This window comes from Salvelinus alpinus, chromosome 6, assembly GCF_045679555.1.
Source record: "Salvelinus alpinus chromosome 6, SLU_Salpinus.1, whole genome shotgun sequence".
NCBI lineage: Eukaryota > Metazoa > Chordata > Actinopteri > Salmoniformes > Salmonidae > Salvelinus > Salvelinus alpinus.
In genome coordinates, this window is record NC_092091.1 from 51,476,619 (window position 1) to 51,612,937 (window position 136,319).

Consider the following 136,319-nt stretch of genomic DNA (forward strand, 5'->3'; position numbering starts at 1 on the left):
TACAACCATGAAATATAGTTATAAACAGTTTTCCATAAACAAGTTCTAAAACATGTTCGATGCAATATGTAAGTAAAAATGTGTGCAGTACTGGGTCGTCGAGATGAAACTAACACTATGTACAAGTTTATAACTATATTTCATGGTTGCAACAGTTTTCCATAAACAAGGTCTAAAACATGTTTGATGCAGTTGGTAAGTAAAATCTTGTGTAGTACTGGGTAGTCGAGATGATGGGAACATGTCGTGGCAGAATCAGATTTAGCTAAGTAACATAGGTAGATAAGATGTTATTTTTATCATATGCTTGTGAGATACTTGTCATTAGAATGGTGCCCTTTGGACTATTGGGTGCATTTTCACTTCTGAGCTAGGGATTAGTCAATTGGGGCCCAGAAAGGGGAGATGTCAGGCTTGTCTTCATAAGTCAATGTATCTGTTAAACCATGTGGTACTATGTAGAATATCAGAAGGTGAGGAGGACAGAGTGGAAGGTCATTTTCTTATGGGAATGTGTCTGTAACTATTCCTAAACCATGTGAAGGGATGGCGTTATTAATGGGGAACCAGTTAGTTATCTCATACAATGTCTGTACGCCAGTCACTCCCTACTTTTCTCATTGGGGGAAGGAGTATGGCAGTGTTTTGAACCATTGTATGTCCCCTCTGAGGTTGCCCTTATCTTGATCTAGTATATGACCTAAGAGGCTCACTGTCTTTTCTGAGCTTATCCAGGAGGGGTTGTATGTTGGATGGGAGTATCTAGGATTGACAATTGATATATGCCATTGGATGAGGTAATGTTTTGGTAGACAGTGAAGTACCAAGCATGAGATTGAAACCTCGTCTTAGGAGACCAAACTGAACGATGATTTATAGCTGATGCTGTCTAGCTATAGGATACTCCTCTTTGGGGTAGAGGATTAAGTTGAGTTGAGAGGGGTGTATCTTGGCTATAAATGAAACTAAGAATTGTTTTGTAAGGACTCTCAGAGAATTCATTGATAGACACTGAATTGATCTGAGAATCATAAAGGGCTATGGTGAAGCTTATATATTATTAAATATGGATTTTATAATATAACTCTGACTTGTGTGTGGTTGGCTCTCTCTCTCTTTATTGAGTAATACAGGAAATTACCACGACAAACACTATGGACAATTTTCAGCAAGTTGCAACAATGAAATATAGTTATAAACAGTTTTCCATAAACAAGGTCTAAAACATGTTCGATACAATTTTTAAGTAAAAATGTGTGAAGTACAGTTTAATCGAGATGATAGGAACACTATGGACATTTTCAGCAAGTCGTAACCATCAAATATAGGTATAAACAGTTTTCCGTAAACAAGGTCTAAAACATGTTAGATGCAATATGTGTAACGGCTTTCGTCTTCCTCCTCGTCTGAGGAGGAGAATTTAGAAGGATCGGAGGACCAATGTACAAAAAACAACAAATGTGAAAAACCAAAACAGTTCTGTCTGGTGCAGACACACGAAGACTGAAAACAACCACCCACAAAACCCAACACAAAACAGGCTACCTAAATATGGTTCCCAATCAGAGAGAACACAAAACACCTGCCTCTGATTGAGAACCATATCAGGCCAAACACAGAAATAGGAAAACATGGAAATATAAACATAGACTGCCCACCCCAACTCACGCCCTGACCATACTAAATAAAGACAAAACAAAGGAAATAAAGGTCAGAACGTGATAGTACCCCCCCAAGGTGTGGACTCCGGCTGCAAAACCTGAACCTATAGGGGAGGGTCTGGGTGGGCATCTGTCCGCGGTGGCGGCTCTGGCGCTGGACGTGGACCCCACTCCACCATTTTCTTTGTCCGCTTTCTTAGCGTCCTTTGAGCGGCGACCCTCGCCGCCGACCTTGGCCTGGGAACTCTAATAAAGGACCCCACTGGACTGAGGAAACTCCTCCGGACTGAGGGGCAGCTCCGGACTGAGGGGCAGCTCCGGACCGAGGGGCAGCTCCGGACCGAGGGGCAGCTCCGGACCGAGGGGCAGCTCCGGACCGAGGGGCAGCTCCGGACCGAGGGGCAGCTCCGGACCGAGGGGCAGCTCCGGACCTAGGGGCAGCTCCGGACTGAGGGGCAGCTCCGGACTGAGGGGCAACTCCGGACCGAGGGGCAGCTCCGGACCGAGGGGCAGCTCCGGACCGAGGGGCAGCTCCGGACTGAGGGGCAGCTCCGGACTGAGGGGCAACTCCGGACTGAAGGGCGGCTCTGGCACCTCCTGACTGGCGGTCAGCTCTGGCAGATCCTGACTGGCGGCTTTCTGGTCGGCTCCTGACTGGCGGGGGGCTCTGGCGGCTCCTGACTGGCGGGGGGCTCTGGCGGCTCCTGACTGGCGGGCGGCTCTGGCGGCTCCTGACTGACTGACGGCTCTGGCGGCTCCTGACTGACGGACGGCTCTAGCGGCTCCTGACTGACGGGCGGCTCTAGCGGCTCAGGACAGACGGGCGGCTCTGACGGCTCAGGACAGACGGGCGGCTCTAGCGGCTCAGGACAGACGGGCGGCTCAGACGGCGCTGGACAGACGGGCGGTTCAGACGGCGCTGAACAGACGGGCGGCTCAGAAGGCGCCGGGCAGACGGGCGGCTCAGACGGCGCCGGGCAGACGGGCGGCTCAGACGGCGCCGGGCAGACGGGCAGCTCAGACGGCGCCGGGCAGACGGGCAGCTCAGGCGGCGCCGGGCAGAAGGACAGCTCAGGCGGCGCCGGGCAGACGGACAGCTCAGGCGGCGCTGTGCAGACGGAAGACTCTGGCCTGCTGAGGCGCACAGTAGGCCTGGTGCGTGGTGCCGGAACTGGTGGTACCGGGCTGGGAACACGCACCACTGGGCGAGTGCGGGGAGCAGGAACAGGTCGTACAGGGCTCTGGAGACGCACAGGAGGCTTGGTGCATGGTGCCGGAACTGGTGGTACCGGACTAGAGACACGCACCACTGGGCGAGTGCGGGGAGGAGGAACAGGACCCACAGGGCTCTGGAGATGCACAGGAAGCCTGGTGCGTGGTGTAGGCACTGGTGGTACTGGGCTAGGAAGACGCACCTCAGGGAGAGTGCGGGGTGCTGGAATTGGAGGCCTGGTTCGTGGCGCCGGCACCGGAGGACTGGTGCGAGGGGCTGCCACAGGAGAGCTGGTACGTGGGGCTGCCACAGGAGAGCTGGTGCGCTGAGCTGGCACAGGACGTGCAGGGCTAGGGAGGCGCACAGGAGGCCTGGTGTGTGGGGCTGGCACAGTTTTCACCAGACGGCTAGCACGCACCTCAGGACGAGTATGGAGAGCTGACTCCGGTGACATCAAATCCCCGACACGCTCCGTCGGGCGGATGTCGTGCCTCATGCACCAACACAGCACCTCTCTCATAACTCTCTCCTCCAATTTCCCCATTAAATCCTTCACAGTCTCTGCTTCACTCCCCCTGCTCACCTCCAACTCCACCCCGACTGGCTCCGGTTCCATCCTCGGCTCCTCACGGTAAGCACGGGGAGCTGGCTCAGGTCTCCTACCTGACCCAGCCACACTCCCCGTGTGCCACACACCCCGTGTGCCCCCTCCCAAGAAATGTTTGGGGCTGACTCTCGGGTTTCCATTCACGCTTTCGTGCTGCTTCCTCATACCGCCTCCTCTCGGCTTTTGCTGCCTCCAGCTCTGCCTTGGGGCGGCGATATTCACCCGGCTGTTCCCATCGTCCCTTGCCATCTAATATTTCCTCCCAAGTCCAGTACTCCAGGTATCGCTGCCGCTCCTGTTGCTGCTGCCTGTTGCCTCGCTGCTTGGTCCTTTCTTGGTGGGTGGTTCTTTAACGGCTTTCGTCTTCCTCCTCGTCTGAGGAGGAGAAATTAGAAGGATCGGAGGACCAACGTGCAGTGTGGTAATTGTTCATCTTGATTTAATAAAAGTGAACACTCAAAATACAAAAACAACAAATGTGAAAAACCGAAACAGTTCTGTCTGGTGCAGACACACGAAGACTGAAAACAACCACCCACAAAACACAACACAAAACAGGCTACCTAAATATGGTTCCCAATCAGAGACAACACAAAACACCTGCCTCTGATTGAGAACCATATCAGGCCAAACACAGAAATAGGAAAACATAGAAATATAAACATAGACTGCTCACCCCAACTCACGCCCTGACCATACTAAATAAAGACAAAACAAAGGAAATAAAGGTCAGGACGTGACAATATGTAAGTAAAATCAAGTGCAGTACTGGGTAGTCGAGATGAAACGAACACTATGGACAGTTTTCAGCAAGTTGCAACTATGAAATATAGTTATAAACAGTTTTCCATAAACAAGGTAATAAACATGTTTGATGCAATTGGTAATTAAAATCTAGTGCAGTACTGGGTAGTCGAGATGAAAGGAACTCTATGGACAATTTTCAGCAAGTTGTAACTGTGAAATATAGTTATAAACAAGGTCTAAAACATGTTTGATGCAATATGTAAGTAAACTCAAGTGCAGTACTGGGTAGTCGAGATGAAACAAACACTATGGATATTTTTCAGCAAGTTGCAACCATGAAATATAGTTATAAACAGTTTTCCATAAACAATGTCTAAAACATGTTCGATGCAATTTGTAAGTAAAAATGTGTGCAGTACAGTTTAATCGAGATGATAGGAACACTATGGACATTTTCAGCAAGTCGTAACCATCAAATATAGTTATAAACAGTTTTCCATAGACAAGGTCTAAAACATGTTCGATGCAATTTGTAAGTAAAAATGTGTGCAGGACTGGGTAGTCGAGATGATAGGAGCACTATGGACAATTTTCTGCAAGGTGCAACCATGAAATATAGTTATAAACAGTTTTTCATAAACAAGTTCTAAAACATGTTCGATGCAATATGTAAGTAAAATCAAGTGCAGTACTGGGTAGTCGAGATGAAAGGAACACTATGGACAATTTTCGGCAAGTTGCAACCATGAAATATAGTTATAAAGAGTTTTCCATAAACAATGTCTAAAACATGTTTAATGCAATTGGTAGGCAAAATCAAGTGCAGTACTGGATAGTCGAGATGAAACTAATACTATGGACAATTTTCAGCAAGTTGTAACTGTGAAATATAGTTATAAACAAGGTCTAAAACATGTTTGATCCAATATGTAAGTAAACTCAAGTGCAGTGCTGGGTAGTCGAGATGATAGGAACACTATGGACAATTTTCAGCAAGTTGCAACCATGAAATATAGTTATATACAGTTTTCCATAAACAAGTTCTAAAGCATGTTCGATGCAATATGTAAGTAAAATCAAGTGCAGTACTGGGTAGTCGAGATGATAGGAACACTGTACAATTTTCAGCAAGTTGCAACCATGAAATATAGTTATAAACAGTTTTCTATAAAGTAGGTCTAAAACATGTTTGATGTAATTTGTAAGTAAAAAATATGCGAAGAACTAGGTTGTCGAGATGATAGGAACACTATGGACAATTTTCAGCAAGTTGCAACCATAAAATACAGTTATAAACAGTTTTCCAAAAATGAGGTCTAAAACATGTTTGATGCAACTGGTAAGTAAAATCTACTGCAGTACTTGGTAGTCGAGATGAAAGGAACACTATGGACAATTTTCAGCAAGTTACAACCATGAAATATAGTTATAAACAGTTTTCCATAAACAAGTTCTAAAACATGTTCGATGCAATATGTAAGTAAAAATGTGTGCAGTACTGGGTCGTCGAGATGATAGGAACACTGTACAACTTTCAGCAAATTGCAACCATGAAATATAGTTATAAACCGTTTTCCATAAACAAAGTCTAAAACATGTTTGATGCAGTTGGTAAGTAAAACATCTTGTGCAGTACTGGGTAGTCGAGATGATAGGAACACTATGGACAATTTTCAGCAAGTTCCAACAATGAAATATAGTTATAAACAGTTTTCCATAAACAAGTTCTAAAACATGTTCGATGCAATATGTAAGTAAAAATGTGTGCAGTACTGGGTCGTCGAGATGATAGGAACACTGTACAACTTTCAGCAAATTGCAACCATGAAATATAGTTATAAACCGTTTTCCATAAACAAAGTCTAAAACATGTTTGATGCAGTTGGTAAGTAAAACATCTTGTGCAGTACTGGGTAGTCGAGATGATAGGAACACTATGGACAATTTTCAGCAAGTTCCAACAATGAAATATAGTTATAAACAGTTTTCCATAAACAAGGTCTAAAACATGTTTGATGCAATATATAAGTAAAATCGAGTGCGGTACTGGGTAGTCGAGATGATAGGAGCACTATGGACAATTTTCAGCAAGTTGCAACCTAGGACTTTGGTTTTTCTTTGTCTCAAAATTACATCACTACTGACATAGTGTCTTTCAATATGCCCATTTACATTAATGGGCCATTCGGGACAGGCACTACAAAGTCCGCCCAATTCCCTTAGATCGGGTCCTTATCCAGTATACCCGGAAGCTACAGAGATGGAGAGAGAGAGGAACAGAACAAACAAACACGCTCATCCGTAACATCGATAAGTATAATAAATCTTGCTTATATTAAATATGAACACTTGTCTGTTTATTTCTTTATCCCATAACCGGTTACTGACGTAACTATGTACTAAGATAGAGAACTTAACTTGTGTGTCGACCCACATTGTTAACTTATCTGATAACGGAACAGGGAGGAGTGATGAATGTGTGTGTGCGTTAAAGTACCAAATGCTGCCCGCGGCCAGTGACGGACTTCTACGTCACAACAGAATTGTGGAGCCCTCATTCACCTTGAGCTTTGTGAAATAATCACAACCCAGCAATTCAGCAAGGTCCAGCAGTTCTGGGAAGTTTGTGTGATGGGCCTGCCCCCATTTTGTTATATGGTACAGACATTCAAAACCCCCAAATACGGTCTTGTGCTTAAGCACTGTGGTTGGCTTGAATGCAACCATGACTGAGGAGCCTGTGAACAGCAACAGGCGTAATGCGTTATTATTGAGCCACGGTTAGTGCACAATCTGAGGCATCTTTTACATTAGAAGAGATTTTGAGAAATGGAAGAATCAAATTGAACAATTTTCACCTTTAGCCAGCATTGCATGAGCCCTCACACTTTCCATATGGTGCTCTGTCCCTGGGTGCCGGTTAATATAGTCCAGACGATGAATCTGGGCCCCTATTTCAATAAAAGGGCACTTTGACACATCCCTCTTAGCAGCCTGCCTATGTTGACGGCACAGGCGGCAGAACATTCCCAGACGGGATGTAGAGTGTAGTGTAGTTTAGTGGAATTACTGGTGGCTAGCGCAGAACCTATTACACATAGCAAGCATTACAACACTTCATAAATAATGTGGAAATTGAGCAAGTTGAGATGACTAAACTGCTTGGAGTAACACTAGATTGTAAACTGTCATGGTCAAACATATTGATGCAGTGGTACCTAGGATGGGGAGAAGTCTGTCTATAGTAAAGTGATGCTCTCCCTTCTTAACAACACTAAATTGCAATTGGCTCAGAAGAGGGCAGCACGGCTGGCCCTTGGATGTACACAGAGAGCTAATATTAAGTATGCATGTCAATCTCTCCTGGCTGAAAGTGGAGGAGAGATTGACTTCATCACTACTTTTATTTATGAGAGGTATTGACATATTGAATGCAACGAGTTATCTGTCTAAACTACTGGCACACAGCTCAGACACCCATGCATACCCCACAAGACATGCCACAAGAGGTCTCTTCACAGTCCCCAAGTCCAGAACAGACTATGGGAGGCACACAGTACTACATAGAGCCATGACTACATGGAACTCTATTTCACATCAAGTAACTGACGCAAGCAGTCAAATTAGATTTTTTTAAAACCTTATGGAACAGCGGGGACTGTGAAGCAACACAAACAATGGCACAGACACACACACACACACACATGCACATACGATAACATACGCTCTATACATACACATGGATTTAGTACTGTAGACATGTGGTAGTGGAGTAGGGGCATGAGGGTGTGTGAAATGTGTTGTGAAATCTATGAATGTAATGTTTTAAAATGGTATAAACTGCCTTAATTTTGCTGGACCCCAGGAAGAGTATCTGCTGCATTGGCAGCAGCTAATGGGGATCCATAATAAATAAAAATACAATACAAATACACATAATGCTGTAGACTAGCACAGACTAAATATGCACAAACATTTTTAGCCCTTAGCCCAATTAAAGGAAATTTGACTAACCGTATTATAGAGCCACAGCTTCAGTCTGACAATTTTAAGCCACTTTTGGTCCCATCCGGATTGCCGGTGGTGCGCACTTGGCCTTACTCCTCTCCTTTTATCTACTCCTCTTTCTTCTCCTTCTCTCAGCTCTCCTTTCTCCTTTTCTCCTTCCATCTCCCATCCTGGCTCTCTCCTCTCCTCTGTTCCCCTCTGTCCCTTATGCATCCCTACCTCACTCCCGAGATTCTGCCTCTTCTCTGTCTAGTAAAGTAAGCCATATACTTGTTATAAAAACGATAGCTTAATCTTTTAAAGAGTTAGCTAACTAATTAAAGACTGATTTGACGATAGCTAGCTAAGTTAACGTTACCTGACACTTGTCCCTGCTCCCCTTTTCTCTTTCACTGATGTGGCTGGAAATATTTCAATTAACTCATCTGAGGAAAAAAAATCTAATTGAAGACAGATAAATGTTTGCGCATTTAATCATGGAAAGTTGACTGGGAATATGGCCGAATACAAACAGTGTAGTTATTCCCTCCGCAAGGCAATCAAACACTCAAGATGTCAGTACAGACACAATGTGGAGTCGCAATTCAACAGCTCAGACACGAGACGTATGTGGCAGGGTCTACAGACAATCACGGACGTCTTGCTTCCAGACAAAATAAAAAACCTTCTTTGCCCGCTTTGAGGATAATACACCGAAGCGGCCCGCTATCAAGGACTGTGGGCTCTCCTTCTCTGTGGCCAACGTGAGTAAGACATTTAAACGTGTTAACACTCGCAAGGCTGCCAGCCCAGACGGCATCCCTAGCCGTATCCTCAGAACATGCGCAGACCAGCTAGCGAGTGTGTTTACGGACATATTCAATCTCTCCCTATCACAGTCTGCTGTCCCCACATGCTTCAAGATGGCCACCATTGTTTGTGTACCAAAGAAGGCAATGGTAACTAAGCTAAATGAATATCATCCCGTAGCACTCACCTCTGAGATCATGAAGTGCTTTGAGAGACAAGTCAAGGATCATATCACCTCTACCTTACCTGTCACCCTAGACCCACTTCAATTTGAGTACCGCTCCAATAGGTCCACAGACGATGCAAATCACACTTCACACAGCCCTATCCCATCTGGACAAGAGGAATACCTATGTAAGAATGCTGTTCATTGACTACAGCTCAGAATTCAAAACCATAGTACCCTCCAAGCTCATCATTAAGCTTGAGACCCTGGGTCTCAACCCCGCCCTGTGCAATTGGGTCCTGGACTTCCTGACGGGCCGCCCCCAGGTGGTGAAGGTAGGAAACAACATCTCCACTTCACTGATCCTGAACACTGGGGCCCCAAAAGGGTGCGTGCTCAGCCCCCTCCTGTAATCCCTGTTCACCCATAACTGTGTGGCCATGCACGCCTCCAACTCAATCATCAAGTTTGCAGACGACACAAGAGTAGTGGGCTTGATTACCAACAGTGATGAGACCGCCTATATGGAGGAGGTGAGGGCACTCAGAGTTTGGTGTCGTGAAAACAACCTCTCACTCAACGTCAACAAAACAAAGGAGATGGTCGTGGACTTCAGGAAACCACATCGACAGGACAGCAGTGGAGAAGGTGGAAAGTTTTAAGTTCCGCGGTGCACACATTACGGACAAACTGAAATGGTCAACCCACACAGACAGGAGGCTGAAGAAACTTGGCTTGTTACCTAAAACCCTCAAATTTTTACAGATGCACAATTTAGAGAATCCTGTCGGGCTGCATAACCACAGGGCTCTCCAGAGGGTGGTGCGGTATACACAACGCATCACCGGGGGCAAACTACCTGCCCTCCAGGACACCTACAGCACCCGATGTCACAGGAAGGCCAAAAAGATCCTCAAGGACAACAACCACCCGAGCCACTGCCTGATTTCAGATATGTCCATGTAAACAGGATTATTAGGAAAATCGTTCTTCTTGCTCATGTAAACATTTTAATCTAACTCTTATATTAATCTGAGTATTTTGCATGTAAATGTACCCAGTATGTCTGCGGCCAAAATGTTTTTGGGGCTTCAAGATTTTATAGCAGAATCCCTGCAAGGAATACTGTCGCTGGAAGATGTCCTGCCCTCCCAGGCTCCTTCTGAGCCTCTGTAGGGACCTGTTTTTATTTTCTTAATTTAATAGAAAAGCAGGTTGGTTTTGTTTAGTTTCTATTTATATTTGATAGTTTGATGGAAACAGTACCGAATTGTCATAAAAGTAAAGATACCTTAACAGAAAATTACTCATAAAAAAGTGAGTCACCCAGTAAAATTGTTGTTTTAAAATATACTTAAGTATCAAAAGTAAATGCAATTGCTATCAAAAGTAAAAGTATACATTTTATAAATCTAGCTTATTGTGCAGTGGAGGATAAAAAATACCTGTGTAGCTATATAGCCAATCTGTGAATGAACCAGAACATTTGGTATACATATTAGTTCAGAACATAGCTATGAACCTCAGCTATCTTAGCCAGTTGTATCAACTTCAGAACAGTCTGAATGACATTAATGAAGCCTATGGATTGAGTAGAATATAATATAACTTTGTGCCAAGGATGCAAGTTGTATATACATGTAGTTGGTACTATGCATGAGATCCCCACATTGTAGCCTGTACATTTAATATATTGACTGATCATTTACTCTACCTTGGCAAATAAAGGTGCAGTTCAGGTATGAATGTCATTGAGATCATTTCATTCATATCCAATACCAGGAGTATCAAATTCCAGTTTTTGAATGATGTGTCTGCATGTATGTATTACAATTATACACTTCAACAGTGTTTACCAATCTTGGTCCTGGGACGGCAATGGTTACACATTGTAACTAATAGACTAGAAACAGGATTTAACTAGTTAAAGGCTGATTTGTAATTCATATACAAAGAAATAGAATTTAAAAAACAGTATACTACACTTCCTATGCTTCATGTAAATAGTTAAAAATGGTTCATCTCAATATCTAATGCCCTTCATCTGCATTGATCTGATAAACACAGTCTAGATGTAGTCTCTCCTATCATTGCTATTTTTGCTATTGCTTCTCCTTTCCCCCTTCTGATAACCAGGTGGCGAATCGCATCTCTGCATGTCTGGCAGACATATCAGTGTGGATGACGGATCACCACCTCAAGCTGAACCTCGGCAAGACGGAGCTGCTCTTCCTCCCGGGGAAGGACTGCCCGTTCCATGATCTTGCCATCACGGTTGACAACTCCATTGTGTCCTCCTCCCAGAGCGCTAAGAACCTTGGCGTGATCCTGGACAACACCCTGTCGTTCTCAACCAACATCAAGGCGGTGACCCGTTCCTGTAGGTTCATGCTCTACAACATTCGCAGAGTACGACCCTGCCTCACACAGGAAGCGGCGCAGGTCCTAATCCAGGCACTTGTCATCTTCCGTCTGGATTACTGCAACTCGCTGTTGGCTGGGCTCCCTGCCTGTGCGATTAAACCCCTACAACTCATCCAGAACGCCGCAGCCCGTCTGGTGTTCAACCTTCCCAAGTTCTCTCACGTCACCCCGCTCCTCCGCTCTCTCCACTGGCTTCCAGTTGAAGCTCGCATCCGCTACAAGACCATGGTGCTTGCCTACGGAGCTGTGAGGGGAACGGCACCTCCGTACCTTCAGGCTCTGATCAGGCCCTACACCCAAACAAGGGCACTGCGTTCATCCACCTCTGGCCTGCTCGCCTCCCTACCTCTGAGGAAGTACAGCTCCCGCTCAGCCCAGTCAAAACTGTTCGCTGCTCTGGCACCCCAATGGTGGAACAAACTCCCCCACGACGCCAGGTCAGCGGAATCAATCACCACCTTCCGGAGACACCTGAAACCCCACCTCTTTAAGGAATACCTAGGATAGGATAAAGTAATCCTTCTAACCCCCCCCCTTAGAGTTAGATGCACTATTGTAAAGTGGTTGTTCCACTGGACATCATAAGGTGAATGCACCAACTTGTAAGTCGCTCTGGATAAGAGCGTCTGCTAAATGACTTAAATGTAAATGTAAATGTATTTCAACCAGTAGAGAATGTGAAATGCTTTATTGAAAGAAGTTCATTATCCAATTGTTCTAAATACATGCAATATAAATCTAATTGTAATATTATAAATACAAGTTCAATCTGTACTTAAATGCACATCTGTTGTGCATTATAAAAACAGAGGAAGAAAGAGGAGGTGGCAAAAGAGGTGGAAAAGACAAAGGGAAAGAGGTAAAAACATAGGAGCAGGGAAGGCAGCATATGATTAATTAATCACAGTGCTACCCAAATATTTTCTCAGTTCATCACAATTACGTAATAATGTCTCTAGTCGGCCTGAAAGTTATCTTAAGAGCGGGTGAGGTGGCGATGATGGGACTGGGGGTTGGCATCCTCTCTCACATCAAATATCTGCAGACGAGAGACAGGTGGAGAGAGAGAGCATGTTTAATAATCAGGTTAAATGCAAAACTGACCTTGGATCATTAACTCTGGGACTACTGCATGTAACGTTCTTCGTCGGGCGAAAGAGAGGAGGACCAAGATGCAGCGTTGTGAGTATTCATTTTAATAAGAATACTTAAACAACGAACAAAACAATAAACCGACAAACGAATGAAAACGTAACAGTACCGTATAGTGAACACAAACACAGGAACAGGAACAATCACCCACAACCCACAAAGACAAAACAGGCTACCTAAATATGGCTCCCAATCAGAGACAACGACTAACACCTGCCTCTGATTGAGAACCATATCAGGCCAAACACATAGAAACAGACAAACTAGACATACAACATAGAATGCCCACTCATATCACACCCTGACCAAACAAAACATAGAAACATACAACGCAAACTATGGTCAGGGCGTGACACTGCATCTCTATCTGTATTTCAATGTATAGCATTTCTTTAATAATACTTCATGTTAACCTGTCTGAACTGGCTACATAAAGTGCCCTCTATGTAGCCAGTTCAGATGCGGGAGGGGTTCACCAACACAGCTGATATAACCTAGAGAATTTAGGGAGAAGAGGAGAGAGGGATGAAGTGAAGGAGAGAGACTGAGAAAATAAGGTAGTTGAAGAGTCAGTGTTCAACAGGAATCTGTGTGTGGTGGCCTCAGCTGGTGTCCATGCCACACTAAGTGGCTGCAGGGTACTTAATGTTGAAAAACATGAACGGGCACACGAGGACAAACAATATAGTGTAGTTATAGAAATAATGAAGTGTCTTACTTTTCTCCATTGTTGGCCCTCTTGCCTGTTCTTTGAAGGTGGAAGGAGCCACAGTTATACACTTGAGCCTGCTTACTGCACAACACAATACATCAATCAGATTGATACATGAGTGTGTAGGTGTGGGTTAAAGGGTGTCTAATTGTTCTACATTTTTTCAATATGGGTGACTCTTAAAAGAGCCTGTTTTGTTACTGTACATACATCACACCCTTACCTAAACAGCACCCTCACCTGAGAAGTAGAAATCAAAGGGAGAGAAACTGGGAATTGAATAACTGCAGTTGACATAGCTAAGTAAATGGAAGAACACTCTTATTGCAATGTGAATGGCTCTTAAAAGAGCCTTTGGTTGTGCATAGTGTAGTCTATGGTGTTGCCAGAGAACAGCACCCTCTTCGAAGTAGGAGGTGAAGATCTCCCACACACGGATTGCCTCTCTTGCTGCGTTGTTGGACCCCATCCTTGAAACATCCTGCAGAGCAGCAGACTTTCCTCTGGCACACGGCGGCGTGCTGCAGATCCCCTCCTGGTCCTCGTGTCCATCCTCATGAAGTTATGCAGGACACAGGTAGCCTTCACACACCTGAATTCCCCCAGGAGGCAGTCCCAGATGGCCCTAGTCACCCAACCTTGCAGTGCGCTACACGTTAACTGAAGGCAATCGTCTTGAAGGAATCTCCAAAGTATCTTACAAGGTATCTGTAGGAATATGGAAGACAATGTAATTATTAGACATATGAATGAATACATAAATACCACTCGAAACTTGATGATGAGTTGATCATTTCAATCAGCTGTGCAGTGCGAAGGCAAAAACTAAAATGTGCACCCCTTTGAATCCCCAGGACCAGGACTGAGAACCACTGCTCTTCATTGGGACCTCTTCATATGCAGACAGGCTTTCATAGCTCTCTTTATCTGAGGACAGAAAACCTCACAAGAAACAGACTTCATCATAGTCAAATTACACCGCACTGAATATTATGTTACTAATATCTCCGTCCTCACTTCTAGGGACAGGAACTACACAAGTACCTGCCCTATCCAAAATAGCCTACTCTCTCACATTGACATTTGGGGCTGCTATCCTTTCACCCTCCTCCATGGCTTCTCCATAGCTACCTATAAATGCATTTGGAATTTGTTTTTTACAGTGATAAATACATCAAGATAGCTAGCTAATATGAAGTTAGGTAGCTGGTGATATTTAATTCACTTAGCTATCTATACAGTATGTGAAGTTGGCTAGAAAGCAAGCTAGTCAACTAGCGAGCTCATTTAGCAGCTCATTTGAGTTAGTCTGCACTGTAGATAGTTAGCTAATAATACATTTTTTTACATTTTTTAAATGTATTTACTTAACTTCTTGCAACTATAGGGGGTGCTGTTCCGCATTAGCATTTTTTGGTCTCCAAATTAAACTGCCTCGTGCTCAATTCTTGATCGTACAATATGCATATTATTGTTATTATTGGATAGAAAACACTTTCTAGTTTCTATAGCCGTTGGAATTTTGTCTCTGAGTGGTACAGAACTACTTTTACAGCACTTTTCCTGACAGGGAGTCAGATTTCAGAAATTTTGACCCCTGATCTGGGGTCGGTTTTAAGGTGCCAGTAGATGCTATGGAGAAACCGACACTGCCTACGTCTTCCTCTGGGTGTCAGTACGTCATCACGCTTTGAATGGATTCGATTGCGCAATCAGAGCCACTATAAAACACGAAAACGTGGAAGTACCGCTCTCTTCCTGCATGCGTCTTGCGCAAGATGGACATCAGACCTGCCTCCTTCCAAATGGTTGTTTAGCCAGTGATATTTATCCGGTCATGTTTTTAGTCGTTATAGTTGTTAAAAACATCATAATGTAGTTAATTTGAACCGTTTTATAGCAATTTATATCCGTTTAGTGCGATTTTGAGGAATTTCTTTGTCGTGCACTCTGAAACTTTGGGCACGTTTCGGGGTCCCGTTCGATCGTTAGTGGATATTTCGAAGGACAGAGGACATCTATCGACCAAAAGAAGATTAGACCCAAGAAAGGATACATTGCCCAAGAATCTGATGGAAAATCACCTCAGAGTAAGAAATATTTAATATGATAAATCGTTGTTCTGTCGAAATATTTTAAACACATATTACGCCATTTTGTTTGTTATAGCTTCTCTTGGCGAACGCTGTATAAGAAAGTAAGGATAATTTTAGAAATGTAAATCAGCGATTGCATTAAGAACTAATTTGTCTTTCGATTCCTGTCAACCCTGTATTTTTTAGTCAAGTATATGATTAGCTTTCGATTAAACTAGATCACTCTGAAAGATGACGTCCGACATTTTGAGGCTTGATTTCATACTATTTTCATTGTGTAACCACGGTTTTGTATGGCTAAATATGCACATTTTCGAACAAACTGTATATGTATGTTGTAAAATGATGTTACAGGAGTGTCATCGGAAGAATTCTGAGAAGGTTAGTGAAAAAATTAATATATTTTGGCGATGATTACGTTATAGCTCTCTTTGGCCTGAATCGATGCTCTGGTAACGTTTGCACATGTGGTATGCTAACTTATCGATTTATTGTGTTTTCGCTGTAAAACGCTTAGAAAATCTGAAATATTGTCTGGAATCACAAGATCTGGGTCTTTCCATTGCTATGCTTTGTCTATTCTTATGAAATATTTTATGATGAGTAAATTGGTCATACACGTTGCTCTCTATAGTAATTCTAGTCGAGTTGTGATGGTCGGTGCAATTGTAAACTGTGATTTCTACCTGAAATATGCACATTTCTCTAACAAAACCTATCCTATACCATAAATATGTTATCAGACTGTCATCTGATGAGTTTTTTTCTTGGTTAGTGGCTATCAATATCTTAGTTTAGCCGAATTGGTGATAGCTACTGGTGGAGAGAAAAAATGGTGGACAAAGAAATTGTGTATTTTGCTAACGTGTTTAGCTAATAGATTTACATATTGTGTCTTCCCTGTAAAACATTTTAAAAAACAGAAATGATGGGTTTATTCACAAGATCTGTATCTTTCATCTGGTGTCTTGGACTTGTGATTTAATGATATTTAGATGCTACTATCTACTTGTGAAGCTATGCTAGCTATGCTAATCAGTGTGTGGGGGGGTGGGGGGTGATCCCGGACCCGGGGTAGAGGCTCATGAAAGGTTAACGTAATCTCACATAAACTCGTACATCGCCTTGGTCCGTACAATTGACCTTATTTTAGCGCCCCAAAAATGTAATACTTCCAGATCAACTGTAATTTCAATACCATTGTAAAGCACAATTTCTCCCCTTTCAAACAGAATTCATGCCGAGACCTTCACGCTGCCCGTTTCTGCATAATTCAAGAAGGCAATGAGCTCCATCGGGTCTTTTAAAAAATGGCGGGTGAGGAAGCGAAACTAATGCGTTATAGTGAGAAGGACAGATGCCGTGTGGGAAAATTGCTTTTTTCACTCGATCTGTCCAACTTATCACCTTATCGCCTCTAAAATGTAAATAAAACACTATAAAGAGTTTATATAATGTGTCATAACATACCTATTTGAAGGTTTGTGTCGAATTTGAATCAGGTTTTTAGGGCGGTGCTAAAGTGATCTTAGAAATAAACAGCGGCTTTGAGAATGATGATCGCATGCAATGATGACGAAAAAAATTACTAGGTATCCCCCCCTTACTCCCGTCACTGTCCATTTCTTGTTTTTAAACGATGAGAGAAGTGCTACACCTGGTGGAGAGAGATTGTAAGACAGAAATAGTTGCTTTATGCGTGCTGTACGTTACGACATGACACGTCAAGATGTAACGGAGGGTCAGTTTTTTTCAACTTTTCTCCAATACTATAGAGCCATTACCATGTCGATTAACGCTTGAATAGAAACCTAGTTCACACCCCCGATTTTGAAGTCAACACAGTCGCTACAGTCCCATTAGTTTTCTTTGTATCCTCGTTTGAATGTCGCGGTTACGCACATTTGTACGGAATGGGGTGAGTTTACGTTACTTGAATAGGTTCTCCCAGTCATGTGGACAATTGGAAACAGGGAAGCAAAGTTTGTTTGTCACCAGAGCGTTTTAGAGGATATTACTATTACTATTAGCTAGCATTTAATAACCAGACCTTCATACAAACTTGCTATGCTGAATTATTGATGCACAATCGAACATGCTGCTGTATGCTGCCATATGCTGCCAGCATGCCTACAAGCGAGTCACAATGGGCGGCCTAAGGGGCACACGGAAATGTATCGCTATCTAGTGTACATGCACTACAATGGGCAGCCTACTGCACTGCAATTTACCACTACGTGCACCGTTAGACCTACATGTAGCTAGGATTTTTGGGTAACGTTAGCTAGCAGTCTCAAGCCACAGAGGTAGCTAACAGTAAACGCACAGGAGGAAGTATTCCAGACCCCCCTAAAAGAGGCTTAGCCACCCTATCCATGAATCTCTAGTGACGTCCCTGGCAGGGGCATGCTCCAACACTCAGACATAATTTAAAAACTAACCATTTGTGTTTTGTGAGTCCACCAAATAAGAGGCAGTAGGAATGACCAGGGATGTTCCCTTGGTTAGTGTGTGAATTGAAATTTTTTCTTGTCCTGCTAAGCATTCAAAATATAAGGAGTACTTTTGTGTGTCAGGGAAAATGTATAAAGTACTACATTTTCTTTAGGAATTGTTTACATTTAAATTAAACTAGGCCAAATTATTATTTACAATGATGGCCTACTGGGGAACAAGTGCCTTGTTCAGGGGCAGAACTCCAAATTTTTACTTTGTCCGCTCAGGGATTTGATCCAGCAACCTTTCGGTTACTGGCCCAATGCTCTAACCTGCCACCCCCAATGTAGTGAAGTAAAAGTAAAAGTTGTCAAAATATAAATAGTAAAGTAAAGTACAGACAGGGGTGGAGCCAGAGTGGTGTCCAGGGTGGCACTGAACACCCTTGACATCTAATTGGCCACCCCGGGTGCCACCGCAGAATTTAATTCGCTACTGCCAGTTTGATGCTGATTGACATCTCATTTCACCTCTTGTTGAAAGGAGCATTTATTTTGACGTTTTCAAATTGAGGACGAGGAAGAGAGAATATTAACGTTGGTTGCGAGATACAGAAGAAAAAGAATAAGAAATACAGAAGAAGAAGAAGAGAGAATATTTTCACAGCTCCACGAGCTCTTTTCGCGATTGGCGAGAGCATCATATTTGAAGTAAGTTTTAAGGTTTAGCATCGGGTTTAGGTTTTCCTGAAAAACTTTTACGAAAGTCGAGTCGCTGTGTAAGTTAAAACCTCTCTGGGATATGTGGGACGGTAGCGTCCCACCTGGCCAACATCCAGTGAAAATCCAGAGCGCCAAATTCAAATAAATTACTATAAAAATTTAACTTTCATGAAATCACACATTCAATATACCAAATTAAAGCTACACTTGTTGTGAATCCAACCAACGTGTCAGATTCAAAAATGCTTTACGGCGAAAGCAAACAATGCTATTATCTGAGGATAGCACCCCAGCTAACAATCACAGACCATCATATTTCAACCCTCCCGGCGTGACACAAAACGCAGAAATAAAGATAGAATTCATGCCTTACCTTTGACGAGCTTCTTCTGTTGGCACTCCAATATGTCCCATAAACATCACAAATGGTCCTTTTGTTCGATTAATTCCGTCGATATATATCCAAAACGTCAATTTATTTGGCGCGTTTGATCCAGAAAAACACCGGTTCCAACTTGCACAACGTGACTACAAAATATCTCAAAAGTTACCTGTAAGCTTTGTCCAAACATTTCAAACTACTTTTGTAATACAACTTTAGGTATTTTTTTTTACGTAAATAATCGATAAAATTGAAGACGGATCTATCTGTTTTCAATACAGGAGGACAACAAACTAACGCTACTTTTCTAGTCTTGCGCAACTCTCAAACAGTACACATAACGTTACACTGATTCAAGATGGCAGTACTTCTTCATTGCACAAAGGAATAACCTCAACCAATTTCTAAAGACTGTTGACATCCAGTGGAAGGGATAGGAACTGCAGGAAGGTCCCTTAGAAATCTGGATTCCCAATGAAACCCCATTGAAAAGAGTGACCTCAAAAAAAATACATCTGAATGGTTTGTCCTCGGGGTTTTGCATGCCAAATTTTTTTTATTTTTTTATTTAATTTATTTTTTTAATCTTTATTTTAACAGGGAAAACAGACTGAGACCTGGATCTCTTTTACGGCTGTGCCCTGTGTAAACATGTTGACATGTACAGTTTTAGACATACAGACAAGAACATTTCAAAACATACACAATTCAACAGAAACAATCACAGACAACATCATATTGATCCTCCATAAGCATTTTAAAATGGGCAAGGGACACCAGAGTGTCTAACTTAAGTTGGATCTGCAGTTTGTTCCATGAATAAGGTGCAAAGGAACTGAAGGCAGTCCTACCCAACTCTGTGGAGACCGCAGGAGTCTCTAATGTAATCCACATCTGTGATCTGGTTTTAAAATTAGTACATCTTGTGGAAATTAATGATGATATATATGGAGGTAGTTTTAAAAGAAGTGCTTTATAAATAAACAAGAGAGCATGTTGCTCTCGCCTCACAGATAGAGAGACCCAACCCACATGTTGATATAGGATACAGTGATGAGTTCTGTAACTATCACCCGTGATAAACCTGAGTGCACAATGGTAAATAGCATCCAGTGGTTTTAATGTGTTTGCCGATGCATGCATATAGATAATATCACCATAATCTAAAACGGACATAAAAGTAGCCTGCACAATTTTTTTCCTATTTACAGAGGACAGACAAGCCCTGTTTCTGTAAAGGAATCCTATCTTGAATTTGAGCTTTTTTCCCAATTCAGTAACATGTTTTTTAAAAGAAAGCCTATCATCTAACCATACCCCTAAGTATTTATATGCAGAGACCTTATTGATTTGAGTACCATCCAAGCTAGTGATTACAAACGTGTTTCTAACTGAGAGTTTAGACCTAGAAAAAAACATGACATTTGTTTTCTTAGCGTTTAAAACAAGTTTAAGCTGTAAAAGAGACCCCTGTAGTATCCTAAAATCAGACTCCAACTGCATTAAAGCTTGGTCCGTGAGGGACCCTGAGGGACCCCTTTAAGTAACTGTAAGGGGTCAGACTTGACCCCATCGACCATGACGGCTTGAGTTCTATCTTTAAGATAGTCATAAAACCATCGGCAGGCATCAGTGCCCAGTCCTATAGATGACAGCTTACTCAACAGGATAGCATGGTCTACAGTGTCAAAAGCTTTTGACAAATCTACAAACAACGCAGCACAGTGCTTTCTATCGTCTAAGGCATTTGCAATATCATTTACAACAAGCATAGTGGCCGATGTGGTACTGTGTTTAGATCTAAAACCAGATTGATTGGTACTAAGAATACTGTTAGCAGAAAGAAAAGATTGTAACTGTTTGTTGACTATAGATTCTAGAATCTTTACCAGACAAGGGAGCCTAGAGATGGGTCGATAGTTATCCAAATCACTACCGTCACCTCCCTTATGTAATGGCAGAACAAAAGCTGCTTTCCACACCTTAGGGATATTTCCTGTGCTTAATGTTAGATTAAAAATGTGTGTTACTGAACCAGCAAAAATAGGTGCAGCACACTTAAGTAAGTACGGGTCTAAATTGTCAGCGCCTAAGGATTTCTTAGTATCAATGGCACACAGGGCAATTAGAACCTCTGCTTCAGTTATTTTCTGGAAATAAGTTATGTTATAGTCACAGACATGATTCAAACAGTTTCAGAAACTTCAGAGTGTTTTCTATCCAATACTACTAATAATATACATATATTAGCATCTGGGACTGAGTAGGAGGCAGTTTACTCTGGGCACGCTTTTCATCCAAACGTGAAAATGCTGCCCTCTATCCTAGAGAAGTTAACGTTAGACTTTTGGCTCCATTAACAGACAGTTAATCAGATAAGAGAGATCGGTTCCCAATTTAGACTAACATTACGTTTACATCTGTGGTAGTAATACATGCATATACAGTGCAGTGTTGTAAATTACAGTATACGAATGTTTAGCTAATGTGGGGTAACTAGTAGGCCACAGCTGTCTGTGTTCAGCAAGTTAATATTCAGCAATTTGAAATCCATTTAACTCAGTTAGATTTTCGTACTTGAACTCAAAACGAACAATTGTTTTTATCTATTAACGTTATTCAAAAGATTACCACAATTTGCAGATAGACTGTTTGCTACCGTAAAGATGTAAGAAATTATAGCTAACTAAAGTTACTTACTGCAGAGTAGGGCTAGCCATGATCTGACTAGTACCTTAGGCTGGTAGTTGATTTTAAGGTACTGTTATGATAATGTGGATTTGTAATTAAGATTGAGAATGGCTGTGGCATTTTTATTTTGATTATTCACTAATGGTTATTGTGTTATTAACACTAATGTGTTATTTTAATGTAATAGCTGTATCAAGGGATGACACAGAGGCTCTGAGCTAGACAGAGCTGCCAGGAGATGTCATCGAGCGCCTCCCAAACGCATCAAGCACCAGATATGCTGTTCCAAAAGGACCCAATGGTAGGCCAGGCCTATACTTTAAACTACACATGTTAGTTAGCAGCTGTTAGTATCTAATCTTGTGGATCCCTTAATTATACATTTCCATAGAGATATGACACATTATTTAACGTGTATTTCAGACATTTCAAGATCCAGAGAAGAGGGTCCTGTACAGCCGTGTTTGAAAACATTTCCCAGAACACAGCATGGTACTAGGAAAAGGGCTTTCAACAGCTCCTGGTATAAGGACAATTCATGGCTTGAATATTCTGTAAGTCAAGATTTGACTTGTTGTTTCACCTGTAGTCATTTTTCTCTGCCCAATACACCTGAATCTGCCTTCACATCACAGTCAGATTCTGTGTTTAAGCTCCATTCGAAGGCAGAGCATCATATCAATGCTATGTATGCTTGGAATCAGCATAAAAGGGCTATTGACTGCAACTCATCAATGTTAGATGTCATAAATGAGGACCGTAAAAAGAATGTGGGGGAAAACTGTACTTACATTAAAACAATTGCAGTTGTGCTCCTATTAACTGACATTCAAAATATATCGCAGGGAGGTCATCGAGAGTCTGATTACTCTCACAGCAAGGGTAATTTTTGACAATCTTAGAAGAAATAGCAAAGCATGACCCTCTCATAGAGAAAAGGACGAATGCATGTGGCAATGCTAAGTACACAAGCCACCAAATCCAGAACGAAGTTCTTGAGGGCTTAGCTGAGATAGTACAAAGTGAAATAAGGATAGAAGTAAAAGAAGGTGAAATTTTTTGTGTAATTGCAGATGAAACCAAAGATTTAACGAAAAAATAACAAATGTCTTTAGTTGTGATGTACTATTACAACGGGGCCATCCACAAAAGCTTTGTACACTTTCAGTCAGCTGAAATCTTAGATGCAGAAGGTCTCACAAAAATGATCATTGATTGCCTTGAAAAATGTGGTCTGGACTACAGATATAATATTGTGGGGAAAGGCTATGATGGTGCATCCGTCATCAGCGGAAAGCATTCTGGTGTGTCTGCACGGATTAAAAACAGTGCAAGATTTGCATTTTATGTGCACTGTAATGCACATCGTTTGAATTTGGTTCTTGTCGATGCTGTAAAATCAGTGCCTGAGGCAATTACATTTTTGCTCTCCTGCAGAAGCTTTATAACTTTGTATCTGGCTCGTACGTTCATCTCATATGGCTTGCAGTTCAGAAAGAGCTGTATCTGCAGCAGCAGCCCAGGGAACTACAGAGACTGTCGGATGTAAGGTGGGCATGCAGATACATGGCATGCAGTAATCTGAGGGACAGGCTTCCAGCAGTTCTGAGAGTGCTACAGGATATCACACTTGAAAATAGTGGTGATAGATCAATGGAGTTAAGGGGTGCCCGTATAGACACATTACAGGACTACAGAAGTGAGGGTAACTTTGAAGAACTATGGAAAGAGGTTGAAGAGATTGCAGAGCACTGCAAAACATGTGTACAAACATGTGTGTAAAAGACAGCCTAAAAGAAGCTTAAGATTTCACGACTCATTGATGATGAGCACTGTAGGACAGAAAAATAGTGAACAAAGTGATGGTGAGAGCTTCCAAAGAGCTATCTTTTATCAGGTGCTTGACAGTCTCACAGCTGAGCTGCAAAGGCGTTTTCAAAGAATAATTGCGAGATATTGCAAGGGGTCCAGTCTCTCAACGAAAAGAGTACAACATTCTTAAATGAGGAGCCTCTGTTTGCCTTTGCTCAGACTTTCGAGTCAGATTTTAGAGGACCTCAAACATGAGGTTCATCAAAGCAAGCGGCTTCTTGATAGGAGAGAGAAAAGTGTAAGGGACAGACCGTCTACTCTCCTTGACTTTGTTGTGTTTCTAGAACCTTGTAAAGAGGACTTCCATGAGCTATTTCGACTTTGTAAGATTTCTGTTGTTACACCAGTCAGCAATGCTTCTTGCGAGAGAAAGTTCTCAGCTCTAAAACTGATTAAAAGCCACCTTAGGACAACGATGGTTGATGACAGGTTAAGTCACCTCGGAATTCTCAGTGTTGAGTCAAGGAGGGCACGCTCCTCCAACATGGAGGAGTTTGTGAAACATTTAGCCAGTTCTCACCAGAACCACAGAATTATGCTGTTTTAAATCTACCTAGGATAATTTGGCACTTAGGCGGTCCCCCTGGTCATGATTAAAACCTGCACTGTGTACTAACTAGTACACTGACATTCTAAAATGATAAATCCACAGATTTAATTTGGTCTTGATTAGGCCAATTCCAAAACTTTTCTTTGTTATTAGTTAACATAATATATATGAGCGTAAATATGATACAGTAAGTTTGTAATACTGATGGGCATCAAAATTATTTATATTTTTCAAGTCCATTTCTGCTTGATACCTGGTATGTCAAATTGCAAATTGCAGTTTTTTGTCAATATAATTTTTTGTAAATAAACTATGCAATTTATGCAACACAAAAATGCTATTTTATCTACTTGGTGCTTGAGCTTTATTTTCTGGATGTTCAACACTTATAGACCCAGATTATATATTCATGAAAACAGAGTGACCCAAATCTCCAGTATGTGAGTATAGTACAGTGTGTGTGTGTGTGTGTGTGTGTGTGTGTGTGTGTGTGTGTGTGTGTGTGTGTGTGTGTGTGTGTGTGTGTGTGTGTGTGTGTGTGTGTGTGTGTGTGTGTGTGTGTGTGTGTGTGTGTGTGTGTGTGTGTGTGTGTGTGTGTGTGTGTGTGCGTGTGTGTGCGCGTGTGTGTGCGTGTGAGCGTGAGCGTGTGAGCGTGTGCATGTGTGAGAGATGATAAAGAATTCTAGTGAAGTAACCCTTTTGGACCACACTATCTGCCACATTGAAAAACTCTGGGTTAAGTGAATTATCACTTCTATCTCTAATCACCAATCATAGGATTCATTCATGCTCCTTAGATGCCAGGTTATAGTTACACACATTTTTTTATCATGGTCTATGTGTAACAGATGTAAATCGCACTCTCCTTGCGTTGTGTTTTGTCCAAATAAATCACCCCAGCCAGTGGTCCCAGTTAAGCATTATTTATTTCTGTTGTTAAATAGGAAACAGCACGTTAGTTGTTTTTACATTAACATTTTAGTCATTTAGCAGACACTCTTATCCAGAGCGACTTACAGTAGAGTGCATACATTTTACATACTGAGACAAGGATATCCCTACCGGCCAAACCCTCCCTAACCCGGACGACGCTATGCCAATTGTGCGTCGCCCCACGGACCTCCCGTTGCGGCCGGCTGCGACAGAGCCTGGGCGTGAATCCAGAGACTCTGGTGGCGCAGCTAGCACTGCGATGCTGTGCCCTAGACCACTGCGCCACCCGGGAGACTTTTTTACTTACTAATTGCATCGAACATGTTTTAGACCTTGTTTGTGGAAAACTGTTTTTAACTATAATTCATGGTTGCAAAATGCTAAAAATTGTCCATAGTGTTCCTTTCATCTCGACTACCCAGTTGTGCAGGGCTTAACAATGTTGATGGCTGTCGATGGTAAAATTTCTTGCATCACGTTTTCATACTGGGGAGACCTGAAGTTCGCGATCTCCCCTTATCTGTATGCAGGACCAATCACAACACGCCATATTGTCATCAGAGTTGAACCAACCAATAAGAATGCTTGAACATTGAATACACCTTTCTTTAGAGGCAAGTGGAAACATAACCAACCCTGTTACATTTGGACCCCCGAAGTAGCCTTGGACACCCCCTGGCCACCCCATGTATAAAACTCTAGCTCCGCCACTGTAAGTAGTACTTCAAATTATTTTTACTTGAGTACTTTACACAACTGTTTGTATGAAGGTTACCCAACCACCACAAATATTTTCCGTTTTTAGGGATATTTTTATTTTCAACATGCACATTAGGTGGCGGCATTCACATTCGAACGCCATTATACCAGAGAAGAAGAAGGAAACTACTGGTGTGTGGACTTTAATACCGGACGTGTCGTATCTTAAACAAGCGAAGTGCCGCTAGTTAACACAGGCAAGCGCGGTTTTTTAAATGATTGTTTTTTAAATCAGGCCCAGGGAGTTTTTATTTTTTCCCCGTTAGCTAACGTTAGTACTGTACCAAAGAGCATCAATATACTGACTAGATGTTGATAGCCTTCTGGTAACGTTAGCTAGAAGCTACCACTGAAGGATAGCTTGGTACAGTAGTTAGCTATCTACTACCTTTTCGCGCCCGGGAGTTTTCCGATGGTACGTACACAGCCACTCTCAACCGATAGGTAGGGTGGGATTGTGTGCTTGTTAGCCTAACCAGAGTCATACTAAACTAATGTCTCTTGTTAGTTAGCTGAGCTTGTTTTACCGTTATGCGTCACTATAATCTACAGTACGCTAGCTTGATTTGAAAATATGTAGCTAGTTAGCTATTTGCTAGCAATGTCTCACTTGTTCGTCTCCCATATATTGCTAGTTGTCATAACTTTATACAGCCAATTTTTAGGATTAGTCACTTCCTGTTGCTGGACTACCGACGTTGCCACAACAAACAAAGGCATCAAAATTGCCTAGTTAACGTTAGTTGACTAACATTACCTCTGCCTTATTTGCTCACTAAGTTGGCTAACGTTAATGTTTTGGTTTGTTTTGTTGCTAGTTAACTAGCGAATTAAATATGAACTTTTTTTTAGAACAATCAAATGTACTGCTACAGTTAACGTTAGTTAGTTTGCTAGCTAAGTAACGTTAGCTGACGAATGAGTTCACTGCGAAAGTTATTGTTTGTGAACATAAGTAGCTAACATTGGTTAGCTATGAACTGTAACTAGCTCATGTGGTTGGTGATTGTACAGAAACTCTTTGACTGATTTAGTATTTTCTACACTGACTGTTCAGGGATGGCATCAACCAGGTGTGAAGAACTATTAAGTGACAAAGAACCTTTGCATATATCAGCCCCCACCTCTCCTCCCCCCATTTCTCTCACTGCTTCCCTTTCTAAACAAGCCCCCCCCTCTCTGATCCGCTCCTGGCCTTCCTCGCACCGTTCCCCGTGGGATGAGTCTTGTGAGGTCACAGCTCGCCTCTACTCCTCGCTGCAACTCACCCGAGACCTCCAGGCCAAAGGTCAACCATCACCAGGCCACACTCACAGGTAACCCTGGCCCTGTCCAGAAACAATCCCTATGCTCACAGAAACAACCTCACCCCCGTCTTGCCCAGAAATAAGACTGGGTTTTCAACATGCAAATAGACAGACTGGTTGATGGAGAGTGTCATGTCTCACTCTAACTATCTCTGTGTGTCTCCAGACAGGTGTCATTTCAGTTGTCTTCTCCTCAGCTGGGGGGGGGTAAGGCTAGACCCCCCGAGAACCTCCACACCCCCTCCCCCGGGGGGAGACAGGAGGAGAAGGGAGAGGAAGATAGGATGTTGGTAGAGGAGATGGGTGTTAATCTCCAGACCAGTGTGGACTACAGCAACAGACTCACTGTAACTAACCCCTTACATCCGACACGTGTTTGTTGTATGTATGCGACGTGTGTGTGTGACTTCATGTTGGTGTGTTGGTTGCAGAATGGCAGGAGACATATCCAGGACATGGAGAATGTCAGAGCTCACCTTCAAACCATGCTGAGAAGCACACCCACATTGGAGTCTGAGGGTGAGACCCTGGAGACTCTCCTTCTATCCCAAACCAACCCATAGCCTGTACCCCCATAGGCACAGATCATAGAGGAATGAATGGATGTCCACAATATGTCACAAAAATCCACCTGACTTGTCAGAGGGCAAGATGGAGGTGAAACTAGGGTTGGGTGATATTATGATGGCATTTTCTATTGACGATGATTGACAGCCATCGTCTATGGTGACGACATGTGACAGATGATGGTTTAGCGTATTTGAACTTGACTGGTGCCGTGGAGTAAAAAAAGTATCGCAGGACAAGTGACATTCTAATTTGCCTATTCCTATTTGCTATAGCCCAGTGGTCACCAACCTTTTCAAGCCTAAGATCACATCCCAAGTCCAAATGTAAACCAAGATCTACCACTTGCAAAAAATGACAAAAAACAAGACAATGGAGTTCCACTTTGACGTTCTTTATTTTGTTACCTGTCAGTCACAAGCAAAGTATTCATTTAATTATTTATATAGTATAATCAGAAGTGCAACTGTCATTGATAAGTCATATTACATTTTTCAATATTTCCACAGGCCGATTACTCATTAATCATTCATATACAGTTGAAGTTGGAAGTTTACATACACTTGGTTATTAAAACTTGTTTTTCAACCACTCCACAAAATTCTTGTTAAACTAGTTTTGGCTAGTCGGTTAGGACATCTACTTTGTGCATGACACAAGTAATTTTTCCAACAATTGTTTACAGAAAGATTATTTCTTATAATTCACTGTATCACAATTCCAGTGGGTCATACACTAAGTTGACTGTGCCTTTAAACAGCTTGGAAAATTCCAGAAAATGATGTCATGGCTTTAGAAGCTTCTGATGGGCTAATTGACATCATTGGAGTCAATTGGAGGTGTACCTGTGGATGTATTTCAAGGCCTACCTTCAAACTCAGTGCCTCTTTGCTTGACATGGGTAAATCAAATGAAATCAGCCAAGACCTCAGAATTTTTTTTTAGACCTCCACAAGTCTGGTTCAGCAATTTACAAACGCCTGAAGGTACCACGTTCATCTGTGCAAACAATAGTACGCAAGTATAAGCACCATGGGACCACGCAGCTGTCATACCGCTCAGGGAGGAGACGCGCTCTGTCTCTTAGAGAATAACGTACTTTGGTGCGAGAAGTGCAAATCAATCCCAGAACAACAGCAAAGGACCTTGTGAAGATGCTGGAGGAAACGGGTACAAAAGTTCTACACCTGCATTGTTTGGGGTTTTAGGCTGGGTTTCTGTACAGCACTTTGAGATATCAGCTGATGTAAAAAGAGCTTTATAAATACATTTGATATATCCACAGTAAAACGAGTCCTATATCGACAACCTGAAAGGCCGCTCAGCAAGGAAGCAGCCACTGCTCCAAAACCGCCATAAAAAAGCCAGACTATGGTTTGCAAGTGCACATGGGGACAAAGATCGAACTTTTTGGAGAAATGTCCTCTGGTCTGATGAAACAAAAATAGAACTGTTTGGCCATACTGACCATTGTTATGTTTGGAGGATAAAGGGGGAAGCTTGCAAGCCGAAGAACACCATCCCAACCGTGAAGCACGGTGGTGGCAGCATCATGTTGTGGGGGTGCTTTGCTTCAGGAGGGACTGGTTCACTTCAAAAAATAGATGGCAAGTTATGTGAATATATTGGAAGCAACATCTCAAGACATCAGTCAGGAAGTTAAAGCTTGGTCCCGAATGGGTCTTCCAAATGGACATTGACCCCAAGCATACTTCCAAAGTTGTGGCAAAATGGCTTAAGGATGACAAAGTCAAGGTATTGGAGTGACTATCACAAAGCCTTGACCTCAATCCTATAGAACATTTGTGGGCAGAACTGAAAAAGTGTGTGCGCGCAAGGAGGCCTACAAACCTGACTCAGTTACACCAGCTCTGTCAAGAGGAATGGGCCAAAATTCACCCAACTTATTGTGGGAAGCTTGTGGAAGGCTACCGGAAATGTTTGACCCAAGTTAAACAATTTAAAGGCAATGCTACCGAATACTAATTGAGTGTATGTAAACTTCTGACCCACTGGGAATGTGATGAAAGAAATAAAAGATGAAATAAATCATTCTCTCTACTATTATTCTGACATTTCACATTCTTAAAATAAAGTGGTGATCCTAACTGACCTAAGAAATGGCATTTTAACTAGGATTAAATGTTAGGAGTTGTGAAAAATGTAAATGTTGAGCTTGAGGGGATTTTAATCCTTCAACCGCTAAAGAGTGTCAGAAGTTAGGGGGTGTCCAATGTTGGGGTAAAATTAGCTAGGTGAAAACAAGTAGGTTTGCTGTGTGCCTTCACTCTGTTTCAACAGGTTCTTTGTGCTGTCTGTCTTCCTATTTTCTCGCACTTTTTACCTTTTGTAGTGTGTGAAACTACACAATGTCTTGCGGGAACCTACACAATGTTATTACAAAACTGAATTTTTCACAATGTATCAAAATAAAGTACTTTCCCACACTACCTCAACCAGGTGCAAATTAGGGGAGGAGCACAAAAAATAAATAGCTTTGCATGTGTGACTCCTTACCACAATCAATCAGTATGGCAAAAATAATCTCTGCTCAGAGGGCCTTAGAAATGATTTTTGCAGAGGGAGGAGTGTCTTCCACTTTGGAAGATTAAAAATGTTCCTGTGTCTGTCAATTCTGAGTCTGGACAGTGAGTTGAAAGAAGTGGATGAGATTGACCCTCAGCCAGGACCAGCCCGTCAGCAGCCTGCAGGAGGAGAAATATTGATGTCATTTCCGGGGAATGAGCCACACTATATGGCGTTGAACCCAGATTGGAACAGAGGGAAGCTCGGCCGACGTATCCCTAGTGTCCTACGTGTCAAAGAAAGGAAAAATGTGGTACTCATGAGTGCCCTGAATAAAAATAACTAATCATAATGGATTATAATGCTACAAAAGTAGGGTGGACCATTTAGACAAGCTGGTGACTGGCTACAGCTGCGAACATTGGGTGCATAACAGCATGAACACCACACAAGGGGTAAGCTTATTAAGAAAGAAATCCATGCGGGCTGGGAAAACCCATACATGCGAGGTTGAAATCCAAATGGCCAATAACCTTGGGGTCCATGGGTCCTTAAGCACTCTTAAATTAATTTATCTGATTTAAAGGCCTCAAGTCTTAAAATATATTAAATTCAGTTTTCAAAGGTTTTAAATGCGACAGCGCTGACTGAAGTGTTTCCGTTATATTGTGCCGCCACTTAATTGTTGCCACCGTGGCAAAAAAGAGGAAAAAATATACAAAAAATACTTCAGGCACAGATGCCTCTGTGTGTGCCAGTGCGAGTCGGGTGGTTGCCAGAGGAGAAAGCAAGGTAGCCTAAACAATTTGATAGACGACAACACAATGTCATTTTCGTGCGAGAGTATGTGCTAGACTGCGGCTTCTCCTTGTTACCTGTTTAGCAACAGTGTTATCTCGTTAACTTTTATTTGTTAGTTATTCTTCTGTTTTTCATGTAAGTTGACCCCCGCCGTCAATCTCATTATGTTTCCGCTCTCTTTCTGTTGCTTTGCTGGCGGGGATTGTGTTTCACGTGTTTTTTACTGTGTGCTCTAGTTCTAGATGGTTTAGAGTAGGCTAGTTGGGCTCTGGCTTGCTGCTTTGCTAACCGTGGTGGTTTCTGTGTGGATTCATCTGACATTTTATTTGATCTAAATCGCTGTCATGCACCTGCCAACGGGCTCCTCTCTGTTCCTCCTGTTTGCTCTCTGCCCTGGAATAGTATGGATTCCCACTCCCTGTTTTATCCCGACCAAATACTACTCCCCCCTGATTTTTCACCGCATGAATAATAACTATCGGCTCCGGCTCTCCTATGATGTCCTTATCCCGCCCACTCATCGGGCATCCTACGTAGACGCTGCTACCGGCATCGTGGCTCACGTCGCAACTGGTCTGTCAACTATACTACTGGTAGCAACATTAACTCTCTCGTCTCACTCACACCCTACTTCCAATCCATCTTGTACAGTAAACCATGACTGCCTACGTCCCCTTCAACCTACTGTACCACTATCCATAAACTCAACTCTGTCTCACAATACTAACTTTGCTCGCCTCAGCACCCGATCAATGAACAAAGCCCCCTTGCTCCATGAACTAATATCTGACAACAAGCTAGACTTCCTCCTCCTAACTGAAACTTGGCAACAACCCGGTGATTTATTTTCTCTTAACCAAGATACTCCTGCTGGTTATGACTACCTGTGTCACCCGCACTCCACCAGCCGTGATGGCGCCCTTGCTGTACTGTATACTGTAACTCTAAATCAAAATAACTGAACTCTGTCCCTACTGACTCATTTGAATACATTGCTTACAAATCATCCTGCTCTATTACCACTATCCTTGTGTACCGTCTTCCTAAAGCTAATGAATATATTATTCTGGATCCTATTTTGACATGTTGCAAATCAAAATATCGGTCATGCTTTCCCTGAAGATGTTAGATGAAATAGCTAACTACTTCCATGTCTTACTTGGCACTGGAAAAAGTCATTCTAGAGTCCTCACGCTTAGCTACTTTGCTTCAAAGTATAGCCATTGATACCAGATTCACTGAATGAGGGAATTCTTTTTTACTTTTTGGTTGTAGGCCAATGTTCTAATGTTATAGCATAATACCTCCAAGAGAGTTACTGGTTGTGTAGACTTTTGTTCCAGCCCTACTCTTTTATACACCCGCTCTTTTATACACCCGCTTCAACAAATGCTGCTCAACAGGAACTTGTTAAGCTGACTCGGGTGTGTTTGAGCAGTGCTGGATCAAAAGGCTGCACACCCAGAAGCCTAGCTCTCCGGATTTAGAGTTGACCATGTTTTATACAGTAACAGTGCTGTATATTTGACTTTAAGGCATTTTTTACATAGTGGTATTATCATTCTAAGCTGATATTGGTATCAAAGGAAACATTTTGACCACTTAGTGTATCTAGTGAATGATTAGCCATTGGGAAACCCCATGCTTCAGCCATCTATAGTCTAGCCACTATGCTACAACATCCGTTAGGCTACAGGAGAATGCTCATTGCTAAAATAGCACACCTGCCTAATATGAGCCTGTAGGCCGTAGCCTTTGGTGAACGAGCCAGCCCTAAAAATACAACTTTTTGCCAACATGGGCTTCTTTCTAGAAAGGAATATAGACAGTTGTGTGGCGCACGCAGGCCTCAACATTTTTATTAAATTGCATTCTAAGTGGCATTAAAAAGGTCTTGTCTTATATTCAATTTCATGGGACCTACAAATATCCTGAACCTATTCTCCGACTATCATAAAAGCTTTAAGATAAGTAAAAGTTATCAATACTAGCTTATTTCCCAAATATTCTAACCTACGAAGGTGTTGTCCTAAAGTTGTGGCTTTCAAAAATAACAAGAATGAAAGTTAATAGACTAGGCGTAGTCTATTCTCAATCACAGCTTTATAAAAGATCGAACAAAGCTTTATGAAAGATGGAACAAACAATATTATTATCAAGTTCTGATGACTAGAGACCGCTTCTACCCAGCCTGTAGGCCTATAACCTAGCTCACTATGGTAAAACAGCCCGTTCCTCATTGGTCACTGCTGCATCATGTGTGCGCCACACACAAACCTTTTCTGCTCCTCCACAAGAAAGGAATATTAGAAAAGATTTGCCATTGCCTGCATTTAGCCTCTGCTCAGGCTTTCAACAACATTATCTTTCGCCATGATTCGTCCAGTTGCATTTTTTTTTTGCGCTATGGCACAACTGTAGTTTTAGCACACTTTGAGGGGGTGATCGCATCGTATATAACAATGTTTTATGGGAACATAATCACGATAGGACAGAGGTTGACATCACCCAACCCTAGGTGGAACCACCACCATATTGCTTACACCTATCCAATCCTTTTAGATCTGTGCCCAGGGGGTAGGGGCTGATTTTGTATTTGGGATTCAGGGAATGGATTACACACACTGAAGAAAAAGGAGACAGACAGACACGCCACTCTCACAAACTTTGCTAATATGGTATTCCCTGTATTGTCCTGCAGGAGGTAGCAGTGTTACAGAGAGTCCCAACCAGTCATTTAACAGTGACAGCACCTCACAGCTACTCGGGTAACACTACACACCTTCTCTATTTTAGTTTTTCGATACGTTTTTGTGTTCTCTATAATAGCTATGTTGTCGGTACGTATTTGACTAAATGTAAAACAAATTGCACTTTTCTTATTCTCTTCTCCAGTGGTGGGATAGGAGGTTTAGAGGAGTTGTTCCCGCGGTATTCTTTTCGTCTGCGTTCTGATGGTGTCTTCTCCTCCCCGGAAGCCACTGTCCTTAGGGAGAGCCTAGACAGGGAGAGGACCAGCCGCAAGGTAAACACACGCACACTGATCCTGATATGATCTTAGAACAGGGCTCCGGGCAGCCGAGCGGAAATGGAGGAAAACTCGCCTCCCTGCGGACCTGGCATCCTTTCACTCCCTCCTCTCTACATTCTCCTCTTCTGTCTCTGCTGCTAAAGCCAATTTCTACCACTCTAAATTCCAAGCATCTGCCTCTAACCCTAGGAAGCTCTTTGCCACCTTCTCCTCCCTCCTGAATCCTCCTCCCCCTCCTCCCTCTCTGCTGATGACTTCGTCAACCATTTTGAAAAGAAGGTCGACGACATCCGATCCTCGTTTGCTAAGTCAAACGACACCGCTGGTTCTGCTCACACTGCCCTACCCTGTGCTTTGTCCTCTTTCTCCCCTCTCTCTCCAGATGAAATCTCGCGTCTTGTGACGGCCGGCCGCCCAACAACCTGCCCGCTTGACCCTATCCCCTCCTCTCTTCTCCAGACCATTTCCGGAGACCTTCTCCCTTACCTCACCTCGCTCATCAACTCATCCTTGACCGCTGGCTACGTCCCTTCCGTCTTCAAGAGAGCGAGAGTTGCACCCCTTCTGAAAAAACCTACACTCGATCCCTCCGATGTCAACAACTACAGACCAGTATCCCTTCTTTCTTTTCTCTCCAAAACTCTTGAACGTGCCGTCCTTGGCCAGCTCTCCTGCTATCTCTCTCAGAATGACCTTCTTGATCCAAATCAGTCAGGTTTCAAGACTAGTCATTCAACTGAGACTGCTCTTCTCTGTGTCACGGAGGCGCTCCGCACTGCTAAAGCTAACTCTCTCTCCTCTGCTCTCATCCTTCTAGACCTATCGGCTGCCTTTGATACTGTGAACCATCAGATCCTCCTCTCCACCCTCTCCGAGCTGGGCATCTCCGGCGCGGCCCACGCTTGGATTGCGTCCTACCTGACAGGTCGCTCCTACCAGGTGGCGTGGCGAGAATCTGTCTCCGCACCACGTGCTCTCACCACTGGTGTCCCCCAGGGCTCTGTTCTAGGCCCTCTCCTATTCTCGCTATACACCAAGTCACTTGGCTCTGTCATATCCTCACATGGTCTCTCCTATCATTGCTATGCAGACGACACACAATTAATCTTCTCCTTTCCCCCCTCTGATAACCAGGTGGTGAATCGCATCTCTGCATGTCTGGCAGACATATCAGTGTGGATGACGGATCACCACCTCAAGCTGAACCTCGGCAAGACGGAGCTGCTCTTCCTCCCGGGGAAGGACTGCCCGTTCCATGATCTCGCCATCACGGTTGACAACTCCATTGTGTCCTCCTCCCAGAGTGCTAAGAACCTTGGCGTGATCCTGGACAACACCCTGTCGTTCTCAACTAACATCAAGGCGGTGACCCGTTCCTGTAGGTTCATGCTCTACAACATTCGCAGAGTACGACCCTGCCTCACGCAGGAAGCGGCGCAGGTCCTAATCCAGGCACTTGTCATCTCCCGTCTGGATTACTGCAACTCGCTGTTGGCTGGGCTCCCTGCCTGTGCCATTAAACCCCTACAACTCATCCAGAACGCCGCAGCCCGTCTGGTGTCCAACTTTCCCAAGTTCTCTCACGTCACCCCGCTCCTCCGCTCTCTCCACTGGCTTCCAGTTGAAGCTCGCATCCGCTACAAGACCATGGTGCTTGCCTACGGAGCTGTGAGGGGAACGGCACCTCCGTACCTTCAGGCTCTGATCAGGCCCTACACCCAAACAAGGGCACTGCGTTCATCCACCTCTGGCCTGCTCGCCTCCCTACCTCTGAGGAAGTACAGTTCCCGCTCAGCCCAGTCAAAACTGTTCGCTGCTCTGGCACCCCAATGGTGGAACAAACTCCCTCACGACGCCAGGTCAGCGGAGTCAATCACCACCTTCCGGAGACACCTGAAACCCAACCTCTTTAAGGAATACCTAGGATAGGATAAAGTAATCCTTCTAACCCCCCCCCCCCCCTTAAAAGAGTTAGATGCACTATTGTAAAGTGGTTGTTCCACTGGATATCATAAGGTGAATGCACCAATTTGTAAGTCGCTCTGGATAAGAGCGTCTGCTAAATGACTTAAATGTAAATGTAAATCTTTGGCCCCAATACCTTCCAATTCCTGAGGATCAGCCCTGCTTTAGCCTGCTCTAGCCTGTTCAGTGTCTAACCCCTCTCTATGTGCCAGTATGAGGGGCAGATGTGTGTGTGTGTGTGAGGGGCAAGTGTTGCCTGGTGTTTAACTGTGTGCGTCTATAGTAGGGTTGTCACGGTACCACTATCCCAAAACTGGTATTGGGACAAACTTAGTCAGGAGCAGTGTGAGGGGCAGGGGCTGCTGGTTTGTGACGTTACGTTTGTCTCTAGCAGTGTGAGGGGCACGTGCTGGTTTTGCAGAGTAAGGCTCTGGAGCTGCAGCAACGATTGGCTCTCGCTTTGTCAGCTGACAGGAAGAAGGATGTCATGATCGAGCAGCTGGATAAGGTGTGGACACACCTTACACTCATACACACTCTTGCTCTCTCTCTCTAGCTCTCTCCCACACACATGCAAATCTTTAGGATGGGTGTTATCTACAGTACCAGTCAAAAGTTTGGACACACCTACTCTTTCAAGGGTTTTTCTTTATTTTTACTATTTTCTACTTTGTAGAATAATATTGAAGACATCTAAACTGTGAATTAACACATATGGAATCATGTAGTAACCAAAACAGTGTTAAACAAATCAAAATATATTTTAGATTTTAGGTTCTTCAAAGTACACACCCTTTGCCTTGATGACAACTTTGCACACTCTTGGCATTCTCTCAACCAGCTTCAACTGGAATGTCTTGAAGGAGTTCCCACATATGCTGAGCACTTGGCTGCTTTTCCTTCACTCTGCGGTCCAACTCATCCCAAATCATTTCAATTGGGTTGAGGTCGGGTGATTGTGAAGGCCAGGTCATCTGATGCAGCACTCCATCACTCTCCTTCTTGGTCAAATAGCCCTTACACAGCCTGGAGGTGTGTTTTGGGTCATTGTCCTTTTGAAAAACAAATGATAGTCCCACTAATTGCACAACAGATGGGATGGTGTATCGCTGTGGTAGCCATGCTGGTTAAGTTTGCCTTGAATTCTAAATAAATCACAGACAGTGTCGCCAGAAAAGCACCATCACACCACCTCCATGCTTCACGTGGGAACCACACATGCAGAGATCATCCGTCCACTTACTCTGCATCTCACAAAGACATGGCGGTTGGAACCAGAAATCTACAAATTAGACTCATCAGACCAAAGGGCAGATTTTCACCCGTTTAATATCCATTGATTCTCGCAGTCTCCTCTGAACAGTCGATGTTGGGATGTGTCTGTTACTTGAACTCTGGGACGTATTTATTTGGGCTGCAATCTGAGATGCAGTTAACTCTAATGAACGTATCCTCTGCAGCAGAAGTAACTCTGGGTCTTCCTTTCCTGTGGTGGTCTTCATGAGAGCCAGTTTAATCCTAGCGCTTGATGGTTTTTGCATCTGCACTTGAATAAACTTTAAAAGTTATTGACATTTTCCATTTTGACTGACCTTCATGTCTTAAAGTAATGATAGACTGTCGTTTGTCTTTGCTTACTTGAGCTGTTCTTGCCGTAATATGGACTTTTGTCTTTTACCAAATAGGGCTATCTTTTATATACCAACCCTCCCTTGTCACAACACAACTGATGGCTCAAACGCATTAAGGAAAGAAATTCCACAAATTAACTTTTAACATATTTTGATTTGTTTAACACTTCTGGTTGCTACGTGATTCCATATGTGTTATTTAATAATTTTGATGACTTCACTATTGTTCTTCAATGTAGAAAATAGTACAAATAAAGAAAAACCTTGAATGAGACACACAGGTACAAACACATGCTTACGCACACATTGATGTTGTATGGTGGTATTGAAAATGTTGTGTTGTGGATATGCGGTGGTGTAGGGTTTTATCTTTAGCTCATTCAGTACAAACATAGTTCACTGTTTTATATGTAATGTGGGTGCTTTGGTGTGTTTGGACCCCAGGAAGAGTAGCTAATGGGGATCCCCAATAAATACAAATGAGTAGGTGTGTCCAAACTTTTGACTCATACTGTATATGGTGAAAATATCAGAGGCCAAGGTGGAGCTGTCACCATATATTACTAATAACCTGTGTGTGTCTATCAGACCCTGGCTAAGGTGGTTGAAGGCTGGAGGAAACATGAGCAGGAGAAGAGTGAGGGAGTGAAGAGACTACAGCAAGAGAAGGAGCTGGCGGAGAGACGACATACAAAGCAGCAAGAGGTAGCACAAACACAGTATTTATGTGCCTACAAAGATTTAACATGTTGCTGCCTTGCATCCATAGAATTTGACAGTGGTTACATTTCCACACCACCATCCCACATCTTTATACCAAACCAAGTGGCGGGACTGTCATTGGCTGTTGTTATCATCACATATACATAGGATTCACAAATGTCACTACGAGTGTGTGCATGCATGTGTGTTTTCCAGACCCTTGGTCAATTAGAGCAGTCTCTGGCTCAGGTTGCCGAGGCCCTGGAGCAAGAACAGAAACACACTGAGGAACTACAGAGAACCAACAGACAGCTGGTGAGTAACACACACACAGCCACATTCTCTCGCACTATCATTTACACCTATCTGACTCTGTGTGTGTGTGTGTGTGTGTGTAGGAGCTGCGGCTGGTGGAGTTGGAAGGGTCTCTGTGTGATTGTAGGCATGAGTGTGAGCTCTTGTGTGTGGAGCGAGACGGGCTGCATCTACAGGCCCAGGAAGCCCAGGCTGCTCTGACCTGCCTCCAGGAGCAAACAGCCAATGAGAGAAGATCGCTGGAGGACCAGACAGTCCAGCTAGCCAATCAACTGCAAGAGGAGAGGGTGGGTTTGTTTCTCCTGTCCAACATTTTGTAATGTCCGTTTAAATCATTCAACTGAAATTGTTACTAAATAACATGTTTGCCGCAAACGGAAGCCTTGAAAGCAGCTCTGGTCTGTTATTTAGCAACTAACAGCAGTCTCTAACTAGCATTTCCATTTATGAAGTGTTTTTTTAAAATTGTGCATGAAGCGTACCTCATGGAATCAATGTCCTTTAAATAACTCAAAGCATCTTTAATTGGAGTTAATTCTAAATTGACCCCATCCTGTGTGTGTGCGTGTGTTTGTTTGTAGGAGTGCAAGCAGCGAGAGGAGCAGCATTTGTTGGAGGTAAGACAGGTGTTGGAGGAGGTGAGGGGAGAGTTGACCAAAGAGAGGGGGAGACTGCTACAGCTGGAGGAGGAGAAACTGGAGGCGCGGAGAGAGTGGGACACGGAGCGCATGGATTGGGCTCTGGAACAGGTACATATCTATTTGTCTGTGTTTACAAGATCTTATGACTCTGGGGGTTTGTTTACAAAATTGGGGGTCTGGGGGTTTGTTTACAAAATTTTGTGTGTGTAGGCCCGATTTGAAGCCCAGCGTTCTCAGTTGGAAGTAAAGCTGAAACAGGAGACTGAGAGACTGTCAGCTTCACAGCAGGAACACATTGCCCTTAAAGAACAGCACAGGTACACACAAACACAAACGCCACTAGGGGTGATAAAGTCCTAGACCACAGTTATTTTACCCACACGCAAGCATACAAGGCCCTCCCTCGTCCACCATTTGGCAAATCAGATCATGACTCTGTACTCCTGCTAACTGTTTACAAGCAGAAACTAAAACAGGAAGTACCCGTGACTTGCTCCATTGAGAAATGGTCACCAGAAACAGAGATTATGCCTCAGGACTGCTTTGCTAACGCTGATTGGAATATGTTTTGCGACTGCGTCGATAACATTGACAACATTTACATTTAAGTCATTTAGCAGACGCTCTTATCCAGAGCGACTTACAAATTGGTGCATTCACCTTATGATATCCAGTGGAACAACCACTTTACAATAGTGCATCTAACTCTTTTAAGGGGGAGGGGGGGGTTAGAAGGATTACTTTATCCTATCCTAGGTATTCCTTAAAGAGGTGGGGTTTCAGGTGTCTCCTGAAGGTGGTGATTGACTCCGCTGACCTGGCGTCGTGAGGGAGTTTGTTCCACCATTGGGGTGCCAGAGCAGCGAACAGTTTTGACTGGGCTGAGCGGGAAGACAAGCTAACCACCTCTGTTACAGGCTTTATTCGAAAATGCATCAGCGACGACGTCCCAACGGTGAGGGTTCGCTGCTTCCCCAATCAAAAACCTTGGATTAACACCGATGTTGGTGCTAAACTAAAGAACGGGGCTACCACACATAGCTATCGTAGACAACCCTAAGGCTACGGCCATGGACAGGAATAAGTACAAGAAGTCCTGCTATGACCTCTGCAGAGTCATCAAACGAGCAGGACAATATAGGAATGAAGTGGAATCATATTACACAGCCTCCGACGTCCACCACATGTGGCAGGGGCTACAGTCCATTGTGGATTACGAAGGAAGACCCAACCGTGATCTGCCCAACGATGCCTCTTTACCTCAATGCATTTTATGCATGCTTTGACAACAACATTGTGCCAGGTGTGAGGGCCTTCCCCGACCAAGAGGATTGGGTGATCTCGCTCTCCGAGGCCGACATGAAAGGTCTTCAATCAGGGTAACACCCACAATTCCGTGGGGCCCGACGGTATTCCAGGGCGTGTTCTCAGAGCATGCGCAGGACAGTTGTCAGGCATATTCACGGTCATTTTCAACCTCTCCTTGTCCCAGTCTGTAATCCCCACATGTTTTAATATGACCACCATCATGTAGCACTCACTTCTGTAATCATGAAGTGCTTTGAGAGGCTGGTTATGGCACACATTAACTCCACCATCCCAGACACCCTAAACCCACTAATTTGCATACCGCTCCAACAGATCCATAGATGACTCAATCACTCTACACACTGCCGTCACCCACCTAGATAAGTGGAATACCTATGTGAGAATGCTGTTCATTCTGACGTAGGGCGACGCACAATTAGGCCGTCATTGTAAATAAGCTCACCAAGCTTAGGACTCTGGGTCTGAACACCTCCCTCAGGAACTAAATCCTGGACTTCCTGGCGGGCTGACCCGTGGTGGTGAGGGTAGGCTACATCACCTCCGCCATGCTGACCCTCAAAACAGAGTTCCCTCCTGTACTCCCACGCACGACTCCAACACCATCATCAACTTTGCTGACGACACGACGGTGGTAGGCCTAATCACCGTCAACAACAAGTCAGCCTATAGGGAGGAGGTCAGTGACCTGGCAGTGTGGTGCCAGAGCAACAACCTCTCCCTTAACGTCAGTAAGACCAAGGAGCTGATCGTGGACTACAGGAAACGTAGTAGTCCACATTGACAGTGGAGCAGGTCGAGAACTTCAAGTTCCTCGTTGTACAAATCACAAAAGAATTAAAACTCGTCATGAAGAAGCGCCTCTTCCCCCTCAGGAGGTTGAAAAAGTTTGGCATGGGCCCTCAAATCCTCAAAAAGTTCTACAGCTGTACCATTGAGAGCATCTTGACTGGCTGTATCACTGCTTGGTATGGCAACAGCACCGCCCTTGATCACATGGCGCTACAGAGGGTTGTGCGGACAGCCCAGTACATCACTGGGGCCGAGCTCCCTGCCATCCAGGACATCTATATCAGTCAGTGTGGAATGAAGGCCCGGAAAATCGCTGAAGACTCTATCCACCCAAACCATAGACTACTCTCTCTGCTTCTGCATAGCAAGCGGTACCGGTGCAACAAGTCTGACACCAACAGGTTCTTGAACAGCTTCTATCCCTAAGCAATAAGACGTATAAATAGCTAACAAAATAGCTACACGGACTATCTGAATTAACTTTATTTTTGCACTGTCTGTGCGCACTCACAGGGCCCTACACACTCACTCCATCATCTGTTCCCTCACATATAATATGCACATACATTTATAGTGACTACACACACGCACACCCACTCACATACAAGCTGCTGCTACTCTTGTCTTATATCCTGTTGCCTAGTCACCTTACCCCTATACATATCTACTTTCAATCACTCCAGTATCCCTGCACATTGTAAATATGCTTTTGGAACTGACCCTGTATATAGTACGCTTATTTACTTACTTATTGTGTTCTTCATACTTCGTCTTATTTCTTGTGTGTTTTTTATAGTATTACATTGTTATTGATTGTTGGGTTTTGAGTTTGCAAGAAAGGCATTTCACTGTACTTGTGCATGCGACATTGAAACTTGAACACACACACACATTTCCACAGTGTTGACGTGTGTTTTCAGGAATCAGCTGCTGGATCTGAGTGCTCGCCATGAGAGAGAACTTTCCTCCCAGTTACAGCAACACCAGCAGCACACACTGACACTCACCCAGGACTACCAGACCAGGTAACACACACTCACACACACACACACACACGGAAAGTTTATCACACCAGGTTGGTTTTTGCACTTGTAATGGTTTCTGCCCATTTTTTGTGTGTGTGTGTCAGGCTGGCCCACTCCAAGCAGCAGTCTGTTTTGTTGGAGGAGAGCAGGAGGAGGCTCGAAGGGCAGAGAGAGGAGCTTGTGAGCAGACTGCAGAGTTTACTACGCTCCCATTGGACAGAAGCACTGAGACTGCTCAGTACACAGGTACACATACTCACACTCAAACAGTGTTTCCACACAGATCATTTATGTCACCTCCTGTTAAGAGAGATACTGACTTGCACTTTTTCTTTCTGCCTCTGCTAATGTTGGTTCGATGTAGCATGCCAAAAACTATGCTTATGGGACACTTGAATTAGGCTTGTGGTGTAGTTGATTTGCTATCATCCGTTTTTTCAATGGTCAAGGCACAGCCTTCTGAGCCAGCCACCAGAGGTACATGTGTGTGTGTGTGTGTTTGTTTTGCAGGCAGAAGGGTCTTCTCTTCCTTCGCTGTGGGACGAGCCCAAAGACTGGATGAACCAACATCTACTACAGGAACCATCATCTAGTTCACACATTACAGTACAGTACAGAGCTGCAGCTGACACGCACATGGTGCAGAGAGAGCAGGAGGGGGAGGAAGTTGCTCACTTGGCACAAGGTAATCAATAGGAACATTTTATGTTTTAAACCACTCTGCTTAAACTCACTGATTAGACCTTGTGTTTTAAACCACTCTGCTTAAACTCACTGATTGGACCACTCAAACCTGAAAGTGCTAGCTTCTCAAACCTTCAAACGGTGCCAGAGATCAAGCACTGATTCTCTATTCCCAAGGATACGGTGTTGATGTCTGGCTTGTGAGGCTACATTCAAATCAAACATTGCATGCTGAGAAAAACGCACATAAACAACACTTTCAAGGTAAATGGTGGCAAATCCACAAGCCCCCATTGCCATCTTTTTTTGTCAGTCACTTTTATTTTGCGATTTCTAAGCTCAAAAATAATTTTGCAAATGTGCTCATGAAACATTAATATGGTTTGCACCGGCCCAAACGTGTGTATAATGATTGCACTGTAGAGTCCTGCAGTGTCTCAGTTGAGAGAAGTGCTTTCTCTTTTGTTATTCTTTTTATATTTTTGTTAGTATAATTATTATTATATTTGTTTCACCAGACGCTCAAGCAGTGGTCCTCCGACTCTCCAGAGAGAGAGGAGAATTAAGTGGAGAGGGTGAAGCAAGAGCGATAACAGAGGGAAGAGAGAGAAGATGGGAGAGAGGGGCAGGAAGAGAAGAGAGTGGAAACCTCAGCGTGCTGAACCACACTCTCTCCTTCAACCTTCTGGAGCCACAACTAGACACCACCAACATGACAGGTACCCACACACACACGCACGTCCAGCTAGAAACCAACAACATGACGGTAGGGCTGGGAATTGCTAGGGACCTCACGATACGATCACGATACTTTGGTGCCGATACAATATGTACTGAAACCCCACCTCTTTAAGGAATACCTAGGATAGGATAAAGTAATCCTTCTAACCCCCCTCCCCCCTTAAAAGAGTTAGATGCACTATTGTAAAGTGGTTGTTCCACTGGATATCATAAGGTGAATGCACCAATTTGTAAGTCGCTCTGGATAAGAGCGTCTGCTAAATTACTTAAATGTAAATGTACTGTGATTTTTATTGCGATTCGTTGTTCCAATCATATTGCTCATCATATGTCTGCTGCTGAGGGACAAAAGAGAGCTATGAGAAAACAAGTTTTGATCAGTCATTGAAATAAGTGCTGAAAACAAATTGTCTCCCTATTTAAAAAGATGGAGAACAGGCTATGAAGGAAAAATACTGGCGTTTTGGTGCAAGTACAGCCAACTAGCGCAAAAATTATATTGTGATTATAGTCCAAACAATACGATATATTGTCAAAAATAGTATCCTTTTATTTTTACATTTTTTTTTTCAATCGGGTACACACATGTTCGCAGGCACAAACACAAACACACACTTGCACATTTTGTTCTTCTATCCTCGTGGGGACATAAAATGAATTTATATTCAAAATCCTGTTTACCCTAACCTGTAACCCAAACCCTAAACCTCTTACCCCTAACCCTCATTGTAAGCCTAACCCTAATTTTAATCCTAAACCTAACCACTGAGTTTAAAATAGCATTTGTCCTCATGGGGACGTGGGAGAATTGTCCATGCGGGAACCTTTGGGGATTTTCGGTCCCCACCCACAAGGATAGAAGAACCAACCACACACACACACAGCCAGAAACCACCAACCTGACAAAAACTCAGGTGTGTGTGTGTGTATGTATATTGTGTAGGTATTACAGGAGGTTGATGGCACCTTAATTGAGAAGGACGGGCTCGTGGTAATAGCTGCAATGGAATAGGTGGAATGGTATTCAACACATCAAACACATGATTTCCACTTGTTTGATGCCATTCCATTTGCTCCGTTCCAGCCATTATTATGAGCCGTCCTCCCCTCAGCAGCCTCCACTGGTAGGTATTTCACTCACATATTCGGGTGTGTGTGACATGACTGTGCAGTAGCCTAATAGTCATCTCACCTCTAATCTGTTAATGTCGGAATTGGATTTATGCAGTCTCCCTGAATCCTGCCACCAGAGCCAAAAATATGTACAGTAATGCCAACACACTCACACACTATCACAATCTGGTCTGCCCTCATCCTTCTACTACCAGAGCCAAATATATACTTACACTAACACACAATGACACACACTAACACAATTGTCTCTTCTGCAACCTGAGCTAAATATATGATAATGCTGCCCTGGGTGTGACCAGTGTGAAATCAAATGTTATTAGCCACATGCTCCGAATACAAAAGGTGTAGACCTTACAGTGAAATGCTTACTTATGAGCCCCTAACCAACAATGCAGTTAAAAAAAATACGGATAAGAATAAGAAATAAAAGTAACAAGTAATTAAAGAGCAGCAGTAAAATAACAATAGCGAGACTATATACAGGGGGGTACCGGTACAGAGTCAATGTCAATGTGCGGGGGCACCGGTGTCGAGGTGTACATGTAATAACTCTACCTACATGTAAAATGTACATGTAGGTAGAGTTATTAAAGTGACTATGCAAAGATAATAACAGAGAGAAGCAGAAGCGTTCCAGAGGGGGGGAGGCAATGCAAATAGTCTGGGTAGCCATTTGATTAGGTGTTCAGGAGTCTTATGGCTTGGGGGTAGAAGCTGTTTAGAAGCCTCTTGGACCTAGACTTGGCGCTCTGGGACCGCTTGCCATGCGGTAGCAGAGAGAACAGTCTAGGACTAGGGTGGCTGGAGTCTGACCATTTTTAGGGCCTTCCTCTGACACCGCCTGGTGTAGAGGTCCTGGATGTCAGGAAGCTTGTCCCCAGTGATGTACTGGGCAATTAGCACTACCCTCTGTAGTGCCTTGCGGTCGGAGGCCGAGCAGTTATCATACCAGGCAGTGACGCAACCAGTGAGGATGCTCTCGATGGTGCAGCTGTAGAACTTTTTGAGGATTTGAGAACCCATGCCAAATCTTTTCAGTCTCCTGAGGGTGAATAGGTTTTGTCGTGCCCTCTTCACGACTGTCTTGGTGTGCATGGACCATGTTAGCCTGGCCGTGCAGTCATGAGTGAACAGAGAGTACAGGAGGGGACTGAGCACGCACCCCTGAGGGGCCCCTGTGTTGAGGATCTGCATGGCGGATGTTATTAACTACTCTTACCACCGTCAGGAAGTCCAGGATCCAGTTGCAGAGGGAGGTGTTTAGTCCCAGGGTCCTTAGCTTATTGATGAGCTTTGAGGGCACTATGGTGTTGAACACTGAGCTGTAGTCAATGAATAGCATTCTCACATAGGTGTTCCTTTTGTCCAGGTGGGAAAGAGCAGTGTGGAGTGCAGTAGAGATTGCATCATCTGTGGATCTTTTGGGTTGGTATGCAAATTGGAGTGGATTTAGGGTTTCTGGGATAATGATGTTGTGAGCCATGACCAGCCTTTCGAAGCACTTCATGGCTACAGTCGTGAGTGCTAAGGGTCGGTAGTCATTTAGGCAGGTTACCTTTGTGTTTTTGGGCACAGGCACTATGGTGGTCTGCTTAAAACATGTTGGTATTACAGACTTGGACAGGGAGAGGTTGAAAATGTCAGTGAAGACACTTGCCAGTTGGTCAGCGCATGCTCGCAGTACACGTCCTGATAATCCGTCTGGCCCTGCGACCTTGTGAATGTTGACCTGTCTAAAGGTCTTACATCGGCCGAGGAGAGCGTCTTCCGGAACAGCTGATGCTCTCATGCATGTTTCAGTGTTATTTGCCTCAAAGCGAGCATAGAAGTAGTTTAGCTCGTCTGGTAGGTTTGTGTCACTGAGCAGCTCTCGGCTGTGCTTCCCTTTTGTAGTCTATAATGGTTTGCAAGCCCTGCCACATCCGACGAGCGTCAGAGCCGGTGTAGTATGATTCGATCTTAGTCCTGTATTGATGGTTCGTCGGAGGGCATAGCGGGATTCGTTATAAGCTTCCGGGTTAGAGTCCCGCGCCTTGAAAGCGGCAGCTCTAGCCTTTAGCTCTGTGGGGATGTTGCCTGTAATCCATGGCTTCTGGTTGGGGCATGTACTTACGGTCACTGTCATCGATGCACTTATTGATGAAGCCAATGACTGATGTGGTGTACTCCTCATTGCCATCGGAGGAATCCCGGAACATATTCCAGTCTGTGCTAGCAAAACAGTCCTGTTGCTTAGCATCTGCCTCATCTGACCACTTTTTTATTGATCTAGTCATTGGTGCTTCCTGCTTTAATTTTTGCTTGTAAGCCGGAATCAGGAGGATAGAATTATGGTCAGATTTGCCAAATGGTGGGAGAGCTTTGTATGCGTCTGTGTGTGGAGTAAAGGTGGTCCAGAGTTTTTTTTTTTTTTTCTCTCTGGTTGCACATTTAACATGCTGATAGAAATTTGGTAAAACGGTTTTAAGTTTCCCTGCATTAAAGTCCCCTGCTACTAGGAGCGCCACCTCTGGGTGAGCGTTTTCTTGTTTGCTTATGGCGGAATACAGCTCATTCAATGCTGTCTTAGTGCCAGCCTCTGACTGTGGTGGTATGTAAACAGCTACGAAAAATACAGATAAACTCTCTAGGTAGGTAGTGTGGTCTACAGTTTATCATGAGATATTCTACCTCAGGCGAGCAATAGCTCGAGACTTCCTTAGATATCGTGCACCAGTTGTTATTTACAAAAATTCATAGTCCGCCGCCCCTTGTCTTACCAGACGCCGCTGTTCTATCCTGCCGGTGCAGCGTATAACCAGCCAGCTAGCTGTATGTTGATAGTGTCTTCGTTCAGCCACGTTGCTGTGAAGCATAAGATATTACAGTCTTGAATGTCCCGTTGGTAGTTTCATCTTCCGCGTAGGTCATCTATTTTTATTGTCCAAAGATTGCAAGCAGAATGGAAGGAAGTGTTTTTTTTTTTTGATCACATGCGAATTCTCAGAAGGCAGCCCGCCCTCCGGCCCCTTTTTCTGCACCTCATCTTCACGCAAATCACGGGGATCTGGGCCTGTTCACGATAATGCAGTATATCGGTCGCGTTTGCCTCGTCAGACTCGTTAAAGGAAAAAAAGGATTCTGCCAGTCCGTGGTGAGTAATCGCAGTCCTGATCTCCAGAAGTTATTTTTGGTCATAAGAGACGGTAGCAGCAACATGTACAAAATAAGTTTAAAAAAAAGTTACAAACAACGCAAATAAATGAACAAAAAAGCACAATCGTACACATCCTGGGTTAATCTCTCTACACAGCTAAATATACTCTACGCTTGTGTCTACATCGCCACTTTTCTGTGTGTTTGTGCAGCAGGACTTGAAGAGCTGTGTGACAGAGGGGGAGATCTGAGGGGATGTGTGGCGGAGGAAGAGGAGCATAAGGGAGAAAGACAGAGAGCTGAGAGTGGAGAGAGGCAACAGTGGGCGGAGAGGGGTCCCAGCCTCACCTCTGGCCCCAGCCCTAGCTTTGACCCCGGAAGGAGGAGTGAACTACAGTACTATGTCTCCATGGTGAGTACCTCTCTCTTGCTATCTGTGACACAAACTCACACTCTGTCTGTGTTCTCTTTACTTTCACTTACACACAGTTCTCTAAAGTGCATTCGGAAAGTATTCAGACCCCTTGACTTTTTCCACATTTTGTTACGTTACAGCCTTATTTTAAAGGTGATAAAGTTTTTTTTCCTCATCAATCTACACACAATCTACCCATAATGACAAAGAAAAAACAGGTTTAAATTTTGGGGGGCAAATTTATACAAAAAAGCCCAGGAAATATCACGTTTACATAAGTATTTAGACACTTTACTCTGTACTTTGTTGAAGCACCTTTTGCAGCAATTACAAGCTTTGCACACCTGTATTTGGGGAGTTTCCCCCATTCTTTTCTGCAGATCCTCAAGTTCTGTCAGGTTGGATGGGGAGCGTTACTGCACAGCTATTTTCGGTCTCTCCAGAGATGTTCGATCGGGTTCAAGTCCGGGCTCTGGCTGGGCCACTCAAGGACATTCAGAGACTTGTCCCGAAGCCACTCCTGCTTTGTCTTGGCTGTGTGCTTATATGGTCGTTGTCCTGTTGGAAGGGGAACCTTCCCAGTCTGAGGTCCCGAGCGCTCTGAAGCTGGTTTTCATCAATGATCTCTTTGTACTTTGCTCTGTTCATCTTTCCCTTGATCCTGACTAATCTTCCGGTCCCTAAAGCTAAAAAAAAACATCCCCACAGCATGATGCTGCCACCACCATGCTTCACCGTAGGGATGGTGCCAGGTTTCATCCAGACGTGATACTTGGCATTCAGGACAAATAGTATAATTTGGTTTCATCAGACCAGAGAATCTCATTTTCTGAAAGTCTTTAGGTGCCTTTTGGCAAACTCCAAGCGGGCTGGCATGTGCTTTTTACTGAGGAGTGGCTTCCCCCTGGCCACTCTACCATAAAAGCCTGAGATGGAGTGCTGCAGAGATTCCTTCTGGAAGGTTTTCCACATATGAACTCTGGAGCTCTGTCAGAGTGACCATCATGTTGTTGGTCACCTCCCTGTCCAAGGCCATTCTCCCCCGATTGCTCAGTTTGACCGGGTGGACGGCTCTAGGAAAGAGTCTTGGTCGTTCCAAACTTCTTCCATTTAAGAATGATGATGGAGGCCACTGTGTTCTTGGGGACCTTCAATGCTGCAGAAATGTTTTGGTACCCTTCCCCAGATCTGTGCCTCGACACAATCATGTCTTGGAGCTCTATTCCTTTGACCTCATGGCTTGGTTTTGGCTCTGAAATGCACTGTCAACTGTGGGACCTTACATATACAGTTTTACATCTACTGGTTTTACTGTTTATTTCTTTTTATACATTTGCAAAAATTTCTAGACTTGTTTTGACTGTCAGTATGGGGTGTTTATTTGTTATTTAATCAATTTTAAAATAAGGTTGTAATGTAACAAAATGTGGGAAAAGTCAAGGGGTTTGAATACTTAACGGATGGACTGTAAATGTCTGGATTTGATTAGCGCTTTGATTTCAGCCTGATGCTGATCCATACATTAACCTGTTAAACTCTGGTGGAATTTTCTAAACAACGCCTAATATTGTATAATACCCTCAAAGTACATTTTGGTTTTAAAACTGTCTTACAAACCCATGCTTAGTACTGTTAGAAAGGTAATAACTGTGTTTCTGACACCTTTATCTGAATCCCAATGTGACTACAAGATGCAGCAGACCAAATAAAAACATACATTTACTGTTTTTTTGTGGGTGGGGGGGGGGGGGGTGCCTAAGAGATTTAAAAGTCTAGGTTTGAGATATAATATGTCACAAACTACTGTTCCAAAATATATATATATATTTTTTTACATTTCTTTTTCTCAGATCTTATAGCTAATGGTGGCGCTCTAAACATGCAAATTCCCATTGAAAAACAGCCATTTTAAAAGTGCAGGGCTTGTGCAACATTCCATACCTTTTACAGGAATAAAATATACTGAACAACAATATAAATGCGACATGCAACAATTTCAAAACATTTACTGAGTTACAGTTCATATAAGGAAATCAGTCAATTGAAATACAATTTTCAGGCCCTAATCTATGGATTTCACATGACTGGGAATATAGATATGCATCTGTTGGTCACGTATACCTTTAAAAAAGGGTTAGTGACCTTTAAAAAAGGGTTAGGTTAATATCTGGTGTGACCACCATTTGCCTCATGCAGCGTGACACACCTTTGTGTAGAGTTGGTCAGGCTGTTGATTGTGGCCTGTGGAATGTTGTCCCACTCCTCTTCAATGGCTCTGCTGGATATTGGCAGGACCTGGAACACGCTGTCGTACACGTCTATCTAGAGCATCCCAACATACATGCTCAATGGGTGACATGTCTGGTGAGTATGCAGGCCATGGAAGAACTAGGACATTTTCAGCTTCCAGGAACAGATCCTTGTGACATGGGGCTGTGCATTATCATGCTGAAACATGAGGTGATGGCGGATGAATGGCATGACAATGGACCTGAGGATATCATCACGGTATCTCTATGCATTCAAATTGCCATCGATAAAATGCAGTTGTGTCCGTTGTCCGTAGCTTATGCCTGCCCATACCAGAACCCCACCGCCACCATGGGGCACTCTGTTCACAACATTGACATCAGCAAACCGCTTGCCCACACGATGCTGTCTGCCATCTGGTACAGTTGAAACCGGGATTCATCTGTGAAGAGCATACATCTCAAATCAAATGTATTTATAAAGCCCTTACATCAGCTGATATCTCAAAGTGCTGTACAGATACCCAGACTAAAGCCCCAAACAGCAAGCAATGCAGGTGTAGACACACGGTGGCTTAGAAAAACTCCCTAGAAAGGCCAGAACCTAGGAAGAAACCTAGAGAGGAACCAGGCTATGAGGGGTGGCCAGTCCTCTTCTGGCTGTGCTGGGTGGAGATAACAGAACATGGCCAAGATGTTCAAATGTTCATAGATGACCAACAGGGTCAAATAATAATAATCACAGTGGTTGTCGAGGGTGCAACAGGTCAGCACCTCAGGAGTAAATGTCAGTTGGCTTTTCGTAGTCGATCACATTCAGAGTATCTCTACCTCTCCTGCTGTCTCTAGAGAGTTGAAAACAGCAGGTCTGGGACAGGTAGCACGTCCGGTGAACAGGTCAGGCAGGCAGGCAGGCGCGCTGTGGCCCCATCCGATGATAACTCCACCCACTTTGCCAAAGCACAGCCCCCACACCACTAGAGGGATATCGTCAACCACCAACTTACCATCCTGAGACAAGGCCGAGTATAGCCCACAAAGATCACGCTACGGCACAACCCAGGGAGGGGGGGGTTGCTACACCGCCTGGTGTAGAGGTCCCGGAATGCAGGTACGCACTACCTGTAGTGCCTTGCGGTCGGAGCCCGAGCAGTTGCCGTACCAGGCAGTTATGCAACCAGTCAGGACGTTCTCGATGTTGCAGCTGTAGAACCTTTTGAGGATCTGAGGACCCATGCCAAATCTTTTTTGTTTCCTGAGGTCCTGCTCGGTCCTCCTTTTCCTGTAGTCCACAATCATCTCCTTAGTCTTGGTTACGTTGAGGGATAGGTTGTTATTCTGGCACCACCCGGCCAGGTCTCTGACCTACTCCCTATAGGCTGTCTCGTCGTTGTCGGTGATCAGGCCTACCACTGTTGTGTCGTCTGCAAACTTAATGAAGGTGTTGGAGTCGTGCCTGGCCATGCAGTCGTGGGTGAACAGGGAGTACAGGAGGGGACTGAGAACGCACCCCTAAGGATGCTCTCGGAGGATCAGCGTGGCAGATGTGTTGCTACCTACCCTCACCACCTGGGGGTGACCCGTCAGGAAGTCCAGGATCCAGTTGCAGAGGGAGGTGTTTAGTCCCAGTGTCCTTAGCTTATTGATGAGCTTTGAGGGTACTATGGTGTTGAACGCTGAGCTGTAGTCAGTGAATAGCATTCTCATGTAGGTGTTCCTTTTGTTGTGAATGTTGACCTGTTTAAAGGTCTTACACACGTCTGCTACGGAGAGCGTGATCACACAGTCGTCCGGAACAGCTGATCCTCTCATGCATGCCTCAGTGTTGCTTGCCTCGAAACGAGCATAGAAGTGATTTAGCTCGTCTGGTAGGCTTGTGTCACTGGGCAGCTCGCGGCTGTGCTTCCCTTTTTATAGTCTAATAGTTTGCAAGCCCTGCCACATAAGACTAGCGTCGGAGCCGGTGTAGTACGATTCAATCTTAGCCCTGTATTGACGCTTTGCCTGTTTGATGATTCGTCGGAGTGCCCATTGAAGGTATGCATTTGCCCACTGAAGTCGGTTAAGATGCCGAAATGCAGTCCGGTCAAGACCCTGGTGAGGACGACGAGCACGCAGATTAGCTTCCCTGAGACGGTTTCTGATGGTTAGTGCAGAAATTCTTCAGTTATACAAACCCAGTTTCATCAGCTGTCCGGGTGTCTGATCTCAGAGGAGATCCTGCGCTGTCGTGGTTACACGTGGTTTCCAAAGTCTCTAAAACGATGTTAGAGGCGGCTTATGGTAGATAAATAGCATTACATTCTCTGGCAACAGCTCTGGTGGACATTCCTGCAGTCAGCATGCCAATTGCACTCTCCAACACTTGATACATCTGTGGCATTGTGTTATGTGACAAAACGGCTAATTTTAAAGTGGCTTTTTATTGTCCCCAGTTCAAAGTTGCACCTATGTTATGATCATGCTGTTTAATCAGCTTCTTGATATGCCACACATGTCAGGTGTATGCATTATCTTGGCAAAGGAGAAATGCTCACTATGTAAACAAATTTGTACACGCAATTTGAGAGAAATAAGCTTTTTGTACATATGCACAATTTCTAAGATATTTTATTTCAGCACATGAAATAAAGGACCAACACTTTACATGTTGCGTTTATATTTTTGTCTAGTGTACTGTTACGAATCCCTTTGGCCCGACAGTCTGGGGGGGATGGTAATGGGACCCGTAACACAACTCACGCAAATTATAACAGTGACAAAGAAACGGTGAGAACGAAATAACACAGACAACTTAATTACCGTCAAACACTCAGGGTTTATTTCTAAACACGCGGTAAAGGGGGGCAGGAAAAAGGGGCTGAGCTGGACCCAAGGAAATAAATAATAAGTATTCAAAAATACCCCTTAAGTTAGACTAGCCTACTTCACCAACAGCTAACTAACAAAAAAATACAGTGGGTGGTCCGCCCAGTTCTAACTAGTGTTTTTAACAAAGTTTACCTACGGGTAGTGTATGCCCATGGGCGAACTGTCTGGTTACCCCCTTTTCCCACTATCAAAGAAACACTCAAACATCATAACAAAACCAATACTCACAGGTGGGGACAAAGTGACATGTAGTTGCAAACCACACAATGGATCTACAGACATATGGCATTGACAGAGAGATTGAGCTCTAGAGAACACAACTGACAGGGTTTTTAAACCAAGGGAAAGGGAATGTGATTGGGTAGGAGAAAAGGAGCAGGTGTCTTCTGATTAGCGACTGATTGGGGAATGATGATTGTCACCTGTGAGTAGGGGAGAAGGAGAGAACAGAAATACACACAGGATACACACAGAATACTTGTATCCGTTACAGTACACATGAGGAGAAAGCTGATTTCTCCATTGTTGTAAATATATCCTCTGTCTGATTCCCAGTTCTTCCACTAGATGGCATGACGTCTCTTGGCCACTTGAAACCAGTTGTGTCTGGTTTGGGTACTGGGTCACTGTGCAAAATGGCTGAATGGATTTTCAAGCCTTGGCAATCAGGGCTTTCAAGTTACAGTAAACGTCAGACGGGCCTGGACATATACTGGCTTAAGCAGGGGGACACGTCTGGCACTGCAGGATTTGAGTCCCTGGCGGCGTAGTGTGTTACTGATGGTAGGCTTTGTTACTTTGGTCCCAGCTCTCTGCAGGTCATTCACTAGGTCCCCCCGTGTGGTTCTGGGATTTTTGCTCACCGTTCTTGTGATCATTTTGACCCCACGGGGTGAGATCTTGCGTGGAGCCCCAGATCGAGGGAAATTATCAGTGGTCTTGTCTTGTATGTCTTCCATTTCCTAATAATTGCTCCCACAGTTGATTTCTTCAAACCAAGCTGCTTACCTATTGCAGATTCAGTCTTCCCAGCCTGGTGCAGGTCTACAATTTTGTTTCTGGTGTCCTTTGACAGCTCTTTGGTCTTGGCCATAGTGGAGTTTGGAGTGTGACTGTTTGAGGTTGTGGACAGGTGTCTTTTATACTGATAACAAGTTCAAACAGGTGCCATTAATACAGGTAACGAGTGGAGGACAGAGGAGCCTCTTAAAGAAGAAGTTACAGGTCTGTGAGAGCCAGAAATCTTGCTTGTTTGTAGGTGACCAAATACTTATTTTCCACCATAATTTGCAAATAAATTCATTAAAAATCCTACAATGTGATTTTCTGGATTTTATTTCTCATTTTGTCTGTCATAGTTGAAGTGTACCTATGATAAAAATTACAGGCCTCTCTCATCTTTTTAAGTGGGAGAACTTGCACAATTGGTGGCTGACTAAATACTTTTTTTGCCCCACTGTACATAGTTTTTTATCTTTAGAATTACTAGTCTTACACATATACCTTCATTAAATTTCCCCTAATGTGCGACGTGCTTATAAGCCTACCTCTTTCTCTATTGTTGCTTAATTCCTTGTTAAGGACAACAAAACTTATTTAATTTATCTTCATCATTGTAATGAAAGGCTTTAATAATATAGGACTAGAATAAGATGCAGACAGCTTTTACTTCTCTTCACGAAGATTTAATCATTATGGGTCTGAATAAATAACTCTACCGCCATCAGGTGTTCCCTTTTCTTTCAAACTCCATGAGTTCTATAGGCTGCTAGGCTTGGGCGGCATCCAGATGGTCATATCTTCATACCGACCTTGTGCCATACCGGGATATTCTGTAATACTGAACACAAGGGCGCTGCTTTCAAACCCCACTGATACTCTGTAATCTGAAGGTTAGCAAGGCTAACAAGTACATGTAAAATCCCACAGAGAATGCTATCTAAATGCTAATGAGCGCCTTGCGAAATGTTTTTACAGTTTCTAACCTAAACTATACAAGTAACTCAAAAATTATACTCACAATTTGCTGCACGCACAAAACAAATATTTAGCTAACAAGGCTCTTAATCCAGGAAGGGATTCTCTGTTTTTACCAAGCAAATGCTTGATTTTGTAAGAAGCTAACCATTTAGCTAGATAGCTTACTAGTTACTAAATTAGCAATCCAAATGCATTTAGCACATTTTAGACAGTTAACTTAATTGTTATAAGATATTGAGCTGGCAAACATTTAGTTGTGAATTCCATACTGCAATTAGATCACCTGGCACATGCTGCACAACAGTGAGTGACTCAAGTCTCCATTCCCTCATCGTTGTGCACTTGTAAACAAACACCACGTGACTGGAGACTACCGTAAGCTTCATAATAATGTGACGGGTGAAATGAAGAACACAATGTTCTTTATCTCCTAACATATATATATATTTTTTTTATAAATAGTTTGGACTGTATTGAAAAACCATCCCATGGCTTTTTCCAAATACCCCGGTATATGGTATACCGCCCATGCTTAGCTGCTGTATTTAACATTAAGCAAACAAGAGCTTGTATTCCTCTTCAAATAGTCTATTAGTATAAGAAATGCAACAACAAAATTCCATCAAGTTATTCTATGGAACTCCAAGAGCTAAGCAGTGTTTTTTAAGGAGAAAGGTCAGTGGAGAGCAGTTGCAAAAGACAAGACGCTATAAGTTAGAAGCTTATGTATAACACATTCATTAGCTAAATATAAGGCTACTACTGCATTGAATGTATCACCTAAAAGAGGTAGGCTAGGACATCTATATACAGTACCAGTCAAAAGTTTGTACACGCCTACTCATTCAAGGGTGTTTCTTTATTTTTACTATTTTCTACATTTCTACGTTGCTAGACTGAAGCCACTCTTCAGTAAAAGGCACATGACAGCCCTCTTGGAGTTTGCCAAAAGGCACCTAAAGACTTTGACCATGAAAAACAAGATTTTTTAACACCTGGACTACTGTTCAGTCAATTTGTCAGGTGTCACAAAGAGGGACTTAGAAAAATTGCAATTGTCTCAGAAAAGGGCAGCACAGCTGGCCTTTGGATGTACACAGCAAACATTAATATCTCTCCTGGCTCAAAATAGAGAGATTGACTTCACAAATTTTATTTGTGAGAGGTATTGACATGTTGAAGCACCGAGCTGTCTGTTTTAAACGACTAACACAGCTCAGGCACCCATGCATACCCCACAAGACATGATTTTACAGTCCCTAAGTCCAGAACAGACTTTGGGAGGCGTACAGTACTACATAGAGCCATGACTACATGGAACTCTATTCTACGTCAGGTAACTGATGCAAGCCCAAATATAGGCACAGACACATGCATACACACACGATAACATACGCACTATACACATACATTCACATGGATTTTGTGTTGTAGATATGTGGGAGTGGAGTATGGGCCTGAGGCCACACACTTTTAGTGTGTTGTGAATTCTGTAATGAATGTATTGTAATGTTTAAAAAAAAAATGTATAACTGCCTTAATTTTGCCGGACCCCAGGAAGAATAGCTAGGCGGCAACTAATGGGGATCCATAATAAATACAAATAGATGTTAGACACACCTTTGGCTGCGATTACAGCTTAGTAATTCTGGGCAAATTTCTAAGAGCTTTCCACACCTGGATTGTGCAACATTCCCATTATTATTTAAAAAATTCTTCAAGCTCTGTCAAATTGGTTGTTAATCATTGATGGACAACCATTTTTCAGGTCTTGCCATAGATTTCCAAGTCGATTTAATTCAAAACTGTAACTCGGCCACTCAGGAGCATTCACTTTCTTCTTGGTGAGCAAATCCAGTGTAGATTTTGCCTTGTGTTTTAGGTTATTGTCCTGCTGAAAGGTGAATTCATCTCCCAGTGTCTGCTGATAAGCAGAATGAACCAGGTTTTCCTCTAGGATTTTGCCTGTGCTTTTATCCTAAAAAAAAAATCCCCTATCCTTAACGATTACAAGTATACCCATAACATGAAGTTTGAAAATATGTAGATTGGCCCCAAACATAACACTTTTGTATTTAGGACAAAAAGTTGATTACTTTGCCACATTTTTTTGCAGTATTACTTTAGTGCCTTGTTGCAAACAGGATGCATGTTCTGGAATATTGTTATTCTGTACAATTCTGTCAATTGGGTTAGTATTGTGGAGTAACTAATATGTTGTTGATCCATCCTCAGTTTTCTCCTGTCACAGCCATTAAACTCTGTAACTGTTTTAAAGTCACCATTGGCCTCATGGTAAAATCTCTGAGTGGTTTCCTTCCTCTCCGGCAAGGGAGTTGGGAAGGACGCCTGTATCTTTGTAGTGTTGGGAAACCACCCTGGTCTTTGTAGTTGAATCTGTGTTTGAAATTCACTGCTCGACTGAGGGATCTTACAGATAATTGTATGTGTGTGGTACAGAGATGAGGTAGTCATTCAAAAATCATATTAAACACTATTATTGCACACAGAGTGAGTCCATGCAACTTATTATGTGACTTGTTAAGCTTATTTACCGGCTTTTCACAGTTATTTATTCGTAGAAAGCGAGTGGGTTTGGGTGTTAAATCTTAGTAAGTATCGGTAACCCGGTTCCCACTTTTTAACCCTGCTATGAACTGCCTATTAAGGGAAACCAATGAGACCCCTCTCTCCATCTGTCTTTCTATCAGTTGTTAGATCGTTCTCCAGGAGAGCCCGTGGACAGTCCAGCTCAGGACAACACAGGTAACCATGGCAACTAGTATTCTAATATTACAAGGTTTACATTTTTTACATTTTAGTCATTTAGCAGACGCTCTTATCCAGAGCGACTTACGTTTAATTACCTCAAGGGTGGTGAAGCATTATGTGTGTTTTATTTACCTGGAGGGGGGGGGGTGTGTGTGTGTGTGTGTTTAGGTCTGGGGTCATCGTGGGACAGTGTGAAGTTTCAGCTTCACGCCCCTCTGGTCACTCCCTCCTCCCCTGGAGACCAAACCAGACACCCCACACGCAATCCAACTAACACAGGTGTGCTGCATACACACAAATATACAAACACAAAAATGGCCTGGGAATATATATCTAATTTCAGTTTATAAACCCACCTCCACCCCTGTGTGTTTGCAGGTCAGGTGTCAGCCCAGCTCAGGTCTCTCCTGGCGCAGTTCCCCTCCCAGCCTGACAGGGCGGCGCGCTCTCTGCAGTTGCTCTCTACGCTGACCCATGGGTAAACCACAGACACACACCCCTTATGAACTTACCTGTCCACAACAAACATTTAACAAGCTGTATTTCAGAATGTTATTGGCGCTCTGAGCATTCAGACTGCGGTTTATTGTGGCTGTGTATTCTGTGTGTATTAAGGTTTATGTTTCATATTGTCTATTTTTTATTTACCTTAATTGAATCAAGGAGTCACCATTGAGACCAGTGTCTCTTTGGAGGGAGCCCTGCATATACATTACCGGTCAAAAGTTTTAGAACACCTACTCATTCAAGGGTTTTTCTTTATTTTTACTATTTTCTACATTGTAGAATAATAGTGAAGACATCAAAACTATGAAATAACACATATGTAGTAACCATAAAAGTGTGAAAGAAATCCAAATATATTTTATATTTGAGATTCTTCAAATAGCCACCCTATTATAGCCATTCATATTATGGCAAGAACAGCTCAAATAAGCAAAGACAAACAACAGTCCATTACTTTAAGACATGAAGATCAGTCAATACGGAACATTTCAAGGACTGTGAAAGTTTCTTCAAGTGCAGTCGCAAAAACCATCAAGCTCTATGATGAAACTGGCTCTCATGAGGACCGCCACAGGAGTGGAAGACCCAGAGTTACCTGTGCTGGAGAGGATACGTTCATTAGTTACCAGCCTCAGACATTGCAGCCCAAATAAATGCTTCACAGAGTTCAAGTAACAGGCACATCTCAACATCAACTGTTCAGAGGAGACTGCATGAATCAGGCCTTCATGGTCAAATTTCTGCGAAGAAACCACTACTAAAGGACACCAATAAGAAGATACTTGCTTGGGCCAAGAAACCAAAACATAGAACAATAGACCAGTGGAAATGTGTCCTTTGGTCAGGTGTCCAAATTGGAGATTTTTGGTTCCACCCGCCGTGTCTTTGTGAGACGTGGTGTGGGTGAACGGATGATCTCTGCATGTGTATTTCCCACCGTAACGCATGGAGGTGGTGGTGTTATGGTGTGGGGTTGCTTTGCTGGTGACACTGTCTGTGATTTATTTAGAATTCACGGCACACTTAACCAGCATGGCTACCACAGCATTATGCAGCGATACGCCATCTCATCTGGTTTGGGCTTAGTCCCACTCATTTGTTTTTCAACAGTACAATGACCCAAAACACACCTCCAGGCTGTGTAAGGGCTATTTTACAAAGAAGGAGAGTGGTGGAGTGCTGCATCAGATGACCTTGATTTGTTTAACACTTTTGGTTTCTACATGATTCCATATGTGTCATTTCATAGTTTTGATGTCTTCACTATTATTCTACAATGTAGAAAATAGTAAAAATAAAGAAAACCCCTTGAATGAGTAGGTGTCCTAAAACTTTTGACCGTATTGTCCAATTTCATGAAATACATAAAAATACACAAAATACAATATCAAACAAATAAAATACAGCATACTACACTATTGAACAGAGAAACACAAATGTACACAATATTTACAAAACAAAGTGAACACATTCTTCATTTATAAAAATCCTCTGTCTGGTCTGTATAGGTCTGATGGTGAGTGTGAGGAGAAGCCGAGCCGCCTGAAGAAGAGCGACCCACTCCTCCGGAACTCTGGAGTGTCCCGAGTAACTAGTCAGGGGTCCGGGGTGAGGGGTCAGGTGCCGGGTATGAGGGGCAGAAGGGGGTGGCAGGGAAGGGGGGGAGCGTGGAGATGATGATTTTGTTAAAAAGCTGTTTGAATGTTTTATCACATGTTTTTGACTATTATTAAAATCTACTTTTTCTATTCATGAGGTTCTGTGTGTATTCTAAACAACTTTTTAATATATATTTTTTTTAAATTGAACCTCTAGAGGATCTGTGTCCCGTCCTCGGGATGGTTGCGCTAACGTATGCTAATGTGAGTAGCACGAGGTTGTAGGAAACAAAACAACATCCCAGGACATAGACATATCTGATAAGGGCAGATATATTAACAAGAATTTAAGCTAACTGCACTGTCCAATTTACAGTAGCTATTACAGTGAAAGAATACCATGCTATTGTTTGAGAAGAGTGCACAATTATGAACTTGAAAATGTATGAATAAACCAAATTAGGCACATTTGGGCAGTCTTGATACAACATTTTGAATAGATATGCAATAGTTAATTGGATCAGTCTAAAACTTTGCCATACACTCCTGGCATCTAGTTGCCAAAGTCTATATTGCGTCTGGGCTAGAATAATTCATTATGGCCTTTCTCTTGCATTTCAAAGATAATGGTACAATTATCTTTTTTTAAACGTGTTTTTTCTTTGTATTGTCTTTTACCAGATCTAATGTGTTATATTCTCTCATACATTAATTTCACATTTCCACAAACTTTAAAGTGTTTCCTTTGAAATGGTATCAAGAATATTTATATCCTTGCTTCAGGTCCTGAGCTACAGGCAGTTAGATTTGGGTATGTCATTTTAGGCTAAAATTGACAAAATCCTTAAGAGTTAACCTTTATATAACTAGGCAAGTCAGTTAAGGACAAATTATTATTTTACAATGATGGCCTACCCTGGCCAAATCCTCCCCTAACCAGGATGACAATTGTGTGCCGGCTTATGGGACTCCCGATCATGGGATCGAACCAGGGGCTGTAGTAATGCCTCTAGCACTGAGATGCCATGCCTTAGACCACTGCGCAAATCTGAAGCCCAAGTGAGAAAAGAAATATGATCTCCCTCGTCCCTCTTACTCACGCTTACTCTTTAAATACGAGTAAAACTAAATGCATGCTTTTCAACCGATCGCTGCCTGCACCTGCCCGCCTGTCCAACATCACTACTCTGGACGGCTCTGACTTAGAATATGTGGACAACTACAAATACCTAGGTGTCTGGTTACACTGTAAACTCTCCTTCCAGACTCACATCAAACATCTCCAATCCAAAGTTAAATCTGCAATTGGCTTCCTATTCCGCAACAAAGCATCCTTCACTCATGCTGCCAAACATACCCTTGTAAAACTGACCATCCTACCAATCCTCCACTTCGGTGATGTCATTTACAAAATAGCCTCCAATACCCTACTCAATAAATTGGATGCAGTCTATCATAGTGCCATCCGTTTTGTCACCAAAGCCCCATATACTACCCACCACTGTGACCTGTACGCTCTCGTTGGCTGGCCCTCGCTTCATACTCGTCGCCAAGCCCACTGGCTCCAGGTCATCTACAAGACCCTGGTAGGTAAAGTCCCCCCTTATCTCAGCTCGCTGGTCACCATAGCAGCACCCACCTGTAGCACGCGCTCCAGTAGGTATATCTCTCTGGTCACCCCCAAAACCAATTCTTCCTTTGGCCGCCTCTCCTTCCAGTTCTCTGCTGCCAATGACTGGAACGAACTACAAAAATCTCTGAAACTGGAAACACTTATCTCCCTCACTAGCTTTAAGCACCAGCTGTCAGAGCAGCTCACAGATTACTGCACCTGTACATAGCCCATCTATAATTTAGCCCAAACAACTACCTCTTTCCCTACTTTATTTATTTATTTTGCTCCTTTGCACCCCATTATTTCTCTCTACTTTGCACATTCTTCCACTGCAAATCCATTCCAGTGTTTTACTTGCTATACTTGCTATATTGTATTTACTTTGCCACCACAGCCCTCCATGTGCTCGCCAGAGGTAGCCTGACTGCCATTAGGTACCAAGAGGAGATCCTCAGACCCCTTGTGAGACCATATGCTGACACATGCACATTTGTGGCCTGCTGGAGGTCATTTTGCAGGGCTCTGGCAGAAAGGCGGAGGTAGCGGTCCTGCTGCTGGGTTGTTGCCCTCCTACGGCCTCCTCCACGTCTCCTGATGTACTGGCCTGTCTCCTGGTAGCGCCTCCATGCTCTGGACACTACACTGACAGACACAGCAAACCTTGCCACAGCTCGCATTGATGTGCCATCCTGGATGAGCTGCACTACCTGAGCCACTTGTGTGGGTTGTAGACGCCGTCTCATGCTACCACTAGAGTGAAAGCACCGCCAGCATTCAAAAGTGACCAAAACATCAGCCAGGAAATATAGGAACTGAGAAGTGGTCTGTGGTCACCACCTTGCAGAACCACTCCTTTATTGGGGGTGTCTTGCTAATTGCCTATAATTTCCACCTGTTGTCTATTCCTTTTGCACAACAGCATGTGAAATTTATTGTCAATCAGTGTTGCTTCCTAAGTGGACAGTTTGATTTCACAGAAGTGTGATTGACTTGGAATTACATTGTGTTGTTTAAGTGTTCCCTTTATTTTTTTGAGCAGTATATATATATATATATATATATATATATATATATATATATATATAATCTTGGACGATTTTTAATCTGTATAAGCTTTTTTTGATCCTCCAATAATCGGTATCGGAGTTGAAAAATCATAATCGGTCGGCCTCTAATGTATACAGTTGAAGTTTACATACACCTTAGCCAAATACATTTAAACTCAGTTTTTCACAATTCCTGACATTTAGACTGAGTAAAAATTTCCTGTCAGTTCGAATCACCACTTTATTTTAAGAATGTGAAATGTCAGAATATTAGTAGAGAGAATGATTTATTTCAGCTTTAATTTCTTTCATCACATTCCCAGTGGGTCAGAAGTTTACATACACTCAATTAGTATTTGGTAACATTGCCTTTAACTTGTTTAACCTGTCTAGGACTTCCGCTAGCCAACAGCCAATGGAATTGCAGGGCGCCAAATACAAATCAACAGAAATCTCATAAATCAAATTTCTCAGCCAGGAAGCATAGGCCAGGAAGCATAGGAACTGAGAAGTGGTCTGTGGTCACCACCTGCAGAACCACTCCTTTATTGGGGGTGTCTTGCTAATTGCCTATAATTGTCTATTCCATTTGCACAACAGCATGTGAAATGTATTGTCAATCAGTGTTGCTTCCTAAGTGGACAGTTTGATTTCACAGAAGTGTGATTGACTTGGAGTTACATTGTGTTGTTTAAGTGTTCCCTTTATTTTTTTGAGCAGTGTATATATATATATATATATATGCACATTATCGAACAAAACATAAGTGTTTTGTGTAACATGATGTCATATGACTCATCTGATGAAGATGTTCAAAGGTTAGTGATAAATTTTATCTCTATTTGTGGGTTTTGTGAAAGCTATCTTTGCTGTGAAAAAATGTCTGTGCTTTTTTGGATTTGGTGGTGAGCTAACATAAATATATGTTGTGTTTTCGCTGTAAAACATTTTTTTTTTAATCGGACATGTTGGCTGGATTCACAAGATGTGTATCTTTCATTTGCTGTATTGGACTTGTTAATGTGTGAAAGTTAAATATTTCTAAAAAATATTTTTGTATTTCCCGCGCTGCCTTTTCAGTGGAATGTTGGGGGGGAGGTTCCGCTAGCGGAACCCCTGGGCTGTAAAGGTTAACATAAACAATATTTCACTCCACTCTAAAAATATACTTTTGGATTATAAACATGTATATACATTTTAGAAAAGGAATACTAAAATATCCCTTGTATCGTCATGTCATATACATCATAACCCGCGGGGTTCACAGTTGTTCAAATGTTGCATATACATTTTTTAGTATCTCGGTATTGTGTTATATTGTTTTCTAGAGTGTACGAAAAATAATATATATGAATGCAGCTACCACTTCATTAAAAAACTTTAGATGCATTTGCCCCTAGATAATTTTGTTATATAATGGGTACATGTGGGGTTTCCTACCTCTGGAAGTTCCTTTGGTCTGTACAGAGTTAGGTAAATCTGCTCTTTGCCCCTTACATGGGGAATAATCTCCAAGCTGCTCTAAACATTGCTGTTTTTTGATGTCTCTAGGTTAATCTCTAGACTGTTGAATGAGGCCTGTTACAACTTTCTTACAAAACCTTTAAAGGGAGTTGGTGAAACCATTTAATCATGGATGTATGTAAAACATACGCCTCCAAATCTAATATATTATTTTCACTAACTCACCTTCAGAAAGCTCCATTAGGATGGATTCACAGATGATCTATTAGCTGCTCGAGATTCCGCGGTTCTGGGTTGCTGGCCTGGTGTTTGGAGTTGCGCTAATGCCTTTCGTACAGAATGGTTAGAATACGGTCTGTTTCACTAGCCTCGCTCTGCGGTCGTGTCTCTAACAAGAGATAGCATGTAATGAGTTTACAGAGCGGGGGTGACGTTTTTCGGGCGACATCCTGTATGCAAAAATGGACCAGTAGTACCCCAGAATGTTTAGAGACCCCAAAACAACAGGAGGGTTTCTCGACATGTTATGTCTGTCTGTATTGCCTTTATGCCTCGTAGCACCTCAGGGGAAGCGGCTTGGGGGGTGTCCGAAATAAATGTATAGACCTGGGTGGGGCCGTTTGTATATTGGCTGATTATAAATAACATGGTCCCGTGTGGCTCAGTTGGTAGAGCATGGCGCTTGCAACGCCAGGGTTGTGGGTTCATTCCCCACGGGGGGACCAGGATGAATATGTATGAACTTTCCAATTTGTAAGTCGCTCTGGATAAGAGCGTCAGCTAAATGACTTAAATGTAAATGTAATGTTTTAAACCGTAGGAGGTTGTCTAGACAAGAAATATTCTGCCTGGGTTGTTTGACTTTTTAGCCTCCCACGTCCTTATGGGTGAGATAAATACGTATTTGAAAGGCATGTGTGGTAAATGAATCGAAAGTGCCCATTTGAAGAGAAGCACACCTTTTTGGTTTCAAACGCCCCATGCAGAGACACACACCCCCACCCACTTTTGTTTTGAAACACACACACCTACATTCCCGCGCACGCACACGTCTTTTCCTAAATTCTTTTTCTCCGGGACATTCATGATGATAGAGCTAAAAGACAGAGCCCCTTCGTTAAAGGTGAGATACCTCTTTAAAACCATTTATTTAATTCATAATATTTAGTACAGACCTTTTTAAAACATCTTATAATTCATCCAATACAATTTTACTGCGCAATGTTGAAACATGCACGTATGTTTTATTTATAAACATTGCTGTACAACAGTTATACATCATTACCAGACAGTACTACAGTTTTAATAACCTTTAATGTTTATAACATGCTGTTGTAGGAAAGACTGTATTCGTATAAAATAAGACATTGTTTTTTAAGACATTGTTGGTGTTGGAGTCCTGTTTGGCCATGCTATCATGGGTGAACTAGGAGTACAGGAGGGGACTAAGCACACACCCCTGAGGGGCCCCCGTGTTGAGGATCAGCGTGGCAGATGTGTTGCTGCGTACCCTTAACACCTGGGGGTGGCCCGTCAGGAAGTCCAGGATCCAGTTGCAGAGGGAGGTGTTTAGTCCCAGGGTCCTTAGCTTAGTGATGAGCTTTGTGGGCACTATGGTGTTGAACGCTGATCTGTATTCAATGAACAGCATTCTCACATAGGTGTTCCTTTTGTCCAGGTGGAAAAGGGCAGTGTGGAGTGCGATTGAGATTGCGTCGTCTGTGGATCTGTTGGGGCGGCATGCGAATTGGAGTGGGTCTAGGTTTTCTGGAATGATGGTGTTGTGAGCCATGGCCAGCCTGTCAAAGCACTTCATGGCTACTGATGTGAGTGCTACGGACGGTAATGATTTAGGCAGATTACCTTTGCTTCCTTGGGCACAGTGACCACTATTCCACCCGCTAAAACCTACCCCCATCCCAAGTTGGATTGTCATCCCAGTGACTAGCAGACCACCCCTGTCCACCTGGATCCTAGGGCCTTTGAGAGATTGGGACCTATCCTTTCAAAAGAGCACAGTGCCATCCACAGAATAGAAGCAGATTTTAACGCCCTCACGGGGGGGGGGGGGGGGGGGACTCCTGTATAGTTAGGGATGGTTAGTGCAGTTTTGATCCTGGCAGGATACAACAAGACCTGGAGCCCAGAAGACGGTATCCCGGAGAGGGTCTCATGGAGTAGACCTATCCTTTTTGATTTATTATTTAAATAAACACCCTTGAAACCGAGCTAATCCTACTCTGTCTGGGTCTGATCTATGTAAACTTCTTGGCCAAACACCCTGGTCTGCCATATCATATATCCTGATGCCTAGTCAACTTACCTCTATACATACAGTGAGTTTCAAAAGTATTGGGACAGTTACAAAGTCTTGAATGAATCATGAATAATGATGAGTGAGAAAGAGATTTATGCCTCTAACTTTCTCACTCATTATTCACGATTCATTCAGGATTATCCATAAATATGGTAGCACCCACAGTAATGTAGAAGTGTTTTGAAACATTCTATTCTTATTTACAGTAAAAGTGACCATGCAAAATAATCTGAAACACAACCAAAACAAACAGCAAATGCATCCAACAGAGTCGCAAGCTTGATGTAGTCATTGCGTGCTGTGAAATTGGGACCAAATGCTTAACTACTTTAATACACGCAAGTGAATGTCCCAATACTTTTGGTCTCCTAAAATGGGGGGGGACTATGTACAAAAATGTATGTAATTTCTGAACAGTTCACCTGATATGGGTGAAAATACCCTCAAATTTAAACTGACAGTCTGCACTTTAACCTCACAGTCAGTCATTGTATCATTTAAAATCCAAAGTGCTGGAGTACAGAACCAAAACAACATCAAATGTGTCACTGTCCCAACACTTTTGGAGCTCGATGTATCTACCCCTACCACTCCCTGCACATTGTAAATATGGCACTGTAGATATGGTACTGGCACTGACCCTGTATATAGCTTACTTGCTTCCTCGTGTTCTAATTTCTATTTCTCGTCTTTTTTAAATTCTACTTTATACATTTTTATAGTACTATTGATATTGATTACTGCATTGTTGGGAAAGAGCTTGCAAGAAAGGCATTTCACTGTATTTATGCACGTGACAATAAAACATGAACATTGAAAACATCAAACAAGAAATTACAAACCTACAATATCTACTGGGATAAGTGAGTAACAGGAGGCAGGAGGTAAAAGTTCCGATTGGAATCTGGCCAGAGCCTTTTATCCAGAGCTCATGTGGCCCCCTCCCTGTCCTTGTGCTGGCGTCGCTCTCTACCCAGCTTCCTCTGGATACGCTCTAACTCACTCAACTGTACATGCACACACTGAAGGTGCAGGGCCCGTCTCTGACGGAGCAGCTTGAAAGGAAACGGGTTCATGTCGCTGAATGCAATGGTCGTCAGTCTCCTGTGGAAGGAAGGAAAAAGCAGTGTGTGATGTGTGTATCGGTTGTATATTTTGACGCATATGTTGTCCAGTCACACACTATAATTACATAGAAGTATTTTCAGTCCTGTTAACAAGTGTAGACAAATTAGTGGGAATTGTATTAAATGGTTTTGGGGAGAAGAACAGTCTCTATAACCAGGTTTCCATCCAACCATTTAATGCGGATTAATTACCTGAGGCATACTTGAGAGAATGGCGCCGAAGGAGATGGCTGCTGTTTCACGATCCCGTATCCAATTGTGCTACTGTGTATGTTTTTTTGCGTTATTCGTAACTTATTTGTACATAATGTTTCTGCCACCGTGTCTTATGACCGAAAAGAGCTTCTAGATATCAGGACAGCGATTACTCACCCAAACTGGAGGAATACTTTTTCTTCAACGAGTCGAACGGGAAAGATTTACTTTAGATGCCTGACAAGGCCCTCATCCCCGTCATTCGCAGGAGAAAGAGACGCCGGTATCGAGGACGAAGTTCCAGGTGTCTTGTAAGGATCTGTCGCCGAGAGGGTAATCCACCTTTACCATCAGACATATTAGCCAACGTACAATCAATCGATAATAAAATAGACAAACTACAATCACGTATATCCTACCAACGGGACTTTAAAAACTGTAATATCTTATGTTTCACCGAGTCGTGGCTTAACGACGACATGAATAACATACAACTGGCGGGTTTAAAGCTTTTTCGGCAGGATAGAACAGTGGCCTCTGGTAAGACAAGGGGTGGCGGTTTATGTATATTTGTGAACAACAGCTGGTGCACAAAATCTAAGGAAGTCTCGAGGTTATGCTCACCTGAGGTAGAGTATCTCATGATAAGCTGTAGCAAGAGAGTATGTACATACATACATACATACCCCAACCAGAAGCCATGGATTACAGGCAACATCCGCAACATCCGCTTTCAAGTAGCGGGACTCTAACCCTGAAGCTTATAATCCCGCTATGCCCTACAACGAACCATTAAACAGGCAAAGCGCCAATACAGGACTAAGATTTTATCGTGCTCTGACGCTCGTCGGATGTGGCAGGACTTGCAAACTATTACAGACTACAAAGGGAAGCACAGCCACGAGCTGCCCAGTGACACGAGCCTACCAGACGAGCTAAATTAATTCTATGCTCGCTTCGAGGCAAGTAACACTGAAGCATGCATGAGAGCATCAGCTGTTCCCGGACGACTGTGTGATCACGCTTGCTGTAGCCCATTTGAGTAAGACCTTAAAAAAGGTCAACATTCGCAGGGCCAGACGGATTACCAGGACGTGTACTCCGAGCATGCGCTGACTAACTGGCAAGTGTCTTCACTGACATTTTCAACCTGTCCCTGACTGAGTCTGTAATACCAACATTTTTCAAGCAGACCACCATAGTCCCTGTGCCCAAGAACACTAAGGTAACCTGCCTAAATGACTACCGACCCGAAGCACTCACGTCTGCAGCCATGAAGTGCTTTGAAAGGCTGGTCATGGCTCACAACACCATTATCCCGGAAACCCTAGACCCAGCCCAATTTGCATACCGCCCTAACAGATCCACAGATGATGCAATCTCTATTGCACTCCACACTGCCCTTTCCCACCAGGACAAAAGAAACACCTGTGTAAGAATGCTATTCATTGACTACAGCTCAGCTTTCAACACCATGGTGCCCTCAAAGCTCATCACTAAGCAAAGGACACTGAAAATAAACACCTCCCTCTGCAACTGGATCCTGGACTTCCTGACGGGCCGGCTCCAGGTGGTAAGGATAGGTAACAACACATCCACCACGCTGATCCTCAACACGGGGGCCCCTCAGAGGTGCGTGCCCAGTCCCCTCCTGTACTCCCTGTTCACTCATGACTGCATGGCCAGGCATGACTCCAACACCATCATCAAGTTTGCCGTTGACACAACAGTGTAAAGCCTGATCAACAATGATGAGACAGACTACAGGGAGGAGGTCAGAGACCTGGCCATGTGGTGCAAGGACAACAACCTCTCCCTCAACGTGATCAAGATAAAGGAGAGGATTGTGGACTACAGGAAAAGGAGGACCGAGCACGCCCCCATTTTCATCGATGGGGCTGCAGTGGAGCAGGTTGAGAGCTTCAAGTTCCTCGGTGTCCACATCACCAACAAACTATCATGGTCCAAACACACAAAGACAGTCGTGAAGAAGGCACGACAAGATTTGTCATGAGACTGAAAAGATTTGGCATGGGTCCTCAGATCCTCAAAAAGGTTCTACAGCTGCACCGTCGAGAGCATCCTGACTCTTTGCTTCACTGCCTGGTATGGCAACTGCTCGGCCCCTGACCGCAAGGCACTACACAGGGTAGTGCGTACGGCCCATACATGCCATCCAGGACCTCTATACCAGGCGGTGTCAGAGGAAGGCCCTAAAAATTGTCAAAGACTCCAGCCACCCTAATCATGGACTGTTCTCTCTGCTACCACATGGCAAGCGGTACAGGAATGCCAAGTCTAGGTCCAAAAGGCTTCTTAACTTCTACTTGCTACGCATCCCGGATCCGGGAGCACCCCCATCAGTAAAAAAAGCTGACTAGCATAGCCTAGCATAGCGCCACAAGTAAATACTAGCATCTAAATATCATTAAATCACAAGTCCAAGACACCAGATGAAAGATACAGATCTTGTGAATCCAGCCATCATTTCTGATTTTTAAAATGTTTTACAGGGAAGACACAATATGTAAATCTATTAGCTAACCACGATAGCAAAAGACACAACTTTTTTTTCTCCACCATTTTTTTACTCCATCAGTAGCTATCACAAATTCGACCAAATAAAGATATAAATAGCCACTAACCAAGAAACAACTTCATCAGATGACAGTCTGATAACATATTTATTGTATAGCATATGTTGTTTTAGAAAAATGTGCATATTTCAGGTATAAATCACAGTTCTACATTGCAGCTGCAATCTGAAATAGTGCCGAAGCAGCCAGAATAATTACAGAGACCAACGTCAAATACCTAATTACTCATCATAAATCATTTCTGAAAAATACACAGCGTACAGCAAATGAAAGCCCAACATCTTGTGAATCCAGCCAATGTCCGATTTTTTAAGTGTGTTACAGCGAAAACACAATATAGCATTATATTAGCTTACCACAATAGCCAGAAACACAACCGCATTTACCAGCAGCAAATGTTAGCGATCGTAACAATCCAGCAAAAGATATATAATTGGACTAACCTTGATATACTTCATCAGATGACAGTCCTGTAACATCATATTACACAATGCATATAGGTTTTGTTCGAAAATGTGCATATTTAGCAGCACAAATCGTGGTTATACAATGTGATCAGTAGCAACAGTTCATGCATTCTGGCCGGCGCCATCTTGGAGAGGCACCTAATCTAATCGATAAATAATCGTAAACTTGACTAAAAAATACAGGTTGGACAGCAAATGAAAGATGCATTAGTTATTAATGCAACCGCTGAGTTAGATTTTTTAAATTAACGTTACTAGACATACAGTGTGCGTTACAGCCAGACTAGTGACGCAATTAATGGCGGACAAATCCATTTACATTTTTCCACATAAATACGGAATAACATCATAAATAGCTCTTACTTTTGGACGAGCTTCCATCAGAATCTTGGGCAAGTTGTCCTTTGTCCAAAAAAATTGTTGCTCGGTTGTAAAACGTCGTCTTCAACTTTGGAACTAGCAGCTAACAATAGCTATGTGGCGCAGACATGCCCAAATCCTCAAAACGCAATACTAAGGAAATTCCGAAAATAGCAATATACTCGCATAAACTGATATAACTCGGTTTAAAATAACTTCGTTATGATGTTTCTAACACCTATATCGAATTAAATCACAGACGGATATATCTAAGGCCTATAACGAGTGCTTTTGAGCATGCCATCCTGAGGTCCTCCATTGCGTCTTGACGAACGTCGAAAGGAGCGCACCCCCCATGCCATGGCCTTTTATAAGGTCTGAGATCTACGTAGAAACTCCATTCCAATTCTCATTGGTTACTGACATCCAGGGGAAGGCGGGTGCAGTTCATGTCGACCCATAGGATACATACAGAGCTTTAAACTGATCTGAGAACAGAGCCTCGTTTTCAGACCTTCGCAGTTCCTGTCATGAATTTCGCTGCAGAAAGAGTTCTGTTTCACCCACAGACATAATTCAAACGGTTTTAGAAACTAGAGATTGTTTTCTATCCAATAGTAATAATAATATGCATATTGTACGAGCAAGAATTGAGTACGAGGCAGTATAATTTGGGAACGATAAATGGTAACGTTGAAACGCACCCCCTATATTGAGAAAAGGTTAACTTCTTGTTAATCCAGCTGCTGTGTCAGATTTACAAAAAGGCTTTACGGCGAAAGCAGACCATGCGATTATCTGAGGACAGCGCGCCGCATACAAACACATGGAAATCATATTTCAACCAGACAGGTGCGCAACAAAAGTCATAAATAGTGATATAATTAATGTCTTACCTTTGAAGATCTTCTTCTGTTGGCACTCCAAAATGTCCCAGAAACATCACAAATGGTCCTTTTGTTCGATAATGTCCTTCTTTTATGTCCCAAAAATGTCAATTTATTTGGCACGTTTTATTCAGAAATACACGGGTTTCAACTCGCCCAACATGCCTACAAAGTATCTAATAAGTTACCTGTAAACTTGGTCCAAACATTTCAAACAACGTTCCTAATCCAACGTCAGGTACCCTAAAACGTAAATAATCGATACAATTTAAGACGGAATAAACTGTTTCTAATACCGGATAAAAACAAAGTGAAGCGCGTTCCAGTTCACACCGCCAAACAATAGAGTCCACTTGGAGTGACACTTACTAAGAACAGCCATACTTCTTAATTTCTCAAAAGAAAAACATCAACCAATTTCTAAAGACTGACATCTAGTGGAAGCCATAGCAACTGCAACCAGGTTCCTCATAAATAGGGCTTTCAATAGAAAACCATTGGGAAACACAATAACCTCATTATTTTTTCCCTGCTCGGGGTTTCGCCTACCAAATCAGTTCTGTTATACTCAGACTATATTCTAACAGTTTTAGAAACTTCAGAGTGTTTTATATCCAAATCTACCAATTATAGGCATATCCTAGCTTCTTGGCCTGAGTAGCAGGCAGTTTACTTTGGGCACGCTTTTCATCTGGACGTCAAAATACTGTCCCCTAGCCTTAAGAAGTTTTAACGGATAACATACAGTTGGCTGGGTTTTCCGTGCATTGGCAGGACAGAACAGCTACGTCCAATAAGACGAGGGGTGGTGGTGTGTATCTATTTGTCAATAACAGCTGGTGTGCGACGTCTAATATTAAGGTAGTATCGAGGTATTGCTCGCCTGAGGTAGAGTACCTCATGATAAGCTGTAGACCACACTATCTACCAAGAGTTTTCATCTACATTTTTCGTAGCCGTCGATTTACCACCACAAACCGACGCTGGCACTAAGACCACACTCAACGAGCTGTATAAGGCCATTAGCAAAAAAGAAAATGCTCATACAGAAGTGGTACTTATAATTGACGGGACGATAATGCAGACAAACTTAAATCCGTTTTACCTAATTTCTACCAGCACGTCACGTGCAACCAGAGGAAAAAAATCTAGACCACCTTTATTCCACACGCAGAGATGAGTACAAAGCTCTACCTCACCCTCCATTTGGCAAATATGACCGTAATTCTATCCTGCTGATTCCTGCTTATAAGTAAAAACTGAAGCAGGAAGCACCAGTGACTCTGTCAATAAAGAAGTGGGCAGATGACGCAGATGCTATGCTACAGGACTGTTTTACTAGCACTGACTGGAATACGTTCAGGGATTCATCTAATGTCATTGCGGATTATATCACCTCAGTCGCGTGTCGAGTTTCAAGTTCCTTGGTGTCCACATCACCAGTAAACTATCATGGGTCAAACACAACAAGACAGTCATAAAGAGGGCACGACAACAGCTTTTCTCCCCACGAGACTGAAACGATTTGGGTTGGGTCCCCAGATCCTCAAAGTTCTACAGCTGCACCATCGAGAGCATCCTGACCGGCTGCATCCCTGACTGGCAACTGCTTGGCATCTGACCGTAAGACGCTACAGAGGGTAGTGCGTACGGCCCAGTACATCACTGGGGCCAAGCTTCCTGCCATCCAGGACCTATTTACTAGGCGGTGTCAAAGGAAGGCGCAAAAAATTGTCAAAGACTCCAATCACCCAAGTCAGACTGTTCTCTCTGCTACCGCACGGCATGCAGTATTGTCTAGGTCCAAAAAGCTCCTTAACTTCTCTAGGGTAGGGGGCAGCATTCGGAATTTTGGAAGAAATGCATGCCCAAATTAAACTGCCTGCATCTCGGGCCCAGAATATATGATATGCATATAACTGGTAGATTTGGATAGAAAACACTCGAAAGTTTCCAAAACTGTTAAAATAGTGTCTGTGAGCATAACATAACTGATTTGGCAGGCAAAAACCTGAGAGAAATCCATTCAGGAAGTCGTTTTTTGTTTTTGTTTTGTAGTTTTCTATTCAATGCCAATACAGTATCCATTGACTTAGGACTCAAAATGCAGTTTCTATGCCTTCCACTAGATGTCAACAGTCTTCACAAAATGTTTCAGGCTTGTATTCTGAAAAATGAAGAAGTAAGAGCAGTCTGAATGAGTGGACCCTGCCGTGTCACAGAGCTTTTTCCTGCGCAAGACCGAGAGAGTGCGTTTCTTGTTTACATTTTATATTGATGACGTTATTGTCCGGTTGAAATATTATTGATTATTTAGGCTAAAAACAACCTGAGGTTTGAATAAAAACATCGTTTGACATGTTTCTATGAACTTTACGGATACAATTTAGATTTTTTTGTCTTCCTGTTTTTACTGCGTTTTAGCATGTGGATTACTGAAGAAAACGCGCAAACAAAACTGAGGTTTTTGGGTATAAAGAGACTTTATCGAACAAAAATAAAATTTATTGAGTAAATGAATGTCTGCTGAGTGCAACCATATGTAGATCATCAAAGGTAAGGGATACATTTTATCTCTATTTCTAAATTGTGTAACTGTTCTACCTGGCTGGCTACTGTTTGTAATGATTTGTCTAGTGGGCTATGTTCTCATAATCGTAATGTATGCTTTCGCCTTAAAGCATTTTTAAAATCTGACACCGTGGTTGGATTCACAAGCAGTTAATCTTTAACTTCTTTGGGCTGCAAGCCCGAAGACGGGCACAATATGACAACAGCCACTTCAAGTGCAGGGTTCGAAATTCTAAATATATATTTTTGAAATATTTAACTTTCACACATTAACAAGTCCAATACAGTATATGAAAGATAAACATCTTGTCAATCCAGCCAATATGTCCGATTTTTAAAATGTTTTACAGCGAAAACAACACGTATATTTATGTTAGCTCACCACCAAATACAAAAAAGGACAGACATTTTTCACAGCACAGGTAGCATGCACAAAACCAACCTAACTAACCAAGAACCAACCAAACTAACCAAGAAACAACATCATCAGATGACAGTCTTATAACATGTTATTCAATAAATCTGTTTTGTTCGAAAAATTTGCATATTTGAGCTATAAATCAGTTTTACATTGCAGCTACCATCACAGCTACCGTCAGAAATAGCACCGAAGCAGCCAGAGTAATTACAGACACCAACGTCAAATACCTAAATAATCATAAAACATTTCTGAAAAATACATGGTGTACAGCAAATGAAAGACAGGCATCTTGTGATTCCAGCCAATATTTCCGATTTCTTAAGTGTTTTACAGCGAAAACACAATATAGCATTATATTAGCTTACCACAATAGCCAGAAACACAAGCCATTTACCAGCAGCAATAGTTAGCGATCGTAACAAACCAGCAAAAGATATATAATTTTTGACTAACCTTGATAAGCTTCATCAGATGACAGTCCTATAACATCAGGTTATACATACACTTATGTTTTGTTCGAAAATGTGCATATTTAGAGCTGAAATCAGTGGTTATACATTGTGCTAACGTAGCATCTTTTTCCCACAACGTCCGGATATTTTTCTGACACTCACATATTCTGACCAAATAACTATTCATAAACATTACTAAAAAATACATGTTGTATAGGAAATGATAGATACTCTAGTTCTTAATGCAATCGCTGTGTTAGAATTCTAAAAATAACTTCATTACGACATCCAGCTTAGTTATTGTGAGAGTGCCCAAAATCTGGGCGCAAACTACTAGTACAACATGTTCGACAGATATATGAAATAGCATCATAAAATGGGTCCTACTTTTGATGATCTTCCATCAGAATGTTGTACAAGGGGTCCTTTGTCCAGAACAATCGTTGTTTGGATTTAGAATGTCCTCTTCTCCAGTCAATTAGCACGGAAAGCTAGCAAAGTGGCGCGAAGCTCTCCTTCCTGAACATACGCAGACAAAGCAACACGCCTAACGTCCCGAAAAAAATTCAATAATCTAATTAACAGCTTCTACCCCTAAGCCATAAGACTGCTGAACAATTAATCAAATGGCCACCCGGACTATTTACATTGACAACCGCCCACTTTGTTTTTACACTGCTGCTACTTCCTGTTTAGTCACTTTACCGCTACCTACATGTACAAATTACCTCAACTGACCTGTACCCCCATACATTGACTCAGTACCGGTACCCTCTGTATATAGCCTCATTATTGTTATTTTTTTACTTTAGTTTATTTAGTAAATATTTTCTTAACTCTATTTTCTTAACTGCATTAAACCTACCAAAAGACAACACCTGCCAGTTCCTTGGAGGACTTTAGTGACATTAAGAGTTTAGCTAGCTGTTTAACTCAACATGCACTCCTTGGGAGTAGAATGAGAACAGTACAGTGAAATGATAACCACTCACCAGGTACTATGAAGATGGAAGTTGAATACTTACCACTGCATCATCTGCGGCTGTAAGAGTGCCAAAATGACTACAGTACCCAGACACTTCCCATTGTCCTCACTACAACAATGGATCCTGCTAGCAATAGAGATGTTCCATCTGACAACAATTTCGCAAGAGGGTATCGACCGTGGGTCCATCTCCTCTCGCTCCAGCAAGCAATCCTGCTCATCTGTGAACACACATGCAAGTACTGCCAAAGCTAGAGCAAGAGCTGAGGCAGCTAAAGCCAGATTAGCCTACTCCCAAAGATAAATAGATTTCAAAATAGAGAGATGCCGTCTTGAAGTTACACTTGTAAAGCAGGAAAAAGAAGCTGAGGTTGCTATAGCCAAGGCTGCTGTCTTGGAGGCAGTGGCAGCAGACCTAGGAGCCGTCAAACATAATAAAGAGACAGAGTACCTTTCCCTCCAAGCCAGTGTTCTCCAAAGAACAGAGGAATATGTTACCTGTCATTCCAAGTCGCCTTCAGCAAACTTTGAGACAAAGGAAGAAGTTTGCCACACCCTCAACCAGACCGCACACCTCAACCAGTCAATCTAAACACTGATATGTCCCAGCACCCAGCAACCGAGCCATGAGTCTGTTGCATTTTACAAGAGAAGAAAACACTACGCCCATCCTCAACGGAGCACCACCACACCAGAGAGGCTACACACAACAGTACAGCTCTCTCCCCACCAGATCATCACACAGAGCCCATACTACGGATGACCCTAACAGTGCTACCACTGATCTTGCCAGGTTTCTCGATTTAAAAATCTACTGGCTTCCTCAGGACTTATTATGTTTGATGAACTCCCTGAGCACTTCCACGCTTGGAAGTCCACCAACCTCAACGCAATCAACGGTCTTGAACTCACAGCAAGTGAAGGGATGGACCTTCTTATTAAGTGGCTAGGGAAAGGAATAAATGTGCCGCTTTTATGGGTCAGAATATAATGATGTAATTACGTATGGGAGATCTCAGATGGGAAGCTCCGCGTGGGTCGTTTAGGCTTGTCAAAGACGCACTTATCCGGCGCAACTCTCTGGTCATCCTCACGATGTCAGTGTCCTTTTGGTCTGATTCCTCGCCCTTGCTCTGGGAGGGGTCTTCTGAGGACAGACAGCTCTGTAGCTCAGAGCTCACAGCATAGGAATGAAACAGTGTAGATACCACGATTCGATTGAGAGTGGAGTTTAGGTGGTCCGGCTTGAATTCACCTGCTTAGACACAGCTACTCATCAGTAGCATGGGTAGAAAAAGATTTCTTTGTCTTCAACCTTGGGTTGAGTTTTGGGTTCGTTGACTTTTTAGACCTTGGGTCACTTAGTCTGATATGTTAATTCCTCACTCACATGTCTTATACCTTCGGGTCAGAAGTGGGCATAACCGCCTTTAGGGCAATTCTCTGGGCGTACCAAGTTAACTTCTCTAGGGTAGGGGGCAGCATTCGGAATTTTGGATGAAAAGCATGCCCAAATTAAACAGCCAGCTACTCATCCCCAGAAGATAAGATATGCATATTATTGGTAGATTTGGATAGAAAACACTCTGACGTTTCTAAAACTGTTTGAATCATGTCTGTGAGTATAACAGAACTTATTTAGCAGGCGAAACCCTGAGGACAAACCATTGAGATTTTCTTTTTTTGAGGTCACTCTCTTTTCAATGAGGTTTCATTAGGAAACCAGATTTCTAAGGGACCTGATTGCAGTTCCTACCGCTTCCACTGTATGTCAACAGTCTTGAGAAATTGGTTGAGGTTATTCCTTTGTGTAATGAAGTACGGCCATCTTGAAGGAGAATCCATCGAAGTGTCCTGTTTGTTAGAGGCACGAGACCAGAAAGATAGCTATAGTTGGTTTTAATCCTGTAATGAACACAGATCATCCCGTCATCAATTTTATCGATTATTAATAAGTGCCTTTTGGCAAACTCCAAACAGCCTGGCATGTGACTTTTTCTTAGGAGTGGCTTCCGTGTGGCCACTGTACCGTAAAGGCCTGATTGATGGAGTGCTGTAGAGATGGTTGTCCTTCTGGAAGGTTCTCCCATCTCCAAAGAGGAACCCAGGAGCTCTGTCAGAGTGAACGTCAGGTTCTTGGTCACCTTGTTGACCAAGGCCCTTCTCCCCCGATTGCTCAGTTTGGCCAAGGGGCAAGCTCTAGAAAGAGTCTTGGTGGTGCCAAACTTCTTCCATTTAAGAATGATGGAGGCCACTGTGTTCTTGGGGACCATCAATGCTGCAGAAATGTTTTGGTACCCTTCCTCATATCTGTGCCTTGACACAATCCTGTCTTGGAGCTCTACGGACAATTCCATCCACCTCATGGCTTGATTTTTGCTATGACATGCACTTGAATTTACCACAAGTGGACTCCAATCAAGTTGTAGAAGGATGATCTATGGAAACAGGATGCACCTGAGCTCAATTCCGAATCTCATAGCAAAGGGTCTGAATACTTATCTAAATACTTTATATACAGTTGAAGAAATTTACATACACTTAGGTTGGAGTCAATAGCCCTCATTTTTTCAACCATTCCACAAATTTCTTGTTAACAAATTATAGTTTTGGCAAGTCGGTTAGGACATCTACTTTGTGCATGACAAAAGTACTTTTTTCAACAATTGTTTGCAGACAGATTATTTCACTTATAACTCACTGTATCACAATTCCAGTGGGTCAGAGGTTTACATACAAAGTTGACTGTGCCTTTAAACAGCTTGGAAATTTTAAGAAAATAATGTCATGGCTTTAGAAGCTTCTGATAGGCTAATTGACATCATTTGAGTCAATTGGAGGTGTACCTGTGGATGTATTTCAAGGTCTACCTTCAAACTCAGTGCCTCTTTGCTTCACATCATGGGAAAATCAAAAGAAATCAGCCAAGACCTCAGAAAAAAATTGTGGTCTGGTTCATCCTTGGGAGCAATTTCCAAACGCCTGAAGGTACCACGTTCATCTGTACAAACAATAGTACGCAAGTATGAACACCATTGGACCACGCAGCCATCGTACCGCTCAGGATGGAGACGCGTTCTGTCTCGTAGAGATGAACGTACTTTGGTGCGAAAAGTGCAAATCAATCCCAGAACAATAGCAAAAGACCTTGTGAAGATGCTGAAGGAAACATGTACAAAAGTATCTATATCCACAGCAACACGAGTCCTATATCGACATAACCTGAAAGGCCGCTCAGCAAGGAAGAAGCCACTGCTCCAAAACCGGCATAAAAAAAGCCAGACTATGGTTTGCAACTGCACATGGGGACAAAGATCGTACTTTTTGGAGAAATGTCCTCTGGACTGATGAAACAAAAATAGAACTGTTTGGCCATGATGACCATTGTTATGTTTGGAGGGAAAAGGGTTAGGCTTGCAAGCCGAAAAACAACATCCCAACTGTGAAGCACAGAGGTGGCAGCATCATGTTGTGGGGGTGCTTTGCTGCAGGAGGGACTGGTGCACTTCACAAAATAGATGGCATCATAAGGTAGGAAAAGTATGTGGATATATTGAAGCAACATCTCAAGACATCAGTCAGGAAGTTAAAGCTTGGTCACAAATGGGTCTTCCAAATGGACAATGACCCCACTCATACTTCCAAAAATGTGGCAAAAGGGCTTAAAACTTCTTATGTATAGGGGGCAGCATTTTCACATTTGGGTGAAAAGCGTGCCCAGAGTAAATGGCCTGCTATTCAGTCCCAGTTGCTGATTTCCCACTCGCTGGTTGGATTATTCTCAGGTTTTTGCCTGCCATATGAGTTATGTTATACTCAGACATCATTCAAACAGTTTTATAAACTTCAGAGTGTTTTCTATCCAAATCTACTAATAATATGCATATATTAGCAACTGGGACTGAGTAGCAGGCAGTTTACTCTGGGCACGCCCCCCATCCATAACAAGTTAATTTAATCAATGTAGCAAAATGTGGAAAAAGTCAAGGGGTCTGAATACTTTCCGAATGCACTTTATGTACAGCAGATCCCCTTATTGTGTGGGACACTTTTAAATGTGCCTTTTAGAGGTCATGCAATTAAATATTCTTTCAAACAAAAACTATTTTTGTCAAAAGTTTATATTAACAAAGGAAATACAAGAAATAGCAGTACAGATGGATAGCAATAAAAACAGTACCAAAGAGGCACATAATAAGTTAGAGGAATAACAAAAAGAAAATGAGGAACTTATTTGGAACGATCAAGTACTTTAAGCGTATGTTCTCTTTTCAGTCTCCTCCATTTCCACTAACTGAAGATAACTGCAAGTAATGATTTCCTAAATAATAGTGTAAAATTAACAGTTGTACAGAAACACTTGTGTGAGGGCTAAATTGCAGAGGAGGAACTTGATGCAATTAAAGCCTTTAGGCCAGGGAAAACTCCAGGGCTGGATGGTATACCAGTTGAATGTTAAATTATTTATCTACTCAAAGATCTACTTTTATAATTTTTTAATCAGTCCTACAAAAATGGTAATTCATCAGCTACTCACCAAGAAGATTTGATTCCCCTATTACTGAAACAGGAAAGATAAGTAAGTGTATGGTAAGGATAAAAATCCAGTCTTAAAAACTTGAGGTCGCTTACACTTCAGTATTGAGATGCAAAAATCCTAGCAAAATGCATAGCACAATAGAAATAAAAAGATTTTGCCAGATATTATTCATCCTGATCAGACAGGTTTTTTTTACATGGAAGATACATTGGAAATAATATAAGACAAGTATTTGAAACAATAAAAAAGGAATTATATTTATGGTATTATAGGAAAGGTGGTTATGTGCAGGTAACAAACATACCGTATATGGAAATGTTTTCTCTATCCAAAATTACAACCAACTGATTTCAGCGTTAGCACAAAAATGGAGGGGGCAAGTAGAAGGGGGAGAAGGTAACTTGTTATAAAAGAGAAAAATTGACAACACTTTTTTAATAATGTTTTTTACTTGAGGACCGAATGTTGACCAATACAGGTTGCAAAATTTTAGATGTGCACATGGTTTATGGATTTGGGGGCGGCCCGTCAAAGTCCAGGACCCAGTTGCACAGGGCGGGGTCGAGACCCAGGGTCTCCATAGCTTAATGACAAGTTTGGAGTGCACTATGGTGTTAAATGCTGGTAGTGCCCTCCAAACTCGTCATTAAGCTCGAGACCCTGGGTTTCGGCCTCGCCCTGTGCAACTGAGTCCTGGACTTTCTGACGGGCCTCCCCCAGGTGATGAGGGTAGGAAACAACATCTCCACCCCGCTGATCCTCAACACTGGGGCCCCACAAGGGTGCGTTCTCAGCCCTCTCCTGTACTCCCTGTTCACCCATGACTGCGTGGCCAATCCAGGGTTACTCCAAGCAGTTTAGTCGTCTCAACTTGACCAATTTCCACATTATTTATTACAAGATTTAGTTGAGGTTTAGGGTTTAGTGAATGTGTTGTCCCAAATACAATGCTTTAAGCTTTAGAAATATTTATGGCTAACTTATTCCTTGCCACCCACTCTGAAACTAACTGCAACTCTTTGTGTTGCAGTCATTTCAGTCGCTGTAGTAGCTGACGTGTATAGTGTTGAGTCTTCCACATACATAGACACTGAGTGCTGGTAAGAGTTTAGCTGACTGTTTAACTCAACATACACTCCTTGGGAGTACAGCTTAGAGTTAGAGCAGTACAATATATGAAAGAGAAAGATCATTTTATTTAATAATTGGCAGCCAAGCAATGATCATGTCATCAGCATTAAAAAAATTGTCTATTTATTGGAAATGTGCATGATTATGTGCACTTAACCACCATGTGAAGTTCATAACTTATTTCATCTGCCTATATACTCTTGATGATTTTCCACGTGGTGATGGTAGGCCTACAACGTTACATATAAACGCGTGACTCTACGCTTACTTCGATATGATGGTTATTATATCAATATTTGCGCATAAAGGTGTTTCCACAGCAATTGTCACAATCAATTTCACAGACCAAAATATTATCCACCCTTGTGTAGCGTATTTTGTTTTGTCAACATTAGGACATTTTACCCACAAATGTCCTAATTCCTTCAGGCATGTCATGACTACTTTTCAAATCAAATCAAATTGTATTTGTCACATGTGCCGAATAAAACAGGTGTAGACCTTCCAGTGAAATGCTTACTTACAAGTCCTTAACCAACAATGCTTTAAGAAGTTAAGAAAACAAGTGTTAAGTAAAAAATAGAAAATAAAAGTAACAAATATTTAACAGCAGAAGTAAAATAACAATAGTGAGGATATACAGGGTCACTCTACCTACGTTTACAGAGTCAATGTGCGGGGGCACCGGTTAGTTGAGGTAATATGTACATGTAGGTAGAGTTAAAGTGACTATGTATAAATAATAAACAGAGTAGCAGCAACGTAAAAGAGGGGTATGGGTAGCCCATTGATTAGCTGTTCAGCAGTCTTATGGTTTGGGGGTAAAAGCTGTTAAGCTTTATTTTGATGTATAACACATATATTTTCAAGAATGTTGAATATTGATATTCCTGTTGTTTGAATTTGGTGTGCTGCCATTTCACTGGATGTTGTCAAATCAATCGCGCTAAAGGGATCGGCGCGTGAAGGGATCCATAAAAGGTTTTAATGCCACCATAAGGGCCAAAAACGAAGGAATGGACGTGTATAGATAGCAGTTAGCCTAGACACTGCAAGATATTGTGTACAACTAAGTAACTTCCTGTCACATTCTTCTTCTATGGTAAAAACAGGAAGTGCAATGACAATGGTTATTACAACAATTACCACTAGTTGGAGAGGTTCCAATACATATCATATTGTCATATTGTAATAACCTACCCTGTCCACTTTATCAGCGAACTCTTGTCTAGAGAGACAACGCGCCAAAACCAGAGTGGGCAAGTTTACTAATTAGGTAGAGTTGAAAATGCGGCAATTAAAGCTGGAATCCGTAATTGTGAAACTGCCATCTCCGTTTGTGATATTACAACAAAGAAATTACTACAAAACAACACAGTTTTTCCCTTGCTTTTTTTTGATTGCGTTTTTTTTTACCACGATGTTGGATGCTCCTCCGTTTCATAAATAAAACAATAACAAATGTGCTTGGGCAAACAGTGGTGCCGTTTCCCCTTATGTGGATTTCAGCTTTAAGCGCTTAAGTGCTTTTAATGTGCACTAATGTCATCACATAGAGCTTTTATCTGTACCAATACAGTTTGATGGAAACACACCTCTGGTGGGAAAATGTGCATATTATTTTTAGAATAGTCGCAAGGAAATCTGCCGCAAAATGGATGGAAACCTAGCTACTGAGATAACAAATAAAATAAAAATGACTGACAAATGAATTTGTCATCACAAGGAAATGAACATTGTATATTGTTGCACTACTGCAGTTGGTTTAATTGCCATCAATCAGATTGTCCTTCATTAGATCTATAGATTAGGGGATAACGTATCTACCTGCTGTCTGTGATGGTTCTGGTGATGAAACGGAGGTACTGGTAGATATCCACACTATGATGAATCTTCAGAATGTCCTCTTCTGTGTATTTGAAGAGCGCCAATGCATAGCGAAATATCACCTGTAAAAATGTGATAAAATATTATGTCCATTAAGTAGTATTGTTTCTTGCTACTATGACAGTAGTGAATAGAAATAAAATCAAATTGTATTTGTCACATGCGCCGTGAAATGCTTACTTACAAGCCCTTAACCAACAATGCAGTTCAAGAAATAGAGTTGATAAAATATTTACTAAATAAACTAAAGTTAAAAAAATCTCAATCAAATCAAAAAGTGACACTACATTTACATAACAATAACAATCCTATATTCAGGGGGTAACGGTACTGAGTCAATGTGCGGGGGGTACAGGATAGTCAAGGTAATTTGTAAAGTGACTATGCATAGATAATAAACAGTGAGTAGCAGCAGTGTAAAAACAAAGGAGGGGGGGGTTCAATGTAAATAGTCCGGGTGGCCATTTTATTAATTGTTCAGCAGTCTTATGGCTTGGGGGTAGAAGCTGTTAAGGAGCCTTTTGGACCTAGACTTGGTCGCTCCGGTACCGCTTGACGTGCGTTAGCAGAGAGAACAGTCTATGACTTGGGTGACAGGAGTCTTTGACAATTTTTTGGGCCTTCCTCTGACACCGCCTAGTATATAGGTCCTTGATGTCAGGAAGCTTGACCCCAGTGAATTACATCATCCTTTTTGTTTTTTGGATATAAGTGCTTCCTTTATTACTGATAAATAAACTAAACACTTGAGTAAATGAGGGATACAAAGTATATTGAAAGCAGGTGTGGTTCCAAAGTTAATTAAGCAATTAAAACATCCCATCATGTATAAAAATGCCCAGTTTCCCATTATTTTGCCTACCATAGTTAGAAGAGATCTCAGTGACTTTGGGTCTCAAAAGGAGCATAGGGGGTTTAAAGTGTGTGTGTGTGTGTGTGTGTGTGTGTGTGTGTGTGTGTGTGTGTGTGTGTGTGTGTGTGTGTGTGTGTGTGTGTGTGTGTGTGTGTGTGTGTGTGTGTGTGTGAGTCACCAGATCTCAACCCAATTAAACACATGGGAGATTTTGGCGCGGCACCTGAGACAGCGTTTTCCACCATTATCAACAAAACACCAAATTATGGAATTTACCGTGGAAGAATGGTGTCGCATCCCTCAAATAGAGTTCCAGAATCTATGCCAAGACACATTGAAACAGTTCTGGCGGCTTGTGGTGACCCAATGCCATATTAAGACACTTTATGTTGGTGTTTCCTTTAGTTTGGCGGTTGCCTGTATATTTAAATTACTTATTGTCATTTCTCAGTACTACCATAGAGAACCATTCTGGAAATATGTCTAAAACACCAAACAACCACTCCCATCCGACTAATATTGCCATGGTATTCCTCTCTGAAGAATTTGTCTCAATTACCTTTATGAAAAGTCACTTTAATATGGTATCTGTAACCTGTAACCTAAAAACTCTAACCCCTTCTTCAAGCCCCATTGACCTTGGTGCCCTCGTACAGGAAGGCGTCCCAAATTCTGAGCAGGACGTCACTGGTCAGCCTCTCCACGAACGCAGCTAGGAACCAGTCGGAGGTGACCAGGGACACGTCCACTCCGTGACAGTGGAAATGGGCTGTTAGTCTCGGCATCTTCTCTGCCATGAAGTCCTTGAGCACGCGTTGCTCCACCTGGGATTAAGACACAAGATGGGTAAAACAAACCTTTCTGTCCCACCACAGTCTAAACCCAGTTCACGCTCCCTATTAGTGGGTGAACAACCAGCACAGGGTTCTACACTAACTTTTTCCACTGGTGGCACCAGAACATTATTTGGTCAAACCAATTTTTGCTATATATTTTTGTAGTCCTGCATTCCATACAGAACCAGGCTAATAATGACTAGCCATCTTTTAAATGAGCATGCCCTTGTGTTCTTACATTGATTTGGATAGATTTACTGTAACAGCAATGAAAATAGTTAAAATAAAGTGCAACATTTATTTTTTGTACATTTCAAAATGCTATGTTCTTTTCTGTAAAATCCTTGAGGGCAGAATAAAAAATAAAATAAAGATTATTGATACCAAAATAATACCATGACAAAAAAATATATACATATATATATAACGCGAAGGACTGATTATAATTTTTTTCTCAAAATCACACTTTTTAAAATAGGAAACAACAAAATTGGATGTTCTAAGTCCACCACAATGTTGAGCCTCTTTCAGCTAGGGGGCACTATTTTTATGTTTGGAAAAATAACGTACCCAAGGTAAACGGACTATTTCTCAGACCCAGATGCTAGAATATGCAAATAATTAACAGATTAGGATAGAAAACACTCTAAAGTTTCGAAAACTGTCAAAATATTATCTGTGAGTATAACAGAACTGATTTTGCAGGCAAAAACCTGAGAAATCCAACCCGGAAGTGCCCTTTATTTGGAAAAATCCCTGTTCCATTGCCTGCCCATCCTCCATTTAAAGGTGTATCAACCAGATTCCTTTTCCAATGGCTTCCTCAGGCTGTGACCAGGCTTTAGACATAGTTTCAAGCTTTTATTTTGAAAAATTAGCGAGATTTATCAAAACGCTTCAGGTGTCCTTTGATTAGTTCATGCGCGCGAGAGTTGGACATTTTCTTTCTCTGTAGTATTGAATAGTTTACCGTCCGGTTGAAATATTATCGATTATGTATGTTAAAAACAACCTGAGGATTGATTATAAAAAACATTCGACATGTTTCTACGAACATTATGGATACTTTTTGGAATTTTCGTCTGCCCTTGTCTGCCCTTCAGGACCGGCACGTGGTTTTCTGAACATAACGCGCAAACCAAATGGAGGCTTTTGGTTATAAAAATAATCTTTATCGAACAAAAATAACATTTATTGTGTAACTGGGAGTCTCGTGAGTGCAAACATCCGAACATCATCAAAGGTAAGCAAATTAATTTGATTGCTTTTCTGACTTTCGTGACCAAGCTAATTTGCGGCTAGCTGTTTTACTGTTTTGTCTAGTGATTGATAAACTCACAAACGCTTGGATTGCTTTCGCTATAAAGCATATTTTCAAAATCTGACACGATAGGTGGATTAACAACAAGCTAAACTGTGTTATGGTATATTTCACTTGTGATTTCATGAAAATATTATTTATTTATTTTTATTTGGCGCTCTGCAATTCAGCGGTCGTTTACGAAAATGATCCCGCTAAAGGGATCCGTGCGTCAAGAAGTTAAACCACATCTGGGGACCATTTTTTAGGTCTGGAAAAAATCTGAGAAATACCATTTTTTTTGTGTGTAGTTACCCTTTAATTCAGGTGAGAACCAGCCAGACAGTTTGGTTTTCTGTGTTTCTGTAGCCCACTTGTGATGGAGTTTTAAAAACAAAATGGGCACTGGATTGATGCAAATAATCATGATTCTGCTACTTTGCAGTTACCTTTTAACTGCCTTTCCATCTACCCGAAAACAGTGGTAGTGGTAGAAGAATAATGCATTTTTTTAATAGGCCTACCCAATGGCATTATGCATTGACATTCACATAATTTTTTTCTAAAATATGTCAGAATAATGTGGGCGTTAACTGGCTAAATAGACAGCATGCTCCCGACAAACACACTAATGAAGTCTGTCCATGTGTAGCTAGTCAGTCTCGACATTTGAGATGTTGAAGAGTTAAGCCGGGCATAGCAGTAGGACGTCTGTTTGTCTTGTCCCCATCCGTCTCATGTAAATATATTTTTCTTCGTATATATTTCGTATATATTTTTTATATTTCTGTCTACGGACTGAACCTTCTCTCCTACAACCCGCCTCATCCAATGTGGTGCGGATCTGCTATTTTTTACACTTTAGAACCGGAACCCCCATCAGAAGCTAGCCAGCTAACACTGCTAGCGGTCATCACCATTAACTCGGACATCAGCCGACACTGAGCCCCGCCGATCCATCACGACTGGTGTGCCGACGTAACCGTCCGAGGGGGTTTCAACAGGCTCTCCCGTTGCAACGTCCCCCAAAGGCCCATCTGCTAGCCTGCTAGCTGTCTGAATCGCCGTGTCTCCAGCTCGCCTAGCTACTCACTGGACACTATGATCACTCGGCTACACATGCCTCTCCCTAATGTCAATATGCCTTGTCTCTTGCTGTTTTGGTAAGTGATTGTCTTATTTCACTGTAGAGCCTCCCGCCCTGCTCAATATCTAGCCCTTTTGTTCCACCCCCCACTTAAATGGTGCCTCTAGAGACAAAACCTCTCTCCGTCACTCAATGCCTAGATTTACCTCCACTGTATTCACATCCTACCATACCCTTGTCTGTACATTATGCCTTGAATCTATTCTTCCGCACCCAGAAATGTGCTCCTTTTACTCTCTGTTCCGAATGCACTAGACGACCAGTTCTTATAGCCTTTAGCTGTACCCTTATCCTACTCCTCCTCTGTTCCTCTGGTGATGTATAGGTTAAACCAGGCCCTGCAGTGCCTAGCTCCACTCCCATTCCCCAGGCACTCTAATTTGTTGACTTCTGTAACCGTAAAAGCCTTGGTTTCATGAATGTTAACATTATAGCCTCCTCCCTAAGTTTGTTTTATTCACTGCTTTAGCACACTCCGCCAACCTGGATGTCCTAGCCGTGTCTGAATCCTGGATTAGGAAGGCCACCAAAAATCCTGAAATTTTCATCCCCAACTATAACATTTTCCGACAAGATAGAACTGCCAAAGGGGGCAGAGTTGCAATCTACTGCAGAGAAAGCCTGAAGAGTTCTTTCATACTATCCAGGTCTGTGCCCAAACAATTCAAGCTTCTACTTTTAAAAATCCACCTTTCCAGAAACAAGTCTGTCACCGTTGCCGCTTGTTATAGACCCCCTTCTGCCCCCAGCTGTGCCCTGGACACCAAATGTGAATTGATTTGCCGTTTTCAGTCAGACATTTACGCTTGCCATACAGAGTTGAAATGTCTACCCAACATTTGAATTTAATAACATTGCTTGTTCAAATCAGAGCTGCAACTATTTGACACTTTGGCTTTGGTTAAAGGCAAGTACAAATGCATACTAATAGTAGTCATCGCTCCTACTTGAGAGTCTCCTGGGTGATGAAAAACAATGTCATCATCTCACTTGCTTCTTCTCTGGTGAGCTCTCATTGGCTATTGCTAATCACCATTCTTAAAACTTGTTGTTGTACATCTCACACTAAAAGAGCTTTGCAGATTTTGATCCAAGTATCGGGAAGTCAGGGACTGCTCTAAGACGAGATCCGTAGGCCTTAGATTGCGTCTCTGACGCACTCACACTAAACAAGCGATGGTGACGGCCGCGAGTCCCGAGTAGGCAACAACATGGGGATTTTGTTTCCGATCTCAAAAACTTGTTTGGAACAGCAAAATCGGGGCCAAAATCTGTAGTGTACTGTTTCATGTTTTAAAATGAGAAAGTGACAACAACAAAAAACAGTTTTTTTTGTAGTGGAATGTTTTGTATGGAAAACCAAGTTGAAGCCAACATTCAATGTTATCTTGCTCATAATATTGAATTGAAACGGCGGGAAACAAACAATAGCGCCTACATCTCTCATAAAAACAGATCATAAATAAAATCACAGAACTAACGTGACCAGGTAAATTGTTTTCACTGGCACACTTGCAACTGACTAAAAATGTCAAGTCAAACTTCCCAAATGTGACAGATTTGGTCACAGTATCGAACCCTGAACCAATGCTTGAATTTTTATGCTTCACTAGCTGGGCCATTTGAGTGGTTTTTTGTGGGTTTTTTACATTAAAGTACATTACTGGATATCCACCCACATTTTTTATCAGAAGTAATTGCAATTTCAGCAAAACATATATTAAAAACTATCAAAGGAATCGTTTCACATACCTGAGATGCTGTTAGAGTCTTGCCATAGAAGTCCTGAGGCATGATGGTCTCGACAATGGCCACCAGACACCAGAAAGCATCTTCCTCGCTCTGCAACACTAGCAAGGCCATTGCAGCCAATCTGACAGAAAAAAGAAGACAAAGACAAGATAAAACAATGACAAGACTAATACAGTTACTGTGTCCGAATACACATACTAGCATACAACATACTTAAACTGCATGTTATGTACTCATCGCCGCATACTATAGCATGTACTGTTTAGTAAAAGGTGTGCAGTATGCCAAGGCCGCAACACACTAACGGCTCCTGACTGGCTGAGTAGGTGGGGTGGGGCCGAGTGCGGGTGGATTTTCCAAATTCAACAGACACTAACCAGCCTGATAATAGCTCATTTCCAATTCTATTGATTTCTCTATCCTCGGAATAGAATAGGAATGTAGGCCTACTCAGGTACAGCTCGAATGTGGTAGTCTGCTTATAACCAACCTGAGTAGGCCCATAGAACCCATCTATCCTATTTAAAAAGCACTGAAGATAGAAACAGATCATTTGGTTCCTTTTTAACATACAGTATTTATTAGTGAAACAAAAGTGCTGTAACAAATACATTAAATTAAATAGCCTAGTACACACACCAAAACGTATCAAAATGTTAAAATCAAAAGGGTATTGCGCAGCAAAATGTGGACAGCATCGCAAATTCAGAACCACTGTACAGAAACTTCATAAACTAAAGCACTGATCATTGGGAAAAAGATCAGAAACACTTGATCGATAAATTAAATAATTCAATAGGTAGCTTACAAAACTATGACAATCCATATGTTCAAATCAAAAGGCATGGCTAACATGACATCAATAATGCAGCCACATCCTGAGTCCTGGTGCCGACACACTCACAAATAGAAAGATGTTCAGTATTTTGTTTAAAAGCTCCAACGAAGGCCAAGACAACAAGAAACACTTTTCAATGAGAAAACAGAAATCCACTTTGGGTAAAAATACTTCTGATTTCAAAGATGTAGCTTACGATAAAATAATTGTGATCATTTTAAGGAGGACAAAAACGACGTAGCTAACATTTGAACACCACCACAGATGTTTCGCTTCCCAATGAAGTAACCTAGTTTTGTTGTTTGTGTCCTTGAAAAAAATAAATAAATAGGGCCTATCACTTGCCGCCCATCTATTCCAATGCATTGTGTAAAAGTGTGCATCGAATTCTACTAAATAAAGAGCCACACTCGATTTTCAAAAATTCACATACTATAAAACATTATATTTTCGCATTATGAGAATGCATCATGCGCAATTTTCATTGTTTCCAGGTATTGGTTGATTTCGGTGTGAAATTATACTAAATTAGTATGACATCTGGGCATTTAAACTATACTTGATTTTCTAAATGTTGCATACTCAAAAGGCATACTATTTAGGCTGGAAGTATGGGTATTCGGACACGGTCAATGCCTCCTCAAAGTGAGTACAAACCCAAAATTGTATCCCATACATTAAGTTTCCATCCACAGTTTTTATGGGAGTAAAGTCATGCCATATATTTTTTTTAAATCACGGTACAATTTTATGAATACAGACATTTGCTTGTTCGACATGGTAGGATCTTTTTGGGAACTGGAAGCGCATTTATGCGTAAATATTGATATAATAACCATCATATCAAAGTTAACTTGGAGTCACGTGAGGGTATGGTGAAGTAAGTTATGATGAACTTCACAGGGTGGTGAAAGTGCATGGTGATGATTCTGATAAATATTGAGGGTCTTATTCTGCTGACATGATGATCAATGCTTGACTGTAGTTTGACAAAAATATTCTCAATCTCATCATGTAGACTAGCCTACCCCGCACTGTGTCTGCAAGTTGTTGGCTAGACTGCACATGCCAAGAGTTGGCACAATTGCTATTCAACGCAACAGTTTGTGACAAAACTATCGGTAGAGTTGAAAATGTGTTGGAAACACATTGAAAGTCACCACCCATTGAGTTATATCCGCAACAAGTCCGTTTGGTGGAAACACACAACTGATGGGAAAATGCGCATATTTTCTTTAAGCATATTTTTATAATACAGTGGATTTGGAAAGCATTCAGACCCCTTGACTCTTTCATCATTTTGTTACGTTACAGCCTTATTTTAAAGTGAATTAAATCGTTTTCCCCCCTCATCAATCTACACACAATACCCCATGACAAAGCAAAAACAGGTTTATATACATTTTTGCTAATTTATTACAAATGAAAAACTGAAATATCACATTTACATAAGTATTCAGACCCTTTACTCAGTACTTTGTTGAAGGACCTTTGGCAGTGATTACAGCCTCTTCTTGGGTATGACGCTACAAGCTTTGCACACCTGATTTGGGGAGTTTCTCCCATTCTTCTCTGCAGATCCTCAAGTTCTGTCAGGTTGATTGGGGAGCGTCGCTAAACAGCTATTTTCGGGTCTCCCCAGAGATGTTCATCCAGGTTCAAACCCGGGCTCTGGCTGGGCCACTCAAGGACATTCAGAAACTTGTCCCGAAGCCACTCCTACTTTGTCTTGGCTGTGTGCTTAGGGTCATTGTCCTGTTGGAAGATGAACCTTCGCCCCAGTCTGAGGTCCTGAGCACTCTGTAGCTGGTTTTCATCAAGGATCTCTCTGTACTTTGCTCTGTTCATATTTCCCTGGATCCTGACTAGTCTCCCAGTCCCTGCCACTGAAAAACATCCCCACAGCCACCACCATGCTTCACCGTAGGGATTGTGCCAGGTTTCCTCCAGACCTGACGCTTGGCATTCAGGCCAAAGAGTTCAATCTTGGTTTCATCAGGCCAGAGAATCTTGTTTTTCATGGTCTGATATCTTTAGGTGCCTTTTGGCAAACTCCAAGCGGGCTGTCACGTGCCTTTTACTGAGGTATGGCCACTACTATAAAGGCCTGATTGGCGGAGTGCTGCAGAGATGGTTGTCCTTCTGGAAGGTTCTCCCATCTTCACAGAGGAACGCTGGAGCTCTGTTAGAGTGATCATCGGGTTCTTGGTCTCTCCCTGAACAAGGTCCTTCTCCCCCGATTGCTCAGTTTGACCGGGTGGATGGCTCTAGAAAGAGTCTTGGTCGTTCCAAACTTCTTCCATTTAAGAATGATGGAGGCCACTGTGTTCTTGGGGACCTTCAATGCTGCAGAAATATTTTGGTACCCTTCCCCAGATCTGTGCCTTGACACAATCCTGTCTCGGAGCTCTACGGACAATTCCTTCGACCTCATGGCTTGGTTTTTGCTCTGACAAGCACTGTCAACTGTGGGACCTTATATAGACAGGTGTGTGCCTTTCCAAATCATGTCCAATCAATTGAATTTACCACAGGTGGACTCCAATCAAGTTGTAGAAACATCTCAAGGATGATCAATGGAAACAGGATATATACCTGAGCTCAATTTCGAGTCTCATAGCAAAGGGTCTGAATACTTATGTAAATAAGGTATCTGTTTTTTTTAACATTTCTAAAAACCTGTTTTCGCTTTGTCATTATAGGGTATTGTGTGTAGATTGCTGGAAAAAAATGTTTTAATACATTTTAGAATAAGGCTTTAACGTTAAGTCAAGTGGTCTGAATACTTTCCAAAGGCACTGTATATCTATAATATCTGTTGCCAATTGTATGGAACCCTACAAGGAACAAAAATATAAACGCAACATGTAAAGTGTTGGTCCCATGTTTCATGAGCTGAAATAAAAGATCCCAAAAATGTTCCATACGCACGAAAATATATTTCTCAAAAATGTTGTGCAGACATTTGTTTACATCCCTGTTAGTGAGCATTTCTCCTTCGCCAAGGTAATCCATCCACCTGACAGGTGTGGCATATCAAGAAGATGATTAAACAGCATGATCATTACACAGGTGCACCTTGTGCTGGGGACAATAAAAGGCCACTAAAATGTGCAGTTTTGTCACACAACACAATCTCACAGATGTCTCAAGTTGAGGGAGAGTGCAATTGGCATGTTGACTGCAGGAGTGTCCACCAGAGCTATTGACAGAGAATTGAATGTTAATTTCTCTACCATAAGCCATCTCCAACGAATTGTAGAGAATTTGGCACCCCCCTATCCACATCGACAGGACAGTAGTGGAGAAGGTGGCAAGTTTTAAGTTCCTCGGCGTACACATCACGGACAAACTGAAATGGTCCACCCACACAGACAGCGTGGTGAAGGCGCAACAGTGCCTCTTCAACCTCAAGAGGCTGAAGAAATTTGGCTTGTCAACAAAAACACTCAAACTTTTACAGATACACAATCGAGAGCATCATGTCAGGCTGTATCACCGCCTGGTACGGCAACTGTTCCGCCCACAACCGTAAGGCTCTCCAGAGGGTGGTGAGGTCTGCACAACGCATCACCGGGGGCAAACTACCTGCTCTCCAGGACACCTACACCACCCGATGTCACAGGAAGGCCAAAAAGACAAGGACAACAACCACTCGAGCCACTGCCTGTTCACCCCGCTATCATCCAGAAGGCGAGGTCAGTACAGGTGCATCAAAGCTGGGACCGAGAGACTGAAAAACAGCTTCTATCTCAAGGCCATCAGACTGTTAAACAGCCACCACTAACATTGAGTGGCTGCTGCCAACATACTGACTCAAATCTCTAGCCGCTTTATTAAAAATTGGATGTAATAAATTTATCACTAGTCACCTTAAACCACTTTATATAATGTTTACATACCCTACATTACTCATCTCATATGTATATACTGTACTCTATACCATCTACTGCATCTTGCCTATGCCATTCTGCCATCGCTCATCCATATATTTATATGTACATATTCTTATTCATTACTTTACACTTGTGTGTAAAAGGTAGTTGTGAAATTGTTAGATTACTCGTTAGATATTACTGCATGGTCGGAACTAGAAGCACAAGCATTTCGCTACACTCGCATTAACTTCTTGTCAATAGGGGGGCGCCATTTCGACTTTGTAAAAATTCGTTCCCAAATTAAACTGCCTCGTACTCAATTCTTGCTCTTACAATATGCATATTATTATTACTATTGGATAGAAAACAGTCTTTAGTTTCTAAAACCGTTTGAATTATATCTGTGAGTAAAACAGAACTCAAGTTGCAGCTAACTTCCTGTCAGGAAGTGAGAAATCTGAAATCGATGCTCTGTTCCAGGGTCAGTTTATTAAATTGCATATAATCTATGAGTCGACATGCACTGCATACGATTTCCCCTAGATGTCAGTAAGCAGTGAGAATTGGAATGGTGTTGCTAGGCAGATCTGAGGCCATATAAAGGCTCTTGGAACCGGGGGTGCACTCTTTTCAACGTTCGTCATGGCGCAAGACAGACCTCAGGATGGCATTCTGAAAAGCTCTCGTTATAGGCCTTAGATATATCCGGCTCTGATTTTATTCGATATAGGTGTTAAAGACATCATAATGTAGTTATTTTAAACCGAGTTATATCAGTTTATATCAGTATATTGCGATTTTCGGATATTTCTTTGTGCTGCGTTATGAAGAGTTGGACACGTCTGGGCCACATAGCTAATGTTTGCTGCTAATTCCTAAGTTGAAGACGACAATCTACAACCGAGCAACGATGATTCTGGACAAAGGACCACTTGCACAAGATTCTGATGGAAGCTCATCAAAAAGTAAGAACTATTTATGATGTTAATTCGTTGTTCTGTTGAAAAATGTAAAACTATTATTCCGCCATTAATTTCGGTGCGGTCTCGCTTTAGCGCACGCTGTATGTCGTAGTAACGTTAATTTAAAAAATCTAACACAGCGGTTGCATTAAGAACTAATGTATCTTTCATTTGCTGTCCAACCTGTATTTTTTAGTCAAGTTTATGATTAGTTATTGATTAGATTAGGTGCCTCTCCCAAGATTTCTCCCGACATTTTGTTGGCAGCTTGGCTACTATTCTCATTGTATAACCACGATTTGTGCCGCTAAATATGCACATTTTCGAACAAACAATATATGTATTGTGTAATATGATGTTATAGGACTGTCATCTGATGAAGTTTTGAGAAGGTTAGTGAAAAAATTTATATATTTTGCTGGTTTATTCACTATCGCTAACGTGCATGAATCAATGCTGCTGTGTGGTTGGCTATTGTAGTAAACTAATATAATGCTAAATTGTGTTTTCGCTGTAAAACACTTAAAGAATCTGAAATATTGGCTGGATTCACAAGATCTTTGTCTTTCATTTGCTGTACGCTGTTTATTTTTCATAAATGTTTTATGATGAGTATTTAGGTAATTCACGTTGCTCTCTGTAGTTATTCTAGTTGCTTTGGTGAGAGTTGTGATGGTGGCTGCAATGTAAAACTATGATTTATACCTGAAATATGCAAATTTTTCGAACAAAACATATGCTATACAATAAATATGTTATCAGACTGTCATCTGACGAAGTTGTTTCTTGGTTAGTGACTATTTATATCTTTATTTGGTCGAATTTGTGATAGCTACCTATGCAGGAAAAAAATGGTGGGAAAAAAAAGTTGTGTCTTGCAATGGTGGTTAGCTAATAGAAATACATAGTGTCTTCCCTGTAAAACATTTTAAAAATCAGAAATGATGGCTGGATTCACAAGATGTGTATCTTTCATTTGGTGTCTTGGACTTGTGATTTCATGAACATTTTATTATATGATATCCCTGTGGCTTTAGGCTAGGCTATGCTAGTCAGCTTTTTTGATGGGGGGGATCCTGGATCCGGGTTTGTGACTCTGCTAACCATGTGTATGTGACCAATAAGATTTGATTTGATTTGATACATCTAACCGGGCCTCAATTGGAGACCATGTGTATGGCGTTGTGTGGGCAAGCAGTTTGCTGATGTCAACGTTGTGAACAGAGTGCCCTATGGTGGCAGTGGGATTATGGTATGGGCAGGCTTAAACTACGGACAACAAACACAATTGCATTTATCAATGGCAATTGGAATGCACAAAAGTACCGTGACGAGATCCTGAGGCCCATACTTAGGCCCATTTTTGTTAAGGCATCTGTGACTAACAGTCTTCCCAGTTATGTGAAATCCATAGATTAAGGTCTAATGAATTTATTTAAAAATTGACAGATTTCCTCATATGGAACTCAGTAAAAATCTTTGAGATTGCTGCATGTTGCATTTATATTTTTATTCAGTATAGTTACTGACACTACTGAAGTGTACAATTGTTTTACAAATATTACAAACCAAATAAATGTTTTACTCCACAGAGTTAGTTAAACAATGAAAGGTTTCTATATATTTTCTGTATTACAGAAGATATCAACAAATAAAATAGGTATCTTTTTTTAATTCTGTGAATGTACCTGTTGAGGCCCTGGCAGTAGCCGACAGACGGGTTATGACAAGAAAAGGCCAGGAGGATACGATGTAGCTGCCGGACGGCATGCTTGGCAGGGAAGGAGAAGTGGCGGTTCCCCCTCAGAGTGGTCTCCAGGTCCAACCAGATCTGCTGCGAGACCCGGGGGGCCGACGCAGCCTGGCTCCTAAAGCATATCTGTTGGTACCAGTGGGGGTGGCGCTCTCTCAGGGAGCGGGTGCGGCTCCACACTATCCAGCGCCACACACGGCGCCTGTAGTGGTGCGGCACGCCCTTTCTCAGAAGCCCCTTCAGCTTCGGAGAGGCCACCGCCTTGTCTGATCGTCTGCCATCAAAGTGCTGGGCCCAGCGGCCCCAAAGACGCTCGCCGTCCCCCTCTTCTTCCCCATCCTTCTGTTGTTGTGGGGGATCGTGGGAACGAATCCCTAATGCTTGCAGTTTGGCCAGCAGCTTCATATCATCCATTTGGATGTCAGTGGAGATTCTGAACCCATACTCATCATATTCCCTACACAACACACAAATGACGACAGTTCATTAACTCTGCTAGGAAGTTCTTTGTCTTTTCTCATGATTAGCATCACTTAACTACCAACAAGTACTCACAAGAAATAATAGGAATCATAAGTGTGATTACAATGAACACCCTTACTGAGGTTAACTTACCTGAAAATGTTTCAATTAATGCTACACACACACCACACACAAACACCTGACAGGGTTCAGTTCCAGAATGTCCCTCCCGCCCTCCCGAAGAGTGTCAGTGATCAGGGTCTTTATGGCTTCCCTGTGTCTCTCCAAACCTCTGCTCTCCTGTAGCTTGAAGAGGACTGTCAGAGACCTGCTCTCCATCCGGAACACCTTGGCCTCCAGATGGGCACACTGACACATACACAAAGCACAAGAGGAAGAAGGAATGTAACAATTTACAAGGTACACTGCTACTCGTCTGGAATTAAGCATACTACAAATATATACAGTACAAGCCATGCTTTTGGGGCTTTTCTTGAGACAATGCTTTTACCATTATTTCCAGCATGATCCACTAGGTTTGCTGCATGTAGAAAATCCTAGGATTCAATCAATCAATGTCTGGTTGTGCGTGTGTGTTTGGTGGGGGGGGGGGTGTCGAATAACTGATCTACAGATAGTATTCAATGCCAAATACGCTTAGTGCGATTATGATTAGCAGACCTACACCAAAGATGGTGGATAAATGAAGTTCACTCAGGCTGTTTACCATTGGAAAAAAATGCCAGTTCAGCTTCAAATTATGTAGACAACGCCACACACATTTACATAGAAAAATCCTAAACATTTCTTGTCTGTCACGAATGTTGAATAAAATAAAATGTCAACTTTGCCGATTGTCCATGGTGTTGGTAGAAATTTGAGACAAAATATCCCCAGGAAATTATTATTAAACCAACTTCAAAACACAGGTCTATGTGTGTGGCAATCAATATGTGCTTTGCTCATTACCAAAAGGTACAGTGGGGCAAAAAAGTATTTAGTCAGCCACCAATTGTGCAAGTTCTCCCACTTAAAAAGATGAGAGAGGCCTGTAATTTTCATCATAGGTACACTTCAAATATGACAGACAAAATGAGGGAAAAAAATCCGGAAAATCACATTGTAGGATTTTTAATGAATTTATTTGCAAATTATGGTGGAAAATAAGTATTTGGTCACCTACAAGCAAACAAGATTTCTGGCTCTCACAGACCTGTAACTTCTTCTTTAAGAGGCTCCTCTGTCCTCCACTCGTTACCTGTATTAATGGCACCTGTTTGAACTTGTTATCAGTATAAAAGACACCTGTCCACAACCTCAAACAGTCACACTCCAAACTCCACTATGGCCAAGACCAAAGAGCTGTCAAAGGACACCAGAAACAAAATTGTAGACCTGCACCAGGCTGGGAAGACTGAATCTGCAATAGGTAAGCAGCTTGGTTTGAAGAAATCAACTGTGGGGGCAATTATTAGGAAATGGAAGACATACAAGACCACTGATAATCTCCCTCGATCTGGGGCTCCACGCAAGATCTCACCCCGTGGGGTCAAAATGATCACAAGAACGGTGAGCAAAAATCCCAGAACCACACGGGGGGACCTAGTGAATGACCTGCAGAGAGCTGGGACCAAAGTAACAAAGCCTACCATCAGTAACACACTACGCCGCCAGGGACTCAAATCCTGCAGTGCCAGACGTGTCGCCCTGCTTAAGCCAGTACATGTCCAGGCCCGTCTGAAGTTTGCTAGAGAGCATTTGGATGATCCAGAAGAAGATTGGGAGAATGTCATATGGTCAGATGAAACCAAAATAGATATTTTTGGTAAAAACTCAACTCGTCGTGTTTGGAGGACAAAGAATGCTGAGTTGCATCCAAAGAACACCATACCTACTGTGAAGCATGGGGGTGGAAACATCATGCTTTGGGGCTGTTTTTCTGCAAAGGGACCAGGACGACTGATCCGTGTAAAGGAAAGAATGAATGGGGCCATGTATCGTGAGATTTTGAGTGAAAACCTCCTTCCATCAGCAAGGGCGTTGAAGATGAAACGTGGCTGGGTCTTTCAGCATGAGAATGATCCCAAACACACCGCCCGGGCAACGAAGGAGTGGCTTCATAAGAAGCATTTCAAGGTCCTGGAGTGGCCTAGCCAGTCTCCAGATCTCAACCCCATAGAAAATCTTTGGAGGGAGTTGAAAGTCCGTGTTGCCCAGCAACAGCCCCAAAACATCACTGCTCTAGAGGAGATCTGCATGGAGGAATGGGCCAAAATACCAGCAACAGTGTGTGAAAACCTTGTGAAGACTTACAGAAAACGTTTGACCTCTGTTATATACCCTTTGTTGGCAATGACAAAGTATTGAGATAAACTTTTGTTATTGACCAAATACTTATTTTCCACCATAATTTGCAAATAAATTCATAAAAAATCCTACAATGTGATTTTCTGGCTTTTTTTTTCTCATTTTGTCTGTCATAGTTGAAGTGTACCTATGATGAAAATTACAGGCCTCTCTCATCTTTTTAAGTGGGAGAACTTGCACAATTGGTGGCTGACTAAATACTTTTTTGCCCCACTGTACATGTTAGTATACATGCGAACCATGCATACTAACCAAAGTCTTGCAGGTGTTTACATGGTTTTGCGCATGTGTCAGGTGAAATGTCAACTAAAAAGTTGGGTAAACAATACTTTCCTGTGGATATTTTTTCTCAAATGACAAGCAGCTGAAGGACCAACACCATTGACAATCGGCAGAGTAAGTTCATATATTCAACATTCCGGCTTGTAGAAGACCTGAGAGGACCATTTCTAGAATCATGTTCCAGACGGTGTATTTAGACATTCATCGTCTGGTCCCCAGGCAAAGTTCCGGTCTACTTAACTGGGTTTGTCTCCCATAGACACCAATGCAATAGGGTTTTCCACTAGTTACCACAGCCGCAAAGTCAAAATTGGTAATATTGTATATATTCATGAAAACAAAAATGTTTGGTCATAATTTAAGGTTAGGGTTAGGTATAAGGTTAGCAGTGTGGTTAGAGTTAGGTATAAAATCTGATTTTAAGAAGAGAAATTGTAGAAATAGGCAGGGTTTATGACTTTGTGGCCGGGGTAACTAGTGACGACAATGCAATAGCAGCTGGGTCTGGTCTAATCGCTTCCTCTTCCGTCTCTGCCTACATCTCCCCTGGCTTAAAGATGCTGCAGGGTCAAGCTGATGTCTGCATTGGCTGTGCAACATTTACTGTGATACAGTCTCTGCAGAAGTCAGGACATTCATACCTCTTGCGCTTCGCGGAGCAGCACAGAGCTTCTGAGCAGAGCTGTTGTGAAGGAAGAGTGTGTGTTTATACAGGACCTACCGTCAATCAATCATGTCAATGCGGAGCTATACAAAGCCCTCTGCATTGTTACAAAATTTGGGAGGCACACGGCGATGTGGTACGGAGCTCAATTTAGCCTCTGCATGCCTCCAGAGGCTCCGCAATTTCATCACACCCTAAATATGGAGCCTCGAACCACAATTCCGGATCAAGCATAATTTGGCTTTCAGGTGATCCCCCCCACCAAAGATACACACAACGAGACATTGATTAATTGGAGATGGCTTGCATCAAATAAAGAACATTTCTTAGAATTTTCTACCTGCAGCAAACCTAGTGAATCATGCTGGAAATACCAGTAAAAGCAAAGTGCCTCAATAAAAGCCACAAAAGAATACTACACAATCTACAATGCAACATCAAAGTCAGGTCTTGTAAATGTCATGCAGCAGCAGGTACCTTTATCATCAAGCACTTCTCTTGTTCTGTACTCTGCCTCCATTCTTTGGTTAGCTTGTAGATCTCTGCGTTCAAGTAAGTATTCTGAGTCTTGTAGGCCTCAATGTTGTCCTTGGGGAGGGGAGAGAGCATTTTAACTTAATGCCTTCAGTACATTCATAAAGTGTATTTCAAGTTTACAGAGGTTGCTCCTGAATTATTGTTTGATATACTGTTATTGTTGTAGGAACTATTTCACAACTGAAAAAACATCAGACTCCCCTCCATCTTCCAGAATGTGAGTTAGTGAGTGTGTGTGCTTGCAATAGTTCTTTGATGCTGCATAAACATTGCAACGGCAGGTTTGATTGAATACGGGCTTCACTCTACTAAGAGATGTCCATCTTGATCCTCCCGATACTGGTCATTTAAGTGGAAGCCTTCAACTAAAGTGACTTACAGCCCCATGCTCTAGCTAGCTAGTCCACTAAGCCATTACTAATTTATTTTTATTATTGAAACCTTCCCCACCTTAAGATTCCTAATCTCCTGTCTCAGCTGCTCCTGCGTTTCAAGGACAGTCCAACCGCGGACGAGGCTTCGCTGGGGGTCAGCCAAACTCTCAGCCACTTGTTGGGACAGACGGTGGACCAACTCTCTCTCAGCCTGGTTCCTCTCAGCCAGTAGCCGGAGGTGATCCTGAGACTCGGCCACACAGTCGTGCCGCAGCAGTGGCGCAACCTGCAGGCCATACGAATTATCTGTGTTGCACTCGCCTTGATTCCATGGTTGTGAGTTGGAACTCTTCCATTCACACTCCGACCTCAGGGACTCTACTGCAGGAGTCAATTTATCCTGCTGGGCCAACTCCAGGGCCTTCTGCAACAAGGATACTAGATCCTAAAAAGGAAGTGACATCAGAGATTACAGGGACAGGCTTAGACGTGACACCCAGCAGGTGGTCGCTATAGTACAATGTGTCAACAGTTGTCTAATTAACATGACCTTGGGTAAAATGTTTGACATGGACCTCAGAGGAATATAGGGCTATATAGACACTTTCTATTTATAGCTGAGTTTAGCTTTTTTTACTGATACAGAAATATTCCAGGACTGAGTCATTATGCTATTCCAGACCTCACCTTCTGGGCCTTGACCTGGCCTGCCAGACTGAGCACTTCCTGTTGAAGACGGGCAGTGTCTGCAGGCTCTTCCTGCTGTGGACTAGCAGTCTTATCTGCGGGGTTAGAAGAGGAGCTCTCACTGCTTAGGGAGCTCTGGTGTTCCTTTGGTGCCTCTATCTCCCGGACCCACTGTGTTTTTGGCCCAGAGGGCTCAATATTTGTTTTTGGAGCTGTGCAAAGAGAAAAATGGTTTTCAATTACTTTAAAAAGTCACTGTTAATTACAAAGGTGGCATTGGTGGTTATATAATAGTGACAATCTTTCCCACAGGCACCATCCACTCAGCATTCACAGGTCTAAAAGGACTGGATTGATGGCAGCAAGACGGCCATTACTCAGTCTTGCGATCAATGAAGCCTCTGTCATATTGCTTTCAACTATCCAGCCCTTTCATATCCATGAACATCCAAAAAGGAGGATCAGGTGGTCTAGAAGAGACCTACGTGATTTGTCCTGGTCAAAATATGGAGGGGCCTGGATGTCTTTGAGTGGCAGGAATGGGTCCCAGAGTTCCTCCCAGCTGAGGCTGTGGCTGAGCTCCTGGGAGGAGCGGCTCCGGAGTAAGTATTCCTTACTACAACCACAGATGGACATAAACATACAGTAAATAAGCACACACTAACTCTTTTTATGTAAAACATTTAAACTATACATTTGTTTACAAAGACTCAAATGACAGTAAAGCAAGCTTATATTTTGGGTTATGATAGGGTAAGACAGTTGTACTTTTGCTCATGAGGTATTTCTAAGTTATATTCTTCAAGAATCAATGAGTAGATATCATTACTTTTATGTAGTTCTGTCCTTGAGCTGTTCTAGTCTATTAATGTTCTGTATTATCCCATGTTTTATGTTTTGTGTGGATCCCAGGAAGAGTAGCTGCTGCATTAGCAACAGCTCATGGGGATCTTAATAAAATATAAAATTCTGATATTTCCTCCCAATCTAAAAAGCTATGTCAAATTTCTAGAGTGAACCAAGACCAATTCTGTTTAATGTGTGTGTGTGTTTGCAGATGTATGAAAAGGGTTCATATATGTGTATACTGACTGAATTCCTGTCGGAGTGTGTCTGAGGAGGACGTCACTCAGAGTGGCGAATCGTCGTAGTGCATGGTGACTGGTGACCATTAACAGCTTTCCAGAAATGTTCCCATGATGCCACCTCTTCAACTGGAGCTGCTTTAGCCAGTATATCATAGACTTGCAATTCACAGCCTGAAATTCAAGACAGGTTTTGAGAATGACCTGAAGTAGGACCTCAGGGCAAAATTTTACTTTCAAATAAATAACTTTTCTTAGCACATTTGGAGTGAGAAAAAAACACAAATAGCCACAAAACTGTATACCACGGGATGGCTGCCTAATACAGCATTAAAGATTTAATGGAGCTGAGGTCCTTTGATTCTCTTTACCGTTTCAGAGCATGCTTCTCTGCAGTGTCTGTATAGAATCTATTGAAAAATGTATACTTTAAAAAGAGGTTGAGGGAATGATGCCTATGTAAGGTGCAAATTTAACTCCTTTGTCCTGCTGTGGGTGATTTGCATTAAACTCAGTCAGGACATTGAATTATGCATTTCATAGAAAGGTGGTAGGAAGGTTGTGGGTGTGTCCACTTTCTTCTTGTCATTGGTTGTACATACGTAGACAGCTGTGACCTCAGACTTCCTCAAGGCACTTCCCTCTTTCCCACAGATGAAATACCATTCGTCTAAGATTTCAGCACCAACAGCCATAACCACAACCCTCTGTACACTGTACTCCGCAAGACCTACTTCATGGGACTGCTGAGCTGCACTTCAGACTTCGCACACTCAATGGAAAGACTTCATATTCCTTATTTATTTATTTCTATGTATGTCTGTATGCCACTATATTGAAATGTGCAAAAACCTGTTGTGTCATTATTTCTTTGTAATCATCATTAAACCGTTCACAAAAATGTCTGCTTTTAGTTTTAATGCACCGTATTGCCGGAAATACACACAACACCGCATATTGTCAAAGTGGAATTATGTTTTTAGAAATGTTTACAAATGTATTCAAAATGTAAAAAATGTGCTTAACAAATGTGCTTAACAAGTCACATAAAAAGATGCAAGGTCTCCCACTCTGTGTAAAATAATAGTGTTTAAAAAAAAATATGACTACCTCATCTCTGTACCACATACAATTATCTGTAAGGTTCCTCAGTCAACCAGTGAATTTCAAACACAGATTCAACCACAAAGACCAGGGAGGTTTTCTAATGCCTCGCAAAGGCCATGGGTAAAACAAAAAAAATGTAGACATTGAATATCCCTTTGTGATGAAGTTATGCATTACACTTTGGATAGTGTATCAACATACCCATTAGTGCATCAATACACAAAGATACAGGCGCCCTTCCAAACTCAGTTGCCGCTCAGGGATATCCCCATGAGGCCAATGGTAACTTTAAAAATGTTACAGAGTTTAATGGCTGTGATAAGAGAAAACTGAGGATGGATCAACAACATTGTAGTTACTACACAATACTAACCTAAATGGCAAAGTGAAAAGAAGGAAGCCTGTACAGAATACAAATATTCTAAAACATGCATCCTGTTTGCAATAAGGCAAAAAAAAGTAAAGAAAAAAAAAACTAAAGTAAAACTTTTTTTTATTTTTATTAAGGCCAGATTGTTCTTCAAGATGTTCAAATGTTCATAAATGACCAGCAGGGTCAAATATAATCACAGTGGTTGTAGAGGGTGCAACAGGTCAGTACCTAAGGAGTAAATGTCAGTTGGCTTTTCATAGCAGAGCATTCAGGTCGAGACAGCAGATGCAGTAGAGTGAGAGAGAGATAATTACAAAAACTTTGGCAGCCAGGCCATTCTAAAGAGGTTAATTCTATCTGTACAATTTATTGGAAGATTATTCCATTTAATTATATCTGCTTTCATATTGTTGAGTAATGGAATAAAGTTATATTTATATATTTGTTTGTTGTAACTTATTAAGCATCCTAAGTATTTAATATCTTTTGTGGTCCACTTAAAGGATTGCTGTAGATCGTGAGTAATTTATTTTAATTTTTCCTATTGTCATATATGAATACTTTCTGAAGGCACATGTTGCGCTTGGGCAAGTTTACCTTGAGGGTGAAGGTGCGCTCGGGTGTTTGAATGTAGAAGGTCCCCTGGTCTGCCTGCGGTAGGTCTCCCAGTATGGCATTGGACAGGTCAATCCATCCCAGTGGATTCACATCCTGGGCACACTTGTAGTAGACCAGCTGACACTCCTTCTCTTCGTATATGAACCAGAGGGACCTCCAGACCTTAAGTGGCCCGCTCAGCTTGTCCAGATACCCGCATAATGTGGCGGCAGCAGATACCACTGGGCTCTGCTTTCTGGGCTCAGTGGGAAAACTGTCCCCGTCTTTGTTTAGAAAGGCAATGTCATTCATTCCGTCTCTGCCTGCTTTCTCCACCCCAAATCAAATGTTATTTGTCACATGCGATGGATACAACAGTGAAATAAATGCTTACTTACAAGCCCTTAAGAAAACTAAGAGTTAAGAAAATATTTACTAAATAAACTAAAGTAATACATTTAAAAAAAGAACACAATAAAATAACAGCACAATGGCACCAATGTCCAATCAATGTTCAAGTTTCATAGGTTTGTTCAAGTTTAAGCTGCCTCTAGGCACAAAAGGTGCCTAGATCTGAAGGAAAGTTTTCAATAGTAACTTCAATTAAACACAGAACAATACATAAGGGAATGTACAAATTTGTTACAATTTATACATTACTACTCACTTGATCAAAGAAGACAAGTGAACACTTCCACAGATAAACATACAGTATCATACTTGACAAAGGTTACCAAAACCTTTTTTATACTGCTAGTGGAGTCCAACTGAAGTCTTCGTGTATGGAAACTCTTCCTAGTCAAGTCTCTTGTAAGAAGCTACAGAGTGTGAGGTTATTTTTAAAAGGTTGCATCCAGAGTTTTAGGTTACAAAACTGTAGTGCACATGTACAAATCTAAACATTGCTACTATATATACACACACACACCATTCCACCACTGCCGTATGCCTACTACCAATATGTTGTTACTGTGAAAAGTACATTTCTAGTAGGGTTAATTAAATAAAGTAAAATATTTACTCAATTACTTTTGGCACTAGACATTGAAAAATCTTCTCATACTTCTAGGGGTAACCAAGCTGACCCCACATGTAAACCACCTTCCGGAGACACCTGAAACCCCACCTCTTTAAGGAATACCTAGGATAGGATAAAGTAATCCTTCTAACCCCCCCCCCCTTAAAAGAGTTAGATGCACTATTGTAAAGTGCACCAATTTGCACCAATTTGTAAGTCGCTCTGGATAAGAGCGTCTGCTAAATGACTTAAATGTAAATGTAATGTAAACAAAGCCAGCATACTACTGCATCTGATGCACATACAGTGGGTTCCATAACTATTGGCACCCTTGATAAAGATGAGTAAAAAAATACTCTATAAAATAAATAATACAAATAATGAGCTATATTGTATGCAAGAAAAGGGGACATTATATTATTTTATACTAATACAATTGCTCAGAGGAGGAGATTTTGTTGAGCAAGTAAAGAAGAAGAAAAAAATATAGGAGTAAACATTATTGGCACCCCTGTTTTCAATATTCTAGCACCCTCCCCTTGTGAGGATGACACAGTTTTTCTAAAATGTTTTATGAGATTGGAAAACACGTTGGGATGGATCTTAGACATTCCTCCATTCAGAATTTTCCAGATCCTTGATATCCTTCATCTGTGCTCATGGAGTGCCCTCTTCAATTCAAACTACACGTTTTCAATAGGGTTCAAGTCCATAGACTGAGACGACGATTGCAACATGTTGATTTTGTGGTTAATTAACCATTTATTTGTGGATTTTGATTAGTGCTTGAGGTTATTGTCTTGCTGGAAGATGCACTTGCGGCCAAGTGTCAGCCTCCAAGCAGAGGCAACCAGGTTTTTGGCTAAAATGTCCTGGCACTCTGTGCCAGATTACCGAACGGACATGCAGAGCACGTGCCCTGAGGGGAGGTCAGGGCCACAAATTCTCTTAACTAACTGGTGAGAGTTATTGTTGCCTGAACTAAAAATGTGAAATTAAAGCGTTGTTTTTTTGGGGGGTTGCCCCCTTGGAGTTCGGGGCCCCCTGGGAGATCGGAGCCCCCTGGGAGTTTGGCTCTGAACTAACTTTTGAGAGTTATTGTTGCCTGAAATAAAAACACTTGAAATGAAAGCGTTATTTTTATTGTGGGATAAGCTAACTTCAAATCAAATAGTATTTGTCACATGCGCCGAATACAACAGGTGTATTACAGTGAAATGCTTACTTACAAACCCCTAACCAACAATGCAGTTTAAAAAATACAAATAAGAATAAGAAATAAACGGAACAAGTAATTAAAGAGCAGCAGTCAAATAACATTAGCGAGACTATATACAGGGAGTACCGGTACAGAGCAGCAACATTATGTACAGAATACGTTTTTTTTTAAATACACAAAAAACGAACAAAAAACACATTCGGTTAGGAGAACGTAAAACGTCAGCCATTTTCTCAGCCGCCATGATACTTGCTTGCAGTTAAACTGTCCTGGTAGCAGGGACAACATTTTCAGAAAATGTCGACAGAAACAAACATCATCCTCGGTTCTTGAATCTAAATCAACCTGACCCCAAAAGAGAAAAGGCGAGAAAAAGACTGCTGATGACCAATCCAGAAACCGGATTAACATTGGAATTAACATTGAAAGGTGGCGAGCATTGAAAGGTTGGAAGAGTGATGACGAAATGGCCACTGTTCTCAAGGACTGGTAGGTAAGTGTTGGATTGTGTTTTTAGTTACTAACCTTAGTGTGTTCAATGTTCAAGCTAGCTAACACGGCTACTTAGCAAGATAACATTGTCTGTATTCACACTGCTTTGTACTCAAAGGAATCTAACGATAGCTACATCATGTAGCTACACTACATAAACTCCACAAGAGACCCAATGCCTTTATTTTAACTACCTAACGTTACCTAGCTAGCTAGCTAAAGCTAGATATGCAAATTGTTGACACAATAATGTTTGGCTTGTAGATTACAACTTTAGCTAGCTAGGTGGTCAACAGCATTTTTGGCCCAGTACCCCCCCCCCCCCCCCCCCCTCCAAAAAGAAAATGCATCTAGCTATACATTTTGGTACAGTAACATCACACAGGCATGCATTTCTCAGGGAGAAACTGATGGAGAAATGTTGGTGGACTATGGATATAAAATGTTTATGGCCCATAGTCTTTTTCCCCCATTGTTCTCACACACAGGGCACCCGCCATAGGCCGCTTTGTCACACGGCAGCAGTGCTCCTTTTCCTCACACAGGCCAGTCACCCTTCAACCGCCCTTCTCCCGACAGGTGACAATACAGCTGCAAGTCAGAAGCAAAACGCTTTTCAGCTTCAAGCCAGCGGAATGCCTACTCCCTCTCGCCATTTATTTGTATATATTTATTGATTTAATTATTTAAAGGTCGACTTTGGGGGGGGGGGGGGGGACAGCTTTTCTTTCCCTTCCCCTTTAAATTGTATAACTGATCAATGCACCAACATACCAGGTAATTTAAAGGGAAACTTCACTGCTAGACACTATTTGGGGTGTTTTTCCAGTCTCCCTACATAATTATGAGTGATGAGAGCATAACCACAGGAAGTAGGGGTGTAGGGCTGAAGCACCCCTTTTACAATTATTGTGTCCTTTGTGTTTCACAGATTGCACCATCACGCAATCACGGGAGTAGATATGGTTATCCTTGTTCAATAGGGCCTTTGGACTTGTCTCAACAAGGTTCCTAGCTGCCAGGATATTGTAGGATATCTAGGTTGAATAATTTCCCCTGGCTTTGTAAAGACTACAGCCTGACGGAAGCCATACTTCCTTGTTCCCACACTCGAAGGCAGGATTTTCAAAACTAGGGCAGAACTAGTTTACAGGTTCATGGGAGCTATGTTACAGTGCACTGTCTTTCCGAGACTGCTAAATAATAAGCTACAATGACTGCTTCTGATGATTCCTTTTTCCAAGAAGATTTGTTTTACATAGGAACGTACAGTCCTATTTATTTGTGCTGGAATACACTGAAGATAATTGCGAGACCAGAAAGCAGTGTCGGCAGCCTGGACCAGCTGGACCAGGAGGGTAAATGACAAACGAGTAAGTTGTTTTGCTGCCGGTAGCTAGCTAGCAATATAAGCTATATTTACACCAAGGCAGTGTTGTTCAGGAAAGTACAATTTGGTGATTGATTCATCCATAACGGGGCTTGCTAGAACCACGACAAGCCAAGCTATCCAAGTTTAGATAGCTAGCTGTGTTTGCTATACCTAAAATGTACTGTAGTATAATGTTATAGCTAGCTAGCTAACTAGCCTAGCTAGGGTCGGTGCCTCTCATTATGAGCAAAACTGAACAAATGTTTTGATGACGATGGAGTAGAGTAAAGGAATGACTTTGGCTTGATGACTCATATTACTCTTGGGGTAACTATACCTAGCTAACGTGTGTCTGTGAGATGTCTCGTATTCGACACCATGCTGCAACAGTAGGAATAGACTGTACACAATGATTGCCCATGAATGTGTAATAGCCTTTTCGTTTGTATTTACTAAGGATCCCCATTAGCTGCTGCTACACTTCCTGGGGTCCAGCAACATTAAGGGAGCTATATACAATTTTAAATATTACATGACTCACTACTCACTTCCACAGTCATACTCTGGACCTAGTTTTGTAAATATTGTGGATCTTTCCTCATAATCCTGGACTATCGGACCATCATTTTATTACGTTTGCAATCGCAACAAATAATCTGCTCAGACCCCAACCAAGGATCATTGAAAGCTGTGCTATAAATTCTCGGACAACCCAAAGATTCCTGATGCCCTTCCAGACTCTCTCCACCTACCCAAGGATGTCAGAGTACGTCACGTATACTCCCTCTCCGGCCTCTTGGTCATTAGGCTGCTGATTATCCCGCACACCTGTCACCATCGTCCCGCGCACCTGCGCCTCATGACACTCACCTGGACTCCATCACCTCCTTGATTATCTTCCTTATATCTGTCACTACCCTTGGTTCTCTCCTCAGGTGTTATTGACTCCGTTTTATGTCGGTGCATTGTTTGTGTTTCGTGTTCATTGTTTCTTTTATTTATTAAAACACTCACTCCCTGAACTTGCTTCCTGACTCTCAGTGCACTCGTTACAGAATGATACCTCACCTAACAGAAGCATCAGGGAGTGTTTTATCATTTCATTTTTTGGTGTCAGAGTAATGACATCGGGTCCAGGAACTGCAATTGGCTCTCATGCCTCAACTAGATCGCCAGGCTTCCCTGCCTGAGCCGGCTCACCAGGCTCCCCTGCGTCCATCGGCTCGTCAGGTTCTCATGCCTCAGTCGGATCTCCTGGCTTCCCTGCCTCAACCGATCAGTCAGGTTCTCGCGCCCTAGCTGACACGGCCTCTAGGTCATCAGGCTGCTGATTATCCCGCACACCTGTCACCATCGTCTCACGCACCTGCACCTCATGACACTCACCTGGACTCCATCACCTCCTTGATTATCTTCCCTATATCTGTCATTCCCCTTGGTTCTTTCCTCAGTTGTTATTGCTCTGTTTTCATGTCGGTGCGTTGTTTGTGATTCTAGTTCATTGTTTCTTTTATTAAAACACTCACTCCCTGAACTTGCTTCCCGAATCTCAGCGCACTCGTTACAGTACAAAAATCGGTTAACCACTTAACTGAGGAACTAAATTTAACCCTGCGTAATATCCTAGATGCAGTCGCACTCCTAAAAACCTAAAAACATTTGTCATTAGAAACTAGGTCCCTGGTATACAGAAAATACCCGAGCCCTGAAGCAAGCTTCCAGAAAATTGGAACGGAAATGGCGCAACACCAAACTGGAAGTCTTCCGATTAGCTTGGAAAGACAGTGCCGTGCAGTAACGAAGAGCCCTCAGTGCTGCTCGATCATCCTATTTTTCCAACATAATTGAGGAGAATAAGAACAATCCAAAATGTCTTTTTGATACTGTCGCAAAGCTAACTAAAAAGCAGCATTCCCCAAGAGAGGATGGCTTTCACTTCAGCAGTGATAAATTCATGAACTTCTTTGACGAAAAGATCATGATCATTAGAAAGCAAATTACAGACTCCTCTTTAAATCTGTCTATTTCTCAAAAGCGCAGTTGTCCTTAGTCTGCACAACACTGCCAGGACCTAGGATCAAGCGGGACGTTCAAGTTTTTTAATACTATATCTCTTGACACATTGATGGAAATAGTCAATGCCTCTAAAACTTCAAGCTGCATACTGGACCCTATTCCAACTAAACTACTGAAAGAGCTGCTTCCTGTGCTTGGCCTTCCTATGTTGAACATAATAAACGCTTCCCTATCCACCGGATGTGTACGTAACTCACTAAAAGTGGCAGTAATAAAGACTCTCTTGAAAAAGCCAAACCTTGACCCAGAAAATATAAAAAACTATCGGCCGATATCGAATCTGCCATTCCTCTCAAAAATTGTAGAAAAAGCTGTTGCTCAGCAACTTACTGCCTTCCCGAAGACAAACAATGTATACGAAACACCTCAGTCTGGTTTTAGACCCCATCATAGCACTGAGACTGCATGTGTGAAGGTGGTAAATAACTTTTTAATGGTGTCAGACCAAGGCTCTGCATTTGTCCTCGTGATCCTAGACCTTAGTGCTGCTTTTGATACCATCGATCACCACATTCTTTTGGAGAGATTGGAAACCCAAATTAGTCTACACGGACAAGTTCTGGCCTGGTTTTGATCTTATCTGTTAGAAAGATATCAGTTTTGTCTCTGTGGAGGGTTTGTCCTCTGACAAATCAACTGTAAATGTTGGTGTTCCTCAAGGTTCCATTTTTGGACCACTATTGTTTTCACTATATATTTTGAAACAGGGACAAAACAGAGATGCTACTTCTAGGTCCCAAGAAACAAAGATATCTTCTGTTGGATCTGACAATTAATCTTGATGGTTCTACAGTCATCTGAAATAAAACTGTGTAGGACCTTGGCGTTACTCTGGACCCTGATCTCTCTTTTGAGTCACTGACGTGATCTTCCTGTCCGGTAGGATCAGTCTGTTATATCTAGAGTATTTCTGTTTTATCCGGTATCCTGTGGGAATTTAAGTATGCTCTAGGACCATGCCTCAGGACTACCTGGCCTGATGACTCCTTGCTGTCCCCAGTCCAGTTGGTGGTGCTGCTGCTCCAGTTTCAACTGTTCAGCCCATCGGCTATGGAACCTTGACCTGTTCTCCAGACGTGCTACCTTGTCCCGGACCTGCTGTTTTCGTCTCTCTCTCTCTCTGCCGCACCTGCTGTCTCTAACTCTGAATGATTGGCTATGAAAAGCCAACTGAAATTTACTCCTGAGGTGCTGACCTGTTGCACCCTCTACAACCACTGTGATTCTCATTATTTGACCCTGCTGGTTATCTATGAACGTTTGAACATTTTTGCCATGTACTGTTATAATCTCCACCCGGCACAGCCAGAAGAGGACTGGCCACCCCTCAGAGCCTGGTTCCTCTCTAGGTTTCTTCCTAAGTTCTTGTCTTTCTAGGGAGTTTTTCCTAGCCACCGTGCTTCTACATCTGCATTGCTTGCTGTTTGGGGTTTTAGGCTGGGTTTCTGTATAGGACTTTGTGACATCGACTGATGTAAAAATGGCTTTAAAAATACATTTGATTTGGGTTTATACAGATTATTTTTTTAACCTAAAATTAGCTTTTTCAAAATATAACTTCACAGACATATGAAGAACCATCAGGAAGCTAGGCACATTGGGCGCACCCTATCAACCAACAGAGGAGACAGCAACCAGGGAGATTACTACCACCTGGTTGCTGAACTTCATCTAGATGGAGCACGCCATCACCAGTACTTTAGAATGAGCCAAGAGCAAATTAACATTCTGTCTACAATTGGGCCAGAGCTCAGAAGGCAGATTACAAGCTACAAGGCGGCTATTGAGACACATCAAAGTCTTTCTTTTAGGTAAGTAAATCGTCCGTGTCTGTATATCAATCCGTTTTTTGGGGGGGGGGTTAAAGTTAATTTGTGAGGTGGTCGGATCTTTCCATGAAGGAGTATGTTGTTCCTTCATAGCGTAAAGCTGTTGGTACTCGTCAATTTCCCTCAGGATCTCTTTAGTATCCAGATTGGCTCTTAACTCCAACTAGTTGTTTTACGAAAAGATAACAATGAGTCTTTCCCACGACGACGACAGGTGGCTGTAGTTCAGCCAGCTAGCACTCGCGAAATCCATGCAAAAAAAGGAACGCAAACTTGCAGTCCCAGCCGTAAAGGCTAACCGCGTCGTGGAATCCTTAGCAACAAAACTTTAGTTCGGATTAAAATCAATTTAATGAAAATGTTTTAATGTTAACAACATCCGAGTGTAGACAGTACAATGTCCTTTTGCGCTCTCTGATGACATATCTCTGTGACGTATCTCTGTATAAAAACAATATTAACTTATTCAATATATATTTACTATCTATGGTATAAATACTTAGTATCTATATGATGTTTAATCTTCAACACTCAGTTTTTGCATCACTCTTTTACTTTACATTACAAATTGAAATATAAAAACAACGTTCATGGGTGCCTGACTGTCTGAAATTGTAGGTGCAAAAAACAATGAATGAATAAAACATTAAAAAATATTTGTTGTTTTTAATAACTATTTCCTGCAATTCTACACTGTTTCTTCACAGGGGGGATCCATATTTTATGAACAGAACACAACAGTTTTTCTTAGCTACTGCCACAATAAGTTATATTGAACTCAAGTACTTGAATGAAAAAAAAAAGATATTTTTAGAACACAAGACCTTAAAGAAAATATGTGCACATTTATCAAGGCCTATATGCCAACAGTTCGCAATAATGTCTAATTTATGATAACCATTACATGTAACAATTCCTAACTGCTAAATTGCCCCATATATATTCAGTCAGTATAAATGGCACTAGCAGATCGCAAAGTAGCCTGTGGAAAATGGAACATAGACTGGACGCAATTATTCAAAAACTGCAGCTTGTTGGTGGAACACGTATTTCCATACTTCAATCAGCCAATCCATTTAGAATGTTATAAAACTGTCTTAATTTGCCAAGGAATGAAGCTTGTGTATCCCACCAGTTAGATATGTTTTCATTTGTGACTCGTTTCAGGAAACTAGGCGTATGTCACAGGAGAGGCATTTTAACATAACATTTTTTTTGGGGGCAGAAATGCTTTCTGGAGTATGTGTTCTTTCATGTGCCTTAATAACAAACTTGAATCCGTGAATACAATTCTTAAATTACGAGCCCAGCTGGATTAGTCACAGAAAAAGACAGGAACCTTCCTGCTAGCCATGATTAGCTGAAATACTGGATGGGTTGGACATGCTGGGAGATGAGTATGGATTGATTATCCATATAGCATGCTTCTGTCTATAAATGTGACCTGCTCAGTATGTGTTGATAAACCATTCTACCACGCCATTTTTAAAAGATATAACCTTAGCCGTCAAGAACTATAAAAGTTTTGTACTTTTCTCAACAACATTGACACCCTGAATTTAGCAAGCGCTACCTACAGATCAGTTGGAAAAAGTGATGGGCTACTTTCTGCACATGCCTCGGTCAGTGTGAACCGGAGTGACTTGACACAATGCTGGCCAAACAAGATGTATCTACAAACAAAATGGAGTTAAATGGTTCCAGTCTGCAGTGGAGCATTCATCCATATAAGAGTCTAGCTACATTTTCAGATATTATGCGTTTCAAATATCACTTTTATTGCAAGTTAAAGCGTACTGTTTGGTAGCTAGCGATGATTTGTGTAGTAATATTATTCGAATCCGAAATACATTTGCATTGATAGTTATAGCCTATTGTTAGCTAGCTAACATTGGACCTAGTTGTTAGCTTTAGCGACAGATTCATACTACAGCTATGACAATGTTTGTATTAGTAGCTAATTTTCCCCCAACATTGGACACCCCCTAACTTCGGACACTCTCTAGTGGTTAGAGGATAAAATCACCTCGAGCTCAACATTTAAATGGCATGGAAAATAACGGTACATTTGCGACTAAAGACACCCTTCTAGCCATCTGACTACCAATTTTTATTGCAGTTTATGTAAGTTGAGTTTTCAAAAAAGTTATATATATACTGTGGCAAACCTCTTCAAGGTTAGGAGCGTTTGTCACAAATTAAGTGGGAAACTGTCACCAAAATCACCCCAGAGTGAAAGTTCTTTCAAACAGGATAGTACCTGTGTGTTTTTTTCTCCATCCTGGTCCACCCAGGCCGCAGGCAAGGTCAAGGATAGCAGGGTTCGGTACACAAATCGGGTTCTCGGTAGGTCCAGGTCCAAACGCCAACAAGTAAGTCCAAAACAGTCCAGCTCATACACGGTAAATCCAGCCAATATATACTGTCTCTTTCTCTATGGTTCATAGATCCTTCCAGCCCTCTCTCTCTTCCTGGTTTGTCTTGACCCTTTATCTGTGGGTCGGCTCCACCTTCTGAGGGTTCCCTTGCTTCTGGGAATTGTCGTTTTGGCAGTCGGCCATTTTGTGATCTGTAGTTCTGATCGGGGTGGCCATTTTAGTGATCGGGCAGAACCCGTTTATTAGTTCTGCTCTCACATATCTGCCATTTATCACTCGACCCCCTTCGTTGCCACACATCTCCCCCCCTAGATCCGACCCCCTAGGACGGGCTACTGCAGCAAAATATGCGTACATGCGGGATAACCCATCCACATTTCCCATTTCCTTCCCTGCTCTGTGTTTCAAGTCAAAGTGAAACGGTTGGAGACTCAAAAACCACCGCATCACCCGAGCGTTCTTCTCTTTAGCCCTATGCATCCAGGTGAGTGGGGCATGGTCACTCTTATAGATTTTCCACATGGACGGGGATATTGGAAATTTAATCAAAGTTTACTGGAGGACAACTTATTTTTAACTAAGACAAAATAATTTATAACTGAATTCTTCCGGTATAATATAGGTTCAGCAAATCCCATCATTGTTTGGGATACCTTTAAATGTACCTTCAGGGGTCATTCAATTCAATATTCATCAATAATAAAAAAGCAGTTTCTGGCTAAAGAGACAAGACTAACAAGGGAAATCCATGAACTAAAAGTACAGGTAGATAGCAATAAAAACGATACTACAGAGATACAAAATAAGTTAGAGGAAAAACAAAAAGAACTTGAGGAACTTATTCAAGAAGGATCTAATGTAGTCTATTACAAAAATAAAGCAAACTGGATGGAATATGGAGAAAAATGCACAAAATTCTTCCTGAATCTCCAATACAGGAACGCTAACAAAAAGAATTTGCAGAAATTCGTTACTGATGACGGAGTCATCAATGATTCTCCAAATTATATTTTAAAAGAGGAAGCTAATTATTTTAGGCAGATGTTCTCTTTTCCATCTCATCCTTTCCCACTGAATGAAGATTATGGTAAGGAATTATTTCCAAATATTCTAAAAAATGGAAAATTACAAATGTAGAGAAAGATCAGTGCGAAGGCCAAATTACAGAGGAAGAACTTTTTGAGGCTATTAAATCCTTTCAGTTTGGAAAAAACCCAGGGCTTGATGGCATAGAAGTATATCAAGTATTTTTTGATATAGTAAAAGCTCCATTGTTAGATTGTTTTAACTACTCCTATAGAAATGGTAGTCTGTCAGGTACTCAGCAGGAAGGTCTGATTTCTCTATAATTAAAACAAGACCCAGATGGCAAATATAAAGACCCAGTCTATCTAAGAAACTGGAGGACCCTTACACTTCAATGTTGTGATGCAAAAATACTAGCAAAATGCATAGCACTCAGAATTAAAAGGGTTTTATCAGTTATTGTTCATCCTGATCAGACAGGTTTTTTACATGGACGATACATTTTAGATAATATACAACAACTACTAGAAATAATATCACATCATGAAACATAAGCCAGAAATGGTATTTATAGCGGATTTTGAAGAGGCATTTGATAAAGTAAGAATGGATTTTATTTATAAATGCCTGGATTTTTTCAATTTCGGTATTTCTTATAACATGGGTAAAAATAATGTATAGCAACTCCAGGTGTAAAATACTAAATAACGGCTACATCTCAGAGAGTTTTGAATTGTCAAGAGGAGTTAAGCAAGGGTGTCCGCTGTCACCATATCTATTCGTTATGGCCATCGAAATGCTAGCTATTAAAATCAGATCCAATAAAAACATTAGAGGATTAGAAATCCAAGGCTTAAAAACAAAGGTGTCCATGTATGCCAATGACTCAAGTTTTATATTCAGTCCGCAAGCTAGATCCCTGCAATGTCTCATTAAAGATAACTTTTCTGTACTCTCTGGACTAAAACGTAATTATTATAAGTGTACAATATTACGTTTTGGATCCTTAAAAAATACAACTTTTACATTACCCTGCAGTTTACCTATAAAATGGGCTGATGGTAAAGTAGACATACTCGGTATTCATATCACAAAATATATAAATAAGCTCTGCACAATGAATTTCAATAGAAAACTTGTCAAAATAGACAAGATCCTGCAACCATGGAGAGGTAAATCAAATCAAATCAAATGTATTTATATAGCCCTTCGTACATCAGCTGATATCTCAAAGTGCTGTACAGAAACCCAGCCTAAAACTCCAAACAGCAAGCAATGCAGGTGTAGAAGCACGGTGGCTAGGAAAAACTCCCTAGAAAGGCCAAAACCTAAGAAGAAACCTAGAGAAGAACCAGGCGATGAGGGGTGGCCAGTCCTCTTCTGGCTGTGTCGGGTGGAGATTATAACAGAACATGGCCAAGATGTTCAAATGTTCATAAATGACCAGCATGGTCAAATAATAATAATCACAGTAGTTGTCGAGGGTGCATCAAGTCAGCACCTCAGGAGTAAATGTCAGTTGGCTTTTCATAGCCGATCATGAAGAGTATCTTTACCGCTCCTGCGATCTCTAGAGAGTTGAAAACAGCAGGTCTGGGACAGGTAGCACGTCCAGTGAACAGGTCAGGGTTCCATAGCCGCAGGCAGAACAGTTGAAACTGGAGCAGCAGCACGGCCAGGTGGACTGAGGACAGCAAGGAGTCATCATGCCAGGTAGTCCTGACGCATGGTCCTAGGACTCAGGTCCTCCGAGAGAGAGAAAGAAAGAGAGAAAGAGAGAATTAGAGAGAGCATACTTAAATTCACACAGGACACCGGATAAGACAGGAGAAGTACTCCAGATATAACAAACTGACCCTAGCCCCCCGACACATAAACTACTGCAGCATAAATACTGGAGGCTGAGACAGGAGGGGTCAGGAGACACTGTGACCCCATCCGATGATACCCCCGGACAGGGCCAAACAGGAAGGATATAACCCCACCCACTTTGCCAAAGCACAGCCCCCACACCACTAGAGGGATATCTTCAACCACCAACTTACCATCCTGAGACAAGGCCGAGTATAGCCCACAAAGATCTCCGCCACGGCACCACCCAAGGGGGGGGTGCCAACCCAGACAGGAAGATCACGTCAGTGACTCAACCCACTCAAGTGACGCACCCCTCCTAGGGACGGCATGGAAGAGCACCAGTAAGCCAGTGACTCAGCCCCTGTAATAGGGTTAGAGGCAGAGAATCCCAGTGGAGAGAGGGGAACCGGCCAGGAAGAGATGGCAAGGGTGGTTCATTGCTCCAGAGCCTTTCCGTACACCTTCACACTCCTGGGCCAGACTACACTCAATCGTATGACACACTGAAGAGATGAGTCTTCAGTAAAGACTTAAAAGTTGAGACCGAGTCTGCGTCTCTCACATGGGTAGGCAGACCATTCCATAAAAATGGAGATCTATAGGAGAAAGCCATGCCTCCAGCTGTTTGCTTAGAAATTTTAGGGACAATTAGTAGGCCTGCGTCTTGTGACCGTAGCGTACGTGTAGGTATGTACGGCAGAACCAAAATCGGAAAGATAGGTAGGAGCAAGCCCATGTAATGCTTTGTAGGTTAGCAGTAAAACCTTGAAATCAGCCCTTGCCTTAACAGGAAGCCGCTCTGTCATTGCTCATCCATATATTCATATACACAAATTCCATTCCTTACTTAGATTTGTGTCTATTAGGTACTTATTGTGGAATTGTTAGACTACATGTTAGACGTTGCTGCACTGTCGGAACTAGAAGGACAAGCATTTCGCTGCACTCGCATTAACATCTGCTAACCATGTGTATGTAACCAATAAAAAAAAAAGATTTGGTTTTGATTTAATATGGGACAATACATTCAAATTCCAATGGCTCCAAATTTAAATGACTTAAAAACCTCACACCAACTGTACATTGTATAAATGTATAAACAAATATTTAAAGTATTTAATGAGACCTAAAATGTGTGCAACATGAAAATATTGTTTCATTTACAGTGTGTAATTTATTGACGGTCCCTAACTAGCCCCGGAAATAGGGTTTCCTAAGTCAAACTAATTTTGCCACGGACGCACACCAGCTGGCTGAAGCTAATTGGCTAAATCATTTTGCTAACTCTTCCCGCCTGCGAACACATACGAGGCAAGGTCATGGCTAGAATAGATCTAGCTTTTGTCAAATTAATGTCAGAATTGAATTTTCATAGCAGGTTAGGAGAACTTACGCAGCAGGTTAAGATAATTAAGTTAAGGTTAGGAAAAAGGGTTAGGGTTACCTAAAATGCGCTAAATTTAAACTTTTGAGATAAATTTGACAAAAGCTGGATCCTTTCTAGCCATGACCACGAGACCCCCACATCAAACCACACCCCGAAACAAATTGACGTTTGAATTCAGTAATGGCCGCTGGCATTTCTTAATGAACCAAATCTAAACCGAGGCATAATCAGGAAGTACAGTTCCCCTTTAAGATTAAATCATCAACCCTGTTACAATCAACCCTGTCACTTTTATAGCTGGGTGGGTTAACACATCACAAAAAAATGTGCACCCAACTCCATGGTGAAAGGCTATAAATATCTTGCATGGAATTGCCCAGGCAGGACATTGATTTTAAGTCAATCCAATCAGTTCAACTCACCTTCACCACATTTTCATTAGAAGCAATCTACAGGCATGGTGAGTTATATAACCATTACCAATAATAAACCTAAGGGCACAACAGCATCTAGTGGTTTAAGTGTAGATGCTGCTACATGCATATACACTCAAAACATTTGTGGTTCAACAAGGGTTCTTCTAAGATCCTAAAAGTTCTTCAAAGGACCTTAGGGTTCTTGGCACTGAAAATGGTCCCCAAAAGGTTATTCCAAGAACCCCATAGGAAGTGGGGTTCATCAAGGAACTGACTTGCCTAGTTAAATAAAGTAAAAATGTAATTGAAAAAAGGAACCTCCTTAGTTATTGCAGGAACCTAACTGCCCAACTGAAACATTTGGACTTGAATTTGAAAGGACAGCAGTTGCAGGCACTTAACTGAAAAATGTAAAGATATCCTCAATTTAAGGTAAGGTTTGTCCCTTGTATTATCTAAATTGATATTGTTTTATGATGATACCATCTATCTTTTCATATTTGTACAAATCTTTCTAAAACACAATATAATAGACACAATTCAATGAATATCAATAAACAAACAGGTAAGAATATGTAGGCTATATGTTGAAACTAGCTGTATTGGGTGCAGATGACTGAACTGCTCACTTTTGTGTCTATGTATGCAGGTATGTCAATTGGTATGTTATGCAGATCACATTAACCATCCTCATCCCTTACCTTTTCAATAAATATCACATAGGCCTCTACATTATATACAAGGTATGTGTATGAAAACCATTCTCAAAACAGTTTTTTTCATTCACATTCACTACAAAAACCAAGGTATAAATAAAAAATGTGTTTGTTATTCATCTGTTTTAATTACTATTGCTTGGATTCACAGACTACACCTCTGATGAATGTAACAGGAAACCTGTTTGATCACCATGTACTGCAAAATCATTCTGGCTAATGTGATGGCATTTTCTGTATTACCAAATTAGGAGAGTTACAAACTACACACCAGTCAGAGTTATACTTAAACTACATATTTAATAAGCTTTAAGCTTTAGCCTATCTATAATGAACCATTGAGAGTGACTACAGAAAAATACAAAATCTTTTATAGTCAAGATACACCCCTCTCAACTTACATGACAAACCACAGATCTTAGGAACAGTTCACAAGGTTAAGATTTGTATGAAAGATATCTATAAAACATAGCAGACAGTTACTGCTGTGTCAACAGTTCTCATTGTAAAGACCAGTGTCTGGCCCCCTCTTACTCCAAACTGGAACCTGTCTCACCCTGGTACGGTATAGCACGAAAACATTACCTTTACTATCTGGAATGCTCTTTAGGCTTCATTACCCAAAGACATCGTAAATCTCCTCTGTCAGTGCTATCTCATAGAGGCCCATCCTCAGTGGAACACATACAATACTCTATTCTGTCGAATGTAACAACTATTATAATGTAATACAAGCATTATAACATCATCTTACAAGCAATATAACATCATCTTGCAATTTTCCATGACACTATGGATACAGAGAACATCAGCACATTAACATAAGTTATCCCTAAATATTTCTAAAACTAAAAGCATTGTATTTGGAACAAAACACTCACTAAACCCTAAATCTCAACTAAATCATGTAATAAATAATGTGGAAATTGAGCAAGTTGAAATGACTAAACTGCTTGGAGTAACACTAGATTGTAAGCTGTCATGGTCAAAACATATTGATGCAGTATTAGCTAAGTCTGTCTATAATAAAGCGATGCTCTGCCTTCTTCACAACACTATCAACAAGGCAGGTCCTACAGGCCCTAGTTTTGTCGCACCTTGACTACTGTTCAGTCGTGTGGTTAGGTGCCATAAAAAAGGACTTAGGAAAATTGCAATTGGCTCAGAACAGGGCAGCATGGCTGGCCCTTGGATGTACACCGAGAGCTAATATTAATAATATGCATGTCAATCTCTCATGGCTCAAAGTGGATGAGAGATTGACTTCATCACTACTTGTTTTTGTAAGAAGTGTTGACAAGCTGAATGTACTGAGTTTTTTGTTTAAACTACTGGCACACAGCTCGGACACCCATGCATACTCCACAAGACATGCCACAAGAGGTCTCTTCACAGTCCCCAAGTCCAGAACAGACTATGGGAGGTGTACAGTACTACATAGAGCCATGACTACATGGAACTCTATTCCACATCAAGTAAGCAGTAAAAATATATTTTAAAAATATATTTTAAAAACCACCTTGTGGAACAGCGGGGACTGTGACGCAACACAAACATTGGCACAGACACATGCATACACACACACACACACACACACACACACACACACACACACACACACACACACACACACACACACACACACACACACACACACACACACACACACACACACACACACACACACACGATAACATACGCACTATACATACACAATAACATACGCACTATACATACACATGGATTTAATACTGTAGATATGTGGTAGTGGTGGAGTAGGTGCCTGAGGGCACACAGTGTGTTGTGAAATCTGTGAATGTATTGTAATGTTTTAAAATTGTATAAACTGCCTTAATTTTTCTGGACCCCAGGAAGAGTAATGGGGATCCATAATAAATACAAATACAAAACACGCCAGAGGATATATCCATTGGAGTTTACCTCATATTTGGATTTGTTTAATTCTGCTTTGCCACTAAAATCATAATAAACACTGAGAACAAAAATATAGTGTTATTGTTATGTGTATTAACATTATTACTAATAATAGGGGAGGGGGGCGTAGTTAAAAAAAATCACCCCAAAAGGTTCTTCAAAAGGTTCTTCGAGGAACCATTAAAAGGGATTATTTAAATAACCCCTAAAAGGTTCTTCAAAGAACTTACAGGGGTTCCCCCACAGTTTCAATTTGAAGAACCCGTAAAGATACTCCAGGAACTTTTTCTTTTTAGAGTGTAGATAATATCCTCATAATCGAAAATAGATGTAGAAAAAAGCCTGGACAATTTCCTTCAAATTAACAAAAGTCTGACATGCTTTGTTTCTGTAAAATAACTTCAACTTCTTTACCAGCTCAGTGACATGTTTTTTAAATTACAGTTTGTCATCAAGCCAGATACCAAGATATCTGTAGGAAGGAACTCAATTTGTGTACCGTTCAAACTAGTCATTACAAATTAATTTAAATATGGGTTATGGGACTTTGCATTTAGCACTAACTTTAGATACAATAAATAATAATGACCTCTTATGTGCTTGAAAATCAGACTTCAAATGTGAAAAGGCTTGGCCAACCGATGGAGCAATGGAATACAAGACTATTATCTGCATACAAATAAATATATTTTTTACACCATTACCAATGTTATTTATATACACTGCTCAAAAAAATAAAGGGAACACTTAAACAACACAATGTAACTCCAAGTCAATCACACTTCTGTGAAATCAAACTGTCCACTTAGGAAGCAACACTGATTGACAATAAATTTCACATGCTGTTGTGCAAATGGAATAGACAAAAGGTGGAAATTATAGGCAATTAGCAAGACACCCCCAATACAGGAGTGATTCTGCAGGTGGTGACCACAGACCACTTCTCAGTTCCTATGCTTCCTGGCTGATGTTTTGGTCACTTTTGAATGCTGGCGGTGCTCTCACTCTAGTGGTAGCATGAGACGGAGTCTACAACCCACACAAGTGGCTCAGGTAGTGCAGCTCATCCAGGATGGCACATCAATGCGAGCTGTGGCAAGAAGGTTTGCTGTGTCTGTCAGCGTAGTGTCCAGAGCATGGAGGCGCTACCAGGAGACAGGCCAGTACATCAGGAGACGCGGAGGAGGCCGTAGGAGGGCAACAACCCAGCAGCAGGACCGCTACCTCCGCCTTTGAGCAGGAGGAGCACTGCCAGAGCCCTGCAAAATGACCTCCAGCAGGCCACAAATGTGCATGTGTCAGCATATGGTCTCACAAGGGCTCTGAGGATCTCATCTCGGTACCTAATGGCAGTCAGGCTACGAAATGCCACCCCACACCATGACTGACCCACCGCCAAACCGGTCATGCTGGAGGATGTTGCAGGCAGCAGAACGTTCTCCACGGCGTCTCCAGACTCTGTCACGTCTGTCACATGTGCTCAGTGTGAACCTGCTTTCATCTGTGAAGAGCACAGGGCGCCAGTGGCAAATTTGCCAATCCTGGTGTTCTCTGGCAAATGCCAAACGTCCTGCACGGTGTTGGGCTGTAAGCACAACCCCCACCTGTGGACGTCGGGCCCTCATACCACCCTCATGGAGTCTGTTTCTGACCGTTTGAGCAGACACATGCACATTTGTGGCCTGCTGGAGGTCATTTTGCAGGGCTCTGGCAGTGCTCCTCCTGCTCAAAGGCGGAGGTAGCGGTCCTGCTGCTGGGTTGTTGCCCTTCTACGGCCTCCTCCGCGTCTCCTGATGTACTGGCCTGTCTCCTGGTAGCGCCTCCATGCTCTGGACACTACGCTGACAGACACAGCAAACCTTCTTGCCACAGCTCGCATTGATGTGCCATCCTGGATGAGCTGCACTACCTGAGCCACTTGTGTGGGTTGTAGACTCCGTCTCATGCTACCACTAGAGTGAAAGCACCGCCAGCATTCAAAAGTGACCAAAACATCAGCCAGGAAGCATAGGAACTAAGAAGTGGTCTGTGGTCACCACCTGCAGAATCACTCCTTTATTGGGGGTGTCTTGCTAATTGCCTATAATTTCCACCTTTTATCTATTCCATTTGCACAACAGCATGTGAAATTTATTGTCAATCAGTGTTGCTTCCTAAGTGGACAGTTTGATTTCACAGAAGTGTGATTGACTTGGAGTTACATTGTGTTGTTTAAGTGTTCCCTTTATTTTTTTGAGCAGTGTAGATTGTAAACAGTAGTGGGCCACATATCGAACCTTGGGGCACCACTTTATGTAACTCAAGGAACTCAGATTTGAACCCATCTACCTTGATGGCCTGAGTTCTGTCATTGAGATAATTATGAAACCATCGGCAAGCATCACTACCCAACCCTATCGAGGGCCGCTTATTCAACAGAATAACACTGTCTACAGTATCAAACGCTTTTGACAAGTCTACAAACATGGCAGCACAATTCTTTCTTTCATCTAAGGCATTTGCAATATCTGTTTGCTAAGGAATGTGGCTGTTTTTCTTGATTGTGCTGTATTTTTGATTTGTCTATGAATTGTATGTGCAGGGGTCCCTTGCAAAAGAGACCCTGGTCTAAATGGTGACTTCTGGTTTAAATTTTGACTTCCTGTTTAAATAAAGGTAAAACAAATAAAAAAATTATCAATTCAGACCTAAACATAGCACCATTTTAAATTGCCCAAGTTGCACCAGAGCGTCCAATTGCAGTGTATTTTGCAGTTGGTTCCAGCAATGAGGTGCATTAAAACTAAAAAGTGGATTTACCTAATTCGGTAGAGACCCGAGGAGACATTAAGAATACCATTTACAGATGTGTTACTGGTCCTTGACCCTCATCCCGTGCTGCTACATACCATCCGACCTGACACCACAGGTCCTGGGATTCATCATTACGCACACCTGGCACTCATCATTACGCGCACCTCACAACCTGTCAACCTTGTGAACAGAGTTCCCCATGGTGGCGGTGGGGTTATGGTATGGACAGGCATAAGCTACGGACAATGAACAGAATTGCATTTTATCGATGGCAATTTGAATGCACAGAGATACCGTGACAAGATCCTGAGGCCCATTGTCGTGCCATTCATCCGCCGCCATCACCTGATGTGTCAGCATGATAATGCATGTTACATGTTGCATTGCCCCATGTTGCAAGGATCTGTACACAATTCCTGCAAGCTGAAAATGTCCCAGTTCTACCATGGCCTTCATACTCACCAGACATGTCACTCATTGAGCATGTTTGGGATGCTCCGCATTGACATGTACGACAGCGTGTTCCAGTTTCCGCCAACATCCAGCAACTTCACACACAGCCATTGAAGAGTAGTGGGACAACATTCCACAGGCCACAATCAACAGTGTTGATTGTTCAACTGATCAACTGATCAACTCTATGCGAAGGAGATGTGTCGCGCTGCATGAGGCATATGGTGGTCACACCAGATACTGACTGGTTTTCTGATCCACACCCCTACTTTTTTTTAAAGTACAGTATCTGTATTTCCAGTCATGTGAACTCCATAGATTAGGGCCTAATGAATGTATTTAAATTGACTGATTTGCTTATATGAACTGTAACTCAGTCAAATATTTGAAATTGTTATTATTACCTCCACCTTACCTGACCCATTACAATTTGTATATCGCCCCAACAGATGCATGGACAACATAATCCACAGCCATTGCACTGCACACTGCCCTATCCCACCTAAACAAGATAAATACCTATGTAAGAATGCTGTTCATCGACTACAGCTCAGCCTTCAACAGCATAGTGCCCTCCAAGCTCATCACTAAGCTCAGTGCCTTGGGTCTGAACCCCTCCCTGTGAAACTGGTTTCTGGACTCCCTGACGGGATTACCCCAAGTGGTGAAGGTAGGCAACAACAACTCCGTCACGCTGATCTTCAACGCGGGGGCCCCACAGGGGTGCGTGCTCAGTCCCCTCCTGTACTCTGTGTTCAGCCATGACTGCATGCCCATGCAAGGAGTTGCAGAGAGTTTTGGAATGGGTGATGATAAGGGAATTATATGCTTAATGGTAATGACAAAAAATATTCCACCCTGAAACCATATAATTGTATGAAATTTATTAGAATCATAAAACTATAATCTGATGATGTGTGTAGTTTTAGTCAGAATTAGAACAAGGACCTTTTCTTCCTTTTTAGGACGTAAGCAAGGTGCAAGTGTGAAACAAATGATAAGAGGAGCTATCGACAGACAAGCTGTATTACTGTGTTCCTTATAGGACATTCTGTCTCCACACGTGGAGGGGAGAAACTGTTAGACTTGCAGAAAATTATGAAACATGTTGCAGATTAAAGAAACAATGCATCTGTGTAGTGGAAAAACACAGACTGTCTGAGCACGGTGTAGCTTAAGATTTGAACTTGTTTGAGTGTGTTATAAAGACTGTGTTTGCATTCTTGACTTTAGAACGTTCTCTGAATAAACTGTACTAACCTTTTGCATAAAGCTGAGTCTTTGCCTAATTATTAGAACCATACTTAGGTAGCCTCATTCCCACCTGTGCTTGGTGGGTAGTTGTTTTCTGTTTTGTGTATTGCACCTTGCAGAACTGTTCGTTTGTCGCTTTGTTGTTTTTGTTCAAGTATTCATATTTATTAAAAGTATTATGAATACTTACCACGCTGTACCTTGGTCTTCTCCTTCTCCCAACGACATTCGTTACAATGAGTAAAGGATTTTTATGTATTCTGGGTGTTAGATGCTAAAATATCAAAAGGAGCTTTATTCATGGTTTTCGGGGTAGGATCCATAATTGCATTAGACGTATACATTGTTATAAATCTTGTGTAGGTAAGGTGATAATTACTAAAGTCCAGGAGGATTCATATTCAGTATACCGTTTTTAGAAGTTTATATAGAGAAAGTTCAAAAGTAACAAAGCATCTAGATAAATATAAAACTGGGGGCTGAGTATTGAACGAAATTGGGTCCGCAATGACTCAAGGAAGTTGAGGCCATTACCAAAAGAAACTACCCCATATCGAAATAGTCTGGGACTATTAGAGGAATATGGGAAGTAGTCTAGGACTAGTAAAAATATATGGGAAGTAGTCTGGGACTATTCAAAATATATGGGAAATAGTCTGGGACTATTAGATGAATATGGGAAGTAGTCTGGGACTATTAGAGGAATATGGGAAGTAGTCTGGGACTATTAGAGCAATATGGGAAGTAGTCTGGGACTAGTAAAAATATATGGGAAGTAGTCTGGGACTATTAAAAATATATGAGAATAAGAGCACACACATAGATTGTAAGATTTAAGTATAAAAACAGTAAAAGCACACACGTAGATTGTGAGAATAAGCATAATAAAAGGAAAGTAATTGAATAATATGGGTGGTAAATCCTCAAAGGAGGTCCCGGAATTAACCGGGAATGAGAGGTATATTGAATCCAAGGATAAAAGGAACATTTATTTTGGCCCAAAATGGAGAAAGAAGTACGAATTTGATGGACGTTTAGATGTAGAAAAGCTAGAGTTAATGGTAAAACATAGACATGAAGATAGTGAAGAGGACAGGACAGTCAAAGCCCTGAGAAGGCTGCTGGAAGTACAGGGTAAGGAGAGAGAGGAACTACTGAAGTTGAGAGAGGAAAGGAAGAGAGAGGAGAGTACTAAGCTAGTACGGAGAAAGAGTGAGGATAGAGAGTTCAGAAAATTAACCCAAGAATGGGAAAAAGATAGACGGGGACTAGGGCCTAAGTGTGGAAGACCTAAGGCCCTCAGTAGACTGGATCTCCATAATCAGAGTCCAGGGAGATCCAGAATGGATAGAGGAGGAGGATGGAGAGAGTGCCCAGTACGCTATGATAGCATTGCCAAACCCACGAGCTGGGGATGATGGGGCACAGGCCACTCTGGATGTATACAGGGCATGGACACAAAGAGATGTGGTCTGAGCCGTAGAGGGTGTAGTGCATCCTAAGACAGGTATAGGAAGTACAGTTCCCGCTCAGCCCAGTCAAAACTGTTCGCTGCACTGGCACCCCAATGGTGGAACAAACTCCCTCACGACGCCAGGTCAGCGGAGTCAATCACCACCTTCCGGAGACACCTGAAACCCCACCTCTTTAAGGAATACCTAGGATAGGATAAAGTAATCCTTCTAACCCCCCCCCCCTTAAACGAGTTAGATGCACTATTGTAAAGTGGTTGTTCCACTGGATATCATAAGGTGAATGCACCAATTTGTAAGTCGCTCTGGATAAGAGCGTCTGCTAAATGACTTAAATGTAAATGTAAATGTATAGAAGGGTTCAGAAGAGATCTGGAAGGTCTAGCAGCCAGCTTTAAGCTAGACACAGGGGAAATTGAGAGAGCAGTAAGACAGCTGGTGGGAAAGGACTGGGCAGCGGTCCGGGGACAGTGGGTACCTGGACATAATTATTTGGTGGTATTGCCCTGGGCAGCAGATGGGCCGTATCTCGACAAAATAACACAGCTGTGTAATAATCTGAGGGGACACTATCACCGACATGCCGATTTTTCCAAGGTCCACGAATGTAAGCAGGGAGACAGTGAGACCATAAGTCAGTACCTAGAGAGGCTGAAAGATGTATTCAATGCCAACAGTGGGTTAATAGAGACACCGGTAGCACAGGGGAACGATACAGCATATCACAGGGCAACTGAAAATAGATTTCCTCATTGGAATGCGCCCAGAGATAAGTCGTGCCATAAAAAGGACTCTAGTAGGATGGGGAACAGCAACTCTAGCACAGGTAAAGAGATATGCCGTTCACTATGGGCAGCAATGAGAAAAACGACAGAATTTAAAAAGAACAGAAAAAAGCAGAGTACCTGATAGAAACCCTAGGGGAAATAGCGGGGAGGAGCAGAGACTCTGTAGACAGAAGGGGAAAAACAGGGAAATGCGATGACAGAGACGGAGAGAAGCGGTGTTTTAATTGCGATAGAACAGGACATTTCCCTAGGGACTGTAAAACACCCTGCAAATACTGTAACAAAGTAGGACACAATCACTGAAACTGCAGACATAAGGGGAAAGGCAGGTGTGAGAATCGGGGTGGAAAGGGAGAGAAGAACAATAGGCGCCCACAGCCCGATTCAGAGGAGGAAGAAGAAGAAGATGAGGCGTGACTAGATCTAGAGGTAAGGCAGAACGTTGTTTGAGTAGGGGTTATATTTTTGCCTACTGGTAAGAATAGGAGAGTTGGTTGCAGTGTTGCCAACTAATTTTCAGGGTAAGTTGCTAGATGCAGGTTGATTTGTTGCTAAAAGTTGCTAAATGACGTTGTGATGTCATTGACGTTGTGATGACGTTGTGATGTCACTATATTCATTGGGTTTGGCTTGCAGTCAGTCAACAATGATTTGCAATTTGCTGAAATTGCTGCTGCCTGTGCACGAGCTGAGCGCCTGCTGCTGACGTCACTCACAATGCACTTTTGCTGTTGTGTTGTGACTGAGTGTGTGACAGAGAAAATTGTTTGTGTCATTTAGAGGGAAAATGCGTGCATTATAGCTTTGAGTCACTTTTCAAAAGTTGCTAAAAGTTCCAAATACATTTTTAAAAGTAGCTAAATGTGTTGCTAGGTGCTGATTGAAAAAAAAGGTGGCCAGGGTAGTCTGAAAAGTTGCTAAATCGAGCAACAAAATTGCTAGGTTGGCATCACTGGTTGGTAGTGCGCGCTGGGCTATATTTGGCTGTAAGGGATTCAGGTCTGAATAGTTGAATCGTAAAAGTTTTGTGATAGTTTCTCGTTATTGATTCTTGGTTTGATTGTTTAGGTAACACCAGTGAATTTGAACAGGACGTTGATGTATTCGAACATTATAATCTGTTTCCATTACATGGAACAATGGCAGGTCAGTAAAGTGGATTGCAGGTTGAGTTCATTTTATTTTACAGGGACAGTGCACATTAATCACAGTTGTGTGTGTCTAATGGCAGGGTATTCTTATCAAGCACTTTGAGAGACGGTTTGCAGAGAGACTGAATGGGTTTTAATGTTTCAAAGCAAGCTTGGGCCAAACTAGTCAAGTAGTATGTTAAGTAGGGGAATTTCATAGATTTGAAGTACAGTATTGTATCCAAGGGTTGCGCATGTTCAATTAAGTACATATAAACATTGAGGAAGTTTAAAACTAATGATTGGAGGGAGTACAATGGAATTGTCATTATTATTAGGTTTTGTTTGTAGTCAATGTTTGGGTTTCTGAATCAGTGCAGTATAATGAATGCTGACCAAGTGGTTGTTCTTTTCTGGGAAAAGGAGGGTTTCATTGTCTCTCTTTGGAATGTTTCCTAGAGCCACGATATCTTAAAGGGGTACACATACATATGGAATTTTAGAAGTTTTATTTTCTGAGTTTTAATTAAACACATAAATTCTTTAGATAAGGTAATGTTCTGGGAACCTGGGATACAACATGTAGAAAATGTTTGATGGTTTTTCTTTAATTTATCTAATATAGTAAGAAATACTTATTTGAAAGGGTGGTATGACTTTTGACCTCTATCGTGGCTCTCCTGTGTGGTCTGATCAGCCTCATGGGAGGGCGAATTTGGATAATGAATTTGAGGTCATTTGTAATACTGATTTAAGGTAATTTGTGTAAGGGATAATTATGATGGAGTTTATAGTTCTTTGACATATTTGTAATTTAAACCAATGAGAAGAAAGATAGGGCATAACCTTTGACGATGAGAAGACTTCCTTAAGTCTCTCTTCCTATGGCCATAAGGGTTCAATAATTTTTCTTTGTGGAGGGTTTCAGAGTAGGGATTTTGATCTGATTATGTCATTTGAAACTTTGTTTTATCTTTTGACCAGTAGTAGTATTTTTTATACAATACTCTCATGGAGAATTATGGGTTAAAAATGGGGCGAAAGTGGGTTTATAAAAAAACTGTCATAAGGTTATTTTGAAACTCACACTATTTTGGCTTAAGTAATGTTTAGTAATCTAGCAAAGTTGAATTTTCCCTTAGGTAATCAGCTGTTGTTGTATGCAGTGTCATCAATTTACCACAACAAGACTGTGAAATTGATATAATAGTATTATTATAGTTGGTTGTTGAATAAGGTTATAAAATTAGCAAGAATAAGTTTAATAATGGTAGACTTATGTTAAGTATTTAGAACATATTCTAAGCCAACAGGACAGGGACATATGACATCTGTGGTGATTCAGGATCATTGAGAGGAATCGAGATGAACTTTATCAACTAGGTAATAATCTTAGAGATTACTACCATAGACATGTTGATTTTTCTAAACATCCATGAGTGCAGACAGGGAGACAGTGAGACATTTTGTTAATATTTGGAAACAACCCATATTTGATACTGACTGTTATAAGAAAGAGCGACAGACAGATAGTAGAAAAGGCAGACGGAGAAGGGCTCCCTCTATGCTGGGCCCTAAGGTGAACTTGATGGTTTGGGAGTATTAGGAGGAGGAGGGGGGGGGGCAGGAAGTGAGCAAGATAGAGAGAGAGCAGAAGGAATTTGAGGAGAATGAGAGGGAGAGACTGGGAGTGAGGAGCAGGAGACCTGGAGCGTTACAAAGGTTAGAATCTCATAATAAGCCAGGATTGAGAGAAGATAGAAGTGACACAGAATAGTTAGATGACGATGAGAAGATACCCCAATTCCCACTCATAATCTTACCCAACCCCAGAGCTGGGGACGGAGCATAACCAGACACGATAGAAGTCTATAGGGCATGGACACAGAGGGATGTAGCAAGGGCATTAGAAGGAGTCGCACATCCTAAGACAGGAATAGAGGGATTCAGAAGAGATTTTGGTTCGCTTAGCTTTAGGATATTAATTATTGGAGAGACTGTCAGCTCCATTGGTTTTAAAAAATATGAAAAGTTAGGAGAGGAGACAGGTATTTTAGTTTTTATTTTAAGTGTAGGGTTAGTAAATTCGCTAGGAAGAGATATGATGATTTTGTTGGAAGTAGTTGTTACCCTAACTAAAAGTGTAATGAAAGCTTAGTTGGTTTCAGGATCTAAGGTGTTAGACACTGAACCATTGCCCAGAAATTATTCTGCACAGCAGGCCGAAATAGTAGCATTGACTAGAGCCTGCGAAATAAGAAAGGAGAGAAAGATTACTATTTACATAGCCAGCACATATGCGTTTAAAACCATACAAAGCAGCACAGATAAATCTTAAAAGTAGATAAGACACTTGACAGAGAATTGTTACAGGATAGCCAAGAACGAACGCCCCAGGGAGAATTGGACATGTGGAAAATGAAAGGGGCGATCCTACAAGAAAATGTCAGACATAAGGATAATTTACTAATCTTACCTAAGTCATTGTTTAGATATGCAGCAATATTGACACATGGGCAGAGCCATGTGTCAACAGGGAGGAAGGAGGGTAGAGCAGGTTAGGAAACACTGCAGGTTAGGAAAGACGTTGTGGCCTATGTGATAACGAACTACTTAAAAAAAGGTTTTATAATAGATAAATATAGCAAATGGGTAGAAGCGTTCCCAACTTACCTGGCGGACACGATTATGGTAGCTAAAATATTAGGTCAAGATATTATCCCTAGAGTTGGTTTACTAGGATCTAACTCTTTAAATGATGGATTACATTTTAGCTAAACAGGTAGACATAGAAGTTGAAGATATACTAGCAGAACACATGAGAAGACTGTTTGTTAACTTCTTATGGCTGCAGGGGCAGTATTGAGTAGCTTGGATAAAAGGTGCCCATTTCAAACGGCCTCGTACTCAATTCTTGCTCTTACAATATGCATATTATTATTACTATTGGATAGAAAACACTCTCAAGTTTCTAAAACCGTTTGAATTATATCTGTGAGTAAAACAGAACTCATTTTTCAGCAAACTTCCTGTCAGAAAGTGAAAAATCTGAAATCGAGGCTCTGTTCCAGGGCCTCCCTAATCTTTTGCTTGAAATCTATTAGTATACATGCACTTCATACGCCTTCCACTAGATGTCAATAAGCAGTGAGAGAAGAAATGGAGTGTATAGCTTGATCTGAAGTCTGAAGATTGAAGTACTCGGCCAACCCACCTCGGGTTCACTTTAAACTTTCAGTGATACCCATCCTGGATCCGGGATCCTCCTCATCAAAAAAGCTGACTAGCATAGCCTAGCCTAACGGTACAGGGATATCATAAAATATAATTTTCATGAAATCACAAGTCCAATACTTGCTGTATTGGAAAGATGAAAGATAAACATCTTGTGAATCCAGCCATCATTTCCGATTTTTAAAAAGTTTTACAGCGAAAACACAATATGTATTTCTATTAGCTAACCACAATAGCCAAACACACAACCGCATATTTTCACCATGTTTCTACCGCATAGGTAGCTTTCACAAAACCGACAAAATAGAGATAAAATTAGTCACTAACCAAGAAACAACTTCATCAGATGACAGTCTTATAACATGTTATACAATACATTTATGTTTTGTTCGAAAATGTGCATATTTGAGGTATAAATCATAGTTTTACATTGCAGCTACCATCAAAAATATCACCAAAGCAGCCAGAATAATTACAGAGAGCAACGTGAAATACCTAAATACTCATTATAAAACATTTATGAAAAATACATGGTGTACAGCAAATGAAAGATAAACATCTTGTGAATCCAGCCAATATTTCCGATTTTTTAAGTGTTTTACAGCGAAAACACAATATAGAATTATATTAGCTTACCACAATAGCCAAACACACAAACGCATTTATTCAACGCAAAAGGTAGCTTTCGCAAAAACCAGCAAAAGATATAAAATGAATCACTAACCTTGAACAAATTCATCAGATGACAGTCTTATAACATCATGTTATACAATACAATTATGTTTTGTTCGAAAATGTGCATATTTATAGCTATAAATCCTGATTATACATTGTGAATACGTAGCATCGATTCACCAGAATCTCCGGAGATATTTTGGACACTCACCTAATCTGACCAAAGAACTCATCATAAACTTTACATAAAA

At 42.0% G+C, this 136,319-nt stretch overlaps 2 protein-coding genes and 1 long non-coding RNA gene across 12 annotated transcripts; 2 read left to right on the forward strand and 1 right to left on the reverse strand.

Annotated features, from left to right (window-relative positions):
* Positions 1 to 25,772: 25,772 nt before the first annotated feature.
* Positions 25,773 to 60,787, forward strand: cntrob (centrobin, centrosomal BRCA2 interacting protein). 10 transcript variants are annotated; one of them, XM_071406891.1, is made up of 21 exons: positions 25,773 to 25,873; positions 26,978 to 27,236; positions 27,394 to 27,574; positions 27,659 to 27,746; positions 33,823 to 33,889; positions 34,017 to 34,146; positions 36,509 to 36,625; positions 38,337 to 38,453; positions 38,667 to 38,765; positions 38,849 to 39,052; positions 39,347 to 39,514; positions 39,617 to 39,723; positions 42,445 to 42,549; positions 42,654 to 42,795; positions 43,060 to 43,234; positions 43,752 to 43,952; positions 48,456 to 48,655; positions 58,470 to 58,524; positions 58,669 to 58,809; positions 58,909 to 59,008; positions 60,546 to 60,787. In XM_071406891.1, the coding sequence occupies exons 2-21, from the start codon at positions 26,980 to 26,982 to the stop codon at positions 60,712 to 60,714; spliced, it is 2,823 nt and encodes a 940-aa protein (XP_071262992.1). In that variant the 5' UTR covers positions 25,773 to 25,873; positions 26,978 to 26,979; the 3' UTR covers positions 60,715 to 60,787. The 10 variants fall into 10 exon arrangements, with proteins under 10 accessions (XP_071262992.1, XP_071262994.1, XP_071262991.1 ...); XM_071406893.1 differs by lacking the exon at positions 25,773 to 25,873 and adding an exon at positions 26,059 to 26,335 and having other exon boundaries at positions 48,459 to 48,655; XM_071406890.1 differs by lacking the exon at positions 25,773 to 25,873 and adding an exon at positions 26,060 to 26,364.
* Positions 60,788 to 65,889: 5,102 nt separating this feature from the next.
* On the reverse strand, positions 65,890 to 107,354 carry LOC139578829 (TBC1 domain family member 2A-like). The gene is made up of 12 exons (XM_071406900.1): positions 106,552 to 107,354; positions 104,482 to 104,648; positions 103,875 to 104,005; positions 103,390 to 103,601; positions 102,779 to 103,147; positions 102,269 to 102,379; positions 98,678 to 98,847; positions 97,952 to 98,473; positions 90,586 to 90,706; positions 86,189 to 86,374; positions 84,638 to 84,759; positions 65,890 to 68,181 (listed from the first exon to the last, which is right to left on the reverse strand). The coding sequence occupies exons 1-12, from the start codon at positions 106,861 to 106,863 to the stop codon at positions 68,007 to 68,009; spliced, it is 2,598 nt and encodes an 865-aa protein (XP_071263001.1). The 5' UTR covers positions 106,864 to 107,354; the 3' UTR covers positions 65,890 to 68,006.
* On the forward strand, positions 98,742 to 105,375 carry LOC139578830 (uncharacterized). The gene is made up of 3 exons (XR_011675625.1): positions 98,742 to 98,898; positions 103,702 to 103,991; positions 105,129 to 105,375. It is a non-coding gene; the product is annotated as an uncharacterized lncRNA (long non-coding RNA).
* Positions 107,355 to 136,319: the final 28,965 nt, after the last annotated feature.

What these genes read in the sequence shown, in the direction of transcription:
- cntrob (XM_071406891.1), top strand. Translation starts at nt 26,980, where the DNA reads ATGGCATCAACCAGGTGTGAAGAACTATTAAGTGACAAAGAACCTTTG. An exon ending in TGGATTGGGCTCTGGAACAG is followed by an intron (nt 39,515 to 39,616) that starts GTACATATCTAT and finishes TTGTGTGTGTAG; the next exon opens with GCCCGATTTGAAGCCCAGCG. An exon ending in ACCCAGGACTACCAGACCAG is followed by an intron (nt 42,550 to 42,653) that starts GTAACACACACT and finishes TGTGTGTGTCAG; the next exon opens with GCTGGCCCACTCCAAGCAGC.
- LOC139578829 (XM_071406900.1), bottom strand. Translation starts at nt 106,863, where the DNA reads ATGAATGACATTGCCTTTCTAAACAAAGACGGGGACAGTTTTCCCACT. An exon ending in GCCAGGTCAAGGCCCAGAAG is followed by an intron (nt 103,148 to 103,389) that starts GTGAGGTCTGGA and finishes CTTCCTTTTTAG; the next exon opens with GATCTAGTATCCTTGTTGCA. An exon ending in CTGGAACTGAACCCTGTCAG is followed by an intron (nt 98,474 to 98,677) that starts GTGTTTGTGTGT and finishes TGTGTTGTGTAG; the next exon opens with GGAATATGATGAGTATGGGT.